At 44.0% G+C, this 144,179-nt stretch overlaps 1 long non-coding RNA gene and 1 pseudogene across 5 annotated transcripts; both read left to right on the forward strand.

The window, feature by feature from the left end:
* Nucleotides 1-26,916: 26,916 nt before the first annotated feature.
* On the forward strand, nt 26,917-58,558 carry LOC309525398. 4 transcript variants are annotated; one of them, XR_014216222.1, is made up of 7 exons: nt 26,917-27,047; nt 27,501-27,551; nt 37,221-37,396; nt 38,065-38,154; nt 39,850-40,003; nt 54,660-54,754; nt 57,667-58,558. It is a non-coding gene; the product is annotated as an uncharacterized lncRNA (long non-coding RNA). The 4 variants fall into 4 exon arrangements; XR_014216223.1 differs by lacking the exon at nt 57,667-58,558 and having other exon boundaries at nt 54,660-54,877; XR_014216224.1 differs by lacking the exon at nt 57,667-58,558 and having other exon boundaries at nt 39,850-39,999; nt 54,660-54,877.
* Nucleotides 58,559-115,262: 56,704 nt separating this feature from the next.
* LOC309539696 (RNA-binding protein PNO1 pseudogene) lies at nt 115,263-116,543 on the forward strand (annotated as a pseudogene). The gene is made up of 2 exons: nt 115,263-115,931; nt 116,293-116,543. The product of its transcript is annotated as an RNA-binding protein PNO1 pseudogene (transcript).
* Nucleotides 116,544-144,179: the final 27,636 nt, after the last annotated feature.

Here is a 144,179-nt window from a genome sequence, read left to right on the forward strand (position 1 = left end):
CTCCAGCACCATAATTCAAAAGCATCAATTCTTCGGCCATCAGCCTTCTTTATGGTCCAGCTCTCACTTCCATACATCACTACTGGGAAAACCATAGCTTTAACTATACAGACCTTCTGAATGAGTTAGTGCTGTGGTTTTGATACTTTCAAAAGCAGGGAGACTCACACAGACACCCATGGGCACAGAAGGTGAGTCATTCTAAACGCAAAACCTCCTTCCTGTGTGAGCGATGCTTGCATCCTGTTTGGCTACCAGAAGTTAGAAGATCTGCCTCAGGAGTTAGAGAGTTAAAAACATAGTGTTCTTCCAGCAAACATGCTGAGTGAGACTAAAATGTGCACCGCATTTTGATTAGCCTCATGTTGACTAAGGTTTTGGGGGGGCAGTTGTGTGGTGTTGATTTTTTTTTACAAATTAAGCATATTTTCTTATTAATTGGAGAAGCTTTCTTTAATGCAATCACTTATGACAATATCTGCAAGATGCAAGTTAATTAAAGCTGCTGCGATAGCTGCTTTCAAGAATTCTTTCTTTCCATTAGTCATGATACGTTTTCTTTTCTGGAGCCCCATAAAATGAAGTGACATGAATAAATTAGAAGATGTGCACAAAGTGATCGGCAAAGTTCGAGTAAATGCAAAGTGCAAGGGATATTGCATACCCTCCAATGTTTCTCCAATGAAAATAAGGACATCCTATTCCAGAATAATAATTTTTTTATTTATATCCCGCCCATCTGACTGAGTTGCCCCAGCCATTCTGGGCAGCTTCCAACACACATAAAAACATAATGAAAATTAAACATTTAAAAATTTCCCTATACACAGCTGTCTTCAGGTGTCTTCAAGGTCAGCCAGGGCCACACCCATCTACCTGGTCACACACAGGGGGAGGAGCCATCACCCCTTTTTGCCATTTTCTCCTTTCAGACTTCTCTGTGGGCCTTAGGTGTTGCCATTGCAAATATTGTTTCAGCTACTGCTGTTCCAAGATGTCATTGTGTCCATCACACAATATGCGTTGCCAAGCAACCTGATGCTTTGAATGGGGGGAAGGTATCTCCAGAAGCAGTATGTGATGGGGAAACAGAGCAGCAGTGATACCTGCCTCCCAGTGGCAACAGCACTGAGCTCCCTAGGATGGGGTGGGACTGTTGGGATGCGTCCAAGGAAACGGGGGCAAGTGGCAGGCCCCCAGCTGGCTCCAGCCCACCGGCCGGCAGCCGGGCGATCTCCGGTCCTTGGATCAGCATGTAACTGCGACTCGAGCTTCAGAAACTTCAGAAGCTGAGCACGCAAGCCAGCAGAGAATAAAACTCTTCACAACAGAAGGGCAGATAGAGGCTGTGTAAAGCGTATTTACAGGCATTTTATTCAGCATCAGGACCAAGGGAAACACATGTCTTCTCCCCTTCGTGTCCAAGCAAGCAGCAAAGGCAAAAGCTATACACACAACGGAAGTTGCCAGCAAGCTGTGCTGGAATGTAAACAGACATGTGACATACAACAAATCCACACATCTGTTAAGGTGGAATAGAATACCGTAGCAGGAACAAGGTAGTGCTAAAGTGAGAGGAGTTCTGGGCTGGCAGCAGCAACCCCAATAGAGAGGAGAGTCTGGCTCCTACTTGAGCAAATGAAAGTAGAAACCTGCCGTAAATGGGGGCTGAAGAGGGTATGACATGTGTGGGAGGGCAGCGCTTGTATGCACACTTTTGTCCTCATCCTTACATTCAGTATTCACTGAACATGGCTAATGACTCCACACACATTCCTTTCTAACTGATTTTGATGAAATGAGGAAATCTCGGGGTGCGGGCAGAAACCAAGCATGGATTTCCTTGTGAGAAAACCCATTTTGGTACTGGACTCAATTTTAAACTTCTAAATGTCAATCCTTTGCACTTCATGCAGGTTGGGGTTTCTAGTAAAACATTGATAAACCAAACTGATATTGCCAGCCATTCCCTATATTATACCATGCGTTTTTGTAGCTTCAAAGTAATTTAAGCAAGACATGTGCTTGTTCACTATTTCGTCTTAAATTACTATTCAAATATCTTATTACCTTGTAATTTTCCTCTAAATCCCCCGCTGGGAAGATCTCTGGTTTAAACTGTCTGCATTTCTCAATAGATTGATTTTCACACTCTCACACCTTTTTTCACCTATTCACCTGAATTGGCAAGGAAGGTCTTAACACAAATTAGAGGGAAATAAATTGGAATCGTGTTTGTATCGGTTTCTTTTCAAGATAATTAGGAAGAGCCTCTTGGATAGAGTCATTGTAGCTTGCTTTTTGGAATGCTGTGGCTTGGCTGGACAGCTGGACTGTGGCTGGAAGATATTTTCAAACAGGTCCTCCGTTGCCACCTTGGCAGATGAGCGGCGGAGTTCAATGACGCCGGTTGTTGCCATCAGAAGCAGGGGTTAGCATTGCAATCCAGGGCTGGGCGCCGGGCCACTTTGGCAAAAAGGCAGAGAAGCAGGTGGTTGCTCACAGTGTGGCCACTCGGGAGAGGATGTGAAGCCATTTGGCGCATACATGCTTTCTGGATGGAAGCAAGCAACACCTTTAGCAGAGGCAAGTGGCCCATTTGCTGAGGACACACAAAGGCCTAGAAAGCAGAGAATCAAAATTTGCAAACGCTGCATTAGAGACTACTGGAAAGTGAGGCTGATTTTGACTTCACAGTGTTGAATAGATTGCTTGGCTGTCCTTTCACATTATATTTTACCACCGCTTAGATGTGGACACCTATTGGTCCATGTGGCGTTTGCCTCCTAGGTGGGTCATAAGGAAAGGGTTAAATGAGTGTGAAGTGATTGGTCAGTGGGAACCCAAGGGGAGGAGTTAGAGTTGGAGTTGTGTGGAAGTCAGTTGAGAGTTAGGAGTTGGAGAAGGAAGAGGGAGGATAAGTCTGTGGGTTGGTCGAGTTGTGTAGTGAGAGAGTGAGAGGAACTGTTAGGTGGAGTCAGATAGATAGTTGGGATAATCAGTTTGAAGTTGTTAGGAACGTATAAAACAGTAAAGAAACTAAGATTAAGAAACTGACAAGAAAAATTAACTGAAGCCATAAACTTGTTCATGCTTATAAAAATAAACTTGATTATTTGTTAATGTTAACAACTGTCTGGACTCCATGTGTACCCGAGAGAAACAGGTTGGTGGCAGCGAAGAGGCAATCACAGTGGTGGCACGGGGATCAATAGACCGTCAAACGTCCGGGGACCTTGTGTGATCGCCACAGTCCACTACTGCAACACGCTCTACATGGGTCTACCTTTGAAGGTGTCTCGGAAACTACAACGAATTCAGAACGTGGAAGCTAGACTGGTGACTATAACACTGGTCCTAAAAGATCTGCTTTGGCTTCCCTGTGGGTTTCCGAGCACAATTCAAGGTGTTGGTGCTGACCTTTAAAGCCTTAAATGGCCTCAGCCCTGTATATATGAAGCAGTGTCTCTACCCCCATCACTCAGCCCAGACACAGAAGTCCACCTCCGAGGGCCTTCTGGCAGTTCCCTCACTGTGAGGTTACAGGCAACCAGACAGAAGACCTTCTTGGCAATCATGCCTGCCTTGTAGAACGCTCTCCCATCAGATGACAAGGCAATGAGTAACTATATAACCTTTAAATTACATCTGAAGTCGACTTCCGGGGTTGACGCGATCTGGGAATGGCGGATTCCCTCCGAGCTCCGGAGGGAATCGGCTCAGCAGGGGACGGGTCTTTGCCGTGCCGGCGACACGGGGACCCTTAAAACCGCAGGCGTGGAATGCCTGCGGACTGAAGACTCGGCGGGTGCCTTAAACGCCCCCCCTGATTCGCGAAGAGCCTTTTTAAAGGCTGCGGAGGGGATACGGGGGGTGGCGCGGCACTGAGAGTCCATCGCTACCTCTGCTGAGCGAAGCCGCGAGCCATGACCGGAGAGCGCTGACTTCCCTCCTTGAAATTCGGCTGAAAAAACAACCCGTGAGTAATTTGGACTTGGCTTTTAAGAAATTTATCCACTGAATTTGAGACGATCGGGGGATGCGCTAAAAGGAAGTCCGCACCCCCTACCTTGCAGACGATCTAGAGCAACGAAAAAAGAACTAAGCTGGAGTGCCTACCCTGTAAAGGGTGAGTTTTAAAAAAAGACAGTAACTTCCAAGATTTGGAAATTTCGAGCAGGAGAGAGAAGTGTTGGATGTTTTATGTTCTGATGTAAACAACCCCCCCTCCCGGGCCCGGGAGCGTCCTGCTTTGGAGCTGGTTTAAGAAGTGCAGAGTTTGACAGCTGTCAAAGCTGTCAAACGGACTGTTAATAGTGGAAAATTGCTACCTAAGTTACCTCTGGATTAAAAAGAGTTACAATTGATCTAAAATTGTTGGAAATAAAGAAACAATAACAAGACAGAGGACTGTTGGGGAAAAGAATATTAAGTAACCAGATTCCCTCTAGAGGGAATTCTGTGGAATTACAATGGCTGTGGATGGAAAGATACTGGGAGAAATCGAAAGGATGTTTTATTTGGTTGGAATCTTACAAGAGCAGACTACGGCTATGAGTGAACAATTGATGACCTTGACTTCTGAAACAAGTAGTCCTGCTGAATGTAAAGAGGACCTCAATGAGAAAGAATCCACAGCTGAACCAGAAATGATAATAAAAGCAGAGGAGAAGACAAAACAAGAAAGAGAAGAAGTGATGTGGGAAAATACTGAGCAGAAGCTGACGCCTGCGGAATACAAACAAGGAGACTATTGGAGTAAATCTACTATAAATCCACGAAAGATCCAGAAGACGAAAGTGGAGGCCCTGGGAGTCTATGAAATTAAGGAATTTAAAATAAAGAAATATAATTGGGGCCTCCACATAGACTCTGACTTTGATTACCTTCAAGATTCATGCCTTGTGGAAACTCTTCAGCAGCTGTTTGCAAATATGGGAAGAGACTTTGGATTGATGGTGAAAGAACTCTTTCGAGATGTGACGACTGACATAAAGGGTTACCAACAAGACCGGCGGAGAGGGACTGAAAGAGACTGGAGGGCCTCGGACGTGAGGAACCCGGGCTAAGAACTGTTATTTTGGACATGCTTTGGGAAGGGACGCAAACCGGGGATGGGAGGGAGGGAAAAATTAAGTTTTAACAACACTCATGATTATGGGATTTGGTTAAAAAGATCATTATTCAAGACAAAATGGGAAATCGATGGAAGGGAATTGAGGTCCAACTTAGAAAAAATTAATTTTGTTTGCTTTTATAAAAGGACTAATATTAGGATAGGGAAATGCCAATTTGCTGACATAAATTTGGAAATGGGGATGCAAGGGAGGGGGTAGGGGGAAGTCAATGACCAGGGTTAGGAAATAATATTTGCGGGAAAGTATATATGTTTGCTGTTGTTTTTCTTTTTTTCTTTGTTTATGTGTTTATCTGTTTTTTGTGTTCTTGTTTTTGTCTATATAAAATGTGAAAACCCAATAAAAATTTTATAAAAAAAAAAAAATAAATTACATCTGAAGTCAGCCCTGTATAGGAAAGTTTTTAATGTTTCATTATGTTTTTGTATATGTTGGAAGCAGCCCAGAGTGGCTGGGGCAATATATAATTATTTTATTTTTGTTAAAGATTTAGGCTACTCACCCTTTAAGGAGTCCCAATAGTGCAATATAAGTAGCAGCAAATAAATAAATAAATGTATGCATCACAATACAGTGGTGCCTTGGTACTCAAACACCTTGGTTCCCAAACGCCAAAAACCTAGAAGTAAATGTTCCGGTTTTCAAATGTTTTTCGGAAGCCAAATATCTGATGCGGTTGTCGGGTTTTGTTTCTACACCTTGGTTTTTGAACATTTCATAAGTCAAATCCAGAAATGATTAAGTTTGGTGCTTTTGTTTCTGCTTTTTATTTTATTTTATTTTTTTATTTTATTTTATTTTGAATTTTTGTTTTTGAGGCTTTTTTGGTTAATTTGTTTTTGTGACAATGTGGGACCCAGTTCAGCTACTAACTGATCGATTGTGTGACTTTGGAAATGGATAAAAGCCCCCCATCCAAACAATGACTTTCATCAGTGCAGGTAAGAAAAAAAAAATTAATTTTAATTTTTATCATCTACAATACTGTCTTATTTATTTTATTTTATTTTATTGTACAGTACATTGATTATTGCTTTCATTTTATGGCTCAATGGTCTCGTTAAATAGTAGAATTCATGTTAAATTGCTGATTTAGGGGTTGTTTTTAAAAGACTGGAACAGATTGATCTGTTTTGCATTACTTTCTATGGGAAAGCACGCATTGGTTTTGGAACGCTTTGGTTTTGGAACAGACTTCCAGAATGGATTAAATTTGAGAACCAAGGTACCACTGTAGAATCATGACTCAATGTGAAGAGCACATGGTTTACATGTTGTAGGTCTCAAATTCAATCCTTGACACCTTACTTCTCTGGCTAAAAAAGATCTTAGCATCAGGGCTGGTTAAAACCAGTAGTGTACGTAGTTGGCTGAAGCAGACAGTGGCCTAACTCAAATCTAAAACAGCAAACTAGGAGCATAAGAACCTGCTTTGGTCCAACAAATTCAGTATTGTCTAACTGGCTGGCATGCTTCTGCAAGGTTTCAGGGAAGGGATTAAACGTAGTGCCTTCTGAATGCAAGGCAGATCTTCTCCCATTGAGCTGTGGTTACATTATGCCCCGAAACGTTAGAAAAAATCCCTATCCCTATTAAAAGCTGGTCACCAATTTAATGATAATAGATTAGGAACTTTCAAACTCCCATCACAAGAAGCCTTCGAGTAAATAGTGTTCCTTTCCTGAAGAAAGAAACTCTGAACGAACAATGCCAAAGGGCAGGGTATAGAAGAAGGCGGTAAATTCTCAAATTATTATTTTGATCAATGTACTAAGTGGTTGCAAAAATCTGGTCAATCCATTAAATGCAAAAGTTAATAAGGAGATAGAACTATCTCACACTTCATAAAATAGAACAGCAAAGTATAATTTTTCAAGTCTTAGCAATTACATTGCCTATCACACCATTACTGATATAATGGGAAGCTAATAAGCCAAGTAATTAGATGCACTAGGTCAGAGTTTTCACCTTCGATTTTGAAGGGTACCACAGAGACTATGCTTTACAATATTTAGCATATAACTCAAACAGCAGAAATTGAATGTAAGAGAAGGTTTGCTTGTGGGGGTGGGTTTCCTGTGAGCTTCATCATAGCTGAGTGAGGATTTGAAGCCATGTCTTCTGAGTTAATGCTCTGTGTGTCTTTGGACAATGAATATATAAAGGGGGGAATTCTATGTCACTCTTTTTCAAAGGTTTCATCAGCACAAGCATTTAAAAAACAGAGACATCACCTTGCCAACAAAGGTCCGTATAGTTAAAGCTATGGTTTTCCCAGTAGTGATGTATGGAAGTGAGAGCTGGACCATAAAGAAGGCTGATGGCCGAAGAATTGATGCTTTTGAATTCTGGTGCTGGAGGAGACTCTTGAGAGTCCCATGGACGCAAGAAGATCCAACCTATGCATTCTTAAGGAAATCAGCCCTGAGTGCTCACTGGAAGGACAGATCGTAAAGCTGAGGCTCCAATACTTTGGCCACCTCATGAGAAGAGAAGACTCCCTGGAAAAGACCCTGATGTTGGGAAAGATGGAGGGCACAAGGAGAAGGGGACGACAGAGGACGAGATGGTTGGACAGTGTTCTCGAGGCTACCAGCATGAGTTTGACCAAACTGTGGAAGGCAGTGGAAGACAGGAGTGCCTGGCGTGCTCTGGTCCATGGGGTCACAAAGAGCTGGACACGACTAAACAATTAAACAACATCAACAAGAACAACTGAACAATCCCTCCTTTCCTCACCCATGCACTGTTCTGGAGAATCTCCTGACACACATACCATGAGCAAGTTGGGTGTGGTGCACAAGGGGAAGAGAGTGAGGGGAAGCCCCATTGCACTAGTGAAACTCCTTGCATGGGCTTCCAGTAGTGAGACTGATGAGTTGAATCTGGCTCAGAATGTGTGTATATATGTGGATGGATGATATACATTGCAACCTGGGGTTGCGAACATGATCCGTGCGGGAGGTACGTTCGCAACCCGCACCGTTCTCAACCCACAGCACCGTGTCTGCGCATACACGGGTTGCGAATCGGCGCGAATCGGGAACCATCGGCTGGGTGAGGACTGCAGGGCCTGCTCCCTCCCAGGGCCTTCTCCAACTGGCCCAGGGGGCGTGGCCCAGGCCCTTTCTCCCGGCTATAAGGGGACTCCTGCTGCAGGGAAGCCTTGGACCATCGGCTGGGTGAGGACTGCAGGGCCTGCTCCCTCCCAGGGCCTTCTCCAACTGGCCCAGGGGGCGTGGCCCAGGCCCTTTCTCCCGGCTATAAGGGGACTCCTGCTGCGGTGAGGCCTTGGACCATCGGCTGGGTGAGGACTGCAGGGCCTGCTCCCTTCCAGGGCCTTCTCCAACTGGCCCAGGGGGTGTGGCCCAGGCCCTTATTGGGAACAAACTTTTGGGGAAGCTGGGAAGTGTTCTGCAATTGCTTCCCTGTTCCAATGTGTTTTAAAATGTCCTCAAGCAGTCGGTGGCAATTTAAATTTGTATTTCTTTTTTCTCTTGTTGGGGGTGGGTGGGTGTAATGGATATTTGGTTGGGGATTAATTTTAGTATAATTGTTATGTTTTTGTTTTCTTTTGTTTTATTGGTTCTGTATAGTTTGTGTTTTGTTTTTAAGGGGCGGGATCGGGGCTGCCTGGGAGTGAGGCCCCAGCCAACACGATGGCTGGGACAAGCTCCACAGGGGGGGAAGCACTGGGACATCCGATCTCAGTGATCATGGGCAGGAGGCGGAGTTACGCTAAGACCAGACCATGTCATTACCGAGGAGGCAGGTTTAGTCGTTGTTTGAAGACTATCCCTGCCTCCGGGTCTGGCCTTGACCAGATGGATACTGGAATCAACAGGGGAAACCCACATAACCTGAAGGTGTTGCTGTGTAATGCCAGGTCAATGATGAATAAAACCACTGCCATCCACGACCTGATTGTGGATGGAGGATTTGACCTGGCTTGTGTGACAGAGACCTGGTTGAATGAGGCAGATGGGCCTGTCCTTGCTGCCGCTTGCCCACCAGGTTTCTCTTATGCACAGCAACCCAGGTCATGTGGGCGGGGAGGGGGGGTTGCAGTGATTTTTAGGAAGTCATTAGTTTGCACCAGGCGCCCTACTGGGAAGACCCAGTTTTCTGAGTGCATGTTCTGGAAGTTGGGCAATAGGGGCAGTACAGGATTCCTTTTGGTGTACCGACCTCCCCGCTGCACCAAGGATTCCCTGTCCGAGCTGCTTCAGGTCGTGGCGGATGTTCTCCTGGAGACACCTAGTTTGGTTGTCCTAGGGGATTTTAACATCCACGCCGACACGACCTTACAAGGGGCCACTCGGGACTTCGTGGAAAGCATGGCCTCCATGGGGCTGTCCCTGAATAAGTTGGGCCCAACTCATAGTCATGGACATGCCTTAGACCTGGTATTCACCTCTAGTGACGTGGGTGATCTGACACTAAGTAAAAGTGAAACCAAAGAAGTGCCATGGTCAGATCACTTCCTGGTGCAACTGGACTTCTCCGCGACCCTTCCCCTCTGCAGGGAGGTGGGACCAATTTGGATGGTCCGCCCCCGCCACTTAATGGATCCAAATGGTTTCCAGAGAGTGGTAGGGGATGCTTTATCCCATGTTGATGGCCTTTCAGCTGATTCCCTGGTGGCCCGCTGGAATGCGGAGTTAACCAGGGCTATCGACTGTCTGGCTCCGAAGCGCCCTCTCCGATTGCATGGAGCCCGGACAGCCCCGTGGTTTTCTTCGGAGCTGAGGGCGATGAAACAATCGCTGAGACGGCTAGAGCGTCGGTGGCAGAAAACTCACTCCGAATCTGACCGGACACAGGTTAGAGCTCAACGTCGAGCCTACCAAGTGGCGATAGCGACGGCGAAGAAGACTTTCTTCACCGCCTCTATTGCATCTGCAGAAAATAGTAGCAGGAGACTCTTTCAGGTGGTCCGCAATTTAGCGGAACCACCTTTACCACCGGGGCCTTGTAAAGACCCCAAGATCTCCTGCAACGATTTTGCAAAGTTTTTTGCAGATAAAATCACTCATATTCGGAAGGAGCTAGACACCACCGTGGGAGCAGGGCCGGGGCGGGAGAGTGCTAGAGCCCTGTCTGGTCAAGTTGCATGGAATCAATTTCAATCCGTTACCCCCGAGGATGTGGACAGGCTGCTTGGACGCGTGAAACCAACCACCTGTCTCCTTGATCCTTGCCCATCCTGGCTAATAAAAGCAAGCCGGGAAGGGCTGGGCGATGGGCTCTGCGGGGTGGTGAATGCTTCCCTCTGTGAGGGAACATTCCCAGATCCGCTGAAAGAGGCGGTCATTAAACCGCTTCTTAAAAAACCATCTTTAGACCCGGCCAGTATGGCCAACTATCGCCCAGTCTCAAATCTTCCATTCTTGGGCAAGGTGATTGAGCGTGTGGTTGCTGAACAACTCCAGGCACGCCTGGAGGATGCGGACCATTTGGATCCCTTCCAATCAGGGTTCAGGCCTCATCATGGGACTGAAACTGCCTTGGTCGCACTGGTTGATGATCTCCGGCGAGCTAGGGACAAAGGTGAGAGTTGTTTCCTAGTTCTGCTGGATCTCTCAGCGGCCTTTGATACAATCGACCATAACATCCTTCTGGACCGTCTAGAGGGGTTGGGAGCTGGGGGCACTGTTATACAGTGGTTTCGCTCCTTCCTCCTGGGCCGTGTTCAGAAAGTGGTGGTGGGGGATGAGTGTTCAGACCCTTGGGCCCTCACTTGTGGGGTGCCTCAGGGTTCCGTCCTCTCCCCCATGCTTTTTAACATCTATATGAAGCCGCTGGGAGAGATCATCAGGGGGTTTGGACTGGGTGTCCATCAATATGCAGATGATACCCAGCTCTACCTTTCTTTCAAATCAGAACCAGTGAAGGCGGTGAAGGTCCTGTGTGAGTGCCTGGAGGCGGTTGGAGGATGGATGGCGGCTAATGGATTGAAGTTGAATCCTGACAAGACAGAAGTACTGTTTTTGGGGGACAGGAGGCGGGCTGGTGTGGAGGACTCCCTGGTCCTGAATAGGGTAACTGTGCCCCTGAAGGACCAGGTGCGTAGCCTGGGAGTCATTTTGGACTCACAGCTGTCCATGGAGGCGCAGGTCAATTCTGTATCCAGGGCAGCTGTCTACCAACTCCACCTGGTACGCAGGCTGAGACCCTACCTGCCCGCGGACTGTCTGGCCAGAGTGGTGCATGCTCTAGTTATCTCCCGCTTGGACTACTGCAATGCGCTCTACGTGGGGCTACCTTTGAAGGTGACTCGGAAACTACAGCTAATCCAGAATGCGGCAGCTAGACTGGTGACTGGGGGCGGCCGCCGAGACCACATAACACCGGTCTTGAAAGACCTACATTGGCTCCCAGTACGTTTCCGAGCACAATTCAAAGTGCTGGTGTTGACCTTTAAAGCCCTAAACGGCTTCGGCCCAGTATACCTGAAGGAGCGTCTCCACCCCCATCGTTCTGCCCGGACACTGAGGTCCAGCGCCGAGGGCCTTCTGGCGGTTCCCTCATTACGAGAAGCGAAGCTACAGGGAACCAGGCAGAGGGCCTTTTCGGTGGTGGCGCCCGCCCTGTGGAATGCCCTCCCATTGGATGTCAAGGTGATGGACAACTACCTGATATTCAGAAGACATCTTAAGGCGGCCCTATTCAAGGAAGCTTTTAATGTATGATATTTTAGTGTTTTTTGGTTTCTGTGGAAGCCGCCCAGAGTGGCTGGGGAAATCCAGCCAGATGGGCGGGGTACAAATAATAAATTATTATTATTATTATTATTATCATTGTGCGCATGTGCAAACGCCGAAACCTGGAAGTAACCGTTCCGGTACTTCTGGGTTCAGCACAGCGTAATAATAATAATAATAATAATAATAATAATAATAATAATAATAATTTATTTATTTATACCCGGCCCATCTGGCTGGGCTTCCCCAGCCACTCTGGGCTGCTTCCAAAAGAAAAGCGTACAACCCGTAATCTCGTAACCTGAAGTGTCTGTAACCCAAGGTACCACTGTACAGCCATACCTTGGAAGTTGAATGGAATTCGTTCTGAAATTCCATTTGAAAATCAAATCACAGCTTCTGATTGGCTGCAGGGACCTCCTTCAGCCAATCAGAAGCCGCAGAAGCCCTGTCAGAAGTTCAGCTTCCAAAAATAGTTCGCAAACCGGAACAGTCACTTCTGGGTTTGCGACGTTCGGGAGCCAAAACGTTTGAGAACTAAGCTGTTCGAAAACCACGGTACATATAATCGATATGCACACATGCTTATATACTAACACAGATATTACACAAACACACATATTGGCATTAAAACATTTCTTTATATATTTTACTTGATTAATGCACCAATTAATTTTTTAAAAATACTTTAGGGCTTTACATAAAATAGTGCAGATTGTGTGCCTGGTTTTTAAGGTCTGTTTTTATCACTATTTTAAAGGTGAAGTGTTTATCTTCAAAAATAGTGATAAAGACAGGCATTAAAAACAGGGGACACAATAAAACCAACATTAAAAAACAAACAAACCCATACATTAAAAAATGGCATCTCTGCCTAAACATAAAACAGCAGACATTGAAAAGTGCAATGATTTATGAATACATTTGTGTAAATTATTAATTATTAATTGTTATTTATTATTATTGAAATTGAAGACAGAAACCAATTTAAGTTTCCCAAACCTAAAATCTATATATAGCACTATTAGACAAAATGTACAAATGAAAAAAGACTCTTTCAGCATGTGAGTCAGAACTGCGTTAATAAATATTCTGTGCTGTGAACACACACAAAGGGGCTGTCCAGTCAGAAAAGGTTACCATATGGTACCAGCAGCGCACCTGCAATGTTTTCAGAAGAAGATGGATCAGGAGCTCTGGCTGCTAAGTGGCATCATCCATTACTTAGGAAACATATGATTGAGCTTTGGAGAGAGAAACAGGCCAATGCGGAGTATCACGTCCTCAACTTATCCGTAAGAAACCAAAACTTTATCGAGACTGCGGAACAGGTGCCACAAGTGGCACAGCAGGCAGCAGGCTGGATGGAGGGTAAGCGGGCTTGTGGGCATGGCTATTGTACAGAAAATGTGACATGATAAAGGTAAAGGTAAAGGGACCCCTGATCATTAGGTCCAGTCGTGGCCGATTCTGGGGTTGCGGTGCTCATCTCGCTTATTGGCTGAGGGAGCCGGTGTACAGCTTCCGGGTCATGTGGCCAGCATGACTAAGCCGCTTCTGGCGAATCAGAGCAGTGCACGGAAACGCCGTTTACCTTCCCGCTGGAGTGGCACCTATTCATCTACTTGCACTTTGACGTGCTTTCGAACTGCTAGGTTGGCAGGAGCAGGGACCGAGCAACGGGAGCTCACCCTGTCGCAGGGATTTGAACTGCCGACCTTCTGATCGGCAAGTCCTAGGCTCTGTGGTTTAACCCACAGCACCACCCGCGTCCCTAATAATAATAATAATAATAATAATAATAATAATAATAATAATAATACTTTATTGTTCAGTAGTTTCCCCAGCCACTCTGGGCGGCTCACCAAAGAGTATTAAAAACACGAGAAAACATCAAACATTAAAACTTCCCTGAACAGACATCTGCCTTCAGATGTCTTCTAAAAGGCAGATAGTTGTTTATTTCCTTGATATCTGATGGGAGGGTGTTCCACAGGGTGGGAGCCACTACTGAGAAGGCCCTCTGCCTGGTTCCTTGTAACCTCACTTCTCACAGTGAGGGAACCACCAGAAGGCCCTTGGAGCTGGACCTCAATGTCTGGGTTGAACGACGGGGGTGGAGACGCTCCTTTAGGCATACTGAGCCAAGGCCATTTAGGGCTTTAAAAGTCGGCACCAACACTTTGAATTGTGCTCGGAAACATACTGGCAGCCAATGTAGGTCTTTCAGGACTGGTGTTGTGTGGTCTTGGCAACCACTCCCAGTCACCAGTCTAGCTGTCGCATTCTGGATTAGTTGTAGTTTCTGGGTTACCTTCAAAGGTAGCCCCATGTAGAGCGCATTGCAGTAGTCCAAGTGGGAGATAATCATGACCTTTCCTCAGAAGACGGACATCATTCATCCTGTTGTATAACTAAATAGGAAGCTGCACTATATTGAGTCAGACCTTAGTGTATCTAGCTCAGCATTGCCTAGGCTAACTGGCTCTCCAAGATTTCCGACTGGGGTCTCTCTGTCCTACATGGAGATGGTGAGGATTTAACCTGGGACCTTCTGCATGCAAAGCAGGAGCTCAGCGACTTAGCTGTAGCCCTTCCCTCCATTACTGTATGGACGTAAGGACTTCTGTCTAAAAGACACAAGGCCAAAAACCCATTGGGGGCATAGATGCAGTCTAATGGGCTCTTTTGCTTGCGGTGTCCATGACAGTCATTAATGAAACCGTGTTGGCAGCCCCTGTTTGTGAGCCTGCATAAAGGTAAAAGGTAAAGGGACCACTGGCCATTAGGTCCAGTCGCGGACGACTCTGGGATTATGGCGCTCATCTTACTTTACTGGCCAAGGGAGCCGGCGTACAGCTTCCAGGCCATGTGGCCAGCACGACTAAACCGCTTCTAGTGAACCAGAGCAGTACATGCAAACGTAGTTTACCTTCCCACCGGAGCGGTACCTATTTATCTACTTGCACTTTGATGAGCTTTCGAACTGCTAGGTTGGCAGGAGCAGGGACCGAGCAATGGGAGCTCACCCCGTCATGGGGATTCGAACCACCGACCTTCTGATCGGCAAGCCCTAGGCTCTGTGGTTTAACCCCCAGCACCACCCGCATCCCTGTGAGCCTTCATAAGAGAGTGAGCATCTGGAGTAAACACAACGTTAAAGGGAGGAAGAAGACCTTGAGCCAGGTGTTGTCCCTCTTCCACTAGCTAGATTGTATACCTCCTTGGTTCTCATTGATCCACATTGGACCTATGGGTGTGTGAATATGACTGCAGCCTTACTGCCCTGTCATCCCAGTGGCTTGCAACCAAGTCATACTCAGAGAAGACGCACCGAAATCAATAAAATTGATAATGACTAACTTAAGCCCATTGATTCCATTAGGTCTCTTCTGGGGAATGACATAGTTAGATACAACCCAACGTGATATGGGGAGAAGGTGGTTGAGAAAGATCTTCTCTTTTCTTGGCTGTGCTGTTATGGAGCAGGGTTATTCCTTTTTGAATTCTAGTTTTCGCTTATTCCTTCAGCCTGCAGATCATCACATAGAGCAGCAGGCTGTATTCACATGGCTGCATGCAATGATCTCTACCTGGTCACCTGTGGAGCAAATGATTGATGCTGAGTTGGGGCGACTTCAGAAAGACAGCAGAAGGGGGAGGCAGAGTTTTAAAAGTTTCCCTGATTCCTTTTATTCCTTTTTTAATATTTGTCTAACATTCAAACACCTGCTATTGACACTTTGGCATTGTTGTTAACTCTTCCCTCCCACCCTGATATATCCATTTCCTTGGGCATAAGACCGAACTCTGCAATTAAGTCCTGCTGCTAACAGTGTTTAATGGATAGGGGCATACTTAGAATTCTGCGTGCAGATTGCCATTCTCTTTGAGCCTGCTGCCCTTGGCTTGGTTTTCACCCTCCCCTCTTTGGTTGCAGTTCCTATCCTGATATTATTTCCTTGAGATTCTGCTAGCTCTTGCTGTTTTCCCTGCTGTAAATATTGGTTGCTGTTCTCATCGTTGCTTCTGTATGATTCCTTTCTTTCCTTTCCCGCCTGACCTTTGCTGTCACCTACAGCTGGCAAACTGTTTGTCTCATGTTGTACTTTGGTTGCTATCAATAAATAACTATCTGCAACCAAACGATTTTCTCATCTGGAAACCTTCCTGATATTCAGTTAGTAGTAACAAAGGTCCGTACAGTAAAAGCTATGGTTTTCCCAATAGTGATGTATGGAAGTGAGAGCTGGACCATAAAGAAGGCTGATCGCCAAAGAATTGATGCCTTTGAATTCTGGTGTTGGAGGAGACTCTTGAGAGTCCCATGGACTGCAAGAAGATCAAACCTCTCCATTCTGAAGGAAATCAGCCCTTAGTGCTCACTGTAAGGACAGATCCTGAAGCTGAGGCTCCAATACTTTGGCCACCTCATGAGAAGAAAAGACTCCCTGGAAAAGACCCTGATGCTGGGAAAGATGGAGGGCACAAGGAGAAGGGGATGACAGAGGACGAAATGGTTGGACAGTGTTCTTGAAGCTACTAACATGAGTTTGACCAAACTGCGTGAGGCAGTGGAAGACAGGAGTGCCTGGCGTGCTCTGGTCCATGGGGTCACAAAGAGTCGGACACGACTAAACGACTAAACAACAACATCTTTTATTCCTACTACACTCTCCCCCCCCCCCCGGTCCCAAATCTCTTCTCATTCTGAATTTGGGTTTGATCTCATTACTTTGGATGGGTAGAATTAAAGATATTCATGCTCTGCTTAGCATACCGGTTGGGTTCCATAATGTGTTGTCTGTGGGGCTGACCTTGAAGACAGTTTGAAAATTGCAATTAAGTGCAGAACATGTCAGTTGGTCACTAACCAGAAATGAGCCTAAATAACACATCTCACCAGTCTTACCACACTGCCTCCGGGTCCATTTCCAGGCTCACCTCAAGGATCTGGTTTTTAATTTTTATTTATATATTTAAAAAACCTTTAAAACTAAGCAGCTAGAAATAAAATTCACAACAGAAACTTAAAAACAAACCTTGATAATTTAAATGTTGAGAGTTTATGGGCACAATCTGAAGAGTGCAAATTATTATTATTATTATTATTATTATTATTATTATTATTATTATTATACCTCGCCCATCTGGCTGAGTTTCCCCAGCCACTCTGGGTGGCTTACAGCACACACACAAATGTAAAACATTAGACATTAAACATTTCCTGATAGAGGGTTGCCTTCAGATGTCTTCTAAAAGTCAGACAGTTGCTTATTTCCTTGATATCTGATGGGAGGGCATTCCACAGGGCAGGCGCCACTACTGAGAAGACCTTCTGCCTGGATCCCTATAACCACACTTCTCACAGTGAGGGAACCACCAGAAGGCCCTCGAAGCTGGACCTCAGAGTCTGGGCTGAATGATGGGGGTGGAGATGCTACTCCAGGTATACTGGGCGAAGGTCATTTAGGGCTTTCAAGGTCAGCACCAACACTTCGAATTGTGCTTGGAAACGTACTGGGAGCCAGTGTAGGTCTTTCAGGACCGGTGTTATATGGTCTTGGCGGCCACTCCCAGTCACCAGTCTAGCTGCCACATTCTGGATCAGTTGTAGTTTCCAGGTCACCTTCAAAGGTAGCCCCACAGTAAGGTTGCAGTAATATAAGATTAGACTAAGAAAGGACTATGATGAATTAGGACGGGAAAAAACATTTACAAGTTGCTATAAAAATTTGGACATGAGGATGCAGAAAGGGGAGGTATGGGGAAGTCCGAGGAAAGAAGTTTATGAAAGGACATTATGAAATTATATTTGTTTGTTTGTCTGTTTTTTTTATGTTTGTTTGTTATAAAAACTTTTGTAAAACCAATAAAAATTTTATAAAAAAACAAAACAAAGGTAGCCCCACATAGATCGTATTGTAGTAGTCCAAGCAGGAGATAACCAGAGCATGCACCATTCTGGTGAGACAGTCCACAGGCAGGTAGGGCCTCAGCCTGTGTACCAGATGGAGTACACAATAATGACATGGGAATGACATGGTCTGGTCCTAGCATAACTCCTCCTCCTACCCGTGATCACTGAGATCAGGTGTTCCTGTGCAGCCCCTCCCCCATGAACCTGTCCCAGTTTGTCTGTTCGCTGGGGCCCCCCCACAGGCAGCCCTGACCCTCTCCATTCCAGAATAGGATATGTTATGCAGATTGTACAATAAACCAATAAAACAGTAAAGGTAAATGGACCCCTGTCCATTAGGGCCAGTCGTGACCGACTCTGGGGTTGCGGCGCTCACCTTGCTTTACTGGCCAAGGGAGACGGCGTACCGCTTCAGGGTCAAGTGGCCAGCATGACTAAGCCACTTCTGGTGAACCAGAGCAGTGCACGGAAATGCTGTTTACCTTCCCTACTTGCACTTTGACGTGCTTTCGAACTGCTAGGTTGGCAGGAGCAGGGACCGAGCAATGGGAGCTCACCCCGTTGCGCGGATTTGAACCGCCGACCTTCTGATCCTAGGCTCTGTGGTTTAACCCACAGCGCCACCCTAATAAAACAGTAGAAACTAACAATAAGCAACACATTTTACAGTTATACTAAAATTAAAGTAATCCCCAACCCCAACTAAACATTTATCCCACCCCCCAACACAGCAAAAACAAAACAAAATTTAAAATGCTGCAGATTAAAAACTATTTTAAAACATTTTAAAACATTTAAAGCATTTTAGACAGTTGCCCCAAGCCCAGAGTTTGTTCCAGTGAGTCTGGGCTCTTCACCACTCACACCAGGGCAATGTCTCTCCGGCCTCCCAGGAGCCTCTAAACAGAGCAGGGCGGGTCTGGTGGTCTCTGCCCCCTAGGCCAGGTGGAAAGGGTCTTCAGCACTCACAGCAGGGATGTGAAGGGGATGCAAATGTGTGCATCCCATCATTGTGTTTGCAATTCCTTACTTCCGGGTAGCAAAATCAAGATTCATTCTAAAGGAATAAAAAAGGACCGCATTAATTGCCCCAATAAATCTGCAGGGCCTTACGACCAAGGAAGCAATGAAAATAATGCATTATATATTCCCACTGTTATTTGCAAGAGGCCACCATAGCCACTAAATAAATGAGAAATTCAATTGATATAATGGCTTCCGATTCCAGAATGGGATTTTTCCTATTCACCATTCATGGAACTGTTAGAAGGAGATCAAAAGATAAATTTATTCATATTTCTGTACAGCGTTCAGCATTATCCACTTTCACATCTGAATAGCAATTTTCCCCCTATATATTTGTTTTTACCAGATTTCCTTTTGTGTATGTGCCAGTCTGGAAAGTGGCAGAAGCCTAATGAAGAGCTTTGCTATTAGAGTTTCTAGAAGTTAAGCTTAACAAATTCTCAAATCATATGGAGAAATTATCATTAAAATAATACGATCAGAACTTCAGCCTTTTGGAGTTTCAGTTCATAAATATGCTCTTTGATCGAAGAAGCACGGGCCTCTTTTATGTCGTTTGAATGTCATCAAGGAGATATTCTCATGCTAATTATTACAGACAATTCCTGACTGAACAGCTCATGGATAATAAAAGAAATAAGATGGGCTTATTTTCAAATTGCTCTTTTTTTAAAAAAAAAAGGTTTGTTAACCAGATTTGCTACTAGGATACAAGCAGGGAGCAGCTTCAGAAAGACGCAATGTTTAATTTTAAGTATCTGTAAATGAGTTATTAAGCAAGTAGGTGGGGGTTTTTTAAGGGTGCGGTACATTATTAAAGCTTGTATAATAATGCCAAGCTAATCCCAGCATATGTGGAGTTCCATCTAAGCATCTAAGAACTGCTTCCTAAACCTTTGATAACCAACACCTTTAATATTTGCCGTGTTCCATTTCTTCCCTGATTCTATGATTCATGACCATTGGTAATGCTGATTGGGGTTGACGAGACGCTAGAGGCTAACAACATCCAAAGGGCAACAGTCCCTTGTTTATTTCGGTTACCTTTTCTGCTTTCTAATAGGAATACAGGCTCTCCCCATAGGAACTGACCTAGAAGAGAGGACTCTTATGTGAAGTATGCCAGACCATGCAGAAAAAGCTGGAGGCTTACAGTCTTTCAAAAACTCAGAGAAGTAACCCACTTCCTATCAGAAGACTCCCTGGAAAAGACAACGGTGTTGGTAAAGATGGAGGGCACAAGGAGAAGGGGACGACAGAGGACGAGATGGTTGGACAGTGTTCTCGAAGCTACCAACATGAGTTTGACCAAACTGTGGGAGGCAGTGGAAGACAGGAGTGCCTGGCGTGCTCTGGTCCATGGGGTCATGAAGAGTCAGAAACGACTAAACGACTAAACAACAACAACTAGCACTTTAAAGGTGAAATAACGGTAGATGTCTGGTTCCTACTGACTGCATAAGCAACTGAAATATCTGGCTAACACGGGCCTTGTTGAACTCTGAAACTACCTGGTGCTGAATTCTTCACAGGACTCCCTTCAATTTCCCCACTCTCCTGAATTTTCCCCAGTGTATTAGTCACAGTGATGTTTTCTGCTCATCAGACTGATATTTGTTGCATGCATAATGTTTCAACAACAAGAAGAGAAGAAGAGTTTGGATTTGATATCCCACTTTATCACTACCTGAAGGAGTCTCAAAGCAGCTAACAATCTCCTTTCCCTTCCTCCCCCACAACAAACACTCTGTGAGGTGAGTGGGGCTGAGAGACTTCAGAGAAGTGTGACTGGCCCAAGGTCACCCAGCAGCTGCATGTGGAGGAGAGGAGACGTGAACCCGGTTACCCAGATTACGAGTCTACTGCTCTTAACCACTACACCACATTAGGATATGGATAGTATGTCCCATGTTGTTAAGGTAGATTTTAAAATGGGGTGAGGAACCTTACCCCCTGGTATGAATGCAGACCCCCTAGGCCTCTCTATTTTACTTTTGGGATTATCCCACAGCCATACCCCCTTGCTAGGCCATACCTCTTGTTTGCCCTGCTGCACACCTTTCTTGAGCACTTTTGCCTGCCTGAAACGTGTCATTAATCTCTGATAATGCCTCTTGCTTACTGGATGGAGGATTAAGAGATGCACGTAAGGGTGGTGCAGAAACCTCTGGCCTTCATGTGGCTAGAATGTAGTACCAAACCGTATGCAGGTGGCGCTGTGGTCTAAACCACTGAGTCTCTTGGACTTGTCAATCAGAAGTTCGGCAGTTTGAATCCCCACGACGGGGTGAGCTCCCATTGCTCTGTCCCAGCTCCTGCCAACCTAGCAGTTTGAAAGCACACAAATGTAAGTAGATAAATAGGTACCACTGTGGCGGGAATGTAAATGGCATTTCCGTGTGCTCTGGTTTCTGTCACGGTGTTCTGTTGCACGAGAAGCGGTTTAGTCATGCTGGCCACATGACCCGGAAAGCTGTCGGTGGACGAACGCCGGCTCCCTCAGCCTGAAAGCGAGATGAGCACCGCAATCCCATTGTCACCTTTGACTGGACTTACCTTTACCTTTACCTTACCCTACTATACAAAATGAGAGTCACAGCCATTTTTCTGCCTCACCTTTTGCCCCCCCCCCAGAATATTGAGCTTGAAAGCATGTGGTCCTGAGGCTGAGAAAGGTTGTCCATGTTAAAAAGATTGTATCCACTCATTTCTTAGGACTTAGCATCATACTTGATATTCCATAAGCTGATAACTGCATCATGTGCCTCAGATTAGAGCATGTTACCTTTCCATTTGATCACTTCTAAGGCCATTGTCGAAGCACTGAATTTACCTTTCATCACATCAACTACATGATGAGAAACATTTGCTTCCATATAGTTCCAGATGCTTGCTGTCTATGCCACCTCCAAGTCAAAGGATTTCAGGTAGCAAGACTGGTACATTGGAGAGCAACTTCCAGTCTGGGCTAGACTCAATGGATCAGTTGTTTGGCAACTTGGTTTAAGGCAGCAGGGATGTTGGAGAATTTCGTGAGCAGATCTGATTCACACCTCCCGGTCTGAAATTTCTTATAGAGGTCCCGGCTCAAAAAAAAAAAGTATCCAAATGCATTTTTAAAAGAGTATACTTTAGGATAAAATGCATTTAGAAATGTATACACTGAAATAAAAATACACATTTCAGCACATAAATATCATTTCAATATGATTTTTAATAAGGATTCTATGAGGATTTTTTTAAAAAGTAAATTGATGTGAAAATGGGATGGAAGGACTTATGAAAAAGCACATGTGAAATTTACACAAACAGAAGATAGAGATGTTCATTCCCATAAGCTCTTCCCATTCTTTTTCAGATTTTTATTTAAATAGTTTTCTTGGTTCTTCGAGTACTTGAGGGCCTGTTCTACATTTCATTCTCTTGTAAGATGTATTTCTCTTGAAAAGTACAATGTGGTGAGGGAAAGGGGCGGGGGACCTCCTGATACCACAGCTCTTATTCCTTGCCTGCCTTAGCAGTTTGAAGCAACTGTCTTTAGCAGAATTGTGATGGAATATTGTGGTTCGAGGACCCGACCCCCGCAATGTGAAATGAATACACAAGGACACGTGATGTAAGGTTAATGGGCAAGGTAAGGCCACAACTTTATTGATTACAGCAGTGAAAAGGTATTGGCTTAGGCACTGGATCTCTAAAACAAGTGGGTTTATTCACCAGTAGGTGGAGCCTGTTGATGCTAATCCAACTATAGACTCCCCCCTGATGTCACCGAGGGTCGTGCTATGGCCTCCCGCCACGCAGGCATCGGACGGAATACACGACCGCCAGATTCCTTTAACGGAATACCCAAAAATTGAAGGCATAGGCGATGGCCACACCTAGCCCTTCGACACACCACAACACATTATTCCAATGCCTAACCTACCCACCAATACCACAAAAGTTGTGACGATTGCTACGAGGTAGGCGAAAAAACCAAAAAGCCTAATGCCAAATGGAAAAACTCCTACCAGGCCCCCTGGACAACCAGGGCGACCAAACTAAGGTCCATAGTAAGGCCAATGACCTAAGCTCTGACTCAAAGGGAGTGGAGGGTGGGTGACTTGCGACGAGACGACGGCGAAGAATGAGGCCAGGGAGAGGCTGGCGCCGCAGCAAAAGGCTGCTGAACACGCCCCCTCTGAGGCACCTGGTTGGGTGCCTGCCAAGGGGCGTGGGCGCCAGCCAGGTGAGGTGGAGGCAGGGGGCTAATGCCCCCTGCTAGGGGCGGAGCTCGGGCTCCCGCCCACAACCACTGCCCTCTCTTCCAGGGAGGAGAGTCCTTCTCAAATGAGCTTGGATGATGTCCAGTTGGCACAGCTCACACATCCTCCAGGTGTTCAGTGACAGGAACAGTGGAGACAGAAACAAAACCTGCGAGAAATATGGAGGCAGCTCCACAGTGAGGTAAACATACCTGCTCAAGCAAATCCTAAATTTTTCCGGGACTTTGTATGAAAGAGTGGGTGAGCGATTCTATGCAGAAGTTCTGAAATGTAAGATTCAAGGTTGGAGTTTCATCATCTGCCTCGCCGACCTCAAATCGTCCTGAACGCCATATATTATTTAAATGCACAAGCAATGGCATCCGTAATCATCCTAGCATTTACTCTCCTCGACTTGTTTGTTTGTGAAGGTGTCAAAGCCATTTGTTTGGACCTTTGCCCCTCCAGTCCGAAGCATGAATCCGAGAGCAGCTGAAATGTGCACAAGTGCGTAACAGTAAATGTCAGGTTTACAGGTCAGTGGGTCTGTAAAAAATAAACAGAGGGGGAGAAAATCCCTCTTGTCTGTAAAAAGGGCAGCCGGAGTAATTGACAGGTGGGATCTATACAAGAGAGTCTTTTGTTAATTGTTTGCAAGCATATCCTAGAATAGCTCCAGAGTCAATCAATATCTCTTTTTTTGCAGACCCAAACTAACACCTCCCCCTTGCAAAAAACATTCCCAGTGAGGAACCATCCTCAGAGAAGTACAAGTACATTTCCTACATGAGACACTGTTTCCATTAGATTACCATTGACCTCTTGCTTCACGCATCCAAGTTGGTAATTAGACCACTCTTTCTAGCAAGCATAAAACTGAGCTATAGAACAAAAGCCGCTTTTCCTGCTGGTGAGTTTACACTAATAGGTTTACAAACCTGTTTGAATTTATCTGTATTTCTGATTAATATCTTCTTTTTTTTATGTAAACTACTTGGTGGCTTTTGTTCACTGGGAGACATATCCATCTGTGGATGGATATGGACATATCCATATCCATCCACAGACTCTGCTAACCCAGAAATAGTGCTTCAGGTTAAGAACTTTGCTTCAGGATGAGAACAGAAATGGTGCTCAGGCAGCGCGGCAGCAGCAGGAGGCCCCATTAACTAAAGTGGTGCTTCAGGTTAAGAACAGTTTCAGGTTAAGTACGGATCTCCGGAACGAATTAAGTACTTAACCCGAGGTACCACTGTAAGTAGGAAGTGTTAATTAGCCTAATTTTATAAGAAGGAAGAACACGCATCAACATGAATGCAAGCTATTTTCTCTGTTCCATAAAAAAATTGCCATATCAGAATATCAAATTTCTTTACTTTTTTGAATAAAACCCTGCTCTTTAAATAAGAAGTCTTTGACTTTAAATAATAAAAGGTTTTTGACGTCCCTCTAAATGCTGCATGCACCTCCACTACCCATCGCCCTAATATGGAAAGTGAAGCAGAACTAAAGTTTTGAATATATTACATTAGGAGCTCAGACCAGAAAGATGAGAATCCAGTAACACTGAAAAGACACAAAGGACAGAACCTGTTATAAATGATTTCTGCCTCAGAATTAGAAGGTTGGGAAGGCAAAGGCTTAAATATTCCTGCATTCAGAAATGTAAAATCATTGATCGAAATAAAATAATATGACAGTAGCGTGGTTTTAAAAGGGAATGTATTTTTTTCAAGTGTACTACCTCTTGGAATAAGGTTTATAAAAATGACCTAAGTATGTTTAGTTGGACTTGTAAAGACTTTGCAGTGTTTTAACATAACCCGGGAGTCTGATTTATCAAGAAATTCAACAAGTAGATATTAACTTTGTCCAGTATATTCATTCATGGCAATGACTCCATTCATTTCTATCATGGCAGCCCCATACCAATTATTTTGGAACAATTCTAAAGGAATCTCTCAGATTTTCAGCAAGGGTGAAGGGAAGATTTGAGCAAGATTTGAAGGAATGTGGGAGCAACTCGGGCAAGCTAGGCTCAAGGAGACTGAAGGGAAGGCATGCTGAATATTTTCAAATATTTAAAAGGAAGAGAAAGAGTAAAGAAGAATACACATTCTACAAAGAAGATGAAGTTCCAGCAAAGGGATACAAAAAATTATGGAATATGCAGAAATTGTGAAACTTAGCGGAAGAATGAGAAATCAAGATAAGAAACCTTTTATAAAAAATGTACCATATTTTTCGCTCTATAGCAGTGTTCCCCAACCTTGGGCCTCCAGCTGTTTTTGGACTACAACTCCCATCATCCCTCGCTAGCAAGACCAGTGTTCAAGGATGATGGGAATTGTAGTCCAAAAACAGCTGGAGGCCCAAGGTTGGGGAACACTGCTCTATAGGACGCACTTTTTACCCTCCCAAAATTAAGGGGAAATGTGTGTGCGTCCTATAGAGCGGATGCAGGCTGCACGGCTAAGCCCAAAGCCAGAACAGGGGGACGGAGTGCTGCGGAGCACTCCATCTCACTCTTCTAGCTTGGGGATGGCTGCACACAAAGCCTTTGCAGGGCAGCGGGGTGCCTTCACCCCGCTGCCCTGCAGAGGCTAGCAAGGCTGTTCCCAAGCCAGAACAGCAAGACAGAGTGCTCCATCTCACTCTTCTAGCTAGGGGATGGCTGCGCGGAAAGCCTCTGCAGGGCAGCGGGGTGCCTTCACCCCGCTGCCCTGCGGAGGCTACAAAGGCTGTCCCCGAAGCAAGAACAGCGAGATGGTCTCGCTGTTCTAGCTTGGGGATGGTAGCCGCCTGAAGCCCCCAGAACACAGAGGAAACTCTCGCTGCACTCTGGAGGCTTTGGGTGAATGCACCTTGAACGCACCTTGTTTTAGAAGGGGAGAATCAAAATCAAAAAAATCAAATTTCCCTGTTCTCCCCCTCCTATGGTCCGGTGCGTCCTATGGGCCGGTGCATCCTATAGAGCGAAAAATATGGTAAATGGTTTGTTGACTATTTACAGATAAATTAAAGGTAAAGGTACCCCTGCCCGTACGGGCCAGTCTTGACAGACTCTGGGGTTGTGCGCCCATCTCACTCAGAGGCCGGGGGCCAGCGCTGTCCGGAGACACTTCCGGGTCACGTGGCCAGCGTGACATCGCTGCTCTGGCGAGCCAGAGCCGCACACGGAAACGCCGTTTACAGATAAATTGTAAACAGATAAAAAACATTGGCAGGATTATTATAATAACCTGCAGTTTCACAAGAACGGGTATTCAAAGAAGATGAATAAATGAGCAAAGTATGTTAGGATATGCAGAAGATTGTAAAAATAAATTTAAAGAACCGCAGAAAGAGGGGAAAGGAAGTCAGGTTTTGAAATGTCAAAATGATTGTAAAATCAGGGAAAGTTGGGAAATAATGGGAGAAGAGGAACAGGCAGAGCTGGAGCAGCAGCTGGCTGACATGTTGTCCCTAGAAAGCATCCCAGACCCTCCATATTCCAGAGCCCAGCAGGCCTTAGAAGTAGGAGAGCAAAGAGCTCAAAGACAGAGGGCACTTAGCGTCACCCATAGAGGAGGTGATGATGATGACGAATGAGGAAGTGGGAGAGACGGGGATGGAGATTCACTTGTGACAAGGCCATTATCCAAGAGGTTGGGTTCTATAGCCTCTCTCTGTAAAGTTTGAAATAAAAAAGGACCGTGAGAAACTTTTCCTTGTCTTTATACTTTCCTGGGCAACCAGCCGGGAGCTGCCGACAGCAATCCTGACAGCTAAGCATAGATTCTGTTGAGTACAGATTCAGGCAAACACCAGTGTTACTGTTTTCTCTGGCTGAATCGCATGATGATGCTGCAGTGGTCAGTTTCATGACCGCATCACAAACACTTTGAGGAGCAGGCTGTGTTACAAGTTCTTCTGTGGACTCAGGCGTGGCGTTGGGGGGAAGAACTGCATTTTGCCTTTTTCATTTTTTAAAAAGGAAACCAAGCTAACGAGGGAAACAGTCTGACCTCAAGTGAGTAAGGAGTGGAGAGGTGGGGATTGGGGTAGGGTTGCCGTCAGAAAAGTTGTTGAGTGTTTTTTTTGGGGGGGGTTAGTTTTACCCAATTCTGGGTGTATGGCAACTCTAGACTGGGATATTTTATTAGGAGAGGCAGGCTTAGGCTTTAATCATAGGGAATTGTTTTCTAATCACAGTGATTTGTGGGAGGGATGTTCCGTTCAAATGATGTTTCTTTTTCACTCCTGGGAATTAGCATCCTTTCCAATCACTTTCTGCTTTCTAATATACAATTAAAAACTGATACTTCAATCAGTTTCCTTTCATTCTGCTGCCTCCCTCCCATCTCAGATTGCTTTAGACTGGTTATGACTAATTAATTTATTTATTTGTTCCTTGTTTATTCTAAACTCTTTCTGTCCCCCACTCCCCAAACCATTCTGTTTTTCTCTCTTATTTTTTCCTTAGGTTTCTGCAAATCTCTCTTACAGCCTGTCATCTCCCACCCTCAACCACCGTGTGCGTGTGTTGCTTTTTATGCTTTTCCAGTTGTTTTCTCCCAGTTTTCCTTTGCTTGCTCAAAGTTTCATCTACCTGGCTTCAGTTTTTTAGTACCTCTAATTTCATTGCATTGAATTCTTGCCATCCAGTATTATAGTTTTTATTAAAGTTTGGTTCCCTCTCCCCTCTAGGTCTGGCACTTTTCCCCCAATTAGCTAAGTCTGCTTGACCCTTAAATAAGTTCTCAGCTGTGTTGATCATTGGCAGTCTGTTATTATCCATTTACCTATAGGCATATTCCTCAGTGTCACCAGCTTTCAGACTGATTGCCCATGAAACACTGCGAGAGGTCAAGTGGTTTCTGTTCTACCCATCCCAAAATAGTAGTGTCCCCTGTGAAAGAACCACAGCACCTATTGTTTTGAAAGCTGGCAGCTTCATCTCCACAGAAGCCCCAACCATGTCTACAAATTTCATTCATTCTGGCCAAAAGGGAAGAATTTGGAGGGAAGAATTCAATGTTGCACTTTGACAAACGTCCCATCTGCAAAAGAATTTCAGCTTGCCAGATGGAACAACCCCAGCCTTTCTACCTGTCTGATATTCTGGTGTCCCCCCTCCCACATTTCTGAGTGAATTTTGCATAAGCAAAAATTCTTGCCCAGGACTTTTTGCTGGCAGGAATAATGAGCTTAGCAGTGCCTGGAGGCTTTTCATTTTCAATAAAACTTTGGGGTTTATCTGCATGAAAATCCCAGGATGAAAAATTTGGCAAGCTTAATACACTCTGGAGAGGCTCCTTTGCCGAAAACTTCATCCACTTCTGTGAAAAGGAGTGGGGAGTTACAGCTGTTTTTGGATTTTCCTTTATAGTTAATGTGGGAAACCAGTGATTTAAATTTAACTGATCTGATTCTGACATAAATAACCAGTCAAATTAGAAAAACATAGAGTAGATGCTTTCTAATAATACTGATCCAAAGCAAATCCAGTTATCAGTGTGTTCCCCTAAAAATAACAGCGTAGGACAACAGGGCTAACATTGCTAGATTCTAGTCAGATTTATCTCCCAAAAATCTGGGTAAGCAAGTATGCATTCAGCTGACAACTAAAAATTAAAAGTATGAGGACAACTGTACTTCCATGGGGAGGACATTCCATAATAGGGACACCACAACAGATAAAGCCCTCTCTTCAGTCACCACCTCACAAGTCATGTCCATGGACAGGATCACAAACAGGGGTGCCCCTGTCGATCTCAAAACATGAATTTGATGGTTTTGAGGGAGCTACTCCTGTAAGTACTTGGGTCCTAAGCCATTCTGAACTTCATATGCCAGTACCTCAGTGGACAAGCAAATACAATAGAAGATAGTGAGAATGTTGCACTAGAAGGGACCAGCCTTGCATATTCTTAGATAAATGGACAGTTGCCTGGCAACAGTCACCAAATGAAGATGCCTCTAAAAAAACCAGCCTGTGTTGACGGACTTCCGGTTGAGAGCGACCCTATCGCAAGCGGGGATTTTTCCAAGCGGAGAATCCCGGGTTTTTCAGAGGATTTAGGGGTGTCACAGGGCACAGTGGCTCCCAGAAGTAGTGTCTGGAGGGTGTCCAGACACTCAGGTTCCCGCAGAAGCCGAAACGCAGACCACCCGGCTGCCAGGTAACTCCCAAAGGGAGCGAAGAGTGCGGCGGGGAGGGAGAGCGGGCTGAAGGGAAGCCATAGCTACCTCTGGGAAACGAAGCCCCGAGCTTGCAGGGGGAGCACTTAATTCTCGATCATAAGAAATTCGGACCTAAACTGCTTATAAAGAAGTGGCTTTTAACATCAGGAAGGAGCCGGATGAGAAATACATAAATACGAGATCAGCTGTCATCTGCAATCAGTTTGAACGCATTATATAAGCAAAGCCGGAGAAAAGACAAATGAGTTACCGCTAGCGGCTATTGTTTCTTTTCCCCCTTTTGACTCTCTAAAAACTAACTTTTTAGAAGACATAAAGTATCTTAAGAAGAAACCAAGTTAAAAGGGGGAGCAGAGGGTTTAAATTTGGAACTTCGAAGGTCCTCTTTGTAACTGTGAGGGGAAAAGACAGAGAAAACGATCCCAGCTTCACTTTTTTAAAAAAACTGCGCAACGGAAGAAGAGCTTCTGACTCCATTGTTTGCCTTTTAGTAACTACGGAAGGATTTTTTTCTTTTTAATTGGGTTTTTTTTCTGCATACATCTTTTGAGTTACATATCTACTGGTCACCTATAATTTGGATTACAAATTTATTATTATTATTATTATTATTATTATTATTATTATTATTATTATTATGAAATCCCTAAATAAAGTTTGACTTTGAGATCGCTCTCTTAACTTTTTGGAGTTTGGGCCCCTTGTGGACAGAAGGAAAATTACAATTTGTTTTTTTCCGCTTGCTCTTCTTTGTTCTCCTTGACTTTGCCGATTTGTTGTTTTTGTCCCTCTAGTGGGGGCTGGATGTTTTTGGTTCTTCCCTTTCTCCTCAGCAACGGATTTTGGTGAATTATTTGTTTGGATGGTTCTTTATTTAAACATATGTGAGGCCTAACTTCAAGAAGGATCATATTTTTTTTCTTTTTTTCTTTGTTATTTGGATACCACTTATTTGGAGACTATTTTAAATTCATCAATATAATTATGAAAAATTTATAAAACTTTTTAAATTTTCCAGCATTAAAGTGGATTATAAAATTAAATTGGAAAAAAGAAAAAGTGGTTTATAAACTGGATTATAATTTGATTATAAAGGATCAAAAAGGATTAGCCTAATTGGTGGCAGAAGATCTGGAACCTCAAATTTTGAATTAATTTTCTTTTTTTGTGTTTGCTGGTGGAGAGTGAATTTCTTGGGGGCACAACTTGAATAAACTGGAATATAAATTGGGTTATAATTGGAATACCGTGACTTTTAAAAGGAATAGCCTAATCGGTGGCAAGAAGAATATATTCATCTGGCTTGTGTCTCCAACTATTTATTTTTTAAATCTACGGATCCGATTGGGCTGAAGATACTTCAAGCTTTGAAAGTGGAAATTTGAAGTGGGAATAAACAAAAGACTAATTATAAATTTTATAATATATAAATTATCAAATTTGAACTCAATTGGATATATTTGTATTTGGGGTTAGGTCTATATAAGATTGGTTGAAGTGGTGGTGGGATCTTATTTAACACAAGTCTAATTTGGATGACTAAGTGAGAAGTGTTTAAAGTGTATTTGTGGGAATGTCTCACCAACCGAAGAAAGGAGAGGAGGGGGGAACACCAGGAGATAGAAGAGGATCAAAGCAGGAATCAGATTTCAAAGGAGAAATATTAAGAATGTTTGCAGAAATTAGGCAAAGTGAAAAGAATTTAGAGGACAAACTAGAACAAGTGGATACGAGAATTGAACAGGTAGATACGAGAATTGGGAAAATGGACCCAAAAATTGACGAGACAGTAAAGGAATTGAAAGGACAATTTAAAGAAGTATCTAAAAGATCACAATCTTTGGAAGAAGGAATGAAGAAGACAAGAGCTGAAATGAAGGAAGTGAAGTGTGAGGAAGAGAAAATTAAAGTGGGTTTATCAGAAGTTAATAAGTCACAGGAGGAGATATGGGATGCAATTGCTATGAATGAACTGAGGCAGAGGGAAGTGAACCTCAGGCTGAGAGCTGTGCCTGAAGTTCAAGGTGTAAATATCAAAGAGAAATTAGTAATGGAGATAGCACAATGGCTGGAGCTACAAAAGGAAGAGGTCGAGAGAACTGTACAGAATGCATTTAGGATGAGAGTAAGAACAACCAAATCAAGGAAAGTTCCTGGAGATTGCTTAATTACTTTTAAGGACAGAGAATTGAGAAATTTGATACTTCAAAAAAACAGAGAAAAAAGACTGAATATTGATGGGAATTATATAATTATTTTTAAAGATATTCCAGTCAGATTGTTGAAACGAAGAGATCCATATAAACCATTGGTCCAAATTCTTAAGAGGAAAAAGATTGAATTCAAATGGGAATTCCCAGAGGGGATTTCCTTTGTTTACAAAAGCAAGAAACACAGACTTACCAGTCCAGAGGAAACAGGTAAATTTCAGAGACAATACAAGGAACTAACAGCAGAGGAAGAAGAAGAAGGAGGAGCAGTGGGAGGAGTAGGTCCTCTAGGGGGGGAATATCCGGAAGAGAAGGAGGAGAAGAATGGGGAAAAGACGGATGAGGAACAAGAAGAGGAAGAACAAGAAGAGGGTAGATTATAAAGAACAAATAAATTAAATCAATTTTAATCAGGAGGTCATCATGGCGTTGAAATTATGGAATTGGAGCATCAATGGAATGAACGACAGGAAAAAACGAAACAAAATTGAACAATATTTAAAAAAGAAAAACTTGGACATTATCTGTCTTCAAGAGACACATGTGGCAAGGAAACAGAAAAATTTTGATCAATAACAGATTAGGAAATGAATTCATATCTTCTGACAAAGGGAAAAAGAGAGGGGTTGTATTATATGTAGGAAAAAAAATGGAAGCTCAGCAAATCTTCAAGGACGAAGAAGGAAGAATAATTGCTATTCAGGTCAAATGGCAAGGCAAAAAATTAATAATTGTCGGGATCTATGCACCTAATGGAAACAAGACTGATTTCTATAAAAATTTGGAAGAAAGATTATTTGAATATATGGATCAAAAAATCATATTGATGGGAGACATGAATGGAGTAGTTTCAATGGAAATGGACAGATTAAGACATAAAGAAGTTAGCAAAGAAGGAAAACTACCTAAGACTTTCTTTTCAATGACGAAAAACTGTAACTTAATTGACGTTTGGAGACTCAGACATCCATTAGAGAAACAGTTCACATTTTATTCGGAACCAAATCAGTCAATGTCAAGAACAGATCAAATTTGGGTCTCAAATGAATTAACTCCAAAAATTCAACAAATTGAAATTCAGCCAAGAGTAATTTCAGACCACAGTCCGATAAAATTGGAGATTAAAGGTTATGAAGAAAGATCATTTAGATGGAGAATTAATGATTACCTCTTGGATGACCAAAAAATCATACAAGAGGCGCAAAAGAAGTTGATGGAATATTTCATGGACAATACTAACAAAGGCACAAAGATGAGTACAGTTCGGGACGCAAGTAAGGCGGTAATGAGAGGATTCTTCATCCAACAGAATGCGATTAAAAACAAGAACAGAGAGAAAGGAAAGAAGGAAATTTTAAAACAAATAATGGACAATGAACAAAAATTAATCAAGAAACCGAACAATTTAAAAATAAAACAAAACATCAAAGTTTTGCAAACGCAGTTCACAATGATAATAAACAAAGAGGTGGAATGGAATATTAAAAAGCTAAGACAAAGAAATTTTGAGTTTGCCAACAAGTCAGGTAAATGGCTTGCATGGCAAATTTAGAAAAGAAAGGAACAAAACACAATCAACAAAATTATTGTGGATGGAGAAGAGATAGAGAACCCGAAAGGCATCAGAGAAGGATTCTTGGACTTTTACAATCATTTGTATAGAAACAGAGAAAAGAACAATATGAAGAAAATAGAAAGATATTTAAAAGAAAAAAGGTGCAAAAGATCCCGACAGAAAAGAAAGACAGACTGAACGCCCCAATTGAGAATGAGGAAATAATAGAGGTCATAAAAGAATTGAAAAAAGGAAAGGCTCCAGGACCAGATGGATTTACATCTAGTTATTACAAAGAACTGAGGCACACCCTGAAGGTACCATTGAAAGAAGTCATGAATAGCATTTTGAAGGAAAAAGATATTCCAGAAACTTGGAAAGAAGCCATTATCACACTTATTCCTAAGCAAGATTCCGATTTAACACAAGTCAAGAACTATAGGCCGATTTCATTGTTGAATATAGACTACAAGATTTTTTCTGGAATATTAGCAAAAAGATTAAAAAAGGTATTGTGAGAATTTATTCACGAAGATCAGGCAGGTTTTCTTCCAGGCAGGCAGATGAAAGATAATGTTAGAAACATAATTAATACTTTGGAATATCTGACTGCTAGGAATGAGAAACAAGCTATATTAATGTTTGTAGATGTGGAGAAGGCATTTGATAATATATCATGGGAATTTATGTTAAAAAATTTAGAATACATGGAGGTGGGGAATGATTTTTATAATGGAATAAGGGCGATTTATACAGAGCAAAGAGCTAAATTGATTGTGAATAATGTAATTACAGAAGAAGTGAAGATACTGAAAGGTACAAGACAGGGATGTCCTCTTTCGCTACTGCTATTCATAATGGTTCTGGAAGTCCTTCTGAGTTCAATCAGACAAAATGAATTAATAAAAGGGGTGACAGTAGGTCAAAACGAATATAAAGTTAAAGCCTTTGCCGATGACCTAGTAATAACGATAGAAGATCCTTTAAAAAGTTTAAACGAGGTGTTAGAGGAGATTGAACAATTTGGCAAGGTGGCCGGGTTTATATTAAATAAGAAAAAAACCAAAGTAATTGTTAAGAATATGGACCAGAGTGTAATAGAAACAATGCAACAAGAAACAGGGATTGAAGTGGCAAAGAAGATAAAATACTTGGGAATATGGTTAACTTCAAAAAATATTGATTTATTTCAAAACAACTATATACCGGTGTGGAACAGAATCAAAAAAGATCTGGAAGTTTGGGGAAGGATGAAACTTTCTTTTTGGGGCAGAATTTCAACGATCAAAATGAGTGTACTTCCAAAGATGTTATTTTTGTTTCAAATGATTCCTATACTTAAGGACTAGAAGGGACCAGCCTTGCATATTCTTAGATAAATGGACAGTTGCCTGGCAACAGTCACCAAATGAAGATGCCTCTAAAAAAACCAGCCTGTGTTGATACACCACCTTCAGTTCTACAGGTATGGGGTTATATACAAATACTACTACTACTACTACTACTACTACTACTAGAAGAAAAAGAAGAAGAAGAGTTTGGATTTGATATCCCGCCTTTCACTCCCCTTCAGGAGTCTCAAAGCGGCTAACATTCTCCTTTCCCTTCCTCCCCCACAACAAACACTCTGTGAGGTCAGTGGGGCTGAGAGACTTCACAGAAGTGTGACTGGCCCAAGGTCATCCAGCAGCTGCATGTGGAGGAGCGGAGACACGAACCCAGATTACGTGACTTTTAACCACTACACCACACTGGCTCTACTAATAATAATAATAATATCAGAGAATATATTCATAGCAAGTAGCTTACTGTTGACATGTGTGGGGAACCTCTGACCTTCCAGATGTTTCTGAACTACAACTTCCATCATCCATAGCCACTAGCATGATGGGTGTTTAAGTTCAGCAACATTTCCAGGGCCACATGTTCTCCACACCTGTGCTACAGTATCAAAAGACTGACCCAAGTGACCAGCTGTTCTACTCGAGCTACATATGACCCAGTGGGGAATCCAGTATGAACTACCATGGGAAGTGAAACAGGTTGTTATCTTATCAGTGTTGCATAGTGGTCACAGTGTCAGACTAGGCACCTGGGAGACCTGGGTTCAAATTCCTTTCAGCCTTGAAGCTCGGCTGTCTTCCTGAGCCCAGTCAGCCTAACCTACCCACCAGAGTTGTTGTGAGAATAAAATATGGGGGAAAGGAACGAGTGTTATGTGTGTTAGCTTGAGTTCTTTGGAGGAAAGGTGAGATATACATGCAATAAAACAAGTAAAGAAATTAGGCAACAAAGCATTTTCTCTGTAGGCTGTCATGCGCCAAAGATGCCTTTCAGACGCCGGCAAGAAATATGCTGATGTGTGCCCTGTGTCGCATGGCTCCCAAGGATTTATTTTTAAGGGACTGGAATGAAACACCCGGGGCAAGCAAACAAACAGGGAAAGTGGACTTCCATCTAAAACTTAATGAAGTGTTCTCCCCCTCCCAGCCTTCTTTCATCCACCTGTGCTAAAGAAACTGGTGGGTTGTAGCATCACACAGGCACCATTCTAATTACAATTTTCTGAAAGTTAAAAACCAAAGGAAAAGGGAAGGGTAGGGAGCCAGTTTCTGTTTGGGGGAGGGAGGGAGTTGTTCAAAGCCACAGAAGCTTTTTTTAAAAAAGCTTCTGCAACTCTTTTGAAATTACTGAAAGGTATTCATTAAGCCAAGAGTTTGTTTGTTTTCCCGCCGAGATTAGTAGGAGGTGGTTGATGGCCAAGGAGATCAAAAAGTGCTCGGGCTACTAGTTGCGCAGCAGAGGCCAAAACACAGAGAAGTAATTAGAAGGTCAAAACCCACCATCATAATAACCAGAAGCCCACCGAGAGGAAGAGGGAGGCTTGGTGGAGTCGCTACTTACCTTTGTTGCAAATGTGTGTGACCAGTCAATTGGGGATTGCATTTTCACTGATGTGGTCCAAAGGAAATGTGACAACATGGAGCTTTCTTTCTTATTAAAATTTGTTGGGAGTTTCTTTTTTGGAAACTGTAATACTTCAGCAAGGGAAAGAGGTGTGCACAACAGCTCGTGCTTGCTTTTGTTGTTGTTGTTTAGTCGTTTAGTTCTGTCCGACTCTTCGTGACCCCATGGACCAGAGCATGCCAGGCACTCCTGTCTTCCACTGCCTCCTGCAGTTTGGTCAAACTCATGTTAGTAGCTTCAAGAACACTGTCCATCCATCTCGTCCTCTGTCGTCCCCTTCTCCTTGTGCCCTCCATCTTTCCCAACATCAGGGTCTTTTCCAGGGAGTCTTCTCTTCTCAAGAGGTGGCCAAAGTATTGGAACCTCAGCTTCACAATCTGTCCTTCCAGTGAGCACTCAGGGCTGATTTCCTTAAGAATGGAGAGGTTTGATCTTCTTGCAGTCCACGGGACTCTCAAGAGTCTCCTCCAGCACCATAATTCAGAAGCATCGATTCTTCGGCAATCAGCCTTCTTTATGGTCCAGCTCTCACTTCCATACATCACTACTGGGAAAACCATCGCTTTAGTGCTTGCTTTTAGCATGGTCTAAAAGCTGCATGGCAGAGCAAAAAGTCAACTGGTGAAGCACATGAGTAGATAATGAGATGCTACACTAGTGGCCATCTCTCATGAGCTTTCCCATCCTCAAGGGGAGTGTTTCCCAAACCTGGGTCCCCACCTGTTATTGGACTGCAACTCCCACCATCCCTGACTACTGAGTATTTCAGCTAGGGATGATGGGAGTTGTAGTCCAACAACAGCTGGAGACCCAAGTTTGGGAAACAATGTTCTAGGGCTGAGGTCTTTTCAGGTTTTAGAATATGATGTTAGGGTCATGGTGTCCCTTGGGCTGCTTCAGACACTGCCTGTTCCTGCAGTCTACCCATGTTCTTTTCATTTCACACTTCAGCTGAAAGCCACAGGACGAGAACCCTTTCACTCTCACCAAGGGACAGAAGGACCTATCAAGTTTGGTGCTTCCAGTTTCTCATTTTTCCAGCCTCAAATTCAGTTCTCCAAATTTTTGTAGCAATTTTGATTTTTTTAAAAATCATACGAATTTTCAGAATTTTGGTGTGCATTTCTTCCAATGAACACATTTTTGTAGGCAGTTTGGACTAATGTGAGCATTTTTGCAAGCATTTTCTCCCAATATTACGCATTTTGTTTGTTATTTCATTTTCACCAACCTATTCCTTTTCATATGATTTTTTTTTCTAAAATAGGTGTGGCTGGAGAACAACATTGCAAAATTCAGAAAAATGCGAATTTTGGAGGATGGCTTTGTTTTCATTTGCACATTGTTTCAAAATGTGTGGATCAGATAGGTTTGCCTTTAAATTCATTGAGTCAAATTTCTCTTCCATCCCTTCTCTCACCTTTTGGATTACACCCTTGCCAGGTGGGTTAAAAATAGATCTGTGAAGTTTGTACTACACATTTGAAAACAGGTAGCTCCCTTTCTTTTCGAGAGTGGTGTAGTGCTTTAAGTGTTGACTAGAACCTACGAGACCAGGGTTCAAATCCCCACTCAGCCATGAAGCTCACTGGGACAGTCAATGCTTCTACACCTTGCTTAACAGGTTTGTTGTGAGGATTAAATGAAGAGGGGAGAAGCATGTACCTTGTGCTCTTTGGGATATAAATGCAATAAATAAATAAATAGTACCTGGGTGAAAAAGCAGTGTGAGAGACAAAAGAGAGAAGTAAAGAGATGGAATAGGAGACAGGCAAGAATAAGGAATGCACGTGGGCTGCAAATGCAATTATTTGTACTTAGGCTTCCTTTTAGTTGAGGGTGGGGGCTAGATAAAGGCTTCACAATAGAGGCATTGTTGTTCTTTTCAGCCTGCGTAAAGCCTCAATCCATAAAACAAGGGAGGAACCCTAATTTGTATTGGCATCTGCATCTAGATCTTCAACATTTGTATTAGGATGTTCAGAATAGAGAGGGACAAAAGCCAATACAAATTAGGGTTGAATATTGGAGCACAAATACAATATTGCAGCCCCACCGCCTCTTTCCTGTCCTCCTCTTATAACTTTTTCTTCCTTCTGTTATTGCCGTAGTTATTGACTGTGGGTGGTGCTGTGGTCTAAACCACTGAGCCTCTTAGGCTTGCTGATCAGAAGTTTGGCAGTTTGAATCCCTGCGACAGGGTGAGCTCCCGTTGCTCTGTCCTAGCTCCTGCCAACCTAGCATTTCGAAAGCACACCAGTGTGAGTAGATAAATAGGTACCGCTGCAGCAGGATGTTAAATGGCATTTCCATGTGCTCTGGTTTCCATTGCACCAGAAGTGGTTTAGTCATGCTGGTCACATGACCCAGAAAGCTGTCTGTGGACAAACACCGGCTCCCTCAGCCTGAAAGCGAGATGAGCGCCACAACCCCAAGGTCACCTTTGACTGGATTTAACCATTCAGAGGTCCTTTACCTTTACCTTTACCTAGTTGTTGACAGATGCCTAAGTGTAATATCTGTTGGATAGATGGACATTTGCACATATCTTAATAATAGTGCCCAACAAACAGTTCTCCGGTTCCTACTCATATAATTTACTATACAGTGGTACCTCGGGTTAAGTACTTAATTCGTTCTGGAGGTCCGTTCTTAACCTGAAACTGTTCTTAACCTGAAGCACCACTTTAGCTAATGGGGCCTCCCAATGCCACCACACGATTTCTGTTCTCCTCCTGAAGCAAAGTTCTTAACCTGAAGCACTATTTCTGGGTTAGTGGAGTCTGTAACCTTAAGTGTATGTAACCCGAGGTACCACTGTACTCATATAATTTACTATATACCTATATTCATTTTTAAAGTTCAAAATTTCCCCCCTTGCTTTTCAATGATAATTATTTTATGGATATTTGTTTTATGGATTTCAACTGTGCTTTTACTTAAAATCTGATTTATGCTCTGCTTCACAGGGCTTAAGTCATTCACGAATGATAGTATCACAGGCATCTGGTTGACTACTATGAGAACAGGATGCTAAACTAGACGAGCCATTGGCCAGATGCATCAGCCTCTTCTTATGTTCTGATGGTATCCAACTCACACATCCCAATCATTGCAAGGATTTCCATTTGTGGAACAGAACCTCAGCCCTCTCCTCCCCAGTGCATACCCCACTTCCTCCTCAAATTTATTCCAGAGGAATAAAATTTTTAGTTTCTTCTCTAGCACGGTGAATCGTCAGTTTGGTTGCTGCCCCAACGGTGGCCTCATTTCCTGTCACGGTGTTTCCTGAGTCTCAGACAAAAGCGAGCGTTTAATGTGTGAAGTAGAAGTTGGAAGCTAGCACAGTGATTGGTCAGTTTTGTTGTTACAACCTCTGATGGCAGCTTCATTTCCTTTTCCAGTGTTTCCTGAGTCAGACGGAAGCGAGCGTTTAATGTGTGAAGCAGTGTGGAATGTGGATGTGTGGTGTTTTACTGATTAAAGTTTGGCCTCGTTGAGGGGCAGTATTTCAATATGAGTAGGAAATGAGGCAATGCATGTTCTTTGTACTTTCGTCCATTTACTGTATTTATTTTCCCCGATTTGAACTATAAAATGGTGATTTTCTTGAGTCAAAATGAGAGTACCCCTAAACATTTTTTTTAGAAATGAAGCACTGCCTAGAACAAATTTAGGGGTGTATGAGAGGATGGGAGAAAGTTCTGTTTGTACAAGCATAAATATTTGCGCTGGCAGGATGCGTTGGTTAGATCTCCTATCCCCAAACTATCTAAAATTAATAAATAGGAGCAAAAGCTAACAGCTTTCTTTCTTTCTTTTTTTCTTTCTTTCTTTCTTTCTTTCTTTCTTTCTTTCTTTCTTTCTTTCTTTCTTTCTTTCTTTCTGTCTTTAAGGTAGCCGCTTGTTTCAGTAACAAGCCTTCTGGCTTGAAAGAAAGAAAGAAAAACCCAGCCCAAGATCTTCAGCACAGACAGGCATAATGAAACACATACTGAGAAAAGGAATAAAAAATGGAGATGATTAAAGCTTTGGGAAGCCAAACAGTGAGTAGGTTTCTCGTGGCTTAAGGGATTACGTGCTTCCTAAGGTGGCTGTCGCTGCAGCACATGGGGCAAGAAGGAGAAAAAAGGAAATCAATGGATGAGCTTCCAGCACCATTTCGACAAATATGTAACGGCAGAACGGTTAAGATTTAGCAGCCGGGAGCCAGTGGGTGCCTTTTTTCTCCAGATGACTTTTCATGTACTTTCTATCGATGCAGGCAGCTAGGCAATGCTCTCATACGCAGACTTGAAATAAGAAAAAGATGGGGAGATGTTAGTGTTTTATTGTCGGCAGGTATAGCTGTGAAGTCATCTAAAAGGGGGTGGGCTTCAGGGTTAAGGGTTTTCTCTCTGCGAGTTTGTCTTTCCTCTCTCACGGTGTAACAAAAAGACATAAATGCAATTATTTATATCAAGTGTAACATACTCCCCACCGCCGAAGCTTATTCATTTATTCAAAGAGATGCATTTTCCAGGAGTTTTGTTTCTACAGATGGCTTAGCTAAGAACACTATCTGGAGCAAATATACACAAACGTTGGCAGCCTTGCCAAGAAACAAGATTAGATTTTAAACACATTCACACATACCCCAAATCCTCAGCAGAACCAGAAAAGTGTATTTGTGTAGACTGTTTTAGGCTGCAGTCCCAGTTTGCGTTAGGAGTAATCCCTACGGAGCTCAGTGGAGTTAGTATATATGTATAAAGGTAAAAAGTTAAACGATCCCTGGGTGGTTAAGTCCAGTCGAATACAACAATGGGGTACAACGCTCATCTTGCTTCAGGCTGAGGGAGTCGGTGTTTGTCCACAGACAGCTTTCCGGGCCATGTGGCCAGCATGACTAAACTGCTTCTGGTGCAACGGAACACCACGACGGAATCCAGAGCACACGGAAATGCCGTTTACCTTCCCACTGCAGTGGTACCTATTTATCTACTTGCACTTGTGTGCTTTTGAACTGCTGGGTTGGCAGGAGCTGGGACAGAGCAACAGGAGCTCACCCTGTCACACGGACTCGAACTGCCGACCTTCTGATTGGCAAACCCAAGAGACTTGGTGGTTTAGACCACAGCGCCACCCGTGCCCTGTTGTATAGAATTGTATAGAGCTGTACAGTGAATTAAACTTTGAGACCAGGTGTTAGGAACATCAAACCAGGGACCGAATGCAACCTTCATGGCATCCCTCAGAATTCTTCCCAGGCTCATTACCCCTTCTCAAGTCCTTTTGCTGAGATAGAACTCTCATTGCTTCCCTGGAGGGTGCCTCTGAAACGGAACATGTTCACAAGCTGTTATTCAGAATGGTGCATGTATTGAATATCATATACGCAGACAGACAGACAGAGCTAAGAATTACATGCGCAAGATAGTTGGGCACCAGACCTTCTTTTGGATTGCCAACCCCCGAGAGCCAGTGTGGTGTAGTGGTTAAGAGCGGTAGACTCGTAATCTGGGGAACCGGGTTCGCGTCTCCGCTCCTCCACATGCAGCTGCTGGGTGACCTTGGGCCAGTCACACTTCTCTGAAGTCTCTCAGCCCCACTCACCTCACAGAGTGTTTGTTGTGGGGGAGGAAGGGAAAGGAGAATGGTAGCCGCTTTGAGACTCCTTCGGATAGTGATAAAGCGGGATATCAAATCCAAACTCTTCTTCTTCTCTTCTGGCAATGTGTACTGGCTTCTTCCTTGCTCTTCATTGGACATGTCCACACCTCTGAGGGGAAAGAGTTTCACAGACTCTCCAAGCCATCCTGCTTTTTGATTTGATTCCAAAATGTCCCGCTTTTCCTTAGAACGTCCCTATTTTCATTGGAGAAATGTTGGAAGATACGCAGTTATCCAACCCCTGAGCCATCTGAAGGCAACCCTGTTTAGAAAACGTTGCTTTAAAAAAAATGTTTTTATATGTTTTTATATGTGTTGGAAGCCGCCAAGAGTTGCTGGGGCCACCCAGTCAGGTGGGTGGGGTTTAAATAGTTGTAAAGGTTTCTAAGGGGTTGCTCGTGTGTAAGCAGGCAACTATCTCCCTGGCTGGACGCAAACGCCTGGCCTGGCTGCCTAAGTAAACCATATCTGTTCAGACGCCACTCACCCGTGGCTGCCTCAGTCGCTGGCAGAATTCGTCAGTGGGCGTTTCTTAAACTTCTTCCAGCAAAGAGGCTCCTTGACGCCTAGTCTCCACCTACCCTCTCTGCGCGAAAGCCTTCTGTGCAAGGAGGGCGTGGGCAACGGAGGACCCCTACTCTCCCCGCTGGTCCCAGGCAAGGAGTCATGGGACCGCCTCGCCACTTCCCCCATCTGCCCCCCTTCTCCACTGGTGCTACGCTGATTCTCTTCCCCAGAAGATGGGCTGCTTCTCCCGATCCCTGGACACTCTCTGGAATCCCTCTGGATTTTGCTCTCTCCCTCCGGCACTGATGGCAGTTCCCTGACAATAGTAAAATATTAGTATGTAATAGGATGTCCCTATTTTCATCGGAGAAATGTTGGAAGGTTTGATTTCATAGGCAGGGTGCCACAACAGAGAAGGCCCTGTGCCATGTGAGCTACACCTACTGGTTGGAGAAAGATAAGGCCCGCCCCTTCCTGCTGCCCATGATACCTGGGCCAGTTGATAGGCGAGGAGGTGTTCTGACAGACAACTTTGTCCCAGGTTGTTAAAGACCCAGGCATTGCCTTTGTGGCTTTGGAATCACAGAAATTTGGCATTGCTACATTCAGGTAAATGTTGGCTTTTCAGATTATAAAATTTCCATGTTGCCTGCTTCTAAGAATGACTTTGCAGATATTCTTTTGGTAAGGAAAATACACAATGAGATTTTGAATTTACAGACCCTACAAAGTAATTTCTGCAGTCCATGGGTGGCACTAGCCAATTCCCAGTTCCCATCTTGTACATCACACTGAGCTATGGTTCTATCTCTGGCAAAACATACCTGAGCATTTAGCCTTTTTTAATGCTGTGAAATGATGTGGTTTCTTTCAAACTCAGTGGAAACCTAACATAAAGTGACCAAGTCCGTCACCAGTGTCAATTCATTATTTTTGTAGAAAAGCACCTTTACATAATGTGAAATGATTAATCATGTCTCAATAAAATCCCACACTCCTCTGTGCCAAACAGTCAAGAGGTTTAATTATACTGAACATTTTTTATGACAGTGTCATTTATTATATGTTCCTTTATGCCATCCATTTATACATTTTTTTAATCACTTAGGTGGCCAATCAGGGTCCAATCATTGAATTAAGCATGAATTTGACATTCTGACTCATCCTGAATTGTCATGATTGTTCTTAACAACTTCCAACCTATCATTCGTCAAGGCATCATTATTAATTAGCAATAGGATTGCAAGTCATATCAGAGTTGATTTTTGACATGTGGTGCTTGCATTGGGTTATGGCAATGCAAGTTACTTGCACAAAAGGATGTCAGGATTAACAGATGATAAGATATTCCTATGATAAGGTCAGCAGGCAAGTTTTTTAAACAGCAAAAATAATAGCCCGTGGGAGAGAAAATTCAGAACATGTAAAATCAATCCCAGCTAGGCTGTGACCCATCTCCATACTAAGTGGTAATATACTAAGTCCCTTTAGATGTTGTGGGACTCCAGCTTCCATCACCCCTTGCAATGGGGCGCTGTCATGGAGATGCAATGTAGCAAGACCTCTAGTTTGGCTCTGTAGAATATATATCCTAATAACAGGCGAAACAACTGGACACTGTGGGGCATCATTTGTCAGCAGTGATATAAGCTGGCGCTATTTCAAATTGTTGCTCACCTCTTCCCCGACATGATTATGAGAAGCTTCACAAATGTCCAACGCATGATGTTTTTACATCAACTGTTCCATCAGATTCAAGATAAAACAGCATGTGTCTGCTCATTAAGGGAAGAAAAAGTCAACTGGTAAAGGAAATGAGAGCGGTATAATTTAATTATGGCGCTTTGGGACATCCGTGTTGGGCAGTCAGATGGTCTTCTCCAACAGTAGCAGTGGAAAATATTGGGAATAATTTGTTTTTTCCCAAAGGCTGCCTCCTTTCTTCAGTATCTGAAGAAATAAGGAATATTATTTCACATAATTTCATTTTTTAAAGCCTGTTAAGTGGAAGAGGGCCACACCACTTAATAATATTTAAAAATATTGTTTGACAAAATTTATAGACCATTTAATAAAAAAGAAAAGAAAAATCTAAACAATTTCCACAAAGTAGTGTGAAATATTTATGAAATAATAAGAAATGGCTAAATGAGGCTGTTTTATAATGAATCATACTACTGATCTACATGTTGTATTGTCTACTCTAAGTGGCAGTGGCTCTCCCAGACCTCCTTTCCAATCTCTGTTGCCTGAGATCCTTCGAGCAGAGGTACCAGGATTTGAACCATTGTTGTTGTTGTTGTTTAGTCGTTTAGTCGTGTCTGACTCTTTGTGACCCCATGGACCAGAGCACACCAGGCACTCCTGTCTTCCACTGCCTCCCGCAGTTTGGTCAAACTCATGTTGGTAGCTTTTCCAGGGAGTCTTCTCTTCTCATGAGGTGGCCAAAGTATTGGAGCCTCAGCTTCACGCTCTGTCCTTCCAGTGAGCACTCAGGGCTGATTTCCTTAAGAATGGATAGGTTTGATCTTCTTGCAGTCCATGGGACTCTCAAGAGTCTCCTCCAGCACCATAATTCAAAAGCATCAATTCTTCGGCGATCAGCCTTCTTAATGGTCCAGTTCTCACTTCCATACATCATTTGAACCATAACTCAATCCAATCTTCCTCCATGCTAAATGAATGTGACTTCTGCTTCAGGAATATCTGAGGAAGGTTACGGAGAACAGACTTCTGTTGAGCCCTACAAGAATTCTCCACACACAGATGCACAAATTGAATATATCATGCCTCACATTTTTTAGCATTCCAAGTCTATGAGGTACAGTTAAGTTAAAATTTACGAACAGCCAATAGAAGTGAAACTTTTTCTTTTTTCTTTTGTTATTGTCCATAAAGTGTGCTGGAAAGCCTCAGTAGTCACATTTCAATACTGTGACCCTCGGGGCCACTTGTCATATGTTGAACAGTTCTTGGGCATGAGATCACTGAAGCTGTGGCCAAAGGTAACCTCTATAGATTATATCTGTGATATTTGAAAGGAGCTGATGCTTCTGCTTGTTGGGTGGGGCATGGGGAGAAAGGAAAATAGTTAGTTTTCTCTGTAGAAGGACTGTGACCTGTGGGTTAAACCACAGAGCCTAGGACTTGTTGATCAGAAGGTCGGTGGTTCGAATCCCCGTGACAGGGATTCAGAAGCTGCAACCCCAGAGTCGGTCATGACTGGACCTAATGGTCAGGGGTCCCTTTACCTTTACTATCTTCTGTCCTTCCAACTTCCACTACCCCCCAACACAGTTTCTAATAATCTGTTTGCTTTCTCCATGCCCCAACCCCAAATCAACCAACTTTGGAGCCCTTAAAGGTAAAGGTAAAGAGACCCCAGAGGACAGGATCACACTTCAAAACGACCTTGACAGATTACAGAACTGGGCCAAAACAAACAAGATGAACTTTAACAGGGAGAAATGTAAAGTATTGCACTTGGGCAAAAAAAAATAAGAGGCACAAATACAAGATGGGGGACACCTGGCTTGAGAGCAGTACATGTGAAAAGGATCTAGGAGTCTTGGTTGACCACAAACTTGACATGAGCCAACAGTGTGATGCGGCAGCTAAAAAAGCCAATGCAATTCTGGGCTGCATCAATAGGAGTATAGCATCTAGATCAAGGGAAGTAATAGTGCCACTGTATTCTGCTCTGGTCAGACCTCACCTGGAGTACTGTGTCCAGTTCTGGGCACCACAGTTCAAGAAGGACACTGACAAACTGGAACGTGTCCAGAGGAGGGCAACCAAAATGGTCAAAGGCCTGGAAACGATGCCTTATGAGGAACGGCTAAGGGAGCTGGGCATGTTTAGCCTGGAGAAGAGGAGGTTAAGGGGTGATATGATAGCCATGTTCAAATATATAAAAGGATGTCACATAGAGGAGGGAGAAAGGTTGTTTTCTGCTGCTCCAGAGAAGCGGACACGGAGCAATGGATCCAAACTACAAGAAAGAAGATTCCACCTAAACATTAGGAAGAACTTCCTGACAGTAAGAGCTGTTTGACAGTGGAATTTGCTGCCAAGGAGTGTGGTGGAGTCTCCTTCTTTGGAGGTCTTTAAGCAGAGGCTTGACAACCATATGTCAGGAGTGCTCTGATGGTGTTTCCTGCTTGGCAGGGGGTTGGACTTGATGGCCCTTGTGGTCTATTCCAACTCTATGATTCTATGACCCCTGACCATTAGTTCCAGTCACGGACGACTCTGGGGTTGCGGTGCTCATCCCGCTTTACTGGCCGAGGGAGCTGGTGTACAGCTTCCGGGTCATGTGGCCAGCATGACTAACCCACTTCTGGCGAACCAGAGCAGTGCATGGAAACGCCGTTTACCTTCCCACCAGAGTGGTACCTATTTATCTACTTGCACTTTGACATGCTTTCGAACTGCTAGGTTGGCAGGAGCAGGGACCGAGAAATGGGAGCTCACCCCGTTGTGAGGATTCGAACTGCCGACCTTCTGGCTGGCAAGCCCTAGGCCCTGTGGTTTAGACCACAGCGCCCTTATCATTCTTTAAGAAAATGAAGCTGGATCTTCTTAAACAACAACAACCCCATGTGTTGCTCTGCCATCCATCCCCACAAATGAAGTCTGAAATGGACCTGCAGCCTATTACTCTCAATAGCAAGCAAGCAAGCAAACAAACAAACAAATTTGTGAGACACTTGTTATTGCCACAGGCAGCTCAAAGCAATTTTACAAAAGAAAGAAAGAAAGAAAGAAAGAAAGAAAGAAAGAAAGAAAGAAAGTCTGCCTTTAGGTGTCTGTCTCAAAATAGTTTCTGTTGCTGTCCGCTGCCACAAGAGTTCTTATAGCAAAGAACTGGAAGGGAAACAAAATACCCACAATAATAGATTGGCAAATCAAACTTACTGAATTAGTTGAATTGGCCTAAATGACGGCAGCTATCAGAGGTCAAACAAATCAAAATTTAATAAAAGAATGGAGTTGCGTGAATGAATATATGAAAAAACATTGCTCCGGTACAGAAATATTGATATGTAAAGAACAGAGTTGGTAAGGGGGAAAGGTTACAAATGCAAGTAAAATCAGAATATTTGTCAAATGCAATATAACAACACAACTGTAAAGAGAAGTTATAGAATTAAGATCATGCAACGATGGAAGGAAGACAGATTTTAACTCACATTTCGAGTTATGTCGAACCAATGGTGGTGGGGGGGTGAGATGGTGGGATGCTTTGTGTTACTAACATGTGTTACTACCTTTCCTTTTTCTGTTATTTTGTTGAGATAAAATCTTCAATTAAAAAAATATAGTTTCTGTTGCTGCTGCCACTGCAGTTGTCGAAAGGGAAGTGGTCTTATTTGGCCAGGCAGGAGAAGACTGACCTGATGTTCTCAGCAGCTAATGATGACTGCTTGGATAGCATCATCTTTTGTGGTTGCCTTCACAAATCTTTGGCTCGGATCTGCTTTTTCCAGTCCACAAGATTTGTTTAGCGGCTTGTGCTGTGTTGCATAGGGCGGCATTTATTCTAATTCCTTTGCTCACACTCACCCCATTAAGCTTCCATTTTCAATCATCAGCTATTGAAGCACTTCACTGCACCACTAAGCAAGTCGCTGTAGTGTTTTATGCTGCAGCCGTGCTGTAGTCTCCTTTATCACTTTGCTGATACTCGGTGGATAAAACTTATCTGCTGCGGAGACTAGTGCTAAGGAAGGCTCCCCGGAATTTTGAAAGAACAAAAGAGAAGGGGAAGAAAGGGATTTTCTCAGTTCAAAGACAACATTGCTCATAGACACATCAGCAAACCTTTAATCCACCATCAGTTAAAGATGGCTTCAGGATTTAGGGACAATGTGTGCTTTGTGTTTGGAATTATAGCTGCACTATGCGACTATGAAAAGGAAGGACCCTCAAATAAAAGAATTGTCTTTTAAATCTTCTAAAGGGGGATCTCTAATAACATCTTTGTAAACCAATCTATATGTTCCAGATTTGTCCCTCCACTCTTTCATCTAACTGATAAAATGCTGAAAATATATGGCCCAGGGCAGATGGACCACCCCAACTGACATCTCCCTTAGGATGTTGAGGACACATTGAGTACAGGATTTTAGCCAGTTGTGAATCTTCCCAATGACTCCCAATATTTAACCAGTTGACTAATCAGAATATCACCCATAACTTTGTTCAAATCAAGATAAATGATGTGCACAGCATTCCCACAATCTATGAAGATAGTAACCTGACTGAAAAAAGTCACTGCACTGAAAGAAATGTGTTTATTCTAATCTAACGTATTCTAATCTATTTTAGTATCCTCCACAGTACAGTGGTACCTCTAGTTAAGAACTTAATTCGTTCTGGAGGTCCGTTCTTAACCTGAAACCGTTCTTAACCTGAGGTACCACTTTAGCTAATGGGGCCTCCCACTGCCACCGTACCACCGCCGCACGATTTCTGTTCTCATCCTGGGGCAAGGTACCGTATTTTTTGCTCTATAAAATGCACCAGGCTACAAGACAAACCTAGTTTTTGGAGGAGGAAAACAAGAAAAAAAAATATTCTGAATCTCAGAAGCCAGGGCAGCAAGAGGGATTGCTGCGCAGTGAAAGCAGCAATCCCTCTTGCTGTTCTGGCTTCTGGGATAGCTGTGCAGCCTGCATTCACTCCATAAGACGCACACACACTTCCCCTTACTTTTTAGGAGGGGAAACGTGAGTCTTATAGAGCAAAAAATACGGCACTTAACCCAAAGTACTACTTCCTGGTTAGCGGAGTCTGTAACCTGAAGTGTCTGTAACCTGAGGTACCACTGTACCAAAGTCAGATTAACCAATTTAAATTTTTGCCCATTTGGCAGGATTTCTCAGTTATGACAGGGAGAAGTTATGAGAGTCAGACCACCTCTCCTAAGGTCTTTCCCCTGCTGGAGTGCTTCAGGTCAACCCTCTTGCCTGAAGGCGGACACTTGTCCTGTGCTCCATGGTTTCCTGCCTAGGGTGCTCCCTCCACTGTTGAACTAATGAGATAGCTTGGGATGCATTTGGTTCCTTCAGCCCAGGAGAAGATGCCCATGAGAGCTCTGACTATGGTTCTACAGGACCCAGTGCTGAGGGATCTGGTTCCATGGGCAGTTCTAGTTCTGGTGCTTCCCTGCCAGTGTGGTGTAGTGGTTCAGAGCAATAGACTCGTAATCTGGGGAACCGGGTTCGCTTCCCCGCTCCTCCACATGCAGCTGCTGGGTGACCTTGGGCTAGTCACACTTCTCTGAAGTCTCTCAGCCTCACTCACCTCACAGAGTGTTTGTTGTGGGGAAAGAAGGGAAAGGAGAATGTTAGCTGCTTTGAGACTCCTTCAGGTAGTGATAAAGCAGGGTATCAAATCCAAACTCTTCTTCATCTTCTAATCACCAGAATCAGCTTCAGTGTTGGGCTCCTTAGTTGCTGAAACTGTAGCATCTGACTCAGGTGGAATCTACACATATATAAAAACAACGCTGTGAAAATGCTAAATTTTTTGTCTGTGAAATATTTATTGAATTTGCCATAGCTCACCATCGCCATCTAGTGTCACATTTGTGTATTGTACTTTAAAAGGTAAAGGGACCCCTGACTGTTAGGCTCAGTCGTGGACGACTCTGGGGTTGTGGCGCTCATCTCGCTTTATTGGCCAAGGGAGCCGGCATACAGCTTCTGGGTCATGTGGCCAGAATGACTAAGCAGCTTCTGGCGAACCAGAGCAGTGCACGGAAACGCCGTTCACCTTCCCGCTGGAGCAGTACCTATTTATTTACTTGCACTTTGATGTGCTTTCAAACTGCTAGGTTGGCAGGAGCAGGGACCGAGCAACGGGAGCTCACCCGTTCGAACCACCGACCTTCTGATTGGCAAGCCCTAGGCTCTGTGGTTTAACCCACAGCGCCACCCGCGTCCCATCATATTGTACTTTACAACACACTTAAAACATTTTATTTGCAGCTGTAAAGCTGAGTCCTCAGTCTCCTGTTACTTACCTCCCATGGCTCTATCTACCTTCTCCAGCTACATAAGCCATCCAGTGTGCTTGTCTTTTTAAGAACTAGGCTGAGGCTGTCAATGGCAATTGTATTACGATGGTGCGCAAGCCCTTATGTAGACTTTTGAAATTGCCCATCCTGTAGCCCAAGATTACCCCCCCCCAAAACATCATACATACATCACAGAAGGAGGTGGTCTACAGCAGGGTGGTGATCTACCGCAGAAATACGTCACAGGAGGCAGTCTACAGCAGAAATCCTGCCTGTCAAGATAACAGATAATGGTCACTGGTTGCATTACCTGGGCAGCCTGGGCGTTCTTTTGTGATGGTTTTTAGTTCCTTTAGTTCCTGAATTCTGGTCACAGGCTCACCCTATTCATAGACAAATGCACCCTTAAGACAGGATTCACAAGCAAAAGGACAATGGGAAGGCTTTCCCCATTTGCCTCCCTTACTGCAGAGGAATATTAGAGGTCATTGGGAGAGTCAAAATGGCTTCAGGATTGCTCTCCCATACTATTTCAGCTGCATGGTTCATATATATTAAATATGTGTGCATTTATGCATATTTATGCTATATTCTTATAGCACTTGTGGATTATTTTTAGCTTTTGCAAAGCTCAAAGAAACCTTAGATATCTTCCATATTCTATGGAAATCCTAACTTAAAAACTCCCACATTAAGTGAATTGAAGCTCTGCTCTCTTTAGGACTTCTGAGGTAGCATCTCAGCACTTGGATGGATTTTTCTGCTCCTCTTAAATCATAGCACTTATGTGCGCTGGGAAATTTAAAAATGAAGCAAATACAGCAAAATGATCAGAACACAGAATGAAAGGGCTTAACATTGCTTAGTCAAGGGATCCAGGACTTCTGATCTATAGCCGCAATGGGAATCAAAACACGGGACCATAATATTAATAAAGCACCTCTGTCATTCTTTTAATGAGAAAAGCTAAGACTCTGCCTTTTTGATCCAGGATGTTTCATCTCTAACAACCCAAATGGTGTCCCTGTGAAAATTATGAAAATGAAGACATATGCAATGTGTGCATTGATTTTTATAGATGCTACGTTTAAATCAAAAGCATAAAAGCACATAGCACAATTTTTTTTTAAAAAAAGGTATATGAAAAACTGGGAAATGCTATCAATAGAAATCCAGATGGGACACAAAGACTAAAGATCAAATGGCAGGTGCATTAAATTTAAAAGGAGGCTGGGATTCCACACACACACACAAACACACACACACACTTACTTACCTCAGAACTTAATGCCCTGTCTATACAACTGATTAAACTGGCCATATGAAATATTAAGCATGAATAAACTGTGCTTTCAGAATCTTCATGGCTGGCCACTGATCACCTCAGTTCCTTTCCCGTAGAAAATTGATTGCAGATCAATACAGGGCCAAAAGGAAATATAAATGAGAATCTCAAACTTATCGCCCTGATTTAGAATAATTGAATAACATTCTGCAGTTCCAGGAGAGGACTGTGGATTGTGCCTGTTAGGTGAAATTTTTTGTAAGGTTCTGCTAGAACAGGGGTCAGCAAACTTACCCAGCCTTGGGCCGGTGTCTCCAGCGCCGATCGCACGACGGGCTGAAGATCAGGGGAGCGCGTGCCCATATGTGTACACACACGCTATTTCCGGCGCACTTCCGGATCAGAGGAGCACCGGAAATAGCTTGTGCGCATGCGCACAGGCCTCCTCTGACCCGGATGTGCACTGGAAATAATGCCTGTGCATGCACAAATAATGCCTGTGCATGCACAAATAATGCTTGCGCATGCACACAAGCTATTTCTGGTGCTCCTCTGACCCAGAGGTAGGCAGCCAGGCAGCACAGTGCTGGTAAAAGCGGGCAGCAGGGGTCGCTGCGGGCCGGATAAACGAGTCCCTTGGGCCTTATCCAGCCCACGGCCCGTAGTTTGGGGACTCCTGTGCTAGAAGGAGACTGCCTGGGGTACAAAATGTGAGTGTTTGCAAGATGGTCCAGAGGCTCCAGCCAGTTTCGATTCTGTCTGAGTTAGGCTAAGCCAGCTGAACTGACGCGAGAGGAACTTGCACCAGCACTAACCCTGAAAAATAGGCATTCTGGGGGGAAGGGAGGGAGAGAGGTGAGAGCAGAGGAGTGGGCTTACTCTGGATCCTTACTCCAGAATTACATGGCCTGACAACCCACATCAGAACAGTGGCGTAGCCTGGTTGGGCCAGGGAGCCATGGCCCCAGGTGCAAATTTATGAGGTGCAACCAGGTGGCTCCACGACAAGCTCTGTCATCGAGGCTGGAGCTGTGAGGAGGCAAGCTTTGCCCAGGCCAGGACTTCAGGGCTGGAGCAATGTCTCCTTCTCCTCATGGTCAGCAAAGGGACACCCAAGCGCACCCCACCCCTGGACCAGCCGAGAGGGAGGAAGGAGGAAAGCATTGCCAGAGTCACATGCATTTCCCAAAGCACCTCACTTCAAAGACAGGAAGGCGAGGCAACATAGCAGCACTCCTGGCTCCGTGTTTCTCTGCTCCCGGGTTGGGGCTGGTTTGCAAGGAGAAATTCCCTTGGTTAGACGCTGGCCAGTGAAGGGACACGGCCCTGGGAGTTTGGAACCCACACTACATCCCTGGGCCAGACAGCCTGTTATTTAAGATTGATAATTCAGGACTTTTTAAAGTTGGAGATCATAGAAAGATAAAGGGACCCCTGACCATTAGGTCCAGTCATGGACGACTCTGGGGTTGCGGCGCTCATCTCGCTTTATTGGCCGAGGGAGCCGGAGTACAGATTCCGGGTCATGTGGCCAACATGGCTAAGTCGCTTCTGGCGAACGAGAGCAGTGTACGGAAACGTAGTTTACCTTCCTGCCGGAGCGCTACCTATTTATCTACTTGCACTTTGACGTGCTTTCAAACTGCTAGGTTGGCAGGAGCAGTGACCGAGCAATGGGAGCTCACCCCGTCGCGGGGGTTTGAACCGATATTTCAGGGAATAAATATGAAGATGTTAGGAGGCTTTTGACACCTTAGCCTCTAACACAAGGGTCAGCAACCTTTTTCAGCCATGGGCTCAGACCTCCATCATCCCTCAGACCATGTGGAGGGTCAGATTATATTTTGAAAAAAAATAATGAACGAATTCCTATGCCCCACAAATAACCCAGAGATGCATTTTAAATAAAAGCACACATTCTGCTCATGTAAAAACACCAGGCAGGCCCCACAAATAACCCAGAGATGTATTTTAAATAAAAGGACACATTCTACTTATGTAAAAACATGCTGATTCCCGGACCGTCCGTGGGCCAGATTGAGAAGGCGATTGGGCCACATCCGGCCCCCGGGCCTTAGGTTGCCTATCCCTGCTCTAACATCTATGACTTCTTCTTCACCTCTGAGACAAGCTCAGAGGCGAGGCTTTTTAAGGAAAGGCTAGCTCCTTAGGAATTCTTAGAAACCTTTGTATCTCGCAGCCACCACCATTGTGTGTATTTTGTATGTATGTTCTGTGCTCTGAAAGCTTGTCATTCTGTAGATACGGTTTGATATTGTGAACTAAATGAGTTTTTATACAAGACCTGTCTCTCTAGCAATTTGATTCATATACAATGTCCACAGAAGTCCCATAGGAAATACCAGTATAGGCTCTTTATGGGCAATCTCACACAGTCTGGTTAACTGAAGCAATTCAGGGTTTGCTTAGTTACCGGGGTGTGAGAACTTATCTATAAGAAGCAAACTGTGGCAGGTCTAATAGTCCCTCTTGTTTCTGGGCAGCCTCATTTTGGCTACAATGTTCTCCACATTCATCAGCTGAGTTTGCTATTAGAAGGAACAATAGTTTCACAGCATGTATGAAAAACCATAGAGGTCTCCCTGAATCCCACATGGGGAAAATGTATAAATAAAATCAGAAGGTGGCACAATTTGCAGAACGGCTAATATAACCCCCTTTGATGATATTGGTCTCAATAATATTCCCTACATTATTAAGTATAACCTATTAGGGACACGGGTGGCGCTGTGGTCTAAACCACTGAGCCTCTTGGGCTTGCTGATGGGAAGGTCGGCAGTTTGAATCCTCACGACGGGTGAGCTCCTGTTGCTCTGCCCCAGCTCCTGCCAACCGAGCAGTTCAAAAGCATGCCAGTGCAAGCAGATAAATAGGTAACACTGCGGCGGGAAGGTAAATGGCGTTTCTGTGTGCTCTGGTACTCGTCATGGTCCTCCATGTGCCAGTAGTGGTGTAGTCATGCTGGTCACATGACCCAGAAAACTGCCTGTGGACAAACGCTGGCTCCCTAGGATTGAGATGTGTGCTGCAACCCCATAGTCACCTTTGACTGGACTTAACCGTCCAGGGGTCCTTTACTTTACTTTTTTTACCTTTAACCTATTCTTTCGAATTTTAATTTAACATTAGCATTGGCCTCCTCTTCTTTGTTTGGTATTTGCATTGATTTAGGGGCATTTGTTAATATTCTCTCGCTTTTGCATTGTCCTCTCTTGCAGATAGCATTGTCATGGGTGGTTATAAAAAGGTGCCACAAATATTTGCGATAGCATCATGCTGACCACATTGCAGAAGTCCTTTTTGGAAATAAGAGGTAATATTGGACAGCATAGCATATAAGGAAATGGGAGCCACCAGTGGTTTCATACACATTCAATTTCATCTGCTACTAAGGATGTTTTCTTTGATCTGAAACAAAGGGCAAAATTTTGAGAAAAGCTGCATTTCCATACTAAATACTATTTAAATGTCATAAACACATCATCATCATCATTTATTATTTATACCCCGCCCTTCTAGCTGGGCTTCCCCAGCCATTCTGGGCAACTTCCAACAAAAGATTAAAATACAGTAATGCATCAAACATTAAAAGCTTCCCTAAACAGGGCTGCCTTCAGATGTCTTCTAAAAGTCTGGTACCAGTTACAGATAGGTAGCCGTGTTGGTCTGCCATAGTCAAAATAAAAAAAATTCCTTCCAGTAGCACCTTAAAGACCAACTAAGTTAGTTCTTGGTATGAGCTTTCGTGTGCATGCTCACTTCTTCAGATACACTGAAACAGAAGTTGCCAGATCCTTCTATATAGAGAGAAGGTGGGGAGGGGTATTACTCAGAAGGGTGGTGGGAATGGGAGATTGGCAGATAGCTGAGATGAGCCTGTTGACGACTCTTAATGACTGCAATAGGTCTTACAGGAAAAGGCAAGGGGTGAGAAGATGAAAAATGGCTAAGTCATGTATAATGAGATAAGAATCCAATGTCTTTGTTCAAACCAGGTCTCTGGTTTGAAGTCTGGTAGTTATTGTTCTCTTTGACATCTGATGGGAGGGTGTTCCACAGGGTGGGCACCACCACCGAGAAGGCCCTCTGCCTGGTTCCCTGTAACTTGGCTTCTCGGAAGGAGTAAACCACCAGAAGGCCCTCGGCGCTGGACCTCAGTGTCCGGGTAGAACGATGGGGGTGGAGATGTTCCTTCAGATATACTGGACCGAGGCCCTTTAGGGCTTTAAAGGTCAGCACCAACACTTTGAATTGTGTTCAGAAACGTACTGAGAGCCAATGTAGTTCTTTCAAGACCGGTGTTATGTGGTCATACGTCATTATGATTTGCTGTCCAAAACTGCAATTGGTTAGAGTAACAAAACTATCGTTTTGAAAGTAACAGGCAAAGGATATACGTAACAGCAATGCAAAGGCACGTATCTATAAAGCATTGAAGAGCCAGGTGAGCTATGATATTGTACAGAAAGGTGAAGCCTAGTTAGCTGAAATGGGTGTGATTACCTTTGCACACCATAACATTAGGCTCAATTCCAAAACAGCACCAGAACAAAAGCACCACTTTGGCTATTGGCTGTCAGAAGCATGGAGATGATGGACAAATGGGAGGTAGTGTGAGTAAAGGAAGTAAGGGAAAGCCTTAGAGCCAGTTGGCTTCCAAAATCCATAGTTAAAGGTAATTCAAAAGCCATTGTCAAGATTCGCATGCCATTGCCCTATTGCAAAAAAAGAAGAAGAATAAAAACAGGAGGGTTGGGTGGAATACATTTTTTTAAATGTTTTATGGTATTGTGACTTGCCATTATTTTTATTGATTAAAGTTTAGTTACCGTATTTTTCGCTCTATAAGACGCACCAGACCACAAGACGCACCTAGTTTTCGGAGGAGGAAAACAAGAAAAAAAATATTCTGAATCTCAGAAGCCAGAACAGCAAGAGGGATACCTGCGCAGCCTGCATTCGCTCCATAAGACACACACACATTTTCCCTTACTTTTTAGGAAGGAAAAAGTGAGGCTTATAGAGCAAAAAATACGGTATTCTTTTTTTCCCTCATTCATTTTTTATTTATCTATTTATTTATCTATTAGTCTTATAAACAAGAATAATGTTATACAAACAAGTATGCCAAGATTCTAATGGAATGTTGCTTTATTTGACGTGTTGTTTATTTTAAAGTTATTGTGACTTTTTTGTATTGGATCAGATTGTTGTTATTAATATCTGACATTTTATTATATTTTTATATGTGTTGGAAGCTGCCCAGAGTGGTTGGGGCAAACCAGCCCGATGGGTGGTGTATAAATAATAAAATTATCATTTATTGTTATTAAGGGAATGCCGGTTTACACTTCCCCCACAGCTCCAGTGGTGCACTACAATTTGGGTTCACCAAGAGAGGACGTAACCATGTGATCCACATATTAAGAGCTTCCATGTTAACCATTTGATGTGGGTTCACTATCAGGAAGCATCAAACTCACGACACATTGGTAATTTATGAATTGGCCTTTTTCTGTTTGATTGCTCAGAACCTTTCCAATTACCGGTCTTGCTAAAGAAAGAGCCTCCGCTTATTTTCTCTTATCATAAAACCAAATAAAGCCATATAGGACAGTTACGCGAGGCCTGCCAGAATAGTTCACAAAAGAGGTCATTTGGGGACATCCTTTTTAAATTCTGTGTAATTGGATAGCCACTTGCTGACGTGTTACAAATCTTTGCTAACTGCAGCAAACAGTAGGAAGGTTGTGTGCATGTGTTATTGTTAAAGGTGCTTCATTTGAGCATTGGTGTGATTCCGATTCATTAGTTCAGAAAGTCTCTGTCCCTCATGCGAACTTCATTAGGCTTTTTTCAGATTTTCACCATTAAAAAGGGAAAAAATGAAATCTCAAACGTGGATGTTGCACTTTGTAACTCTTCACAGCAAGGAGTATATAATTAAACAGGGGATATTCAAAGGCATTGCATGTCATCAGACTTCAAAGAGAGAGAAACATATTTTGCATCATTAGACTCACAGTTGTTTGTCATTTCAAATGCCAGCGAGATAGGAGTGCAGTTTGCATCAGATTATAAACATTTCCCTCATACGTCTAAAGTGCATTATGAAAAACCCAAATGATGTGCATCTCTTTGATTGTTTAGCTTAATACCTGTGAAATCAGAAATAATTTGGGACTAATTGTAGAAGTGAAGAGTTCTGTTTGTCTTCTGGCACAGGAATCACCAGCAGTAAAACTCAATGGTTTTAGAGCAGCCAGTCCATACAGAAGGACAATTTATATAACAGCAAAATTAGTGTGTGAATACTGCCTTATTGTGATGGGATTGTTTGAGGAATCAATGAAAAGGCCCTTGACAATAGATACCAGAGGGACAGAGCAGAGAGTCTTTCCAAAATATCTCAAAACCTCGGCAGATTTCTACAGGAGAAGGCAATTGTAGCTTTCCGTGGTGTGGAAGAGCCTGGGGCCATCAGTGTGTTGCTCATCATCAATCTCCTTCACTGTATAAGTCATTGTGTCATGCTGTGATGTAAATTAATGACTGTATTATCCATGCAAGGCATTTGGAAGCTTCTATGCCTGAAAAGTAAGTCCCACGGAAACCTATGAATGAAACTCATTGAGTGAAACCTCTTAAGTCTCTTATCTGATTCACTGGAATCACTGCCATGCTGGACTCTCAAAATCTAGTTTAACTTTATTTATTCATTTATTGGATTTCTGAGTCACCACATAGCTGGAGATCTAAAGCATAAGATCAAACAGATTAGATGGAACAATTACAGCTATCTTCTTTAATCCACCAGCAAGTTTGGCTGAGCTCTCCTCCGAACATCCAAGAATACTCAATCATGAATATGGATGGGGTCTAAGGACTTGGGTCAGGGAAATGGTAGTTTTTCAAATGAGCTTCCAAGGATGGGGCTGGGCTGACATTGTGGGGACAGACTGCATTCCAGATGCCGTTTCATACATAAGCAAGATATGCATTGGCTGTTAGCGTGGTGCCCTCTGCTAAAGAAACCTTAAATATGGTTTGGAGGACAAGTTCAACTCAAGTATGTGATCAGCATGGTAAACAGAATCCGTGCTGGAGGTCTATGAAGTGTCAGGCTTTCAATGTTGCTTCATGGTGTGCAGACAAATAGGCTGAGTCTTGTGCTCAGTTGTGCTGCCATAAAACTGAAGCGAATCATCTGTCTTCATGATAGCAATTAACGCTGTCTGTTCATGAAGACATGATCTGATGACTGCAGCCATTCCGGGGGGGGGCAGGGGGAGTGCCAGTGTTGGTGTCATGAAATGCTTGATTTCATTTGGTTTTCCTCATGCGACTGGCACCTCAGTCCTATGCATAGAAGGAAGCAAAGGTCAAAAAGCCTCCATTCAAATAAATGTGCATAGAATCACAACCCCAAGGCTCAGGGTAACCAGCTAGTGAAATGTCTAAACTGCATTTGCTCTTAGTAAGAGTGAAGTGTGGTTTGTCGAGAGCCAGTGTGGTGTAGTGTTAAGAGCGGTAGTCTCGTAATCTGGGAAACCGGGTTCGCGTCTCCGCTCCTCCACATGCAGCTGCTGGGTGACCTTGGGCCAGTCACACTTCTTTGAAGTCTCTCAGCCCCACTCACCTCACAGAGTGTTTGTTGTGGGGGAGGAAGGGAAAGGAGAATGTTAGCCGCTTTGAGACTCCTTAAAGGGAGTGAAAGGCGGGATATCAAATCCAAACTCCTCCTCTTCCTCCTCTTCAAATAACCACCTTTTGAAAAATAAAATTCACCCATCTTCCAGAATTTGAAACAGGCTGCAAAGCTGGCATCATCGTTGTCAGGGGTTCAGGGGCAGAGGCACAGGAAAGAGAGGAAATAGAGAGCGAGGGGGAGGAATCAGAAGGAAATATGAGCGAGGACGGAGGCCCGAGATCTCCGAGTCTTTCCAGTGAATCGGAAGACTCGCAGAAAAGAGCGCCCATGGCCAGAGCAAGGGGGGACCCAGGGGGACACCCCAGGAAGGAGGGACCCGAGGGGACTCAGAGAGCAGCAGTTGGAAATCGGGGCCAGCTTCTCCAATAGAGAGCAGTAGGGAGGAAGGGGGCCAGGTATCGGGATCCGGCGGCTCGCCGCAGGAGGGAGAGCATGAGTCAGGACTGGCCACACCTCCGTCGGGGAGCGAGGAAACGGTCAAGAGGAAGGTGGAAGGTTGGGCGCGCGCGCCAAGTTCAAATACACAGGAAGGCGGCACAGTAAGCAGCCCGGAAAGGGAGCCGGGTCCCAAAGCCCGCCGCAAGGAGGAAGAAGGGTCCGGGGGGTCAGCGTCAGAAGAGTCCAGGAAGGAAGAGACCCAGGGGGGCAGAGGGACCCAGCGAAGAAGGGAAAGACGGAAGAGGTGGAGTAAGGCTAGGGTATTAAGTTGGTGTACAGGAGGCGGAGACTCAGACGGAGCTTCGCCGGTCTAGCTTCTAAGACGTAGAGCTGCACGCTGCAGCTTGAAATTGGAAACTGTAACTCAATAAAGACTTTTACAAAGTGAACGCTGGCTAGCGTGGTCCTCTGTGAGCTGGGACCTGAGGGCAGCTCTGACAATCGTGAACAGAATTGACTAGAATTGGCGGCTAAGGGAGCTGGGCATGTTTAGCCTGGAGAAGAGGAGGTTAAGGGCCATGTTCAAATATATACAAGGATGTCATATAGAGGAGGGAGAAAGGTTGTTTTCTGCTGCTCCAGAGAAGCGGACACGGAGCAATGGATCCAAACTACAAGAAAGAAGATTCCACCTAAACATTAGGAAGAACTTCCTGACTGTAAGAGCTGTTCGACAGTGGAATTTGCTGCCAAGGAGTGTGGTGGAGTCTCCTTCTTTGGAGGTCTTTAAGCAGAGGCTTGACAACCATATGTCAGAAGTGCTCTGATGGTGTTTCCTGTTTGGCAGGGGGTTGGACTCGATGGCCCTTGTGGTCTCTTCCAATTCTATGATTCTATGATTCTATTCTATAACTATTAGATGGAGAACTCAAGGAAGGAGATCATATTCATGGGAAGCAATTTGAGCAAAGTGGCTCTTGTGTGCTTAGGATCAATTTAACCTTGTTAACAGAAAACCCCTTTGGTTGCTGGAGTGGTGACATCGACCAGAGCTAGCGATAAGCAAAGGGCCCATGTCTTAAACAACTCCACTGGCTTCCCTTGGAATCACGTTGATGTTTCAGTTGATGGTTGGGAGGCAATTTCAAAATGCACCTCAAAGTTGAATTTAGATGAAGCCCGTTGGCCTTCTTGGGGTGTATGGACTCACCCCACTGTTAAGAACTCACACCCAGATGTTTGACTGCAGGAGAAACCCCTACAATGTAATTCGATTTATTTTCTATTTGGATGAAATGTTGGTAGCAGCTCTAGCCAATGCTGTTTGGAAAATTAAGAGTACCATGGTACCTCTGGTTATGAACTTAACTCGCTCCGGAGGTCTGTTTTTAACCTGAAACCGTTCTTAACCTGAGGTACCACTTTAGCTAATGGGTCCTCCTGCTGCTGCCGCGCTGCCGGCACACAATTTCTGCTCTCATCCTGAGGTAACATTCTTAACCCAAGGTACTACTTCTGGGCTTGCGTAACCCAAAGTGTTTTTATCCCGAGGTGTTTGTAACCCAAGGTACAACTGTATCATAAAGAGGAGGCCACCCAGAGGATGCGCAACAAAAACAACTTTAACATGGTGGGAGTGAAGGAATGGGTTTCCCAAACCCAAAACTGACTGCGCCAAAATCCCTATTTTTCCTTAGCTAAAATCCATTAATTTGAGCTCTGAGTCAATGTATAAACAAAAACCCAGCTGTGCTCAGAGCCCTCTCCTTTATCAGTTTGTGATAGCAGGGATGACCCTGACATCACCAGTAGAACAGAGAAGACACGTCTGTGCCTTATCTTATGTCCTGACCACAAAAGACGCACAGACCTATGTCCAGGAACAACGCCAGAAGCATGTTCTCGGATATGATGACCTCTTTCTCCAAGATAAGAGTAGGAAGAGGATGATCCTTTTATGGTCAGAAGTACAAGAAGGAATTCCCTTTTATGGTTAAGAATACCAAAGCAAGAACATATGTGATGTCAACCTGCGTACATAGGCTGACGTGGTTGGATTCCTGGGGAAGGAGGGAGAGGGTGTCTGGAGGATATATATATACTGCATGAAACTTCTCATTTCTTTGGACTTACTTGCTGTGGACTCACCACGCAAGTGCCTTCTGCTATCCGGAGAGCAGAATAAACTCTTTCTTGGAATCAAAGGTGCAAAGCATGAAATATTACCACTGCCATGATCAAAGCAGAAAACGCCTTCATTTCATTGTTAAACTAGATGAGAAAAGGTGTATGTATGCATATGTATTGCAACTGCTTAGCAAGGCAGTGGTATCAAAGAGGTGAATGAGGAGCACAGCGTTGCCATGAATCTGAATGAACTGGCTCACCTGTTAGGTCATCTCTGGAACACCGTTGAGCCTTTTTTGTATTGTGTTCTTTGTGCAAAGCCTTCTATCTTTGAACACATTGACATTTCTTCTCTGGTCAGACGATGACTCAGAGCACTTAGACATTCCACTTATAATGTGAGCCACCATTTCTGCTACCACAGGGGTCACAGCAAAGAATAGATTGCTGCGAATTTCACCCACTGAAGGTCATTTCATTCAGAAATGGGGAAAGTGGTTGCCAAAGGGTAATCCCATCTCATTTTATCAGTCAGCTGGGTGATGAGTTCAAACAGTGACATTAAAAGGCATTGCCACAGGATGGCTGCAAAACAGCAGTGCTACAGGAATGCCCAGGACACTAGTTTCGTAGGCTCACACTGAAAGAAAACAGGAATAAAACATTGTGAGTTTCCTAGAGTGTTTGCGGCATATTTTCAGAAGATGCCCAATGAACAGAAAGCACCAAAGTGTACAGCTTGCCCCTGTTCCTTTCATTATAAAATAGTTGCTGTTGTGTCAGCTGCGGGTTACATTATGTTACAGTAGCGGGCAACTGTTTTGATTTGTTTGTTTGCTTGCTTGTTTCAAGACAGTAAGAAAAGCACACTTTTTAAACACAAGCCCTTGCGTCCCCCTCCTTTCTTCTGCTGCACCATCTTGATCAAGTTGCCTGAAGGAATCTGGGAAATAGTAATAATACAACAATAATAATTTATTATTTATACCCCACCCCTCTGGCTGGATTTCCCCAGGCACTCTGGGTAGCTCCCAACAGAATATTAAAAACACAATAAAACATCAAGCATTAAAAACTTCCCTAAACAGGTCTGCCTTCTAAAAGTCAGATAGTTGTTTATTTCCTTGACATCAGATGGAAGGGTGTTCCACAGGGAGGGCGCCACTATTGAGAAGGCCCTCTGCCTGGTTCCCTGTAACCTCACTTCTCGCAGATGATAGGCAAATATCTCAAGGGCTGTCACATGGAAGAGGGAACAAGCTTGTTTTCTGCTGCTCTGGAGGGTAGGACTTGAGCCACTGGCTTCAAGTTACAAGAAAGGAGATTCCAACTAAACATCCAGAAAAAACCTTCTGACAGGAAGAGCTCTTTGGCAGTGGAACAGTCACCCTCAGGAGGTTGTGGACTCTGCTTCTTTGGAGGTTTTTAAGCAGAGGCTGAATGGCCATCTAGCATGGATGAACTTGCTGCATTGTAGGGCGTTGGACCAGATCAGGCTTCCTCAAACTCAGCCTTCCAGATGTTTTTTGCCTACAACTCCCATGATCCCTAGCTAGCAGGACCAGTGGTCAGGGATGATGGGAACTGTAGTCCAAAAACATCTGTTGGGCCGAGTTTGAGGAAGCCTGGACTAGATGATCCTTGGAGTCCCTTCTAACTCTACAACTCAATGATTCTATGGGAGGCTTGAGCATCCTTGAGCAGTTCAGTCATGCTTGACCACATGACCTGGAAAACCGTCTGTGGACAAATGCCAGCTCCCTCAGCCTGAAAGCGAGACGCACGCCGCAACCCCATAGTCGCCTTTGAAGGGACTTAACCATCCAGGGGTCCTTTACCTTTTTAATCTTCACACATCTCATCTGCTGTATACCTAGTTTATGGTGGGGATATTTTTGTAAGCATACATCTGTTGATCTCACCCCATACCGATGACATTTGCTTCTTAATTGGGAAACATGTAAAGAGAAATCCCAAGTGTGTGGATAACAACATCATACAATTTAATGAGCATGGGAGATTAGGAATGCAGCAACTTCAGAAAAGAAGCTGGATTCTTAAGATGTTGTGACTGGAGGTACATTTCTGTCAGGGATTTGCACTGCCACTTTTGCTCGCAGCCAGGAATGGATTTTCTGCAAAGAAACACAGAACCAGTTTCATCTGTATCTTCAAACATCCTTTTCAGGCACTCAAAACCAGGAAATCACAAGGGGAGATGGTGCAATGCAACCAGATGCATAAATAAAACCGCGTTGCTTCCTCCATCTTCTCTTTACGACTTCAGGACTAGGAAGGTTACAATACAGAATCTGCAAAATAATTAAAATAATTCCAACGACGGCTTCTGTGCAACATTTGGAGACTTAATGCAGACCTTTATTTAAATCTGTCCAGCAAAAAGGGGATATGTAAGCTTTCTCCGGACCATATTGCACAATTTGTTTATGTCAGGCTGAATGAAGTAATATGGGAAGGAAACACTGTTTAATTGATGGGGAGAAAATATTTATTTTAGAGGTGTGCATTAACCACCTGATTTGATTTGTACCCTGTTTGGTGGTTGAGATAAAAAGTCTGTCTTGGTCCAAGGTATTTCACAAGGTCTGATTCATTTCTCCACCCCTTCATTATTGGGATTAAAACCCAAAAAACAAAACAGCTATAATTTCCCTACCTTTTGATAGAAATAGCTGGATAAATACCAGCTTAGATGCATATCAGTCTAGTAAAATTAGATGCAGACCAGTCCGGAAGCTTTTGTTCAGGGCACCTTTAAAGTCTGCTTCTTGTTGTTTTTTAAGGGAAGACCTACAAGTTTCTTATTTTAGAGTGCAACTGAATGAAATTTGCAAGGACGTTCACCCCTTCTCTAGGCAGTTGGTTTGAAAATGGCAGGCATGAGAAAGATGCTCTTGTAAACTGCCAAATAACAGATAAATAGGTCCAGGGGCTTTTTTGCTAGCTAGTTTTAAAATGGATTTTTGGGGTGAGAAAAACTAAAAGGGATTCTTTTTCTGAGTAAAATCATTCCCTCTGGTTACAAGACTGGCATGTCAGTCACAAAGGAGATCTCTCTCTGCCCCATCCACACTACGGTACTTGCTCTCTCTTTCTCCATCACCTAATCACAACATAATAGTGAGCTTAGAGATATTATCTTTGCTTTCAGCAAACACTCATTTGATGTCTGAGTTGCGTCATACAGATCCTGCTTCACTTCTGACGACCCCTCCGCTCCCAAACCCCTCGGACGCACTTCGCTTCACCTCAGAATTTGGGATTCATCCAAATCGTATGCACACCCCTAATATATCTCTCTTCATTTCACTTTTTGAAAAGTATTTCCTGTTTTGACTGCTCTTTGGTTTAGCTTAGCAGTACATCAACCCAGGACCAGATTAAGACCTTTAGAGGCCTTAAGCATGTAGTTGCGTGTTGAGTCACAGTAGCCCCCCAATAATTCACACTTCACACATCAATTTTTGTTTAAGGTTTTTGGCATAATTTTGGCCACAACTTTATTCAAATACAAAAATGTGAGTGGTTGCTTAGGCATTGGTTATGACTATCTGTCCATGCCCTCAGGGACAGGGCTGGCCTTCCGGACACCAGCGGAAGCCAGCGTGGGAAACAAGTATTGGGTGATAGATGAAGCTGGGACACAGACCCACACCTCTCACCCTCATGTTCCGTTGGGGCTTGCACGGCCCAAGTCCGACTCCGGGGACAAGAACGAAAGAATGGCAAGCCCCTGGATTTCCTTTAACGGAATTCCCATTCGCATCATTTGGAGGGGTAGGCACTTACCCCTCCAAGAACCAATTTAAGCAATGCCTAACCGCCAACCTTACAAGTTGTGACGATTTGCTACGCAGTAGGCAAAAACCAAATGGCACCAGCCAATCAGCCAGATGGCAAAATTCCTACCAGGCCCTCGCACCAAGGCGAACGACCCCATGACAGGCATAGCAAGGTCAAGCAATCCTTCAATACCCCCCTTAAACAAGGGAGGGAGGGCGGGTGATCCGATGCAAAACGGCCAAGAGGCCGTGCCAACGTCTGGCCCTGTATATATAGACTCTGACCCCTCCTCCGAATTGGCAACAATCAAAACACCCCAGTAACCCAGTTTAACCATTTAAATGGTCGGGATTCAACTAAATTTGCCTAGTCACTGGAGGGTGGCCTGTTCCCAACCGCAACACGTGCTCTCTGCTAGGGAGAACACGCTATATAATACCATATTGGCCCGAATATAAGCCACACCCAAATATAAGCCGCACCTTTCAAATTCAGGGGGGGGGGGAGAGAGAGAGAGAGAGAGAGAGAGAGAGAGAGAGAGAGACAATACCCAAATATAAGCTGTTCCCTTAAAATTCTGCAGGCACTCACCCCCACTCTGTTTTACCATATGCTGTTTCAGCAGTGATATCACAAAAGCCAATTTTTGTTAGGTCACAAATTTAAGCCATACTTTAACTTTTCACAGTTGGAATTTGGAGGGGGGGTGAGGCTTATATTCCAGTCAATACAGTATATGGAGGCACCATTATTTTTTAATTCAAAATATAAACAAAATGCCTTATACGTATAACAGAAAATTGCATACAAGAATGTCTATATGAGAATAAATGAAAACTAAAATGCTGGTGAATTTTCATGATGACTTTTTTAAAAAACAACAACAAACAAACAAATACACAAACCAATTTGGAAATGAGGAGAACTGAACTTAATGCTGGAAAAATGGAAAACGGAAAGAAACCCTGTTTGACATATCCACCCATCTCAACTCACAGATAGAGGCCCTTGGGAACCCATATAGCCAGCGCCACACCTATGAGCACCTTTCGCACATCACAATAAGTCATGGTGAATATGCCCATCTCGGCCACATTGTTCTTCCTTGCTATTGCTGGAAGGAAAACAAGCCATGATCCCTGGCTTAGGGTTAACTCCAAACCAGGACTGTGGTTTGTTTTGCTCCCAAGAAACCACCATCGGTAGCCATAATCCCCATTAGAGGCACAGTACTAAGAAGGGTTTATTTCCTCATCTGCATATCTGTGTAAAATATCTTATTCCCCATCCCAACCCCGTCTTAGCAAAGTTTACTGAATCAAAGCAACTGAGCCTACGAGCAAAAACAGAAAATATTACAAAAGCCTTTTATATGCAAAAACCTTTCAGCATGATTGAAGGCTTAAAATAAATTAGGGCTATCTTAGCTTCAAAATGCTGTTTCTTGGGTATTAATAGTGCTTTTTAAACTTTCTTTTTAAAAAGAAGACTTCCCTTTGTCATTGTTGAAGGATCTTTTTATGAAGTTAGATATTATTAGTATTTCACTAAATTTCCATAACACTCCCCTTCTTCCTCCTCTCCCCAAATGGGGAATTAATATGAAAGTAATATTCCAAATTGAAACCGCCCAGCAAAATTACCTGGGGAACATGTACAGAAATTGTTTGTTGTGGAGTTGTTGGTGTTCTTTACATCTGAGATAACTTCATGGAAAAGCTTCCTTCTAACTCCAGTAGTTCAACCTTTAGAAACTTGAGGTCCTTTTCCTATATATTGATGGAAGGAATTAGCGATGTGGTCTAAACCACTGAGTGTCACGGTCCGGGTTACAGGCAGTTGGAGTCCTGGCTTGGTACGTTGGGACTGGGGTAGAGGTCGGGAAACAGGAATCAGAAGTCCAGGGTCAGCAGTCCAGGGGTCAGGAAGCCAAGAGTCTGATGGGGAGTCTGACCAGGAGTCAGGAAGCCAAAACACAGCTAGGTGCGTAGCATGTTGCTGTGGCAAAGAGCCAGAGGGAAATAATGGTCTTATATACCCCTCCCAGCCCTTGCCACCAGGTGCTACGAGTCTTCTGTTAAGCCTCACCTGTGTGGCTGTGCCTTGCCCTTCCAGGCCAAACTCAGGAAGGCCCCAGTCCTGTGAGGCCATACCAGTCACAGGGTTTGGCTCCTGCATGCACTCCTGACACTGAGCCTCTTGGGCTTGCCAATCAGAAGGTTGGTGGTTCAAATCCCCACGACGGCATGAGCTCCCATTGCTCTGTCCCAGCTCCTGCCAACCTGGCAGTTCGAAAGCATGCCAGTGCAAGTAGATAAATAGGTACCACTGTGGCAGGAAAGTAAATGCCGTTTCTGTGTGCTCTGGTTTCTGTCACGGTGTTCCGTTGGGCCAGAAGGGGTTTAGTCCTGCTGGCCACATGACCCTGAAAGCTGTCCATGGGCAAACACCAGCTCCCTTGGCCTGAAAGCAAGATGAGTGCAGCAACCCAAAGTTGCCTTTGACAGTTCTTAACTGTCCAGAGGTCCTTTACCTTTACGTTACCTTACTATTGGCACATTCTGTTTCCTTTAAAAACGTTTGTTCTCTCACTTTTGGAAATGCATATTTAGCCCAGCAAGCTCAGGCCTAGTTCTCACTGTGGTGGCATTCTTGAATTTCGGCCATGCTAACACTTCAGACTGTAGGTGAGGGCTCATTCAACGCCCTCCCAGACCAAAAGGCAAACTTTCAAATAGAAAAGAATGTCGGGAAAGAATATGGATGGAATTCAGTGTTGTCGTAGGATAAACGTTCCATCTGTTCAAGCATTGCTGCTTGCCAGGCAGAACAATCCTCCATCCTCCCTCGACCTCCTCCTGCATGCTGTTTTGGAGGGTTATCTCCCTTTGGCACCTGTTGGCCTTAATGAAGAACTAAATTGCACTCCTGTATTTGTGATTTCTCCATGGAACTTTGGATTATCCGCTCACCTCTTTCAGGTTCTGTTGTTTGTTTGCCGGCTTAGGCATTGTGGTTGCATTATCTTGCTTTTCAGTTGTACATCAGTATTTATCGAGGCGCCTTTGTTGAATTCGGAACCAAAGCAGAGAGGTGGATTGGCTTGAGTCCACCTAGGGATGGGGGAGGCGTGGTGCATTATTGGATAGTAAACTAAATTTCTGTGTGCTTTGCTCTTTGTAAAGCAGAGAAAGAGAGAGACAGTCTCTGGATTGTTGTATACAGTGGTGCCCCGCAAGACGAATGCCTCGCAAGACGGAAAACTCGCTAGACGAAAGAGTTTTCTGTTTTGGAGGTGCTTCGCAAAACGAATTTCCTATGGGCTTGCTTTGCAAGACGACAATGTCTTGCGAGTTCCCCCCCTTTTCTAAGCCGCTAAGCCGCTTATCAGCTGATCCGATCAGCAGATAAGCCGCTAAAAGCCGCTAAAAGCCGCTAATAGCGCTAATCCGCTAATCTGTCAATGGGCTTGCTTCACAAGACGAAAAAACCGCTAGACGAAGAGAATCACAGAACGGATTCTTTTCGTCTTGCGAGGCACCACTGTAGTTTGAGAGACTGAACTGGTATAGAATAAGAACCTATCTAGATGAGATGTGGGGAGAGGGTTGTTCTGCTTCTGTATTGCCCTAGATCAGTGGTTTCCAAACTTTTTTTGGCCATGCCCCACCTAAGCATCTCTAAAATCCTAATACCCCCTTCCCCCGTGACATATAATTCTTATTATATGTGGTGCCTTGGTACTCAAACACCTAGGTTCCCAAACACTGAAAACCCACAAGTAAGTGTTCCGGTTTTCTAACTTTTTTCAGAAGCCAAACGTCTGATGCAGCTGTCAGCTATTGTTTCCGGGCGCCTGCACCAATCAGAAGCGATGCCTTGGTTTTTGAACATTTCGGAAGTCAAACCGACTTCCGGAACGGAGTAAATTTGGCATCTTTGTTTTTGCTATTTATTTTGCGTTTTTGCTTTTGAGGCTTTTGTTGTTGTTAATTTGTTTTTGTAACTGTGTGGAACCCAGTTCAGTTACCGATTGATGATTGATTGATTGATTGATTGATTGAGTGAGTGACTGTGGAAGTGGATAAAAGTCCCACATCCAAACAATGACTATCATCAGTGCAGGCAAGAATTTTATATTATATTATATTATATTATCGCTTTCATTTTATGGATCAATGGTCTCACTAGATAGGCATGTCCAAAGTCCGGTCTGGGGGTCTAATCCTGCCCACCTGCTGTTTGAATCCTGTCCCTGCGGCAGTTTATTTCCTGGAGCAAAATCCTAAAGCAAGGTCAGCAACTTCAAACCTAAAATAAGGTCAACAACTTTGGGGGAGAATCCTGAAAAAAGTTCAACAACTTTGGTTGGCCAAAGAGGGCCATCATATCTGGCCCTCTTTGAAAAAACGTTTGGACACCCCTGCGTTAGATAGTAAAATTCATGTTAAATTGCTATTTTAGCAGTTTTAAGGGTTGTTTTTAGAAGTCTGGAATGAATTAATCTGTTTTGCATTACTTTCTATGGGAAAACGCACCTTGGTTTTGGAACGCTTTGGTTTTGGAACAGACTTTCAAAACTGATTAAGTTTGAGAACCAAGGTACCGCTGTATTTAAAAAGTGAGCTCCTATTCATGTGGAGGAAGCCTAAAAGGCCATTAACTGTTAATAACTCATTCTTGAATTGGCCCCCTTAAAAATCAAATTGCCCCCCTGTGGGAGGTGTGCCCCATGTTGGGAACCACAGCCCTAGATTATGCTACCAGTGACTTTTGGGAGAATCACAACTGTGAGTTCAACTTCTACTTCATTTATTTTGTTTAGTGCTTAAGAATATGTTTATATGTGGAATTTTATCGTATTTATCTACTTGGCTTTTATTAGTAATGTTTCCTTCACATAATATTTTGCTTATGATGTTATATCTATATATGTGTTTTAATGCTTAGCATCATATTTTGTTCTGCTGCTTTAAATGTGGATCATTATTGTATTTGTACCGGTATATTATTCTCATTTGCAATGGTTTCTTTCGATATTTTGCTTAGTTGCCCTTGATTATTTAAGACAGGCTGTATGCCAGTAAGTGATTCCTTTGGTAATGTGAAGTGGCAAAGAATTGGTTTAAATAAATATATGATTAAATCATTTCTCCACCCATGTGCTTTCCCATAAAATACTCTGTCTTCCCAAAGCAAGTAGCTGCTTGGACAGTTGCAAACGTAGGGTTTCCTGAACACCGATAAGATGGGTGGTGCATTTATGAGAAAGATGGAGATTGATGTTTCCGTAACAGTGGAGTCACATCTGCTACGAACCACTGTACAATTATGGAAACAGTAATTTGTGAGAAACATTCCCAAAGCTTAAGCTAAGAAAAGCACTGTAGAAATATTAGGGAGGTTTCACTTTTTCTCTCTCTCACTCTCACTCTCTATATATACATACACAAATAAATGGGTGTCTGAGTGGTAATAAATTAAGATATATGTATTTGCAGAGCTGTGATAATTGGCAAGCAATTATATCTTCAAAGATGCAGATGCAAATGGATTCCTCACTCCCAAAGTCTGAAGGCTCAGGGGATGCTTGATTTTCTTTAGAAAAAAAATGTGTTGCAAATAGGCAATGAATTATCCAATTGAAGGTGAGCATGTCTTGCATATATTAACCTCAGAAGAAAATGTATTCATCAAGCCAAGAGGTCGTAGGTTGCATGTGAAAATAATGGGAACATACAAATATTCCCCATATGGGTGTGGTTGGAACTTAGAATTGCTTCTACGTGGCTGAAGAATGGTGCAGTTGTGGGGATTTTTGAAATGAGCTTTCTGTACCAGCCAGTCACGTCATGTGATGAGTACACTTAGCTGCACAATTTCAGACGGCAGTCTGAGCTAGAGAGCCAAGACACTACAAAAACAAATGTGTTTACATTTTTTTCATACATATCCTTTGCTGCCAGAGTCTAAATCTCCACCTCCAAGACAATCTTGTAGGACTATGGGCAGACCCTAATAATAATAATAATAATAATAATAATAATAATAATAATAATAATAATTACTATTATTATTATTATTATTTATTATTATTATTTGTACCCCGCCCATCTGGCTGGGTTTCCCCAGCCACTCTGGGCAGCTCCCAACAAAGATTAAAAATGCATTAAAATGTCACGCATTAAAAACTTCCCTGAACAGGGCTGACTTTAGATGTCTTCTAAATGTTAGGTAGTTGTTTATCTCATTGACATCTGATGCGAGGGCATTCCACAGGGCGGGCGCCACTACCGAGAAGGCCCTCTGCCCTGTTCTCTGTAGCTTTGCTTCTCGCAATGAGGGAACCGCCAGAAGGCCCTCGGCGCTGGACCTCAGAGTCCAGGCAGAATGATGGGGGTGGAGACGCTCCTTCAGGTATACTGGGCCGAGGCCATTTAGGGCTTTAAAGGTCAACACCAACACTGTCCCCCACTTTCTGCTGTTCTTTGAAGAAGTCCTGGTCTTATAAGGTTGCCTTGCACATTAATGAACTTATGCCATTGAGCTAAGCAGAAAAAATGCACCTTCTTCCAGCATACTCTGGTTTCAGCGATCACAGAATTGAGCCGGAAGAAATATGCAAAGTGTTAGCGCTTTAGTGACTAAAGAAAATGGAAGAAGGGATGTGTCTTATTCATCTCGTGTACTGAGGCATAATTATCTAATATAATAAGTGGAGTGGGGGGAGCAATAGCAATTCTTTCCTCATGTTTGTGATATGGCAAGCATCTGCAAGCTGAATTGGTTCCATAAAACAAAACCACATTAATGAAGATAGAAGCTGAATTATTGGTCACGGCAGCATTGTGATAAAGCTAAGTAAAGTGGCAATTCCACCGGCTCATAAATGCTAATAATGTTTCCTAAGGCTTTTTGTTCTCTTCAAAGTGCAAAAGTAACCATTTTGTTTGATTCTTTTCCATTCATTCCCCCCCCTCCCCAAATGTGTGTAAACTCCACAGATTAAAGGCTTTCTGTGGGTTAAACCACAGAGCCTAGGACTTGCCGATCGGAAGGTCAGCGGTTCAAATCCCCATGACGGGGTGAGCTCCCGTTGCTTGGTCCTTGCTCCTGCCAACCTATCAGTTCGAAAGCACGTCAAAGTGCAAGTAGATAAATAGGTACCACTCCGGCGGGAAGGCAAACGGCGTTTCCGTGCGCTGCTCTGGTTCACCAGAAGTGGCTTAGTCATGCTGGCCACATGACCCAGAAGCTATACGCCGGCTCCCTCAGCCTATAAAGCGAGGTGAGCACCGCAACCCCAGAGTCGGTCACGACTGGACCTAATGGTCAGGGTTCCCTTTACCGTTTTATATTTCCTTAGTCTCTGCCCTCGAATCAGAAAGTAGAAGGACTGAAATGTATAATAAATTTCCCTGGAAATGTGGAACAGCTTAAAGATGTGCCAGTTCTGGAATTGCATTTTCTCAAAGTTCCAACAGGGAGAAATGGGAAATGAAATGTGTTGAATGTGAAATTACAGGGCAGAGCACGCAGTTTTCAGGACAACTGCTCTTGCACAACAGATTTTAAAAGTTTAGGGCATGACCTAAGTCCAGCCATAGCACAGGCATGGCAAACTTGGTTAGATTTTTTTCATCTGACCTCATCTACCATTAAACAAACATTCCCCACTAAAATACTTAGGCTAGAATAAATCACAGACACTTAGCTTTGCAAGTAAGTGAATGTTTTACTCAGAGTTTCCAGAAGTTACATCAGACAAGTCCCCATTCCCTGGCGGTAAAACAAAGAAGAAGAAAAGGTTCCAAATGACTTTAAAAGAAAATAATTTGGTTTCCTTACAAAAAAAGGGTCATGCAATCTTTCCGTTAGCAAAGAGGCAGGCTGTAAAATTTCATTTTAGAGAAATTCAGTTCACTTGCAGGGAGCCATGGCAGCATGGCTCCTTCTTTGATTGTTTCAGGAAGCATAAATAGAAAAAGACTGAGAAGGGGAGAGCAGGGGCTGTCAAAAGCCTGGCAAGCCACACCCACTTGCAACCTGAGCTTTGAGCCCCAGTTAACTCTTTCATGCAAGTGTGAATCAGTAACTTTTTTTTTTTTTTACACCAACATATACACATGTCTCCTGTATACCAAGGTATATGTTCTGGTAAGGCACATAAGGCCACCACCTTGATGAGGCTAAGCAAGTCTGGATCTGGTGAGAGCCTGGTTGGGTGACTTCCAGTGTGGTGTAGTGGTTAAGAGCGGTAGTCTCGTAATCTGGGGAACCGGGTTCTCTTCCCCGCTCCTCCACATGCAGCTGCTGGGTGACCTTGGGCCAGTCACACTTCTGTGAAGTCTCTCAGCTCCACTCACCTCACAGAGTGTTTGTTGTAGGGGAGGAAGGGAAAGGAGAATGTTAGCCGCTTTGAGACTCCTGAAGGGGAGTGAAAGGCGGAATATCAAATCCAAACTCTTCTTCTTCTTCTTCTTCCTGAGAACTGCCATCTTGGGTAATTAAATAAATAAATATATTTGCAGGTATGTGAGAAAACAGTGCTACATGGCAAACATGTTCCCGGTTCCTTGTGTCATAAAGGAATATCTAAAGCCAACTTTAGCGGAAGCTACCTGCTATAAGTTCACCCAGTAGCAAACAAACATTTCTCACCATATAATGAGTTTGCTGGAATAAATTCATGAGTGAACTTTTATTTTTTGTGAACCTGACACAGTTCAATGGCATGCTGTGCTACCAGCACACTGATTTCTTGGTAAAGGCACACATTTTAATTTCAAGCAGTACTTTGTCATATGTCGATATATTTTTCCTCCAGTTTGTGTCAAGGAGAAATATTTCCCCTCTTCACTCCCAACATCTCATCGCTTTAATGTAGGCAGTGCTTTTTTCTGGGGGGGACGCAGGGGTTCGCGTACCCCTAAACATTTTGTGAATCTAACGGGAAAAGAAGCAACCAATTTTTTTTAAAAAAATGTAAAGTTTCTTCTCTAGCACGGTGAATCGTCAGTTCCGTTGCTACACCCGATGGCAGATTAATTTCCTGTCATGGTGTTTCCTGAGTCTCAGACAGTAGCGAGCGTTTAATGTGTGAAGTAGGAGTTGGCATCTAGCATGGCGATTGGTCAGTTTCATTCTTACCACCTCCAATGGCTGCTTCCTTTCCTTTCCTGGTGTTTCCTGAGTCTGAGACGGAAGTGAGCATTTAATGTGTGGAATGTGGATGTGTAGTGTTTTACTGATGAAAGTTTGGCCTCGTTGAGGGGCACTATTTCAATATGAGTAGGAAATGAGGCAATGCATGATCATTGTACTTTTGTCCATTTACTGTATTTATTTTTCCTGATTTGAACTATAAAATGGTGATTTGCTTGAGTCAAAATGAGAGTACCCCTAAACATTTTTTTAGGAAAAAAAGCACTGGAGATAGGTAAGCAATTTGAGGTTCATTGGGCAGCAGTAACCAGGTCATCAAAAGTGCCAAAAATATGGACTTAAAAATGCCCCACTGGAATCATTTTAACAACAACAACACTGCTACAATCTCAAATAATGGTAGGATAAATAACACTAAAACAGATTTATCTCCCTTTAAGCAATTTGCATGTTTCTTAAATGGCAGGCTGTGGAAAACAAGATCTAATGCCAGGGTTTGGGGTGTAATTGTCGCTGTGTTTCCTAGGTGCACGATCATTTAGTGCTAAAAGCAGGTATTCCAAATTTATTTCCACATATATGCATTTATAAGGAGAACATTTTAAGAAGCTGTGTCCACCCTCAGTGTGGGTTCCCTGTCAACTATTATCTTCTTGGGGTTCCCCCTCCCTTTTCGTTTAGACGGCAAGTTTCTCATTATGCTTCTGCCTGCCAAATATAAATTCCATCTCAAATACATGCAGAGACACACTGGCAGCAATTATACAAATGCTAAATACGGTGTTGTGGTCACTCAAGGTGTTCCACACCATACATTTTAAGCACTATTATAGCGCTTTAACAGTTGTGGAGAATTCTGGGAGCTGTTTTTCGTCAAGGGCACTGTGAATTACATAAAATAATAATAGAACTGAAGTTCTGTGAAATCAGTTAGCAAACTACAGTTCCCAGCGTTCTCCATGGCTGTAGGAGCACTATAATAGTGCTTAAACTGTATGGCGTGGATGTGACCCAGGCTCAATCTACACAGATATAACAGATATAACTTTTATATACACAGATACAACTTTTTATAAAAAAAGTTGTGATAGATGTTGTTGTTGTTTAGTCATTTAGTTGTGTCTGACTCTTCATGACCCCATGGACCAGAGCATGCAAGGCACTCTTGTCTTCCACTGCCTCCTGCAGCTTGGTCAAACTCATGGTGGTAGCTTCAAGAACACTGTCCAACCATCTCGTCTTCTGTTGTCCCCTTCTCCTCATGCCCTCCATCTTTCCCAACATCAGGGTCTTTTCCAGGGAGTCTTCTCTTCTCATGAGGTGGCCAAAGTATTAGAGCCTCAACTTCACGATCTGTCCTTCCAGTAAGCACTCAGGGCTGATTTCCTTCAGAATGGGTAGGTTTGATCTTCTTGCAGTCCACGGGACTCTCAAGAGCCTCCTCCGGCACCATAATTCAAAAGCATCAATTCTTTGGCAATCAGCCTTCTTTATGGTCCAGCTCTCAATTCCATATACATCACTACTGTGATAGATAAATAGAATTTGCCATTAGCTCATCCGCGCCATCTACTGTCGCATTGGTATAATGCACTTAAAACATTATATCTGCCGCTGTATAGCTGAGCCTCCAGTGTGCATTTGAATAGCAAAACTTCCCTCACACATTCTACCACACATTTGCATCTTGTGTGAGACAATACCTCCTTTGCACTTGGCAGGATGACTGAGAGTGAGTGCTTCCCCTTGGGATAGCTGGCTCTCCTATGCGAACTCTCCACATCTCACTTTTACATTTCTGAGAATAAATAGAACTTTCTGATTTCCAAATTTACAGCTTTGTGTTGTTATAACAGCCGACGGCTGATGGAGGATTTGACCCACAAAGGTCATCTCCAGAGAAACCAGTTTTGCAGTGTTTTAGTTTCAGGTTTGGTCCATCAATAGATGGGCTACACTGTTAGCTGAGGATAAAGTGGGGCTTTATCTTAATTCCTTGTTTTTTCTTTAAGGATTCAAATGTTTAATTCATTAGACAAAGAGAGCGGCAGAGCTCAGGTATACTCTCAAATAAACAATACAAACCTCCAATAAAATGCCCAACACTTGAGGAAACTATTATAAATCAGTGTGGAACAGAACGGTCTATGTTTTAATTAACATTTCCATGGTATCGTTTTCTTCTGTAGAACTGCAGCAAGGAAAGGGGGAAAGGTCAAATGAAAGGGAGAAGGGAAGCAATTCCTGATGAACAACACTGGAACATCATTAGAAATCCATTAGCTCCCCTCCCCTTATTTTTTAGGCTAAACCTTTCATTTAACTCTGGCATATAACCAACTAACAGTTCCATGAACTCACAGAAAATGAAAATGAAGGGAAGCATTCATCAAGGAAACAGAAGGGAAAGGTGGGGTTCATATAGTGTTCCCATACGAAGGGAGATATGTACCAGGCAGCACACCAGAAAGCCATCATGCCATATCTATTTTAGACTGACCTTATGACTGATGCGGGTGGCGCTGTGGGTTAAACCACAGACAGTGGCGTAGCGTGGGGGGTGCAGGGGGGTCGGCCACACCGGGCGCAACACCTGGGGGTTAGGGGGCGCAAATCCATGGGTTAGGGGGCGCAAATTACTTGCCTTGCCCCGGGTACTGACAACCCACGCTACGCCACTGACCACAGATCCTCGGGCTTGCCGATCAGAAGGTTGGCGGTTTGAATCCCCATGACAGGGTGAGCTCCCGTTGCTCGGTCCCTGTTCCTGCCAATCTAGCAGTTCGAAAGCACAAAGTGCAAGTAGATAAATAGGTACCACTACGGCGGGAAGGTAAACAGCGTTTCCGTGCACTGCTCTGGTTCGCCAGAAGCGGCTTAGTCATGCTGGCCGCATGACCCAGAAGCTGTACGCTGGCTCCCTCGGCCAGTAAAGTGAGATGAGCACCGCAACCCCAGTGTCATCCATGACTGGACCTAACGGTCAGGGGTCCCTTTATCTATGACTGAAGAGGTCATAGTGTTATGCATGGTGGGTTTTTTTGTGTTTTTAAAAATAAATCACCACAATGCAATCAGGAAACAACTTTCGTACATCAAGAAGGTGACTGTTTAATTTATCCAGGGACTGGGCAGAACAAAATGTAAAACACACCACCATTGACTTGCTATAGCCAGTCATTTATATGGGAGGAATCAGACCCCACAAATGTCCCTCTTTTCCACTGAACGTCCGGGATTTACATAATAAGCCATCCCAGATTCTGATTTGATCCCAACTTTTCCTTAGGACGTCCCTAATTTCATAAGAGAAATGTTGTGAGTGGGTGGCAATGAACAACTTTCCAAGGGACAAATTACTTCAGTCCCCTCTCCTTTAATTCCACCCCAATCTTTTCTTATTTACATTTTTCAATATTTGGTACAGATACGACATGTAATACCATAAACTCGCAGAATGTGCAATGTAGGGTAAAGTAGAGCAGGCACAGGTTACGTTGTTATCAAACCAGTGACCAGAAATGCTTAGGAATTTAATAATAATAATAATAATAATAATAATAATAATAATAATAATAATAATTTATTAGAAGGCCCTCTGCCTGGTTCACTGTAGCTTCACTTCTCGCAGTCAAGGAACAAGCAGAAGACCCTCAGAAGAGGATCTCAGTGTCTGAACGATAGGGTGGAGACGCTCCTTCAGGTATACTGGGCTGAAGCCATTTAAGACTTTAAAGGTCAGCACCAACACTTTGAATTGTGCTTGGAAACATACTGGGAGCCAGTGTGGGTCTTTCAGAACTGGTGTTATATCATATGACGGCATGGGTCTTTGAGAAATTAACCCATCTTTTTAAAATTAATATAAACAACAAAGGAACACCAGGTAATGGATAAAAATTTCTGGAAGTTCTCCTCCTTTTATAACTCAGATTTAACTCCTATAACTCAGATTTAACTCTCATAAGTGTTCAGTCTTGGTTTTTCTTTCTTCCTGCTATTTATCCAAAATATTACTTATCCTTCTTGACTCTGGCTATAAGGAAATCCAGGGTTTGGTATGTAACAATGACAATATTATTTAAAGTATTCCCCTTCTCTGAATGATTTCTTGATAGATTGGGTAATATCCCCATCTCCAGAGATGACACAAAATATGGAATTCTCCAAGGCATCCTTCAATCACTATACAACACCCACAGAGATATACACAAACTCCTTCTTATTTCCCCCCTGGGGAATGATTTAACTGCATGCCGGAATATGAAATGAACACAGTTCCCTCACAAATGCATGGCAAGTTTATTCATTTCCTCAAACTGATCTGGTCTATAAAATACCTTATGAGAGCAAGTTCTGCAGAACAGAAGGCAAGGATTTTCTTTCTCCCAGATTGCCTTTAAAGAAGTTGGTAGGCATTTGAAAAATAGGAATCTTTGACATAGAGGCACACTGGTGCTAAAGGTAAAGGTAAAGGACCCTGGACAGTTAAATCCAGTCAAAGGCAACTATGAGGTTGTGGCACGCATCTCACTTTCAGGCCGAGGGAGCCAGTGTTTGTCCACAGACAGTTATCTGGGTCATGTGGCCAGCATGACTAAACTGCTTTGGGCGCAACGGGACACCATGACAGAAACCAGAACGCATGGAAATGCCATTTATCTTCCCGCCACAGTGGTACCTATTTATCTACCTGCTTTCGAGCTGCTAGGTTGGCAGGAGCTGGGACAGAGTAATGGGAGCTCACCCCATCATGGGGATTTGAACTGCCAACCTTCCGATCGTCAAGCCAGCAGAGGGTGTGATGCTGATCCCCAGAGATCTCTTCATCTTTGATAACACCGACTGCCTACCTGACCTCTCGGAGCATTCTAGGAATGACCAGGTTGAGGAGATGGAGACGGCAAAATAATAAGGGAGAGATGAATCCCTAGCCAGTCATGCAAATTGGGTCCACAGTCATAGGGTATGCGAAGCGAACTCACATCATCCTCAGACAGTGGTCAGGGATTACATACCGTTCAACATTTTCTCTGCCTGCTACCTTTATTAAGGAAAACTTAATAAAATATGCCAGCAAGGCTGTCTTAAGCATATGTGGCACTGGGGTGCAAAGATCTGCCCGGTGCCGCCCCCCCCCCCCAGGTTGCCCAGTCCCAGGCACACAGGAGGGTGGAGCTGGCCGGCCACCTCAGCATCTCGCTGGCTCAGTCGCCCCTGAAATCACGCCGCAGTCGCCCGCAGCAGAAAAGCCCACTGTGGCACTCAGACTGATGGTTGGGCTCTTCCCCGGACTCAATTCTTGGGCCCTGAACTCTCAGCCTGGCGCCCCTGAGAGCCCGGCGCCCGGGTGCCCCACACCCCTAGCGCCTATGGGTAAGATGGCCCTGTATACCAGTGGTACTTGCCACCAAGCAAATTGGTGAAAATGTACAGAAAAGGTTCAAACCTGTGCAGGAAGTGCCACAAGGTAGAAGGCACTCTGATACACATGTGGTGGTCATGCAAATATGCTAGAGAATACTGGGAAATGATCCACACAGAATTTAAAAAGATGCTTAAACTCACATTTCCCAAAAGATCGGAGAACTTCCTATTAGGGATAATAAGTGACAATATCCTGAAAAATGCACTCAATCTCATTTTATATGTGACTGCTGCAGCTAGAGTGATATATGCGAAAAAATGGAAAGAAAAAGAGGTACCCACGGAAAAAGCTTGGCAGAAGAAATTGATCGAATATACAGAATTAGTAACTTTGACCGCGAAATTAAGACATGACTCACAGATAAGACAAGAGTGGAAATGCAATCTTCACTTTAACCTACAAGTGGGAGTTGACTTATGAGCAGCAGATAACATCGAATAAAGGAAGATTTGAGATGAATGGGTGGAGTATTAGAATATGCAGCTGACCAAGGTTTACTTAGAATGGCATGGAGAGATGGACTAGGAAGTCCTGGGAAAAGGGATAAACGATGGATATTCTGTTAAGTGTAAAGGTGTAAATATGCATAAATAAAAATTTTAAAAAGACATACCGTCCAACATTTCTCCAATGGTTGTGACGGTAGATGAAGGCTGCAGCAGATAATAAATTACCGTTCTTTGTGATACTCATGCCATCAGAATAGAGCCTTACTGCAAAGACTGTGCGTTGATCTGCGTGCACTGATCTCCACACATAAAACAAATTCACGCACAGTCATCTTCCAAAAACCTCTTCTTGGAGCTTGTGGGTGGATTGACAGCGTGGTTGAGGAAAGGCCAGAGCTCAGGGTAGAATATCTGATTCGCATGCATAGGTTTCATCCCTTGTCATCTCTGTTGCGATATACGGAAGCCCTGAATGAAGCCGTTAGGAGTCAAGCTGTATTTTAAGCAGGGCTTTATTTCAGTTGCAACTCTTGCATCATCATAAAGCAGTCTCTCTTACGTCCAGGAACCAGCGTACACAGGTGGGATTGCATACAGCGGAGAAGCCAGCATGGGAAAAACAACCATACCTCTTTATACCAGCTGGATAAGGACCAATTAGTCAACTCTCCATGTCTTGTGATGCTTATTATTTATTTATTTATTTATTCATTTATTTATTATCCCCCCCATCTGGCTGGGTTTCCCCAGCCACGCTGGGCGACTTCCAACAGAGAATAAGAATACATTAAAACATCAGTCATTAAAAACTTCCCCAAAGAGGGCTGCCTTCAGATGTCTTCTAAATGGCATATAGTTGTTTATTTCCTTGAGATCTGATGGGAGGGCGTTCCACAGGGCAGGTGCCACTACCGAGAAGGCCCTCTGCCTGGATCCCTGTAACTTGACTTCTCGCAGCGAGGGAACCACCAGAAGGCCCTCGGCGCTGGACCTCAGTGTCCGGGTATAATGATGCGGGTGGAGACACATCACATGCTGCTGAGTCAGCATTTCCATCCAGCACAGAGTGTTAACTCCTTGATAGCCACAACACTTCAACATTCTCCAAGTCGGGTTTGGAATGTCCCGTTCCTGTAACCCTGGAGAGCTGCTCCCACTTAGTGTAGGTAGCCAACGACGAGCTAGATCATGGGTAGGCAAACTAAGGCCCAGGGGCCGGATCCGGCCCAATCGCCTTCTAAATCCGACCCGCGGATGGTCCAGGAATCAGCATGTTTTTACGTGAGTAGAATGTGTCCTTTTATTTAAAATGCATCTCTGGGTTATTTGTGGGGCACAGGAATTTGTTCATTTTTTCCCTCTTCAAAATATAGGCTGGCCCACCACAAGGTCTGAGGGACAGTGGACCAGCCCCCTGCTGAAAATGTTTGCAGACCCCTGAGCTAGATGGACCCTTGTTATATGTTATATTCTATCCTGCCTCCTTTTCTCCCCCGTTTTTCTTTCTTTCTTTCTCTTTCTTTCCTTCCTTCCTTCCTTCCTTCCTTCCTTCCTTCTTTCTTTCTTTCTTTCTTTCTTTCTTTCTTTCTTTCTTTCTTTCTTTCTTTCTTTCTTTCTTTCTTTCTTTCCAGTGGCGTAGCGTGGGGGGTGCGGGGGGGGGGCCGGCCGCACCGGGCGCAACATCTGGGGGTTAGGGTTAGGGGGCGCAAATCCACGGGTTAGGGGGCGCAAATCCATGGGTTAGGGGGCGCAAATTACTTGCCTTGCCCCGGGTGCTGACAACCCACGCTACGCCACTCTTTCTTTCCTTCCTTCCTTCCTTCCTTCCTTCCTTCCTTCCTTCCTTCCTTTCCTTTCCTTTCCTTTCCTTTCCTTTCCTTTCCTTTCCTTTCCTTTCCTTCCTTCCTTTCTTCCTTTGTTGCCTATAGCCAATTTGGGGAAACTTTGCACTTCAACTCTCATCTTAACAGGGTTTTTCTGTCATTCCCATGTAATGAGGATTTGCTATAGAACCGCCATTATGCTATCGCCTTCACAGTGCCAGCCATCTGTGTTCCCAGTTGAATGACATGTTGGTGCAACCTTCTGTAGAAAGCACTCCTGTTATTTCTCACGCTCTCCCCTCGTTCCAATCAATGGGGTTGCACGGCGCATACTGTGGCAATCACTCTTTAATTAAAGAAGCAGCACAGCCATCTTCTCAGAAAAACTCTTCACAAGCTCAAGAGGTCAAGACACGAGAGCTTTAGCAACTAATCTACACTTAATGACCCACCCAGTGATATTCAGAATATCACTCATGAAATCACCCAAGATATCCCTCAAGTAATTAAGGAACAAAAGAAGAAAAGGCACACTAATCTAGGAACTTCCTCTCTGCCCAGAACGTTGGAGGCTATACACCACACCCCTCAACAGTATTTATAGGAACTCAAACACCAGACTCTGCTCTGTTCCAGTAACAAGAAGCCGAAAGCACCAGCCTGAAGATGACGAGTGAGACCTCGTCGAAACGTCGCACAGACACCCCGACTCCTACACGGGAAGACACCCGAAGACACCAAAACCTGCATTCCTGTACCCGTGAAAATCTACGAAAGTTATATATATATATATATATATATATGAATGAATATGATTTGTTGGAGACATTTGTTCTGTGGCATTGGGTGCAGAGGGGAATCTGTAAATTCTTCAGCATGCAGCAGCTACTGTACAAATCATTAGGGTATTGCTGAGAGTAGATCCCAACATTAAATTATACTGCTTGCCCTTTGAAGTCACTTAGAGGGGAGAAGTCAGATTATGACTGCAGGGGGAAACCTTTGTAACGCAGCCGTGGTTCAGATGTGAATCTCAGAAGTGTAAACAGGGCAGAAGGAATTGGAAGCTTTGCCAAACACCTGCCTCAGCTGGGCATCTTAGCATGTCCATATTATGAAGACACTTGCAGCTATGAGTTGTTGTTGTTTTTTAAGGGATGCCCTATTGGCAAAACCTATTTGGTGTTTCGCCATTTTCTGACTAGTTGCAGGATCTTAGCCAGACCTAGCAGAGTGCACACAGAAACCACGGAAGCAATTGGCGACTTGGCTGCAGACAGGATAGACGAAGCAGGAACCAGGAACTTGTAGTTAGGTGTTTATTATATACAGTGGACTATTTACAGGAACAGAACATGGATCTTTTGCTAGCTCTCTCTGACACGACTCACAACTCCTACACTGACACAGAACTCTGAACACTGAACTCCTGAACTAACACATTCCAGTTAGTAGGCTGTTAATTATCACTCCCTTGAAAGAGCTTGACCAATCAGGGAGCTGTCTTCATGTCTCTGTTGTCTCCAGGCAGACTTACTCCTTCAGATTGCCTTCTGGCTGTCTGCCAAACCTTAATTGACTCTGTGTGAGTAGCTGCACGTACACAGTTTCCCAACATGCCCTTGAAGACTGCTCCAGGAACAGTGTAGAACAAATGGGCTCACTTCTTGGCTTGGATGTAGAAACATATAATTGCCAATATTGCACGCACTGTTGTCATTACCAATTTGCTTTTGAGGCATCTGATCAAGACCTGTATTTTAAAAAGAGCTTAAAAAATATATTTGTAAATGTTTGTATCTCTCATGCCAGGCAGAAACCAGCTGGCTAAGTGCTTTGGCAGATGTTCATCTTCCTAAAAAGGGTCCCTCTGATCTATAGCAGTACTTCATGGTTGTAAAAGGAAATTACAGGCTGGGAGCAAAAGGTCACACTGACCATACAAATTACAGAATACAATCAAGCTGCAAAAAACACTAATTAAGAGTTGGTAAATAGTAAGTTTTATTGTTTAACAGAAGACTCGAGCCATATTTTCATAAGGTTAAAGGGCAAGAGCTGATAGAAACAGCAGCTGGCTAGGAAAAGGAGTTGTAAACTAAAGAGGCTGCTTTCGAAACTGTTTTTATTAAAGTTCCTTTTTTACTTTGAAAAGGCCTTTCCTTCTAAAAATCTATCTATGCTATGTATAAATATATTGGCTTAAATGTAATTATGTAAAGGATTTAGAAAGTAAGAAATGTTAGATTCTTATGTTAGATTCTTATTTCATTGATGGTGTGTGAGAAGGTGAACCCAAGATCTCTGTTTAAGATAAAAATTAAAACCATTAGCCATCTGTTCTGGAGTGAAAGGGCAATAGGGCAAAGATGATCTGATAATTAAGGTGCCTGGTCGAGGCAAATGTAAGATATATGGCTACTTGTCTGCCATTTATGGATCGAAGGAAATATAGCTCTTTGTCTCCCATAAAAGGTAATAGGAAATGGGTGTATCTTTTATGATTGGTTCTAGCAAACAGCCAATAGGAATTTCAACCAGGCTGACTGGACAGAGGCAGCCAAAGGAGGAGCAAGGGGGCTGAGGAAATATAAGTGCTGGCCATCAGGGCTGGAGTGGGCAGAGCTTTGGTAACCATATACAACTGTGTCTCTCATTTATTTGTCTGACAAATAAATTATTATTTTAATTTCTCTATTGCTGCGTTGAATATTTCATTCCAGCTAAGTGTTAACCACAAGCAGGGTGCTACACTTTCAGGTCCTGCCTGGGCTTTAATACTCCATACTGGACCATGTGGCCATGCTTACAACTGCCAGCTACTCCCATAGCAGCCTCCTTCATTGGCTCACTCCCCACACACGTGAGACTGTGTGTGACCATGCAAGCCATGTAATATTTATTTACAATTTAATTTACAGAGCCAGCCAGCCGGCCTGCTCAGCCTCAGCCCTTCCCTAGTTGCAAACGCTGCCTCCCCACCCAACCCAACAGAGCAGTGGATCAGGTTTCAACTGGTGAGGCAGAGCTCAGGAGTACTTCTGGGCAGCTGGGACTTCACCTTTGTTCTGCCAGCCCTGTAGAAACAGCCTGCCCTCTGTTTGGTGAGTCGGTGGCGCATTCATCATCTGGGGGGGGGGAGGAGCTGTGCTCCCTCAAATATATTTTTTGGGGAGCTTGAGCCCCATAAACTCCAAGGAGCTAGTGCCTATGCTGAATCCAGGTTCCCGAAACAGGCCCCAGAGGAAGGTTATGGTCTACTAAGACGGACTCCTAGATCTTTTTCTCAAGCTGGGTGGCTTCCATCTTATATTTGTGCAGCTGGTTATTCCTGCCTAAGTGTAGAATATTACTTTTGTCCCTACTGAAATTTATTTTGTTAGTTTGGGCCCAGTTCTCCAATCTGTTAAACTCATCTTGACACCTGAGTCTGTCTTCAGTCGCATTGGCTACCCTTCCCAGTTGGGTGTCATCTGCAAATTTGATGAGCATCCCCTCAATACCTTCATCCAAGTCATTTATAAAGATATTGAACAGCAGACCCAGTTACAGAACCCCACTTGTCACTGTTTTCCAGAATGACCAAGTACTGTTAATGAGCACTCTTGGGGTTTGGTCCATTAACAAGCTACAAATCAGCCTGACCTTTATCTTGTCCAGTCCACATTTTACCAGCTTCTCCGCAAACATATCATGGGGGATTTTGTCAAAACCCTTATCAAAATCAAGATACATTACATACACATCAGATGCTTCCTTAATCTCCCCCCCCCCATCCTGTCCTATTGGGGATGGTTTCCTAGCAAAATATTTGTTTTTAAGAGGAAAGAAGGAAAGTAATTACATTTTATTATATTTGCGAGCACATTATTGCCTATTTCTCATTATTATCCATTTATTTAATAGACATTGTTTTCAACAGCCTTAATCGTTGCGATTCCCAAGCCTTGGAGCTTAATTTTGTTAGTTAAATAAACCAAAGCCATACATAAAATGGCACATTATGTATGAGAGAGGATTTTCTTCTGTTAATTGAAAACAAACTGGAACTAAGCTAAATTACATGAATATTTAATCATTTCTCTGTGACACAAAGGTTATTAGAGAGTGCAAGTATGTATTTATTTCGTAACACAAATGGCAAGCTACTAAGCATCTTGACTTTGATGAATTCTAAGCAACTTGGGGGATCTAGAATGTCAGGGAGGGTATTTCCAAATATCTAGGCATCTTTCCTAGAATGTAAATTCTATTATTTCATCCCAAGACTCCACATTTAATCAGTATACCTCTGACAACAAGCAAAAAGAAAAAAAGCCACAATCTCCCTTCCCTGTTAGTAGGGAGGGGATACTCAATTCAGCTCACATTTAAGAATGAACTTACTTAATTTGCACATTGCAAAACAGGACGCAAAGTGAAACACAGCTGCTCTTCAAAACGTGCATGTCTCTGGATCTTGCAATGCAGTTCTCAAGCCAAGAATGTGTGCAAAAATGGGGTAAAGTATACACAGAAATGCATGTATTAATGAACACAGCACACAATGGTGAGTTATATTAAGGGAACCTGCTTAGATTAGACGAAGCTACATACAAAAGTGTGCATGTTGGTTTATAATAAGATTGTAAGGATGTCGCCATGCTGCAGTTCATGTGGCCACCACAGGAGGGAACTGGAGGCAGATAGAGGCAGATGGGGTAGGAAGAAGCAGCACTGGGTGGGCATTGTGAGGCTTCCTGCACTCCGCATGTCAGTTTTCCCATATGGAAAGAAAGGAGCAAAGGAGAGAAAGTCTCTTCACACATACACACCAAAACTGCCACTACCAGCACCATGACTGCTACCATCAAAGACTTACATTGGCTCCCACTACGTTTCCGAGCACAATTCAAAGTGTTGGCGGTGACCTTCAAAGCCCTAAATGACCTCAGTCCAGTATACCTGAAGGAGCGTCGCCACCCCCATTGTTCAGCCCGGACACTGAGGTCCAGCTCCGAGGGCCTTCTGGTGGTTCCTTCACTGTGAGAAGTGAAGTTACAGGGAACCAGGCAGAAGGCCTTCTCGGTAGTGGTGCCCGCCCTGTGGAATGCCCTCCCATCAGATGTCAAAGAAATAAACAACTATCTGACTTTTAGAAGACATCCGAAGGCAGCCCTGAAGGGAAGTTTTTAATGACTGATGTTTTAATGTATTTTTAATCTTTTGTTGGAAGCTGCCCAGAGTGGCTGGGGAAACCCAGCCAGATGGACAGGGTATAAATAAGAAAGTATTATTATTACTATTACTATTATTATTACCGTGGGAAGGAAAGAGAAAATTCTCCATTTTATAGTGCAGTCTTCCTTCTCTCTATTCACATGGCAATGGGGGGAGGCAAATGGGGCAAATACGCTTATTTATCTCTCCCCACCCCCACTGCTCCATGAATAAAGAGAAAGATAGCTGCAATTTTAAAATATTTTCATTTGAGGGTTTGAAGTTATGCAATCCCCAAGCCAAGGAGAAAAGTATACAACCTTTAGAAGACATCTGAAGGCAGCCTGTATAGGGAAATTTTTAATGTCTGACATTTTATTATGTTTTTATATGTGCTGGAAGCTGCCCTGAGTGATTGGGGCAACCCAGTCAGATGGGCAGGGTATATTTAATAATATTATTATTAAATATAAATATTATTATTATTATTATCATTGAATAGGATGTCCCTATTTTCATGAGAGAGATGTCAGAAGTTATGGTCTTTTATTATTTTCACATTTTGTATTCAGTACTCATGGGAGAGGGATGAGATTTTTTATATAAAAAAATAGGGTTAAAAAAAGTCCCTGTCACTATACTCCAAATCGAACTTAACCACACAGAGAAAAGACATTTCTCTTTATTCTATCACGCTGGATATTTCTGAATCTTTGGGTGGGGTGGGGGGGTTTCCATTAGTTATACCCTTTAAGCAGAGACACAAAGTGGACTAATTATTCATGAAATGAAATTACCCATGGATAATTTTGACAGTAACATGACAAGCCACACTCGAGGGGTATAATGAGAGAGGTGCTGTGTCCTTAACAGGCAAGCAGACCACCGGAACAAGCTACATGTGGCTTTTATAGAGTACAGACCACTCAAAATGTTCTTATAAACTACCCATCAAGGGACTGATTTTAATGGGACTGTAAGTGGTGATACGACCAGGCACAAGACTCACAAATCTACCATCAAGTGGGGAAAGGAGCTTATTGCCAAATTACTTTCTGTTGCAGGAGTGAGGAACCTCAAGACCTCAGTTTTGAGAGACACAAGATCTACCCACCCTGGAAGAATGGCAGATGAAGGTGAGTGACTACATGGAATTGGCAGAAATGACTGGCAGAATCCGATAACAGGGAGAAGAGTCGGTGAAAGAAGATTGGAAGAAATTCAAAGACTACTTACAGAAACATTGTAAAATTAATGAATGTTAGAAGGATGTTGGATAGAAACTAAGCGGTTTCCAGCTGTAATGTTTTAAGAGATATGGGGGGAAAAAGGTTTCACAAATGGGTAAAATTTTAATGGTAAGGATTTGCTGAACTAACAAATTGAACTGGAATACAAAGAAGGGAGGTATGAGGAGGTCCGAGGAAATAAGTGTATGGAAATTGTGTTATTGAAAATTAATGTGTGTTTTTAACTGTTTTTTATTTTGTATGTTTATTTTTCTTTTTTTGTTATATTTTAAAAACCTTCAATAAATATCTTTTTTTAAAAAAAAGACGTCAGTTTTGAGAATGTGGCCCACCAATCCTCAAGACTCTGCCCCGGGCATTTTGCCCTCACCCCTTTAAAAAAGGCCTTTGAGTACATGCTTTCACATATCTAATATTGTCAAGTTTATATGAAGTAGTAGTTTTATATGCGAAAGGATACATTCAGATGACTTCTCTCTCTCTCTCTCTCTCTCTCTCTCTCTCTCTGTGTGTGTGTGTGTGTGTGTGTGTGTGTGTACCACCTGAAGTGGTGATATCCAGAAGGTATTCAGAAACTGGTTAAGTCAACTGTGTCAATACTATGGAATTAAGGGTTGCCCCTACGGTACAATTAGAAATTAAGAAAATGAACATTGCAGGCCTTTCCGCAGTTCTAGAATAGTTTCTAAAGCTCTACTTTCTTTGTTCATAGTGAGATAACTATGATGACAACTACAACTTATTATTTATACCCCGCCCATCTGGCTGGGTCTCCCCAGCCACTCTGGGCAGCTCCCAACAGAATATTAAAAACACAATAAAACATCAAACATGAAAAATTTCCCTAAGCAGGGCTGCCTTCAGATGTCTTCTAAAAGCCAGATAATTGTTTACTTTCTTGACATCTGTTGGGAGGGTGTTCCACAGGGTGGGCACTATTACTGAGAAGGCCTCTCGCAGTGAGGGAACTGCCAGAAGGCCCTTGGAGCTGGACCTCAGTTTCCGGGCTGAACGATGGGGGTGGAGACGCTCCTTCAGGTACACTGGGCTGAGGCTGTTTAGGGCTTTAAACGTCAGCACCAACACTTTGAATTGTGCTCAGAAAAATCAATGAAGGTTTTTCCGGACAGGTGTTATGTGGTCTTGGCGGCCACTCCCAGTCACCAGTCTAGCTGCCACATTCTGAATTAATTGTAGTTTCCAGGTCACCCTCAAAGGTAGCCCCACATAGAGTGTATTGCAGGAGATAACTAGAGCATGCACCACTCTGGCGAGACAGCCTGCATACCAGATAAAACTGATAGGCAGCTGCCCTGGACACAGAATTGACCTGCACCTCCATTGACAGCTATGAGTCCAAAATGACTCCTTGACTGCATGCCTGGTCCTTCAGGGGCACAGTTACCCCGTTCAGGACCAAGGAATCCTCCACACCTACCGGCCCTCTGTCCCCCCAAAACAGTACTTCCGTCTTGTCAGGATTCAACCTCAATTTGTTAGCTGCCATCCATCGTCCAACCACCTCCAAACACTCACACAGGACCTTCACCGCCTTCACTGGTTCTGATTTGAAAGAGAGGTAGAGCTGGGTATAGCGTGTTCTCATAGAAGAGAGAGCACGTGTTGCGGATGGGGCCAAACAAAACCCCCAGTTAGCAACCAGCCCATTGAGGGCAATGGGATGGAGCAGATTGGTTAAAGCTGTTACTGGGGCAAAATTGATGTTGCCAATTTAGGGGTGGGTTTAGTCCCCTTATATAAGCAGGGTCCACAGCTTTCTCTTTCTCTTTTGCTGTGGACATCGGATCTTCGATACCGGAGTGAAACAGCGAGAGATTTTGGTTGTATAAATCCCCTGATTCTCCTCCTTCTTTCTTTTCTCCTCATTAATTTAGTTGATATATCTCTGTAAATTTAATTTGATTTTCTTACTTTCTTATTCTCTTCCCCCCTTTTCTAGCGTCAGCCTCGGCGCCATTGGGGGGGGGAGGGCAGGGCCTCCTGGCCCGGCAGGCTTACGGCCCGTCCTCGGCTGAGCCATTGACCGGGCCGGGGGATTTGTTTAGGGCCTTTCTGCAGTTTCAGTACCCCCCCTCCAACCTCTTGTTGCTGCCTGGGCCTTCAGTGCAGGACCCTACTGGGTCCCGGGGTTAGCCGGCCTCGGGCCTCTCTGCCAGGCCCCTTTAGCCCCCGTGAGCTCCCCGGTCTCTGATCCTTGCCCTAAGGGGCTGGCTTCGCCGCTGCCGCGGCGCGCAGCCGGCAATTGGCGGCTGCGCGGAGGAGCCCCATCCTCGGCCGGGTTCAGCCCAGTGGCGGCCTTTCCTCCTTGCCTCCCCCCCTCCCCGCTCCCCGCGCTCCCGCGGCGGGCGCTGCGGTCGCCTGCGTTGGGGCTGAGCCGGCCGGGCCTGCCGCGTCTTCGATCCCCTGCTCCGCGGGGATCGCTTCGCGGCCCGCTAGGCCCGGCTTGGGGCCTCTGCTGCCTCGGCCGCTTTGCCGGCTTGATCCGGCAGGTGCTCGGGGGCCTCGCGGCCCGGTTTTGACCCGGCGGGGGCCTTCCCCGCCAGTGACAACCTTCCGCGGCTGGGGGTCCGCCCTGGGCGCGGCGCGGCGGCGCAGCCGACCGTTGGGGCCGACCCCCCCCCTCACGAGCGGCCGGGGCTCCGGCCCGGCAGTGCCGGGAGCTTTCCCTGGCTTGGGCAGCCCGGCCGGGTGCATGCGCGGCCGCGGCGGCCTTACCTTTGCTGGGGCCTTGGGGCGCCGGCCCCGTTGAGGCCTCCTGGACTGGGCCGGGTGCTGGGGTGGGCTCTAGGTGGCATTGGAGCCCCTGTTGCCACCTTCGCAGTTGCGGAGGCCTCCCTCCTCCACCCACCTTGGGCAAAAATTGGCGGGAGCGCCATTTTGCCTTTGTTCTTCCGACGGGCGGCCTCTTGTGGCCAAGCTGGTAACTGCAGGGCCTTTTCTGAATCCTAAGGCCTATCATTAGTGGAGGCCTCTAGTGGACAAACCCGGTAATTACAGGGTTTTTTTTCAGAATCCGAGGGCACCTGCAATAGTGGTGGCCTCTAGTGGCCGAACTTGGTAATTGCAGCATTGTTAAACCTAGGGCCTAGATCTGGTGGGAGGCCTCTAGTGGCCACAGTGGTATTGCAGGGTATTGAATTACTTCCTGCTACTTGGTGCTGCTTTCTCATTAATTCAATAATAATTTTATTGCTTTTATCCTAATTTGGTGTTTTATTTTATGTTATTTTAATTTAAATTATTTTCTTTTACACCAGTAGTAGGGATGGCTCCAAAGAAGGCGATAAGGAAGTCTGGTCCGGCCTGCTCTGCAAAGCGGCCTATAAGAGGCCCGTCTCAGGCCTTACGTTCTCCTGAACCGGGCCAGTCGGTAAAACACCTTCAGTCCATGGTCTCTAGTTTGACTGGTGACCCGGTGGCTCTGGCGAGGATGGAAGCGGAGCTGGATGGTTTGATGCATCGCCGCTCAACCCCGTCGACTTCTTCTGCGACGCTGGCTCCCCCTGTAGACGTTTCGTTCCCACCGTCATCATCCAGTGAAGCAGAAGGAGAGCCGTTGCCAGCCAGTGGCTATTCACCCGACGCCCAACAGGCTCGGTCCCCGGTTCTCAGGTTGCCGTGCCACGGGGTCGGGCTCCTTCCAGGGTGGGGGCCAGAAAGAGGGCACCTGCCCGGGGTCATGCTGTGCGGGGTTCACCTGCGCAGCCCCCTGTTGCGGGGAGTTTGATCCCTGGTCATTCACAGGTTGTGTCCTTCCAGTCACTTCCAGCCACTCTGCAGCAGGGCGATGCATCAGTCGTCGGTCGAGGACAGCCTCCCTCTTCCTCCGAAGACCTCTTCGGGTGGACATCGCCGTCACAAGAAAAGCTCCAGGAGGCGTGCCAAGAGGAGACGTAGAGACACCTCGTCCTCTTCATCAGGTGCGTCATCCCAGACTTCTAGTAGTGATGAGGAAGCGCCCCTTAAGTTATACTGGGGTTTCGGGGAAACCTCGGGGCTCCCAAAATGGGTTTGGGAACGGAGGGCGAATTCCCATAGGGCCAGGTATGGTGCAGTGCTAGACTGCCTTGAAGGGGTCCTGGTGCCGGACGTAAAGGCCTCCACCAACTCGGCCAGGGACATCATTCCGGGGGCTCACCTGTCCGCCAAGTTGCGTTCCAGGATATTGGACGGCCGCTATGTCAATATATTTAGCCTAGCCCCCCCTTTGGAAGGCCAGGAGCCTCTGGATAAGGGCCTGCCTGCTCCAAAGAAGCGGTCTATCATACCTAAGGCCGACAGGACCTTCGAGCGTTGGCTAGATAGTTTTCAGGTTTTTGCTGGAGTTGTGGCCGCGGCCTACCCCAGGAGATCATTGCATCTTTGGGTGTATCTATCCATTGTCCGTTCCGCCTTCACAATGGCCGGAGAAACTGCCGCGCTAGCTTACGACCAGAATTTTAGGCGTAGGGCGGCTAAGATCCCTACGGCCCGCTGGGATCGGAAGGACTTGGATGTCTGGACCACTTATGTGGCCCCCCGAATAGAGAAGAAGGCCCCTGACTCCCAGAAGTTTAAGGCTGCCCCTACCAGGTTGGGAAAAAAGCTTTTTTGCTGGGATTTCAATAAGGGTGCTTGCACACGGCAGTCTTGTAAATACGCACATGCGTGTGATAAGTGTTCAGGGAACCATTCCGGGTCTGCATGCCAGACTGGCCGCCGCCCCTTTCGGAAAGGGGGGGCTCTCAACAGCCCCCAAAAACCGCAGCCCAGGCCCCTGCCGGGGGAGCAGGGAAGTAGCTTGATCTCCTCTTTAGCTTACACCCCGGTAAGGCTACAGCCGCTGCTTTCCTTGTTGGAGTTGTACCCCGACGCCAAGGCGGCGTCTTATTTGCGTGAAGGTTTTTCTTTAGGTTTTAGAATCCCGGTGGTCTCTACCCCGGTTGCCAGAAACCCAGCCAACCAGAAATCGATTAGGGATATGCCAGAGGTGGCACGAAGAAAAATTGGTAAGGAACTAGGTTTACGTCGCATGGCCGGTCCATTTGCGGTCCCTCCATTTCCCAATTTGCATATTTCACCTTTGGGCATAGTTCCCAAAAAAGCCCCGGGGGAATTTCGCCTAATACATAATCTCTCACATCCCAGAGGCACATCAGTAAATGATGTGATTCCCCCGGAGCTTTGTTCGGTGAGGCATGCTTCTTTGGATCACGCAATCAAGATGATCCGAAAATTTGGGCCAGGCGCCTTACTGGCAAAATGCGACATTGAATCAGCATTTCGGCTGCTTCCTATTCATCCCGATGATTTTTGGTTGCTGGGATTTCAGTTCGAAGGAAGTTTTTACTTCGATAAGGCTATGCCCATGGGTTGCTCAGTTGCCTGTGCGGCCTTTGAGAGTTTTAGTTCGTTTTTGGAATGGGCTTTACGTGAAAAAACCGGTTTAAGCGGTGTCACGCATTATCTTGATGATTTTTTGGTCGCCTCTGCAGGCAATACGGGGGATTCTGTAGTCTTATTGCAAGCCTTCGCTTCCTTAACGGAAGAGCTGGGCGTCCCGTTAGCGGCTGAGAAGACCGAGGGTCCTTCTACCAAGCTGACTTACCTGGGTATCTTGTTAGATACCGTGGCTCAAACATCTAGCCTGCCGCCTGAAAAAATAACCAATTTAAGAATGGTCATTGAGGAGATGATTCCTTTAAAGAAGGTCTCCCTACGGCAACTTCAGTCTTTGCTGGGCCACCTGAACTTTGCTTGCAGGGTGGTCGCTCCTGGGCGACCTTTCTGTTCACGCTTGGCCAGACTCACCTCGGGCTTGCAGGCCCCGCATCACAGGGTCCGCCTTCCTTCTCAGGTACGGGCTGACCTTTCTATTTGGCTGGAATTCTTGGAGGAATTCAATGGGGTGTCCTTGTGGCAGGACACTTTGAACCTCCACAACGACTTCCAAGTGCATTCGGATGCTGCGGGGTCCTTGGGGTTTGGCTTGTACTGGGATGGCAGGTGGTGCGCTGAGCGCTGGCCTCCTGCATGGCGGGGGCAGGCTATAACTAGGGACTTAACCTTTCTTGAGTTTTTCCCCATTGTAGTGGCAGTGCACTTGTGGGTCGAACAATTTAGGGATCACCGTGTTTGTTTCTGGACTGATAACCAGGCGGTGGTGAATGTACTGGCCAAGCAGTCTTCACGATCCCCTCGGGTATCTGCCCTTCTTCGGGCCTTCGTTTTGCATTGCTTGCGTTTTAACATTGTTTTTTCTGCCCGTTTTGTCCCAGGAATTTCTAACGAAATTGCTGATGCTCTGTCCCGTTTTCAGATGGAGCGTTTCAGGTCCCTGGTGCCAGTGGCTCGAGACCGTCCGGAAATTTTCCCGGATCATCTCTGGAACCTTGGCAGAACTTAGTCTTACAGGGAGTAGCTGCATCTGTTGCACCTTCTACCTTGAGGTCCTATAAAAAGGCCTGGGCGGACTTTTTGTTATTTAGTGGGCAGCCTGCTGGGGAGGTTACCACCCCCCATTCCACCTCTCAGGTGCTCCGGTATCTGGCACATCTATTCCAGATGCGTCGGGCAGCTAGGACCCTACGCCTGCATTCTGCAGCAATTTCCTTTTTTAGTAAAGCATATTTTAATAAAGATCCGTGTAGGAAGTTTGTAGTGCGTAGGGCCCTGGAGGGTTGGGGGCGTCTCACTCCTTCCAGGCCCGTCTCCAGACGACCCATTACATTTGAATTGCTGGTGCAGATGCGGTCTAAGCTGCGGAGCATCTGTTGGTCGAAATTTGAGGTTCGGCTATTTGCAGCAGCCTTTTCGTTAACTTTCTTTGGGGCCCTGAGGGTTGGCGAAGTGGTCCTCGAGCCCAAGCAGGACGGAGGTTCTAGGGGTTTGTTGATGCAGGATGTGAGTGTGTCTTCGAGGGACCTGCAGGTTCACGTCAGGAATTCAAAGACGGACCAACTAGGCAGGGGCGCTGTCATTACACTTCCTGCGACGGGCGAAAGTGGCCCTTGCCCGGTGAAGGACCTTAAGAAGTATTTAGCCCTGCGCCCTGGTGGCGAAGGGCCCCTGTTCATACACGAAAATGGCCGCCCGCTGGTGAGACACCAGTTTGCGGGAGTGTTGCGAAAAGCTGTGGAGGCTTGTGGCCTCCCGGCTTCTGAGTTTGCCCCTCACTCGTTTAGGATTGGGGCGGCTACAACTGCCGCTCACTGGGGTTTGTCAGTTAAGAGGATAAAGGACCTGGGTCGGTGGCGTTCGGATGCATTCAGAACCTACGTGAGGAAATAATGTGTTGTTGTACTTACATATGTGTGTTTTACCCTAGGTCGGGCTGCTATCCGTATTTGGATAGTAGGGCACAGTATTGTGCACTGGGCTGCGGACAGAGCTCGCCAGTCCGGACTGGGTGACGGCCTGGGATTCCCGCGCCGCGTTCAGGTGTCCTGGATTTCCAGAAGGGGGATGCTGTGGAGGGAATTGTTACCTCTCATGCGAAGGCGTGTCTTCCAATGTGGCCCTCCTTCAGCGATCGTGGTGCAGCTCGGGGAGAACGATATGGTTTCCTCTTCCTGCTACGAGCTGCGTGCTACCATATTACAGGACCTTGGGGAATTGGCGGCACGGGTGCCGTCAACTAAGCTAATTTGGTCACAGCTGTTGCAACGCCGCATCTGGCGTGGTAGTCCTTGCCCAGTCGCCACTGAATGTGTAAGGAAGCGGATTAATTCCGCAGCGAGCAGGCTGGTGGTGAATCTGGGTGGGGCTGTAATTCCTCACCCTCTGATTTCATTCAAGGCGATTGAGTTTTACAGGGATGATGGGGTTCATCTCTCGCCATTGGGGAATGATGTGTGGCTGGATGCTCTAGTGTCCAGGCTGAGGGTGTGGTTTAATTTGTGAGTGGTTGGCGGCGAGCGTAAGGGCTCGAATGGCGGTTAGGCATTGGTTAAAATTGGTTGGTGGAGGGGTATGGATTGGCTGTGCCTGCCCCTCCAATGCTGCTGCAGACGGGTATTCCGTTAAAGGAATTCTGAAGCTTACCATCCCCCTCGTCCAAACTCTGACGGCAGGGTGCGGGCCGTGTAAGCTTCAAGGAACATGCGCGGAGCAGTGAGAGTCTGTGACGCAGCTCCATCTGACTCTGACCATGTTTCCTCCGGGACTGGCTAAGGAGTCAGTGCTGTCCCCCAAGGCGGGGGGGGGGGACAGGTAGTCATAACCAATGCCTAAGCAACCACTCTCAATCTGTATAAAATAAAGTTGTGGCCAAAATTATGCCAAAAACCAAAACAAAAATTATGTGTGATGTCTGAGTTATTGGGGTAGGGGCTTTGTGGGACCTCAGCACGCAACATCCGCATATTGATGAACACCCAGCCCAAACCCCCTGATGATCTCTCCCAGTGGCTTCATATAGATGTTAAAAAGCATGGGGGAGAGGACGGAACCCTGAGGCACCCCACAAGTGAGAGCCCAGGGGTCTGAACACTCATCGCCCAACACCACTATTACCATAGGCAGAAGAAAACAGCCTATCTTTATAAGGGTAGCTCCAGCATTGAAGATGGGAGTAAATATATTTCTGATGCTTCCTCCCTGAAGCTACTGTTGTGTTCGGGAGGGAAGAGGGAGGGAATTTTCTGCATTGCTTCTTTAGCCATCTCCACCTAAAAACACAGTCTCTGATTGAGGAGAAGGAAGCATTCCCAAAGGCTATACAGTGGTACCTCTAGTTAAGAACTTAATTCATTCTAGAGGTCTGTTCTTAACCTGAAACTCTTCTTAACCTGAGGTAACACTTTAGCTAATGGGGTCTCCTGCTGCCATGCCGCCACCGTGCGATTTCTGTTCTCATCCTGAAGCAAAGTTCTTAACCCGAGGTACTATTTCTGCGTTTGCGGAGTCTGTAACCTGAAGCATCCTTAACCCAAGGTACCACTGTATTCAATTTGGTACATTAGAGGAGAAGCAGGAATGTTTACAGCAGCATTCATGGTTCCCATTTCATACTGAACCTGATGAAAAAGTATGGATTGTGGAACAGAAGAAAAGAGGAATGTGGGAGCAGTCTTGGGGAAACCAGTGTGGTGTAGTGGTTAAGAGCAGTAGACTCGTAATCTGGTGAACCGGGTTCGCTTCCCTGCTCCTCCACATGCAGCTGCCAGTCATGGGCCAGTCACACTTCCATGAAGTCTCTCAGCCTCACTCACCTCACAGAGTGTTTGTTGTGGGGGAGGAAGGGAAAGGAGAATGTTAGCCGCTTTGAGACTCCTTCGGGTAGTGATAAAGCGGGATATCAAAACCAAATCAAAACCAATCCGCCCATCTCTTTCTTCCTTACTCATCAAATTTGAAAGGTTTTAAATGATGCTATAATGGTTATGCAGAGTATAACCCCCAAACCTGATGTGGCTAGGTGCCTTTTCACACTTTCTAGACTACAGTGGTACCTCAGGTTAAGTACTTAATTCGTTCCGGAGGTCCGTTCTTAACCTGAAACTGTTCTTAACCTGAAGCACCACTTTAGCCAATGGGGCTTCCCGCTGCTGCTGCGCCACCGCCATGCGATTTCTGTTCTCATCCTGAAGCAAAGTTCTTAACCCGAAGCACTATTTCTGGGTTAGCAAAGCGTATGTAACCTGAAGCATATGTAACCCGAGGTACCACTGTATATCCTTTTGTGTGTGTCAGTTTTCACAGTACCTTCACAATGAACAAGTGATGGAATTAGCAATGGTTCCAAAATTCATAATTATCCAGTTTATATTATGAATTCATCCAATCTGCAGTGTTTCACTGTGTTATCAGGCCCATTGGTAAGTGGAAGATTAATGGGGAGCACCAGGTGTACTCCTTAACACCCCTAATTGGTGGGGACACAAGGTCCAATTGAATTCAGATTGTATCAGAATAAACTGAGCTATTTACCAATTTGGGATGGAATAACTCTGCTTATTCTGAGCCAATCTGATCAGAACCCAGGGGAAAGGATTCACTCATCACTATTTGCTAGACAGCAGTATAGCCATATCCTGTGGTTATTTCCCCAGCAGTCTGCTCTACAGAAGATGCACTGAAAAATTCATCGGGCCTTGCAAAACGAAGCACTGATTGAGATACATTTGATGCAAGTCTGTAAAAGTAAGCCTATATATAAATAAATTGGAATTGCAAATGTCAGAGAAGAGGATGAAAAAGGTAGAGAATTTCTTCACTCCAAGACTCCTGGATAGAGCAGACCTAACATATTAAATTGGACATTTTTGGCCTTTGAGTGAATAATGAATATTCTCCACAGTGTGCCTCAGTATCAGAAGAATAGTGGTTCACAAGCAAATGCAAATGACCATTATCTGGAAATTTGTTATCCAAATGGCAACAACTGAGCCATTTTGAGCTATGTCCCCCCTCCACCCAAATATACTATCGTCTAGGTTTCAATTTCTGATCTGATTAAGGTAGTCCTCTAGAGGTTTGCCATTAGGTGACTGCTAAAGTGTTTGTGTGGAAATTTCAGGATCCTTTGGAATAAATGCATATGAAAAAGAAAAATATCACAACTTGCTAAATGTGGGCTCCGATTTACAGAAGTTGTCATGTCTGATCATTGTAAACTGTAAAAAAAAAAAAGTCGGCACTAAGAATGAAACATTGTAGCTACAGCAGAACAAGCAAGTAGCTTGGGAGGCAAAGTTATTGATATTCTGCTAGGTCTGCAGATCTAAGATTTATTAGAAAATATATTACTCAAGTACGATCATGTCTAGCAAGATAATGAAACACTATCTGATATATGGGATGGCGCCATATGTATAAAGCTCAGCAAAGAGAAAGCAAGATCAACAGAGAGGAGCTTTCCTTATCATAACATTTCACGGTTATGAGGCTCCTATATTTGTATTTCCAACACAGAGACTGCCTAGTATAAAATAATAACATCCCTCCCCGCCCATCACTCTCAAAAACCTTGCCGGTTCCTGACGTTTGGCTCCATATGACCAGCCACAAGTCAAAAATTGTGCTGCGAATAGAAGTAACTTTAGACTTCTAAGCGAAAGCACTGAGAAATTATAGTGGGTTCATTTCTTTTTATTTCTTGAAAAGTGGCGTCTGCAAAGGAAACCAGGAAATCTATGGGAACTTGGAAAGAAATTCACAAATATTAATAATAATAATAATAATAATAATATATTATTATTATTATTATTATTATTATTATTATTATTATTATTATTATTATTTATACCCCGCCCATCTGGCTGGGTTTCCCCAGCCACTCTGGGTGGCTTCCAACAGAATATTAAAATATAATAGTCTATTAAACATTAAAAGCTTCCCTGAACAGGGCTGCCTTCAGATGTCTTCTAAAAGTCTGGTTGTTGTTTTTCTCTTTGACATCTGGTCGGAGGGCGTTCCACAGGGCGGGTGCCACTACCGAGAAGGCCCTCTGTCTGGTTCCCTGTAACTTGGCTTCTCGCAGCGAGGAAACCGCCAGAAGGCCCTCGGCACTGGACCTCAGGCTTGATATCATTGCATGTACAGATAATATGGCAAATGTTCAGTGGACGTCCAATGTTCTTTTCCCTGCTTGTTTATTTCACCTGTTTTCCTTTTCCCCAAATTTAGTATGGAGCACCTAGAGTGATAAAATACCTTGCTACCTGTTTGATGAGGCCCATGCTAAGTAATGCACTCTGTCACAACACAGAACTGTTTTTGAAGTTGACACAACCAGCTTGCAAATAGCTTCTCAGCTAGTCAATTCCACCTCTAACCATAGTTCTGCCCTTTTTTTGCTTTTTTTAAAAAGACAACCTGAATTCATTGTTTCGCGCATTTCATATTGGCGACTTTATAATAAGCAGCAAAGGTACCAGCAGTAGTAAAAGAAAACTCCACTCCTGTGGAATTAAAAACTTCATCCACAACTAGATATTAAGCAGACTTCTCGCTAGCACCATAATGTAGTAGTAGTAGTAGTAGTAATAATAATAATAATAATAATAATAATAATAATAATAATAATAATAATAATAATTTTATACTGCCCATCTCAAAGGGACGCAGGTGGCGCTGTGGGTTAAACCACCTAGCCTAGGACTTGCTGATCAGAAAGTCAGTGGTTTGAATCCCCGCGACAGGGTGAGCTTCTGTTGTTTGGTCCCTGCTCTGGCCAACCTAGCAGTTCAAAAGCACAAAGTGCAAGTAGATAAATAGGTACCGCTCCGGCGGGAAGGTAAACGGTGTTTCGGTGCGCTGCTCTGGTTTGCCAGAAGCGGCTTAGCCACATGACATGGAAGCTGTACGCCAGCTCCCTCAGCCAATAAAGCGAGATGAGCACCACAACTCCAGAGTCGGTCACGACTGGACCTAATGGTCAGGGGTCCCTTTACCTTTACTGCCCATCTGAGTGGTTTGCCCCTCCTTGGTTGCCGTGGTGCATTCTGGTTTCCCGCCAAAACCCAATTCAAATTATCCAATCCTGAGGCTGGGGCGGGTGGAGCCAGAGGAGCAGACCATGAGTGAGCAGGCTTCACCTGGTCCACTCCAAGAGTTTAAAAAGGGACCAGAACTGGCACTGGTAGAGAAGTCGGCCCCAGAGTGTCAATTAACAATACTAATGTCTCTGTCTAGATCTACACACATCAAAAAAAGTGATTCAGTTAAATGCATTATAAACTTCATACAGGGAAATCCCATTGGCGAAAGATGGGACTCCACAGTGCCATGTGGTGTCACATATAAAGCGCTTTATTTTTATGAATGTAGCTGAGTTTTCTCTCTCCCTCTCTCTCCCTCTCTCTGCACAAAGTTAGTTTGCCTCTGGCCTTGTTCTCCACTAGTTTGTGACCCCTTAGGTCCTCAGGCTGGAAAATTGTTCCTATGAATCCCCACCATTTTGCCTCACTGGATAAGTAGTTATTACGTCCTCGTTTATTAAAGATGTATTTGAAGTGTTCATTAGGATCTCTCTGAGAATTGGATCAGATCCATGCACTTCGATGGTACAGTTTGCTCTGTAAACCTGACATTGTAGCTCAGCAGGTAAGGACTCGTGCTGTGCCCTTTTTCAGACTACAAGCGAGGGCTCATGTAACCAAATGTTGCTCTGTCTTTCCACAAGAAAAGTGGTTGTCAGGGAGAAGAGTCCTAAGGCCTAGACTTCCCCCCTTACATCCAGTTTGCTCTATGTGTGGATTTTGTTTTGTTGTTCTATGGAAGAGTGTTCGATCCTCTGAGTTCCATCTGATAGAATTCAAGGCTTAAACAAAGGAGGAGATTTTTCTTCTCTGTTGCTCTCCGTGCCAATCCACCTGCATGCTGTTACTTCTCTGTGGTTTTTCCTTCTACCACATCGCAAAGTTTTTCAGCTGCTTCCATGCTCGGTGCAGCTGAATCCACCTCAAGGCATCAAGAATAAATACAACATCCTACATAAAATCTCTTTCTTGAGCTCAGTCTCCTTTTGCCTCCACAACTGTCGCAGGATTGACTCTCCCAGCACCTGCTGCTAGTAAAAAGCAAATTTGTAAAGCACAACACCCTAACTTAAATTTGTGAATGACCAATATGCAGCCCTTGCTTCTGATAAACACAGCTGCCTTTAATCTATGTAGTCTATGCTTCGCTTCTATATTACCCCCACCGAGAGATTTGTAGAGTGCTATAAAAACCCCTCTGAGGCTCCTTTTTTCATGCTCTTTTAATCTGTCCTCATTAAATTCTCCATTCCTATGATTATCATAATTGCTCCTCCTTGCATCTGTTTCAGCTCGAATCCAGTCTCTGGGAAATATGGTTGAGCAAAACCAAAACTACACCCTGTATTCCAGATGTGGCGTCAACAGTGCCTTACATAAGCCTAAGGATGCTCAGTTTTCTATTAGACCAGGGGTAGCCAATGTAAATGATGCTCTACTACAACTCCCAGAACACCTAGACACTGGCCATGCTGGTTGCTGCTGATGGGAGGTGTAGTCCAACAACATCTGGAGAGGAACCACATTGTCTACCTCTGTGTTAGACATTTGACTTAATATATATCCTACAAGTGAGGATGAACCCTCTTTTCAGCCATTTCTCTATGGAGGAACCATAATCATCTTGTTAGCAAACAATGTCCCAAATGCTCCTTCCTCCACTTTTTCTTTCAACAAAGGCTGGAAGAATCCATGATCATCATTACTTTCTCTATCCTTGGGACTGACCTTTAAAGCGCAAACTGGCCTCAGTCCAGTATACCTGAAGGAGCGTCTCCACCCCAATTGTTCTGCCCGGACACTGAGGTCCATCTCCGAGGGCCTTCTGGTGCTTCCCTCACTGCGAGAAGTGAGGCTACAGGAAACCAGGCAGAGCACCTTCTCAGTGGTGGCACTCGGCCTCCCATCAGATGTCAAAGAAATAAACAACTATTTGAATTTTAGAAGATATCTGAATGCAACCCTGTTTAGGGAAGCTTTTAATGTTTGATGGACTATTGTATTTTAATATTTTGTTGGAAGCCTCCCAGAGTGGCTGGGGAAACCCAGCCAGAAGAGCGGGGTATAAATAAATAATAATAATAATAATAATAATAATAATAATAATAATAATAATAATAATAATTACTATCCCACTATGACCCACTTTTCACTCCCAGCTCATAACCAAAGTCCAGCTGTGTCGTATGCTGCATGTGAAATTTTGCCATTCCACTGTGAGTTTCTGAACCCGGTCAACTTCACTGGCTGCTGCTTGAAGGGCAAAGAAAATTCAACGTGCTTCAGCAGCCAGCCATCTATTCTAACCTAGAGTCCCCAAGCAATATGAAATGCTCAGAGTTCATCCCTCCTATACCTGACACTGCATCTTGCCATTCCATTTTGCATGAGATCTAATGAAGCCACCCCAGTATCATCTTCTTCTTTGGTGATCACTCATGGCCAAGTAAGATTGTCTTCCATAAACACTGTTTTAACAGTGAGTCTATAAGTCACTGTGGAGGCCAATTCTGGATCCACATGTCCTTCCACAGTGAGACATAGGTGTTCAGGCAGGAGTTGATCATGGTGAAGGTTTGCCAAGTGTGCCTTCCTCTTAGCACGTTTCTCCCTTGTGTCCTGAGTTCGAGCATCTTCAGAACCAATGACACCTTTGGTAAAGGCTGTTCTCCAACTGGAGCGCTCGCAGGCCAGTGTTTCCCAGTTGTTGGTGTTTATACTACATTTTTAAAGATTTGCATTGAGAGAGTCTTTAAACCTCTTTTGTTGACCACCAGCATTACGCTTTCCATTTTTAAGTTCGGAATAGAGTAGTTGCTTTGAAAGACAATAATCAGGCATCCGCACAACCATGACCAGTCCAACGAAGTTGATGTTGAAGAATCATTGCTTTGACACTGGTGATCTTTGCTCCTTCCACTACACTGGCATTAGTTCACCTGTCTTCCTAAGTTATGTGTAAAAATTTTCGGAGACACTGTTGATGGACTCTTTCGAGGACATGGAGATGGCATTCATAATTGGTGCAAGTTTTGCAAGCAGACAGTAAGGTTGGTAGTACAATAGCTTTGTAAACAAGCATTTTGGTTTCCTTGTGAATGTCCCGGTCCTTAAACACTCTGCACCCCAGTATACGGAACTGTTAGTACTGTCCAGCAAGCCATTGAGAGCCCACCATCGGTCGCTCTTACTTAGGAAGGAACTCTACAAGCAACATGTAATGACCACTATTTCATGTCCCTTTCTCTGTCTTCCCGCTAATGTTACATTTCACACAACATGGGATGTAACGTCATTAGCTATTCCAGGGTTATACAAATCTCATCAGTCCCAGCCACCATGGCCACTTGTCTTTAATCATGAGAGGAGTTCAGCAAGAGACTGTGCTACAGATCAGATTCATTTGTTGAGACATTAGTGTTGCATTAGGAAGAAAAGGGGGGAAGAGGTGGAGTAGGGCATGGGGAGTGGAGGTGGAGTCGGGTGGCGATGTTTCTATTTTACTTAATGTATGTATGGAGTTTTGTGTCAGCTTCGCTTGTGCAGGTTCTCTTTACTATTCACTTGTGTTCCTTTGGTGATGAGACAGGTTGGGGTTGGCCTAGGGTGTGGTTGTCTGTTTGTGATTGGCTATGGTGAACTTTGTTTTCATGTGTGAGTGGGGTGGGTGGGTGTTTTTGGATCAGGTTAGCTAGATTGATTTATATGCTGTTGGTGGGTTCTTGTCATTGTCTTGTTGTCTGTGTGTGATAAAAATAGATGAAGGCGTCTTCTTCTATTTGTCCCCATGTCAGTTTCAGTTTATTGGTTAGTTTTTCTAATAAGGCTGTTTCCCATACTATTTGGTACCATTGGTCCATGCTTACTCCTGACAGGTAATGTAACTTGAAAAAAGAGACAATGCACATACAAGAAATTGTTAATAAAAAAATAGTTGTTGTTGTTGTTGTTTAGTCGTTTAGTCATGTCCGACTCTTCGTGATCTCATGGACCAGAGCACGCCAGGCACTCCTGTCTTCTACTGCCTCCAGCAGTTTGGTCAAACTCATGTCTGTATCTTCGAGAACATTGTCCAACCATCTCGTCCTCTGTCGTCCCCTTCTCCTTGTGCCCTCAATCTTTCCCAGCACCAGGGTCTTTTCCAGGGAGTCTTCTCTTCTCATGAGGTGGCCAAAGTATTGGAGCCTCAGCTTCACGATCTGTCCTTCCAGTGAGCACTCAGGGCTGATTTCCTTAAGAATGGATAGGTTTGATCTTCTTGCAGTCCATGGGACTCTCAAGAGTCTCCTCCAGCACCATAATTCAAAAGCATTCATTCTTCAGCGATCAGCCTTCTTTATGGTCCAGCTCTCACTTCCATACCTCACTACAGGGAAAACCATGGCTTTAACTATACAGACCTTTGTTAGTAAAATACATCTTTTAAAAAACAAGAGACTGTGCTTGTGGGCTTCCCATATGCCTCTGATTGGACAGGATGCTGTAGTAGTTGGAGGGGAACCATGCTAGCCACCCCAAGCTATGCATTTCCGAATCATCATTAGCTGTTGGTAGGCAGCAAAATGCACAACAGGAAGACAGGAAGGATGGGAGGACAATGGTGACTCCTTGTCTTTTGCAACATGCAGTTCTGCCCTATGGGCAGTTCTGCCCTATGTGTTGCTCTTATTCTTTTTGGTGACCTCTTTAGAGTTCAGGCAGCCCTGGGTTTTGTTTGGCTTTGTTTGAATGACAACGAAAAATAGCCAAATTGTTCTCAAATAAAAGTGTGCAATGAGATCAAAATCTGACAGCCTGCCAGAATTATTTAAGAGCGATCGCCCCATGACTGATTCAACCCGTCCCCCGTCCCCCGTTTGACATTTATAAATTGTGGCACACTTTGCTTTCATTTTGTGATGTTTCTCAAATCCCCTGAAGGAGTTATTTTCCTTCCCTAAATGATGTCTCAATGTCTACAGTTCCATGCTGGATGCAGCAGAGTCTCAGTCTTAATGCTTCATGGCATATGGTAAACCCCTTTGTTCTGCTATCCACACGCTCATCGACTGAGATGATTTATCACTCGTGATAAGCACAGAGCGTAATTTTCCATCAACCAGTCATTCCAGATAGCACTTGAAAATAACCAGGAAGCTTTGCTATAAACACAGAACACTTAGGCTATTACATTTGGTAGCTTTTCCCACTTGTCAGAGTCCTCTTAGTGTCTCCCTAACTAATGTGATCTGTAGTCTGCAGTTCCAGGGATCTCCAATTTCATAAAATTATACAGTTTGAGAGCTCCACCGGCTTCCATATTTAAGTCCCCACTAGACTAGCAGCAGGAAAACTTGCCTAAGCACAATGGTAGGGAAATGTGGGGCAAGTCTAGCATCACCGCTACTTATGGACATATTTGGATGTAGATATACCAAGGCTTGTTCTCTCTAAACACAAGTTCAAGCTGCCACTCTATACATGTTCAAACCTTTGTGGAGAAGAGATTGCACTTGTTGTTTTGTACAGATCAGTGGATACATAGATTGCACACGCATATAACATTACAGAACTTAATTCGTTCTGGAGGTCCGTTCTTAACCTGAAACTGTTCTTAACCTGAAGTACCATTTTAGCTAATGGGGCCTGCTGTTGCCGCTGCGCCGCCGGAGCACGATTTCTGTTCTCATCCTGAAACAAAGTTCTTAACCTGAGGTACTATTTCTGGGTTAGCAGAGTCTGTAACCTGAAGCGTATGTAACCTGAAGCGTCTGTAACCCGAGGTACCACTGTATATGTGAAAACTGTATGAGTGCTCAGATCAGTTTATTTGTGTGCACAGGTACACAGGTTGTACACTTGTTGAAGGTAAGAACTTTTCCTTGTCTTATGCGTTCCTGGCAACCTGCCATGGGGGTTGTTTCCTCTGCTACCTGATAGTGTGTTTGTGTGTGGAAGGTTAGGCTGTGAGACAATGATTGCCCAAGGTCACCTAGTGAACTTCATGGCCAAGTGGGGTTATGAACAATGGTCTCCAAGGTCCTAGTCTGGTGCCCTAACCACTACACCACACTACCTCTGCACATTATAATGGTCATTCTCTCTCTCTCATTTAAAGATTGGCGTCATGTTGCAAGTTCAGGATTTTCCATTCCACACTTTACAAGCCTCCAAGTGAATTCCTTTCCATGTCAATGCTTCCCTTAACAGATGCAGATTGGAGCCCATAAAACTACATTTCCAGTATGTCACCATATTGCTCATCCATGTAATATCAAAAAATAAAAGATTTCATTTAGGGGAGGGAAAAAATGAAACCAACCCTGAGGATTGAGTTTATGTTCCTGTGGATTTCATAACCCTTACCTATCAAGCAGGTTGCAAACGGCTTTTAGATGACAGTAATCCCCTTGCCACAGTTAATCAAATGCCGTGCTCTGGAGGCATCGTACTAAACTGGTAAGCATAATTTATGTGATCAGTGCAGGTTGTCTTTTAATTAGGTAGTAAAATATAATTGCTTGATAAAAAATAATAATAATAATCTACGTAAGTGGCTTCAAATCCAGTGAACTCTTTGGGACATTTATGTGCACGCTGCTTTCCGATGATATGATTCTTCATCCCCACCAAGATGAAGCAGCATATAAAACCTTGACTTTATTTCTGAGACGGTTTGCAAATTACACTGACACAAAGCCCTACATTCATTAGATTGCCCAAGCCTCTCTCTCTCTCTCTAATAGCAGGAGCTAGGATTCCGGAACAGGCTTTTCCCATTGTGTGATGGAGGACTTAGCTTCCAAGCTGCCTTCTTGTTAATGCTGCTTTTTGGCTGAGATGTTAAAAAAAATAAATAAATCCATTTCCTTCTTCTATTCAGCATTGCTTCAGCCCAGGGCTTTCTTTTGTGCACAGAAGGCTCTCTTTGCTTGAACCCGGGCTTTTCTGTCAGATAACCAGATGACCACAACCTTTCCCCATTCATTCATTCATTCAGCACACCTATTATTAGAGCACCTCTCCTTTTTGTGGGCCACTATTGTCACCTGTGTCTTTGGCTTCCAAAACCACAGGCCATATTTCATCTGTCATATGTACCAGATGAAAACGCCTGTGAGTGTGTGTGTGCTGAATATCTTTATCAACAGCTCACTCATATTATTGGCTGTTATATATAAAAAAAGCCCTTTTATTTCATGTTTGCAGTATGAATCTGATAGCTTCCCAACACCGCATTCACCATTGGAGGAAGATAAAACATTTGCAACTGCCCTATCTTCCTTTTCTTTTCTTTTTAGGGAACAGGAATAAACACACCAATCCTCCATCCACTCAAGTGTGTGTGTGTGTGTGTTGTTTGTTCACCATGGCGGTGTTGCTAAGGAGAGCAGGAAGTTTCCCAGCTTCCTCTTTAACTGATGTTTTAACACTTGTCGGCTCAGTCAATGAGAACTAAGCAAAAGGGTTTTTCTTTCTTTCTTTAAAAAAAGAATATAGCATTCACCTGAAGCTTTTTCAAGGGTACAAACACCAAAGCACCTCTCCTTTTGTCACTTAGACTCCCTGTCTGTCGGCTTTCTGCATAAGGCAAATGAAATATAATACCGCTTTCTCGGGGAAGCTATGCACAATGGTTTTTTTACGAGGCCACATTTGATTGCTGAAAGGGAGAGGGGCATTCTGTAAACTGAAGGCCATTGCTTAGAGTGGGTAGCCTCATGTGTGCATGAAAACCGGTTTCTTAAAGTTTGCTTCCTCGCAGATACCACTGCATTAACACTTAGATCTGTGCAGGAATGCGATCTGCAAAGTGTTGTGCTCCCAAGTCCTCATGCTGAAAAAGAACTTAATTTAAGTATGTGTATTTCATTTAAATTTAACAGCAAAACATAAGGATCCCCTCAATACTCTCACATTTATGGATTCTCTCCTGGACACTGTTATCATTGTGATTTTTCTTCCTGTTTCTATTTCTTCTTGCCCAGATAACACTTTTTCTGATTCCCATCGCCCAACCATTCGCTAGTGTGGCTTGTGGCAAGATCACACCACCTATTTTCTCCATTCCCATCGTTCTGCTCGGACACTGAGCTCCAGCGCCGAGGGTCTTCTGGCAGTTCCCTCACTGCAAGAAGCCAAGTTACAGGGAACCAGGCAGAGGGCCTTCTTGGTAGTGGCACCCGCCCTGTGGAATGCCCTCCCACCAGATGTGGGAGAAGAGAAGAACAACTACCAGACTTTTAGAAGACATCTGAAGGCAGCCCTGTTTAGGGAAGCTTTTAATGTTTAACAGACCACTGTATTTTAATACTTTGTTGGAAGCTGCCCAGAGTGGCTGGGGAAACCCAACCAGATGGGAGGGGTATAAATAAATTATTATTATATTACTGCCAGCTCCAATGTGCATATGTTGTATCCAGTGGGTGCTCTCACCCCTTCCTCCCACCCTGTTATGTGGCCAACTCCTAGAATCCAATTACTTGTTCAAAGCATTTATAACTTGCTCTACAGCTGGAGACATTACAAGCACCCTTTGTTGTTGTTGTTTAGTCGTTTAATCGTGTCCGACTCTTTGTGACCCCATGGACCAGAGCACGCCAGGCACTCCTGTCTTCCACTGCCTCCCGCAGTTTGGTCAGACTCATGTTTGTAGCTTCGAGAACACTGTCCAACCATCTCGTCCTCTGTCGTCCCCTTCTCCTTGTGCCCTCCATCTTTCCTAACATCAGGGTCTTTTCCAGGGAGTCTTCTCTTCTCATGAGGTGGCCAAAGTATTGGAGCCTCAGCTTCAGGATCTGTCCTTCCAGTGAGCACTCAGGGCTGATTTCCTTAAGAATTGATAGGTTTGATCTTCTTGCAGTCCATGGGACTCTCAAGAGTCTCCTCCAGCACCATAATTCAAAAGTATCAATTCTTTGGCAGTCAGCCTTCTTTATGGTCCAGCTCTCACTTCCATACATCACTACTGGGAAAACCATAGCTTTAACTATACGGACCTTTGTTGGCAAGGTGATGTCTCTGCTTTTCAAGATGCTCTCTAGGTTTGTCATTGCTTTTCTCCCCAGAAGCAGGCGTCTTTTAATTTTGTGACTGCTGTCACCATCTGCAGTGATCATGGAGCCCAAGAAAGTAAAATCTCTCACTGCCTCCATTTCTTCCCCTTCTATTTGTCGGGAGGTGATGGGCCCAGTGGCCATGATCTATAAAGAATGACACTCCTTGTGATTAGACCAGCATTTGGGGTGGTTGGGGTTAACATGCCCGCCCATACAGCCTGCCTCATCTGAAGAAGATGACAAGAGAGCTGATTTTGGGAGGCTGTGAAGCTCAGAGAAAGAGCCTTCCTGCGGAGTTCCCTCTGGCTATCTAATGTGGGGCACTGGATTTGGCTGTCTGTTGAAATTTCATTTTGACCTGTGCTCCGCTTGTAATATTGCAAAATGCCAATCATCCTCCAACGATCTCCTCCCAAAGGGAACCAAACCTGGATAAATGCTATACCCTTGGAACTCCTTGCCACTTGAAGAAGTAAGGAAGGCATAGCACCGTGCTGGCAGCTGATCATACACACATGCACAACAGCCGCTCACATTTCTGTCAACTGAATAACAATGGCTGTTCAAGTATCTTAACTAATTCACAAATCGTTATTTTTGCACGTTGAGTGTTGTTTTTTCCCTACCTCTAGTAATAAGCCATTAAACCACCTCCCCTCCCTGAATGCTACACTCTGAATATATACCAGGGCTTCAGAGGATTAGACAGCCAATTAGGAAAAAAGAGGGTTGATATGAATTTCTCTGTGATTAATGGTGCAAACCAAGAAATCCCTTTCCCCTCTGATTTAAATATGAGCTCCCTTTCATCATTGTGTTCACATGGCTTTTTTCATTTTAACTCTATTTCTATTCCATCCCTAGCAATATTGGCTTGTGAGTTCTTTTGTAGGTTTGAAAATAAATAAATCTTTTCCCCTCACTGTAATTAGACTTACATGTGCTTCTGTACATGGAATTATATGCTATTTAGACAGCCCAGCGTTCTATTCTGTTTCCTGCAAAATAAATCCTCTTTATTCACCTGAATCAATGGAGTCTGAATAAAGGTCATTTAAACAGATCTTCCTCCTCTTCTCTTATCTCCCAGGTGTTTATTCTATAATTCTGCCTCCCATTGTGCAAGACGGAGCAGCTTTCTTTCTGTTACCTTCCCTCCCTTTCTTTTCAGCTCTCAGAGAAATCATAACCTTTTATTAAGCAGCCACACACTGGCTCTCTTCTAAATCCCTATTAGCTGGGCTTTGGGGAAATGACTAATTAAATAAACTTTCTGTGGAAAAATTCTAGAGTTTGCGCAGCTATTTATACTTGCCAAACAATACTTTCCAACTCAGGAATTTCCAACATAGAAATCAAGATTCAGTGGTTGTTTACTTCTAGGATTCTCAGCCTGAGCTAAACAATAACCTACATCTGCTCAGAAGTTAACCAGAGCCTCAGATGATCCAAAATGACAAAGGATACTTATTGAAGGAGGAACAAGTGATGCAATCAAAGTCCTCTTCCACCTTGAGCAAGACAAATACCATTTTCTGTTGTTCTGGCAGTTCCCTATATAGATAGTTGAGGACATATCTACCATTACCTCAGTTTGACTTGCCTATGATAAACCTTGTCTAGCCCTTTTTCTTTCCCCCCCCCTTTTGATTTTTTTAAATTCAAAATTAAAACAAGACATATTATCCAAAAACATATCATCCTTATTTTTCCTCCCTCCCCCCACCCTCCCACACAAAACCCACCCACCCCCACCCCCTGACTTCCCTCAGTTCCAGTCTTTGGTTTCTCTGAGACTGCTTTTTTCTGCATGTTACACAGAAGTATAGATCCTCAAACTATTTAGCTGATTATTATCAATAAAAAGTTTGTGAATGTTTATTCAAAACCAGCCAGTTCACTTTGTTGCGTCTTCAGATACTTTGTAAAGGGTTCCCATTCATCCTTAAAGTCACAGTTATCCTTGTCCCGTAGCTTATATGTCAGTTTTGCCAGTTCTGCATAGTCCATCAATTTTTCTTGCCATGATTCTTTAGTTGGGGTTTCTTCAGTCTTCCATCCTTGTGCTACCAGAACTCTCATGGCCGTTGTCGCATACATGAAGATGTTTTTCAGCTTTTTTGCCAAGTCTTTCCCTACAATCCCCAACAAAAATGCCTCGGGTTTTTTAACAAATGTTAAATGGAACATTTTCAACCTTGTCTAGCCCTGACAGTGGAGGTTGGTGCCTATTGAGTGGAAGGCAAGGGGGACAACGATAGGTGGCACCAGAGCCAAGGGCAAGCTCTTATCCTCTTCCCTGCTGAGTGCTACAAGGGCAACTCTGAGACTAAGCTGGCAGCCAGTGTCACCTCATGGAATAGTTGTAAGCAGGTAGGCCGGTGAGGGAAGCGGGTGGCACTGTGCTCTAAACCACTGAGCCTCCTGGGCTTGCCAATCAGAAGGTCGGCAGTTCAAATCCCAGCAACGGGGTGAGCTCCCATTGCTCTGTCCCAGCTCCTGCTGCGAGCTTAGCAGTTCAAAAGCACACCAAAAGTGCAAGTAGATAAATAGGTACTGCTCCGGTGGGAAGGTAAACGGCGTTTCCATGTGATGCTCTGGTTTCAGTGTTCCATTGTGCCAGAAGCAGCTTAGTCATGCTGGCCGCATGACCTGGAAAAACTGTCTGCGGATAAATGCCAGCTCCCTCAGCCAGTAAAGCGAGATGAGCACTGCAACCCCAGAGTCGTCTGCAACTGGACTTAACTGTCAGGGGTCCTTTACCTTTAGGCCAGTGAGGGACTGGCTGAGAGAAGACTAAGCCTGGTGGGTTTGTAATGATACCAGAGATGTTCAAAGGAATGTGTCTCCTGGCCATGCCCTCTGGTGGCTGTACATACAGCGAGCATAAGAAGGGGCCCTACACATGTTCTAATATATAATATATACCTCAAGAGGTTCTTCTTCTTATTATTATTATTATTATATCCCACCTGTCAGGAACGTGGCCCCCCAGAGCGCGGGGGAAGAGTTAGACTCAGAAATTGAGTTAAGTGAAAGAGGGACCGACTCTGCAGATGAGTGCTGGCTGACAGAGTTGAGAAAGAGAAGTTCAACCCTGCTTCCAGGGGAAGACTGTTAGCTCTCAAGAAGAGTAAGAGTTGGAAGGCAGCCAGAGCGTTGCTAGGCAATCAGCAGATAAGGAGAGGTCTGAGTCCGTGTCAAGTGGCAGTGGGGAGGGGGGAGGTCAGCCCCTCAGTCTCCATTCTAGGCATCTGGATAAGATCAGAGGCCAATGGAAGGGCAAGAAAGGAAAGGTGGGAGTTTGGCGTCCTTCCTGCTGACCAACTATCATAGGTAACTTCTCAGAGTGAGGGAACCACAAGAAAGCCTTTGAAGGTGGACCTCAGGTGAATCCCTTCTCATACATCTTTCTGCATGCATAGGAGTCCTTTCTCGGCTTACTGAGCATGCAGCTTGGCCAGAAGGTGCATTGATTGAATGTAACCCCTCCTCAACACATACAGGGTATTCTTTTTGAACACTTGCTGTAAACGTGAGTGAAAATGGCCTCCAGATCCATCAAGAGATTTGTGGTCTGCATTCTGCTTCCGTCAGAGATTAAACTTCTAGAGACATTTAGAAGCTTCAACATAAAAGAATTCCAGTGCATATATGTTTTTTATAAATAAAATATTCTGTCAACATCTCTCCAGAACAGGGACTGTGGTTTTCCAGTGACAGGCTTCACAAAACAGATACTGTCTTGGCAGGATTAATAATAATAATAATATTTATACACCGCCCATCTGGCTGGGCGGCTCCCAACAAAATATTAAAAACACAGTAAAACATTAAACATTTAAAACTTCCCTAAACAGGGCTGCCTTCAGGTGTCTTCTAAAAGTCAGATAGTTGTTTATTTCCTTGACATCTGATGGGAGGGTTTTCCACAGGGCAGGCGCCACTACTGAGAAGGCCCTCTGCCTGGTTCCCTGTAGCTTCACTTCTCGCAGTGAGGGAACCACCAGAAGGCCCTTGGAGCTGGACCTCAGTGTCCGGGCTGAATGATGGGGGTGGAGATGCTCCTTCATGTATACTGGAATAGTTGGAGCATGTGAGGAGACTGCTCTCCACATTTCAGCTTTGGGATCATCACATGGAAAATGTAGAAAGGCAGTAAATTGGTTGTGTAGGAAGAATATGGAACTGTATGCCATGACTAGGGAACCTGTGACCCACCAGATATTGCAAAACTACATCTCCTATCACTGGCCATGCTAGTTGAGACTGATGAGAAATGGACTCCAACAATATTTGGAGGACAACAGGTTCCCAACTCCTGCTCTATATCTGACATTCATTTGTTCATTCAAAATAATGTATACATTTCCTAGAAGCACAGCTTATTACTGTATTTAGTAGTGCACACTGCTTTATGAGTTGCGCAACTTAAACCACATACTCCTTGCCTCATGTATATCTTTTTTCTGTTTTCTTTTTAAGAGGCAAAGCTATATAATTTTTAGGAGATGGAGAGAAGAACCAACTGGAGCAGAGCAAGCTGATAACAGTCTGAAAGATTTCATTTGAAAATAATCATGGTTGGTTACTTGCTTTGCCTTGAAATTTTGACTGAGTGCATGCTTTTATTTTCCATTTATTACTTGTCACAAAGTGTCTCTGGGGCAAACACAGGTTCCTGAGCTGCTTTCGAGTCATGTTTTACATCTGGCAGTGTCTGATATAGAAGATTCCCTTCCCTTTTCAGGTATAGCTTAAAGGCAGGAGGGGATTTTTTTTTAAAAAAAGGTCAGCAGGTTCCATCATATATGACTAGAATTCGTTTGGCAATACAGCAGAACTATGGAACTGAATCTGAAATGTGATAATGAGAGGAAATGGCGTTAATTTGGTGCATGATGTGTACAAAACAGAGAAACCTATCTCATAGATTAATTTTTTAAAATGAGGATGCCTTTCGGCGTGTCCTGTGGACTCGGAATGGAGGGCTCTGCCGGCGAGAGCGGGGTCGCGGAGCCTCCCGCGGCCATGGAGGCGCAGGCTGCCGGTGAAGGCTTCACGCGGGTCCGCAAGCGGAAGCAGCATGCGTGTGAGCGCCAGGAAGACGCCATGGAGACGGCCAAGAGCCCTCCGCCCCTGAAGCGGCCGGATTTCCCCCCTCTCCGCAGAGAGGCTCTCGGGGGTGGAAAAGGTGAAGTGAGGAAAATTTCTGTACCACCAAACAGATGCACACCTCTGAAAGAAAACTGGATGAAAAATTTTACGTCTATCGTAGAACACTTACAGCTTCAAATTAGGTTTAATTTAAAAAGAAGGAAGGTAGAGATAAAGACTTGTAAACAAACAAAAGACGTAGGTGCTTTGACAAAAGCAGTTGATTTTGTGGAAGCTTTTCTACTTGGATTTCAAGCTGAGGATGCACTTGCTCTCATTAGATTAGATGACCTTTTTCTGGAATCCTTTGAAGTCACAGGTGTCAAGCTGTTAAAAGGAGATCATCTTTCTAGAGCAATAGGAAGAATTGCTGGGAAAGGTGGAAAAACAAAATTCACTATTGGAAAGAACACGAATAGTTCTTGCAGACTCGAAAATTCATATTTTAGGGTCTTTCCAGAATGTTTTCAAACTGCTAGGTTGGCAGGAGCTGAGAAAGAACAACAGGAGTTCACCCCATCACGTGGACTCAAACTGCCAACCTTCTTGTTGGCAAGCTCAAGAGGCTCAGTGGTATAGACTACACGCCACACGCTCCCCTTATTTCTCACAACACATTTGGCAAACAAGGAATTTCTTCTAATAAAAAGGTAAAAGGTGCAGAGGTGCACCTGGCCCTTATAATGCTTGTTTCTGCTTCAGTATGAAAGAATTATATTACAGAGCACAGAAATGGATCATTTTGGGAAGTAGAGACTAACTTGTGGAATGTGCCAAAATTTGCCCCTGAACATTTCTTTAAAAGCAGAATTTCATTTCTTGCTTTGTCTTTAATTTCAGACGTGGAGAAATACTTCAGGACTGTAGTTAAAGTTAATTTTCCAAATTCATCAGTGAAGTGTTGGAACCAGTGCTACATGAAAAGTTATCCTCACGGATGCCTTTTTCCCCTCACAAAAGCTATGGCCTTCTGCCTTTATGTAGCCATTCAGCGACCATCTGCCATTTACGAACTTTGGCTCTGGATGTGGTTCATTTTGATCATCACCATCTATAGATATATAATATTTTCGAAAACAGAAGAACCATAAAGTAAATGTGTCAATTATCATTCTGACTGGGGGCTGGGGCGGTGGAGGTAGGCTGCTTGTCACGCAAAATTGTTTGTGATTTATTAAAGCAGCCATTTCAAAATAATGAAAGGTGACATGATTTTGTAGGGACCTTCTGCAGATACGTTAAGCTCATCGTTTGCTGGTTTTTAAACTCTCAATAACTCTCCCCCCCCTAAACTGTGGTCCAAACCCTTCCCATGCCAGCACAAAAGAGCTTTGAATGAGATGTATCAGCAGTTATATTAGAGAGGGGAGTCATGAAACCTGGCATTCATAAAACATTGCATAAAAAATAGACCTACGCTGGCATCCCAGTTATTTCTCTGTGCAGTTTTCGAAACTAAAAACATGAATATGACCAACAGCTCAAACTGCACTGGTTGCAGATCTGTGGATCAGTTTATTTCTGGTCCTCGTCTTCACCTTTAAGTCCATTCAGTCTTGTTTCTGTGAGAACCTGCATTCGACAACAAAATATGCACTGGGATCCTATTGAGAACAATAAAGGAACATAAGCAGTGGCGTAGCGTGGGTTGTCAGCACCCGGGGCAAGGCAAGTAATTTGCGCCCCCTAACCCATAGATTTTAGCAGGGGGCAGAGAGCTGCAAGTACGAGCGCGCCCCCCATGTTGCGCCCGGTGCGGCCGGCCCCCCCTGCACCCCCCACTCTACGCCACTGAACATAAGATCCGTCTTTGGCAAGTGTGCTGAAAGATGGAGCAGAGGATGTATTTAACACATTGTTTGCTTGTTTGGGTCACTGGGAGTTTCCTGGCTTCTAAATAATAATAATAATAATAATAATAATAATAATAATAATAATAATAATAAATTTATTATTTATACCCCGCCCATCTGGCTGAGTTTCCCCAGCCACTCTGGGCGGCTTCCAATCAAGTGTTAAAAACAATACAGCATTAAATATTAAAAACTTCCTTAAACATCAGATGTCCTGCCTTCAGATGTCTTTTAAAAATAAGATAACTGCTTATTTCCTTGACATGTGAAGGGAGGGCGTTCCACAGGGCGGGTGCCACTACCGAGAAGGCCCTCTGTCTGGTTCCCTGTAACATCACTTCTCGCAATGAGGGAACCACCAGAAGGCCCTTTGTGCTGGATGTCAGTGTCTGGGCTGAACGATGGGGGATGGAGACGCTCCTTCAGGTATACAGGTATACGTCATGTCCAACTTCAGAATCATGTAATACGAAACATGATGAAAGAGAGGGGGGGCTGTTGCCTTTGGCTCATTAATGTGTCCCTAACCAGCAATATCTATTTCTGACCTAAAATTTTGTCTTAAAGCATTGCAGTGTGGAGCATCATATATATAATTTGCTACAGTTTATTAGCACAATGTATGGATTTCATCTGAATGAATGTAATGCTTTAAATTCCAAGGCTGAAATTCTATAACTCTGAGCAACCCTTGCCCCTTTATTATAAACGAGACATCAAAACCAGAATGGAAGATAGCACCTAAACACGACCCACAATACTCCGCTATCAAGTCGATAGAAAATTTTACTTCGGAAGAGAAAGCCTTAATGCGTCAGTATTGGACTTTGCCAACCATGGCCCTAGCAGAAATCTTAGAAAGGCTAGACTTATTGAGAAGCTTAAATTGTGCAAAACAGAAATTGTTGTTGTTGTTGTTGTTGTTGTTTAGTCATTTAGTCGTGTCCGACTCTTCGTGACCCCCTGGACCAGAGTATGCCAGGCACTCCTGTCTTCCACTGCCTCCCGCAGTTTGGTCAGACTCATGTTTGTAGCTTCGAGAACACTGTCCAACCATCTTGTCCTCTGTCGTCCCCTTCTCCTTGGGCCCTCCATCTTTCCCAGCATCAGGGTCTTTTCCAGGGAGTCTTCTCTTCTCATGAGGTGGCCAAAGTAATTAAAGGTAAAGGTAAAGGTACCCCTGCCCGAGCGGGCCAGTCTTGACAGACTCTGGGGTTTGTGCGCCCATCTCACATCTATTGGCCGGGGGCCAGCGCTGTCCGGGGACACTTCCGGGTCACGTGGCCAGCGTGACAACGCTGCTCTGGCGAGCCAGAGCCGCACACGGAACGCCGTTTACCTTCCCGCTGGTAAGCGGTACCTATTTATCTACTTGCCCCCGGGGGTGCTTTCGAACTGCTAGGTGGGCAGGCGCTGGGACCGAGCAGCGGGAGCGCACCCCGCCGCGGGGATTCGAACCGCCGACCTTTCGATCGGCAAGCCCTAGGCGTTGAGGCTTTAGCCCACAGCGCCACCCGCGGCCAAAGTAATTAACGGGGCTTAAATTGTGCAACACAGAAGAAGCAATGGGCTTAAAATTAAAATTAACGGAATTTAAGTCACAAGTGATAGAGGAGATAAAAAATGGAAAAATGACCCTGCACAGCAACGGGTTATTGCAGAGATAAATCTGTTGTCAAATAATATTGTATTTGTCAAATAATATTGTGCAAAGTAAAAAAGACGAAAACTTACTCCCTCCTGCAACAAAAACAATTCCTAAGATGACAAATCCTGGACTCTGAACATAAATGATCGGGAAGAATTTGGATCAACACAAAAGGAAATTACTCCAGTGGCCAATTTAGAAAGGAAAGGCCCAGTGATTACAAATGTGAGTATAATATGTCCAATGATCAAAACCACTGAATATCCAGATACTACCTCAAGTAGTCAAAATGAATGCATCTTGCTAATCTTTCCTCTCTCCTTGATATCCAAAGTTGGCAGCTTATTTATGCTGAGAAACACGTTGGTTACTGGTGAATGCATTTCTTTCCTGAGTAATTAAACAAGAGTTTCTGGAAGCTGCCTCAGAGAAATGGAAAAACGGTTGTTTTACTCTGAGAACTTGGTTAAACTTCATTGTGTTGCAGGAAAGAAACCGGTTTTTAAAAGTTTTCACCAGGAGCAGAAAAGTCACTTGTAATTATGGAAGCATCGCTCTGATCTCCTATCTCTTTCAGTTCACCCAACACCTACGCATGGCTTTCTATAGAGAAGGCATAACAGCGTTGTCAGCTGCAGACTTACAAAACCATGAGTCAAACCCACCCACATAGTGATTTTCTTGCTTAAAAGTTCTCATAATTTTATTTACTTGCAATTTTGGACAGTCCTATCCGTTTATTTCTCACAGTTAGGTAGTATTTTTTTTTGGGGGGGGGGTTATTCCATCAGCGGGCACAGCATTCTACAGAAGAGCATTTGTGTATTCTCAGATGAATCTTGACCGCTGATTCATGCTTTACCTAACAGGTGCTGGTAGGAGACATAGCATGTTTATTTAAAACATTATATGCTATACAGTGGTACCTCAGGTTACATACGCTTCAGGTTACATACGCTTCAGGTTACACACTCCGCTAACCCAGAAATAGTGCTTCAGGTTAAGAACTTTGCTTCAGGAGAAGAACAGAAATCGGGCTCCGGCGTCGCAGCAGCAGCAGGAGGCCTCATTAGCTAAAGTGGTGCTTCAGGTTAAGAACCGTTTCAGGTTAAGAACAGACTTCTGGAACAAATTAAATACTTAAAATGAGGTAACACTATATACTGCTAAGGTCCTGAAATACAGGCTTACAGCAGACTTTCTGCTAGTCAAAGGGCAGAACCTACTAGAACTCTAAAATACAAAGTTTCTCATTGTCCAGTGGTGGAGATCCTCCCTGAATCCTGCCCTCTGAACATCTCTACCTGGCCCTTCAGACTCTCCCCATGTCACAACCCTTCAGGAGTGCTTTTGTGCAGCTGCAATATGTCCTGAACTGGGATGGTTCCTCTTGGTTGCCTGGAAGAGACTGGAGAAGGTGCGTGTATGCAAACCTTTGGCTTTCACATAGTTGAAATGTAGTTTACTATACAAAGGTAAGAACCACAGCCATTGCGCTATCCTCTCAAGGGTGGTGTAATGGGTATGGGGTTGCTCGTGCATAAGTTGCCGCCTCTCCTGGCTATGTTGCCTTGTTAAACCTTTCTCTCTGGACAGCCCTTCAATTCGTGGCTGCCTCAGTCACTAGCAGAATCCGTCAGTGGGTGTTTCTTAAACCTTTTCCAACATAAAAGTTGTTTGACGCCAAGTCTCCTCCTACTCTCTCTGCGCGGAAGTCTTCTGCGCAGGGTGGGCGTGGGTAGCGGAGGACCCGTGCTCTCCCCGCTGGTGTCCGGTGAAGAGTCCTGGAGCCCTCTCTCCGATTCCCCCATCAGCCCCTCTATATCCCTGATGTTGCGCTGATTTGCTTCCCCATCTGCAGAGCTGCCTCTCTCCCTGCTGGGCCCTTCTCCAGCATCATTTGAGAGCCTTCCCTCTGCTTCAGGCTCCGATGTAAGTTCCCTGACAGGTGGGCATTGTTATTATGGCTCCCTGAGCAAGGGCAAAATTTGGTGCCCCCTGCTGCAGCGGCTCCAGTGGTCTGGAGGAGAAGTTCAAAGTGGTCTACTTGGAGGCAGTGCTGGAGTGGTGGGGAGGATGAGACACACCCCCAGTCCCGCCCCTGTGCGCCCAGGACACACAAGGAGATGCCATGGCGTCCCTCCAGCCCTGACGCACTCAGGAAGCATGAGTTGGCATGGCTAAGACAGTGGGTTGATGTCCAACAACATCTGGGGGCAGTGGTTAGCAACTCGTGGGTTAGGGGTTGCACCAGCAAGCAACTGTGGCTCACAGAAGATTTCTAAAGGCAGTCATGAAAAGTGGTTATATTACTTCCCCTACCACCTCCTGTGATTTTCAAGGGGACCCTCCCCAATTTCTATGACATTGATTCTGGTAGCATTCAGAAGACCTCAGCTCTGCCATAAGTTCCAGAAAGGAGTCTGTTGCAAGCTTCTCAGAACAAGGAGGTGCTGGTAGCCCTGGCTCTAAGGCCAGGGGCTTCCAGTGAAGGGGAATCTTCTAGAATCCCCTACCTCCTCTCCATATTTTAAAGCATTTGCCCTCAGGGTCACAGCAGGTTGTGGGGTGGGCAGCAACAACATGGCTTGTGTTGTCCATGTGGTCTACGTCCAGGATGTCAACTAATACTAGACAATTAGGCCTTCTGCTACAGAGCTTCAGGATAATGCAAGTTCTACTATTTGCATCTTGATTCTGCCACCCAAATGGGAGCTTTGCATTTCATATCAACAGTCTGTACATCTCACTCAAGTTCTTCAGATGTTCTCCAGCCTACCTCCTCCTCTTACAGTTGCTTGGAAAGGCACCCAACTATTTTCAGCAGCAGAGATCCCAAAAACTGGACCGGTTCTTTGGAGACAATCATCCTCTTTGGTGATCATGTTTAAAATGACTACCAGGGACAGGAAACCCTTTGTGGGACATTTGAGGTACAAAAAGAATTATCAACGTAAACAAAACTACATCTTACTTAATAGAAAAGCAGCAAGCAATTAACATGCACAGTTTCACCTCATCCCAGCTGGTTATTCCCTCACGAGATTCGTTTCTTAGAAGCCAAACAATCTCATGAAGATGGCATTTGGTTGAAAACAAAATGTAATGTGTAGAGCACTTGATTAGTACTGAAATAAAATCAATCAGATGAGACTTACTTTGGCAGTTAAGGAATTTTTGTACACTGAGGGGGATAGCAATCAAATCTCTGTGCATTTTCCAGTTTCTTAAAACTATTCGACTGGTGGATCATAAGCATTACAAGAACATTATATCTAGCATCAGTGGTGAGTAACAAACATCTGGGTAAGAGAGCTTACTGGGTAAGAGAGCCCAATACTAGCAGCCCTGTTTAGGGAAGCTTTTAATATTTGGTGAATTATTGTATTTTAATATTTTGTCAAAAGCCACCCAGAGCAGCTGGGGAAACCCAGCCAGATGGGCGGGGTATAAATAATAAATTATTATTATATTATTATTATGGCATTGGCTGAAAGGAGACAACAGAGCTGAAGAACCTGTAGCTCTCCAGATATTGTTGTGCTCCAATTCCCATCAGCCTCAGTTGGGGATGGGCGGCAAATTGAATTCTGTTCACATTTAAAGGCAAACCTACATAATTAGAATTTCCAAAACAATACGCAAACTGAAGCACAGCTATAATTCAATAGTCGCACATCTCCAAATTTGCAATGGGTAGAAAAATTCGTATACTATGCAGTGGTACCTCGGTTTACGAACTTAATCCATTCCTGAAGTCCGTTCTTAAACCAAATCTGTTCTTAAACGGAGGCACGCTTTCCCGAATGAGGCCTCCCACCACCGGTGCCCTTCCGTTCGTAGACCAAGGTAAAGTTCGCAAACCGGAACACTACTTCTGGTTTTGCAGAGTTCATAAACCAAATAGTTCGTAAACAGGACTGTTCGTAAACCGAGGTACCACTGTGGTCTGTGGACAAATGCCAGCTCCCTCAGCCTGAAAGCGAGATGAGTGCCACAACCCCATAGTCGCCTTTGACTGGAATTAACAGTACAGAGGTCCTTTACCTTTACCTTTACCTTTACCTTTACCTTTACCTTACTATAGTAAGTGTGCATAGCAATGCATATATTAGTGAAAATTGGATACTGGGAAATTGCATTAAAATCTGTATATTAGGGAAAATTCAAAGGAAAACACAAACGAATCTTCATGAGGACTGGGAGGGAAGAGAGATATTTCCTTACTTATTAAGGAAACCCAACATCTGCTTGGCTGTGGAGGTACTTCTCTAGAATTCAGGGATGTGTCTGTCATTTTTACACCATTTTAAAATTTCTTGGTACTCTGGACAGGTTGGTCATTCTGCTGGCAAAGTCGCAGTGTGCATCTCCTGTCCTGGCATTAACAAGAGTATACTGCAGGAATGCTCTTCCCAATTCCCAGCTCTATAAATTGCATTCATCGTAAGAGTGTAAAAGGAATTAATATTTTTATTGAAAGTAGTGCTGGTGAAATAGTAAGTTCTAGCCTTTGGCACCTGAAATTTATGCTCAAAACCTATGCCTGGTTATATCACAACAAAACTGAATTATGCATAAGCGGCAACTCGATTTCTCTATAGTGGATTGTTGTATATTCATTTCCAATAAATATAAGGACCACTAGATATGTATGCATTGCCCCACTACCTTGTTTAACTTTTCTCTCCCCTGATAGTAATTTAAACTCTCCCCAGTGCCAACCTTTCCACAAAGAAAGTTGCATTTCTAATTTGCCATACAAAAGAAAACACTTATAACATCAAAATGGGATGCAGTGCCTTGCTGACGATGATATGGTGTCTAAGATATTTTATTTTTCTTCTCGTTTTTTGGTCAAAGGAACCCCTACACAAATGGAAGGAGAACAAGAGAATTGCTCTACATTTTTCAAAAATGCCTTTTCCCCATCAAATAACTCCATATCTAGGTATATCTAGGCACATCAAATGTGACTAAGGTAAAGGGACCCCTGACCGTTAGGTCCAGTCGCGGACAACTCTGGGGTTATGGTGCTCATCTCGCTTTATTGGCTGAGGGAGCCGGTGCACAGCTTCTGGGTCATGTGGCCAGCATGACTAAGCCACTTCTGGCGTACCAGAGCAGCGCACAGAAATACCGTTTACCTTCCCGCCGGAGCGGTACCTATTTATCTACTTGCACTTTGATGTGCTTTCAAACTGCTAGGTTGGCAGGAGCTGGGACCAAACAACGGGAGCGCACCCCGTCTGAGGGATTCGAACCACCAACCTTCTGATCAGCAAGCCCTAGGCTCTGTGGTTTAGACCACAGCGCCACCCGTCAAATGTGACTAGTGTGAGCTAATTGTGAGCACACTCAAGCCAGAGTTACACAGATAAGTCACACATGCCAACATCATCAAATTGAGAGAGTTACACATGCGCTTAGTTTTTCTCATTGGGTGTCAGGATGCTGTCAGGGGCTCCCGGCTGGTTTCTCACCATCCTTTTTGATTTTATGTTTACAGAGAGATGCTATAGAATCCAGCCTCTTGGATAATGGCATTGTCCCAAGTGAATCTCCACCCCCTCTCCCACTTCCTCATTCATCACCATCATCACATCCTCTACATGTACTGCTACGTGCCCTTTGTCTTTGAGCTCTTTGCTCTCCTACTTTTAAGGCTCGCCGGCTTCTGGGAGATGAAGGGTCTGGAATGACGAGTCAGCTGGGTCTTTTTCTGTCTGTCCCGTGATTTCCCAGCTTTCCCCCTCATCTGCCTCTGAGCTATGACCTCCCTCCACCCCCTGTTGTAAATCTATAGTGTCTTTCTCTTTCTCCTCCCTGGAAGGGTCAGGCTAGGGAGGCGTCTCCACCATTCCTACTGTGCCCAGTCCCTGATGTTGGGAAGGGCAGGATTTCAAGTAACTGTTAGACTGAGGTCAACAGGACTTTGAACTTGGAAGCTGTGTGTGATATGTGGAGGTGGTTTTTGGCAGGACTCAGGCAAAGGTCATTATTGTGCCACCCCCCATTCCATGTACAGTGGTACCTCGGGTTAAGTACTTAATTCGTTCCGGAGGTCCGTTCTTAACCTAAAACTGTTCTTAACCTGAAGCACCACTTTAGCTTATGGGGCCACCCGCTGCCGCTGCTGCGAGATTTCTGTTCTCATCCTGAAGCAAAGTTCTTAACCCAAGGTACTATTTCTGGGTTAGCAGAGTCTGTAACCTGAAGCGTCTGTAACCTGAAGCATATGTAACCCTAGGTACCACTGTACACACATTAGCTAAGCTCACTGTTTAATCTTTACTTCAACACTGGTGACAGAATAATGTAGAGGTCAATGAACACATATCTTATTTTAATGAATTGACTTTTGCACAGCTTCGAAAAGCTTTTACAGAGCTACGACTAAATACAATAAGCTCTGCTTATAGAGATGGGAGACATAGAGGCATACCAAAAAACGAACGTGTTTGCATTAGGGGATGTTCTGAAGCAGAGGACCTTATGCATTATATCATGCACTGTCCGTTATATAATGATGCAAGAAAAAGATTTTTGGTACCTATAATGACAGGGTCCCCTGGCCAGAACCCCCTTGATATGATGTTATATCTCCTTGCAGACACAGATAAGTATGTGACCTGGCGGGTAGCACTCTTTGCAACTGCTGCTAGGAAAATTAGAGCAAATTATATAGCCAAGGTAGCCATTAACTGTAAAGGAGATGAATTTATTTGATCCTATCTATCTACCTCAGGCTATGCTCTATCTTTGGCACCAAACTCTGAGTATAAATTGCACACTGTATTAATTGATATTGTTTTTAACATTAGTGACCATGTGATGATTTTAGCTTATGGGTTTTATCGTTTAATGTTTTTATTTGTACATTGGGGTACTTTTATAGCTTTGTTTAGAGTATGTAATGTTTTAATAATATAAATGTTTTAAGTCTTTTTTTTACCAATTCAATATATTTTATTTTAATTGTCAAATAATTCTGTGTACATTGCGGCAGCCTTTGGCTATGTGCAATAAAACTGACTGAGATGTAACCCTAGGTACCACTGTACACACATTAGCTAAGGTCACTGTTTAATCTTTACTTCAACACTGGTGACAGAATAATGTACTCTACTACTCAAGACAGCAGATTAGTTGGGGGGGACAAGACAGCCAGTGTGGTGTAGTGGTTAAGAGCGGTAGACTCGTAATCTGGGGAACTGGGTTCGCTTCCCCGCTCCTCCACATGCAGCTGCTGGGTGACCTTGGGCCAGTCACACTTCTTTGAAGTCTCTCAGCCCCACTCACCTCACAGGGTGTTTGTTGTGGGGGAGGAAGGGAAAGGAGAATGTTAGCCGCTTTGAGACTCCTTTGGGTAGTGATAAAGCGGGATATCAAATCCAAACTCTTCTTCTAACAGGCCTGTTCTCAAACAGAGGGGAATGGCCAGAAGGCTTCGGAAGAACAGCCAAGAGGACTGTTGATCCTCCTCTCCCACGATCTGCCCCCTGAGACCATTGTCACACCTTGCCCAACGGTAGGGTTGTTCCTGGTTTTCAGAGCGAATTTAAGAACCCTCCACTGAACTGATCCCCTATCCTTGTCTGGCTCTTGGTTCTCTTCTTGTCAAATGTTTGCTATATACATATAGCAAAACTTTTAGAGTACAGGTGGCAGAAAACTCACTTCCACATAAGGCCTCCCCTTAGCTGAAAATGGTATGCAGAATGTCATTTCCTGCTGGGAGATCATGGGGCTTGTAACACCCTGTGAGTCATTTCTAGCTAAGGAGAGGCCTGGCAAGGCTGCTCCTTAGCTAGAAACAGCAGGGGGGATGTAGTTTACATTCAAATAACAAGTGCTACGCTCTCTTGGCAGCCTGAAAGAATTGGCACAATCCAAAATTCTACCATCCCGTTCTCAGTCGTGGGTTGAATAGCTTTGTAGAAGGATCCTGTTCAGTTGCCGGGCCTGATTATCTTCTAAATTAGAATAGGTTTGGTTTAGTGTGGATTCAGCAATGTCAGCCGAGGTGCTCTTGCACTAGGGCAAGCTCAGCGAGAGCTGAATAGCTTTGACAAGAAGACAAAGATGCCAAGAACCTGCTTGATGAAAGAATTGTTTGCAATTGCTACCGAAAAACTGCCATTCCGTGAAAATATCACCTGGGAAGGATGGCACTATTATATGAAATAGGCAGCTTTGATACATAAAAGCAGCCCTGAATGAAAAGGAAGCTAAGCCAAATTGTGTTGCTTAAGTACGGTGTGTGATAGAGATGAGCAGTAGGATACAAAGCATTCTTAATCAGAAGTAAGTCCATGGAGCATACGCACAAGAAAGTGTTCTTAGGATTGTAGCCTAAATGAGAATCTTATACCCACTGAGATGAAGGTCAGATAGAGAGACGGTAATCAAGGTGTTGTAGTGAAGGATTCAGTGGGAAACTAGATCATGTTTCCTCTCCTCACACAATGCAGCATTTTGTTGTTGCTACTGGCAACTATCTGTCTTGAGAGACAATGGAATGTGCCTTCAGGGGTGAAGTCAAATAATAATAATAATAATAATAATTTATTTATACCCTTCCCATCTGGTTGGGTTTCCCCAGCCACTTTGGGCGGCTTCCAACAAAATATTAAAATACAGTAATCCATCAAATATTAAAAGCTTCCCTAAAAGCTTCAGATGTCTTCTAAAAGTCTGGTAGTTGTTGTTCTCTTTGACATCTGGTGGGAGGGCATTCCACAGGGCGGGTGCCACTACCGAGAAGGCCCTCTGCCTGGTTCCCTGCAACCTCACTTCTCTCAGTGAGGGAACCACCAGAAGGCCCTCAGAGCTGGACCTCAGTGTCCGGGTAGAATGATGGGGGTGGAGACGCTGAACGATGGGGGTGGACCAAGGTATACTGGGCCGAGGCCATTTAGGGCTTTAAAGGTCAGCACCAACACTTTGAATTGTGCTCAGAAACATACTGGGAGCCAGTGTAGGTCTTTCAGGACCAGTGTTATATGGTCTTGGCAGCCGCTCCCAGTCACCAGTCTAGCTGCCGCATTCTGGATTAGTTGTAGTTTCCGGGTCACCTTCAAAGGTAGCCCCACATAGAGCGCATTGCAGTAGTCCAAGCGGGAGATAACTAGAGCATGCACCACTCTGGCGAGACAGTCTGGCAAGAAGTCAAACTGCTGCATTAGCAGCATGAAAGTGATCTCCCTTTGGCCTGGGCAGTGTGTATGAATGTCCTGGGCTGCCCTGACAACAAGATGCCCCTCTCAGCTTTTGGATGCAGTCCAAAAGAAAGCTGACGATTTCCTGTTGTTTTCATGAATCATCCACTTATCTCTACTTATCATAAGGTTAAAAGGTAAAGGACCCCTGGATGGTTAAGTCCAGTCAAAGGCAACTATGGGGTGCAGTGCTCACCTCACTTTTTAGGCCAAGGGAGCCGACATGCTTCTGGCGCAACGGAACACCGTGACGGGAACCAGAGCTCACAGAAATGCAATTTACCTTCCCACCACAGTGGTACCTATTTATCTACTTGTACTGGCATGATTTCAAACTGCTAGGTTGGCAGGAGCTGGGACAGCAATGGGAGCTCACACCGTCGTGCAGATTCAAACCACCAGCCTTCCAATCAGCAAGCCCAAGAGGCTTGGTGGTTTAGACCACAGCACCGCCCACTTTCCTTATCATACAAAAAGGGGATTAGTTTAAAACAAAGAAGGGGGAGTTGTTTTTTTGTCAAGAACCATAACAAAGTCCACTATTAAGTCCTGCTCCTTGATCTAGCCCAGCATATTTTTTCTCACCATAGCCAACCAGATACTATGAAGTTCCCACATCGGGACATGAGCATGATCTCATTCTCTGGCTCATGCTCTCCCACGACTGGTATTCTGAGGGATGGTCTGGTGGTGGATAATATATCCTCATAAGTAAGAGCCATTGTTTGCTCTATCTTCTGTGAATTTGTCTAAGCAAGGGACATTGATCTCCGCCTCCACGCCGGATCACTATCGGGCCACAGATGCTTGGCCGCAACACTGCCCACCAAAAATGGTGAGTGGTCCTGTCTAATTCTCCTTAAAGCCATCCAGGTGGTCAGCTATCACCACCTCACAGGATAGTGATTGCCATCGTGAACTCTATGTTGTGTGAAACTGTGGAGCAGACAGAGCATCGCACTGGGAAGATCTGGGTTGAAATCACAGTTCAGTCATAAAGCTTGCTGGGGGCCAACTGTTTTCTCTCAAACTTTTCCTGCTTCATGTAGTTGTGTGAATTAAAAATACAGAGCCACTACTAAAATTCCTGAGCCATTTAGAAGGAGGGGAGATGTTTTTGTAATAAATAAAATGTTTTTTATTGCCTAGCTTCAGACAACATATTGGCCAGTATTCACCAGTGAAATGAACCATTGGTCATTTGCTCTTATAAATGAGAATTGGGCATTTCATCACCAAAATGGCAGGTTTTTTTAAAAAAAGTAGCTGAATGCTCCCCAGAAGGCTTTCTGCAGAAATGTTTTTGAAACGTGGGACTGGATTATTTCACCCATAGGGCAATTCACAGGTTCTAGGGGTTATTTAAGGACTCTCAAATATCACCGCAAACACTACTTGCTCAGCTGGTCAGTATCCATACGAGCTCTAATTTGGCCTTACCAAAAACCTTTGGACTAATCCATACACTCTGCTTTATTATTATTTTTCCTCAAGACACCATATCTCTTACATCACTGCTTACTGCCTCCCTATACACTTTGTAGCTCTTTCCTCCTGCTACCTCTGTTGCATCTGCAAAAGTCATAAAATCACAATATGCAGAATAGTTAGGATCAGTGCAATGTATGCATTTCCAGACCCAGCTTCTTCTGAAGAGTATTTCTTCAGAAGAAGAAGAAAAACAACAACCCCACATACATTTCATTTAAAAAACATTCAAAGGGGATTGTGCAAGGAAGAAAATAAAAAATAATGAGGTAATAATAGCAGGTTTAGATGCTGGGAAACAGTTCCCCGTGGGCTCAGCTTGCCTCATTGTGTAGATTATATATGGCTTCATTATGAACAAAAAACAATTTACTGTAGAACTGTTTTCTGGAAGGCCATTTTATGCATCATATACCTTGCTGACAGTTTACAACCATTTTTAACCTGTATAAAATTAATTATATTTATAGGTGGTGCCCAGATGAACTGCAACATACTGAACAGTGTGTGTCATTCGCTTCCCCTATTCTTGCACACAATTTCCTGAAACAGACAGCTTCTCGACAGGGGCATAGGGGATGGATGCTGCCTCACACCATTAGAATCCTCTGCAGATTCCTACTGGTGAACTAACCGAGAATGTTTCATGCTTGTTATTCATCAGGGGGCAGCATATATTTGTAGTAGTCACTTTTTAAAAAGAAGAAGAAGAATTGACAGTCCAGGGTGCCTGTAGGCATCTTCATTTGTATCAAAACATACACCCAGACAGCTTTATGGCTCTGGGATGGGCACCGTAATGATGGGGTATTCGCATCTACATTAACTCCATGAGCCAATGATTGGATCTCTCTTTCTGGAATCAGGGCACTTGCTATGAAATGGTTCAGTCTGGACTGGATGAATCCCAAACCAGAATTAAGATTGCCGGAAGAAATATCGACAACCTCAGATATGCAGATGACACAACCTTGATGGCAGAAAGTGAGGAGGAATTAGAGAACCTCTTAATGAGGGTGAAAGAAGAGAGCTCAAAATATGTTCTGAAGCTCAACATCAAAAAAACGAAGATCATGGCCACTGGGCCCATCACCTCCTGGCAAATAGAAGGGGAAGAAATGGAAGCAGTGAGAGATTTTACTTTCTTGGGTTCCATGATCACTGCAAATGGTGACAGCAGTCACAAAATTAAAAGACACCTGCTTCTTGGGAGAAAAGCAATGACAAACCTAGACAGCATCTTAAAAAGCAGAGACATCACCTTGCCAACAAAGGCCCGTATAGTCAAAGCTATGGTTTTCCCAGTAGTGATGTACGGAAGTGAGAGCTGGACCATAAAGAAGGCTGATCGCCAAAGAATTGATGCTTTTGAATTATGGTGCTGGAGGAGACTCTTGAGAGTCCCATCGACTGCAAGAAGATCAAACCTATCCATTCTTAAGGAAATCAGCCCTGAGTGCTCACTGGAAGGACAGATCCTGAAGCTGAGGCTCCAATACTTTGGCCACCTCATGAGAAGAGAAGACTCCCTGGGAAAGACCCTGATGTTGGGAAAGATGGAGGGCACAAGGAGAAGGGGACGACAGAGGACGAGATGGTTGGACAGTGTTCTCAAAGCTACCAACATGAGTTTGACCAAACTGCGGGAGGCAGTGGAAGACAGGAGTGCCTGGCGTGCTCTGGTCCATGGGGTCACGAAGAGTCAGACACGACTAAACGACTAAACAACAACAAAGTGAGATACACACTGAAATGCTGGAAAATGTTAATGAGAACTTCTTATTTTATTTTATCGTAGACTAATGCACAAATGTGGCAAAGTGAGGTGAACATTGGAAAAAGAATTGGTCAAATCATCATCCAATCCTCACTTTGGAGGAAGATAAAGGATTGGGACTTCCACATTGCCCAGTAAATTCTATTCGGGCTCTTACAGATATATTCATGTCAAAACTCCAGTACTGCTCCTTGAAGTTATCATCCAATTAAAAGAATAAAAACCCTTTCCTTACAAGAAACTTTCATGCTGTAGAGTTTGAAATCCTGTCCCAGGTGACCTTTCTGTAAAGTTTGTGTTGATAGGATAGACTGCAGACTGAAACACTATATGCCAAAATATGGGGTTATAATTCATTATAATGCAATGACTTTCCAGAAGGGGAGAATCATCTTTAATAGCGTATTATAGCAATCTATTTGGTTATAACACATCAACAGACCAAAGTATATCAAAAATCCCTGAGCCATGCCACGCTTAGGAGCAATTGAAAGATAAGCTTCATGGAGGGAAAGCACAGTAAATTTGCCTATTGGAATATTTTAAAATCCTTTTAAAATATTGTGGAAAACTCCTGCAAAACCCTTGGTGAGACTGGGCACCCAAGGGCATGATGGTTTGCTCCTTCAGTTAGCAATGGCCTGCCGGACTGATTGGTCCAGATTTGGACTGATTAACAGAATAACCAGATATTTTACCAAAAGCGTCTATCATTTGCATCAAGATGGGAATACTAGTCTGAGGTTCCGAAATAAGCAAAAAGTATCATCTGCAACAAACACTAATTTATGTTCAACTGAATTATGAACTGTTCCATGAATTTCACAGTGTTGTCTAATAGCACAACGCAGGGGCTCTAAACAAATATTAAGAAACAAAGGTGAAAGTGGGCATCCTGGTCTGGTTCCTTGAGCCAAAGGAAAGGTGGCAGACATAAAGGTAAAGGTAAAGGTACCCCTGCCCGAACGGGCCAGTCTTGACAGACTCTGGGGTTTGTGCGCCCATCTCACATCTATAGGCCGGGGGCCAGCGCTGTCCGGAGACACTTCCGGGTCACGTGGCCAGCGTGACAAGCTGCATCTGGCGAGCCAGCGCAGCACACGGAACGCCGTTTACCTTCCCGCTGGTAAGCGGTACCTATTTATCTACTTGCACCCGAGGGTGCTTTCGAACTGCTAGGTTGGCAGGCGCTGGGACCGAGCAGCGGGAGCGCACCCCGCCGCGGGGATTCGAACCGCCGACCTTTCGATCGGCAAGCCCTAGGCGCTGAGGCTTTTACCCACAGCGCCACCCGCGTCCCTAGGATATTACCATTCAATTTGACTCTAGATGTAGATTTATTGTTAAGAAATTGTATCACTTGATTCCTTTCCAGCAGAAGTCCCAGCAAACGAAGAATGGATACAAAAACTTACGGAATATGCAGAAATCGCAAAACTTACCAAAAGAACAAGAAATCAAGATAACAAATTTTTCATAAAAGAATTGAAATGGTTTATTGAATATGTTCAGATGAATTGCAAACAGATAAAAACATTGGCATGATTATTGTAATAACCTGCAGTTTCATAAGAGTATATATTTATAGAAGATGAATAAATGAGCAAATTAAGTTAATTTGGATATGCAGAAGAAAAATAAAATATAAAATAAAAATAAATTTAAGGAACCGTAGAAAGAGGGGGAAGGAAGCCAAGTTTTGAAATGTCAAAATGCTTGTAAAATTAGTGAAATGTATAAACTTGAAAAGGAAAGAAAGAAAGAAAGAAAGAAAGAAAGAAAGAAAGAAAGAAAGAAAGAAAGAAATTGTATCGCTTGGAAGTCAAAGCACTGAAAGTAAAAATGTTTCTGAAACGCTTTCTACTCAGTGAGGTAGGAAGTGCATTTCCTTGAGTTACAAAATTCTAAAAAGTAATTTTCTAAAACTGGACTTCATGTGGTGGCTAGCCCTTAACAGGATTTCCTCCTCATAGTATCAGGCACTCAAAAAAGAAGCTGGTTTAATCTAAAGTCTGGATCCTCCAGGCACTAGAGTCCTATTTGTCAATGGGAAGAACTCACAAGGATTGGTCAATCAGCCTCCACCCCTTAGGACACGAACCAATCAATAACTTCCAAGACTGCAAGAGGTATGGTTTATGAAAAGCCATTTGGAGCTGGGCAAGAGATGAATGATGCTCTGCCCTTTGCCTGGGGGACCCCATTCCTCCATTGCTACAAATGAATTAACATTTGAACTGGAAATTCTGGGACAATTAGATTTTTTTTTACTGACAACCTCTCTGGATAGACTGGCCTGGCAGCAATTCAGAACATATAAGAGGGATTTGGAGAGGGAATGGAATGGAATGGGGTGTAGGAGATTTTTCATTCTAAGTAACAGACAAAACAACACACACACACACAAATAATACTAATATTACTGACTCACCTGCATAGAGTTTTTGCCATTTTGGAAGCCAAAATGTCAAACTGGCTATTTATTTATTCAGTGATGATCACAACCCCCTTCTCCAACAATAAGCCCAGAGCATGTTACAATGAAACAGGATAAAGTCAATAACAAGCCAACAGTGTAAATATATTTATAAATACCAGATAAACTGCCCAATAAAACAATATAGCAGAAGGCCTTCTTGGCAGTCTCACCTTCCCTGTGGAATGCCCTCCCACAGATAACAAACGACACAACTTTCAGAAGACATCTAAAGGCAGCCGTGTATCAGGAAGTTTTTTATGTTTGACGTTTTACTATGTTTTTATAAGTGCTATAAGCCACCCTATTTAACCTCGAATTCTTGAACTAAAATATAAGGTCAGAAACAATGCCTAAAGAAAAACAAGCTAAGGCTGCAATTCTAAACACATTTACCTGGAAGTCAGTACAACTGAACTTCATGGGAATTACTTCTGAATAAACTTAAATAGGTTTTGCACTGTAAATCACTTTATATGCACAGATGCTGTTATGATAAGCTTTAGTATCACTTTTGGAATTCAGGTAATGGTAAATAAGTACAGCTAGTTCAGTAAATAATAGGAAATAAGTATAGTAGGGTTGCCATATTTCAAAAAGTAAAAACCAAAAGACCGAACAAACACAATTTTTCAATTGACTTGCCTAAGATAATACAGGACAAAGCACCACATTTCAGAAACCCCCACCCACGGACATCATTTCTGCTTTTGATATCCCAGTAGTGTCCGGGGAAATCCAGATGTATGGCAGCCCTAAGTATAGCTAAATAAAGGTAAGGTAAAGGTAAACGCGGGTGGCACTGTGGTCTAAACCACAGAAACTAGGGATTACCGATCAGAAGGTCGGCGGTTCGAATCCCCGTGACGGGGTGAGCTCCCGTTGCTCAGTCCCTGCTCCTGCCAACCTAGCAGTTCAAAAGCATGTCAAAGTGCAAGTAGATAAATAGGTACTGCTGTGGCAGGAAGGTAAACGGCATTTCCGTGTGCTGCTCTGGTTCGCCAGAAGCGGCTTAGTCATGCTGGCCACATGACCCAGAAGCTGTACGCCAGCTCCCTTGGCCAGTAAAATGAGATGAACGCCACAACCCCAGAGTCATTCGCAACTGGACCTAATGGTCAGGGGTCCCTTTACCTACACCTTTAAAGGATCCCTGGACAGTCAAGTCCAGTCAAAGGCGACTATGGGGTTCTCACTTTCAGGCTGAAGGAGCCGGTGTTTGTCCTCTGACAGCTTTCCGGGTCATGTGGCCAGCATGACTAAACCGCTTCTGGCGCAACGGGATGCCGTGACAGAAACCAGAGCGCACACGGAAACACCATTTACCTTCCCGCTCCAGTAGTACCCATTTATCTACTTGCACTGGCATGCTTTTGAACTGCTAGGCTGGCAGGAGCTGGGACAGAGCAATGGGAGCTCACTCCGTCGCAGGGATTTGAACCTCCAACCTTCTGATCAGCAAAGCCCAAGAGGCTCAGTGGTTTAGACCACAGCGCCACCCGTGTCTTTACCTTCACCTAGCTAAATGAACAGATTTAATTAGACTTAAACTGATGGATATGGGAAATCGAATATCTGTGATATGGAAGGGCATGACATTTCAGTGAAATGTATTTAGTATCTGAGAGTTAAACTCTCCTAATTATGCCAGGTTATTTTGTGTCTGCATTCATCATAGTCCATGGGAACTACGGAGATCACCCATGGGCCCTTGTATCCACCTGTGTCAGCAATGAAAGTTTACAGTGAGGCCTCGTTGTTGAAGGTACAATTGCTTCATAATTTTTTATGGGAAAGGGAGATGGTGGCAATGTTAGGGAGACATAGACCCAAATTTCAGAGATTTGGGCTCATGATGCAGCTGTCTTCCAAATAGCGGAATGGATTTCCACAGTGCACAATCCTTTTTGAAAGCACAAACACCTTTTCATTTGACCTCAGCCCTTAGTTCTTCTTTGATTATTAGCAAACTTAGCAGTAAATTTTTACACCAATTCATTCCCCCCCTCTCCCTACTTTCTGCTTATAGACAATGAAGTTTTATGGAGTGACGCCTGACCAGGAGTTAAATTGCATCAGTTTATCTTAAACTGCATCCTGGCAAATGATTGAATCTGTGATTTAATGCACATCAGAGGTTGTAAAAAGCAGGTATTTGGAAGTTCAGATGATACCCATGAATGCAAAGAAACCATTTGATGTGTAAGATAAGAATTTGAGCACGTCCCTTTTGATGTCAAATATGAAAGAGTTCACACTTCGTTAAATGGCACATCAAACGTATGAAAATGCAGCCATTAATCTATATTTCATGACATCCTCCTAACAATACCTACTAGAGCTACACTCCATATTGCAAAAAAAGGTGAGAATTGTTTTCATCTTGCTTTAAACCTTGAAGAACAGAACTCTGTGTTATCCACTGAGCTTTCAGAAGTTGACTTTGATAAATTAAGTAACCAGTCATAATGAATATCCAGAGACCGTCTAGGTTTTGCAGAACTTCAGCACGAAATTGATAAAGAGCTTAAGAAGAAGATCTTGGATTCACACACTCACATATGCTTTAAGTGATTGTTGAAAAACAAATTTTCCTGAAAGTCTAGAAAGTGAAACAAACTCAAACTTACATTTGCATGAGATTGCAGAAATTATATTTTTAAAGATATCAAAATAGGGTGACTGCCACAAATTAAACACTTTGCCCTGAATGAATGAATCTTTATTTGTGTCAGCGATTAGCCATAGCAATAAAACAACAATATACAAAGAATAGAAATAAAAAGTCAATTATATAAAATACAATTTATGGTTTTTTATCAATACTCAAATAGTGGATCTTATCCTAATTTCCCCAGCTAAAAACCTTGCAACCTTTGCTGTCACCTGCTCATCTTGATCTGCCAAGAGAAAGGACACTGTGGCAGTGGCTGGGTGACCCAGAATGGACAATAAAAGAAGGATGATAATCTAATTCCTCAATTCTTTATAAAGAGTACAAGTCAGAAGGGCATGCGCCACCAATTCAGTACTGCCATCTCCACAGGGACATAAGCTTTTTTCATGTGGGATCTGTTGGAATCGTCCCTCAAGTACAGCCGAAGTCAATACATTCAATCATGTCAGAGTAAAAACGCTTCTATATTTTAGGATTGCTAGATTATGCAAATAGGGTGCCATGGAGTCAAAATGGGTAGGTGGAAAATAGTCACACCATGGACAAAATTTCCTTCTTGTGGCCAAGTTGTTCTGACGCTCGATATCATTCAGGCGCTGACAAATTAGACTGTTTGCTTTACAAAAACCCAAAGCTGTTGTGGTGATAAGCCACAAGAGTGAAGTTTGCCCTGAATCAGGGGGTTACAAACTTGTGGTCAGAGGTGTTGCTGGATTCCATCTTTGGCCATTGTCCATGCTGGCTAAGTCTCATGGGAGCTGTAGTCAACTATGCCCTAACAAGCCCATGTTTAGGACTTAACACCTTGTTTCACCTCATCACACCACACTGGACTTCCTTTTCCCTATGATGTGTCATGTCTTCTGTGGCGGTGATGTTTGCGATCAGTCATGGGAGAAGCAAATAGCTGGGCATTTATTGGAGAAGGGATTTTACCCTCCGCCTGATGTATTGCCAAGGCAATATGTCCTCTCAGTTTGCAAAGACTGTATGTCCAAAACAATTTCTCAAGACAGAGTGTTGGTTTGGCTGTCTTCCCTTTTGATTATGTTTTCTGATATCAGAATTGTGTGCAAGACCAAGGATCCAATGTACCACCTGCAGATATCCATTAATTTCACTCTGAGTATGGTTAACATCTGATACAATGCCTTTTTAAAAAGAAAAAGAAAAATCATAATAGTATCTATGAAAACTATAGCATTTTTACAGAAGCCTAAAACAGTTCCATTTCCTCCCTATATTTTCTTCCTTAACTTCCTTCTGAAGGTCAAAGGTTTAATTTGTATGCTCATCTCTCTTTTTCACTTTCCAACCTATCCTTAATTGAAATTTGACACATATACCCATTAGACGAATTTATTCTTTTTTCCATGCTTCATTAACAATGCTCTTTGCTATACCACGACGATAATGCTCTTCATAAAATGCTCTTCTATGTGATGCCGGCTACTATGAATGGTGATTGATGGCATCCAAGTAGCATAGAATGGGAAGGTAAAAATTTTACTTGCTAAAATGGGAAGCCATGTCATGAATTCTCAACGGTTTATTGACTGGATCAGGTCTCTGAAAGGCAGGTGCAAATGTGAGCCAACTCCACTCATGCCAATTGAGCTATTGTTGATTTTACACCATTTTTTATCTATGAGCAACAGCTCATTATGTTTCACTTGCAAGCCTCAGAATGGGCCACAGGTGCCTAAACATCATCATGAATTAGATTATTCATCAGCAATGCTGAATATCATTTTGTTCCTGCTGAAGAATGTGCAGCCAGGGCCCCGTAAAGTCGAAAATGAAACCCAGAAACATAAATGCAAATTAACTTTCCCTTCTTAAAGCGTAATTTCCCATCCGGAGACACAGCTCCACTTGTCCGTGAAGTTTTGTCTCTTTTGGAACATGACATTTTCCCCACCACACGGAAGTTTTGCAGGGTTACCATAGAAACCCGGCCACTCTACCGCAAGCCTTTCTTCACCTTGAGAGGGGGAAACGGTTGTCATTTACATAGCGTAATTTTTGCAAGTTAAACTTTCCCCCACTCCATTCTGATTATAATGAAATAAAATACTGTAGAACAGGCACCTGGGAAGGAATTAAAAGATTGCATTTGAAGGGCACATCTCTGCTTTCAGCAAGTTTCCTCCTTGCGTCTGAAGTTTAGCACACAATGGATTCAAGGCTCTCCTTTTATTGCTAAAGAAGATGCAGCAATAGGATTTTCATCTCTTTCTGGAAAGTCCCTGTCAGCCTGCTGCCCTGAGTCAGAAGTCAAAACATTCAGAACAATCAAGGGGTCCATTTCTGATGGGACTGTAATACACCACATGGCATGGGACTGGTCATGTTGTGTGGATGCCTGATTATCGTCTTCCAAAGCAACTACTCTATTCCGGACTTAAAAATGGAAAGCGATCAACTCCCACCGATCAGAAGGTTCAAATGCTGGCCACATGACCCAGAAGCTGCACGCCAGCTCCCTTGGCCAATAAAGCGAGATGAGCGCCACAACCCCAGAGTCATTAGCGTCTGGACCTAATTACCTTTACCTTAACAGTCATCAACAGGTTTACCATATCCATTGAGTCAATCACCCATCTCCTACTAACCTCCTGAGAAAAAACCACCCCACCCTCCAACCATATATAAGGGTCTGGTGACTTCTGTTTCAGTGTATCTGAAGAAGTGTGCATGCACACGAAATCTTATACTGTACCAAGAACAAGCTTAGTTGGTCTCTAAGGTGCTACTGGACAATTTTTTATTATTTTTTAAATATATTTTGACTGCGTCAGATGAACACGGCTACCTACCTGAATCTAGACCCACAAACTCTGTGTGTGTGTGTTGAAAACCAACACTCACAAAACTGCAAACACATCAACAACAGCCTAACTCCAAAACAGAGCAATTTGTCAAAAAAATGCTTGAAAAACGCTCTTGGAAAGGGACAGTTTTCACAACTTAATATTCAAGAGCTACTGCACATAATCATCACACTTTCTTTGGCTCACCGTCTTTATGTGATGAACTTCTACACAATCATTTGTCAGTGCTGCGTTCACCTTTCTCCCTCACAGCAATTTGCACACTGGAGAATAGCCACAATTAGCAACATTAAAAAAAAATCTCAGAAAAAGAAAGCAGTCCTTGATTTTGCAATACAGATCATGGGGAGACAGGAACTGTTGGAATCTAGGTCAACATGGAAAATGAACTTTTAGTGCAAGACTGGAGAACCACAGGCTCATGGGGCTGAATGGGCCTCTCCAGACCTCTTCATCTGAGCCCCAAGACTGTCCCAGAACAATGTCCCTTCCACTAGCTACACACCTCACCAACCCTGCCTAACACCCTCCCCAAGTCCTTCTACCTAGCAAGGGTGAATAATAATATTATTATTATAATTTATTGTTTATACCCCTCCTATCTGGCTGGTCTTCCCCAGCCACTCTGGGCGGCTTCCAACAAAATATTAAAATACAGCAATGCATCAAACATTAAAAGCTTCCCTAAACAGGGCTGCCTTCAGATGTCTTCTAAAAGTCTGGTAGTTGTTGTTCTCTTTGACATCTGGTGGGAGGGCGTTCCACAGGGCAGGCACCACTACTGAGAAGGCCCTCTGCCTGGTTCCCTGTAACTTGGCTTCTCACAGTGAGGAAACCACCAGAAGGCCCTCGGCGCTGGACCTCAGTGTCTGGGTAGAATGATGGGGGTGGAGACGCTCCTTCAGATATACTGGACCAAGGCCATTTAGGGCTTTGAAGGTCAGCACCAGCACTTTGAATTGTGCTCGGAAACATACTGGGAGCCAATGTAGGTCTTTCAAGACCGATGTTATGTGGTCTCGGCGGCCGCTCCCAGTCACAAGTCTAGCTGCCGCATTCTGGATTAGTTGTCGTTTCCGGGTCACCTTCAAAGGTAGTCACACATAGAGCGCATCGCAGTAGTCCAAGTGAGAGATAACCAGAGCATGCACCAATCTGGTGAGACAGTCCACGGGCAGATAGGGTCTCAGCCTGCGTACCAGATGGAGCTGGTAAACAGCTGCCCCAGATACAGAAATGACCTGCTGCTCCACAGACAGCTGCAAGTCCAAAATGACTCCCGAGCTGCGCACCTGATCCTTCAGGGGCACAGTTACCCCATTCAGGACCAGGGAATCTACTATAAAACTAATAAAGCTTAAGTTTCAGGGTCTGGAGGAGCCCCAGAAGTGACGTCCCTCTTTACAACGGGGAACTGTTCGGGGAGTTTCATTAGAGAAATGTTGGAGGGTATGGAATAGGACGTCCCTATTGTCACTGGAGAAATGTTGGTGGATATGTGAGCACACCAGCGCCAGAGTAAATGATAACATGTACAGAGCCCTAGGGTGCATTCAGACACATGGGGTATTGTGTTACTTTTCCAGAAGATAATGCTAGCACTTTTGTCTCATTTTGAATGTTCTTTTCACATGGCAGTATTCCAGTGCTATAGAACTGCGGCTTTTTGACTGATATATAGACATGTCATGCTAAATTTCACTCACACCAGTCGGCATGGTGTGACACAACAGTAAATATCACTGAATGGATTGGGGGGGGGATTTCCAAAACAAAACAAAACCCAGAGTCCTTTTTTTGTTAGGGATAATTCAGACGTAAATTCCCAGGTGTCGATTTTTTAAATTTATGAATGCCAATACTGTGGCCTATGTTTTGTTAGCCCCAAAATGGAGAACAAGTGAAGTCCCAACTAAAGAAGAATGGCAACATAAAATGATGGAATATGCGCAGCTTGTGGACCTAACATATAGAATAAGAGAACAAGAAGAGCATACGTTTAAAGAAGATTGGAAAACATTTATTGAATATATGGGGAGGAATTGTGTACATTTGAAAATGTGGGCAGCATTAAGATAAATTCAACAATGTAAATAAGTTTTGATGGATGCAATAATGGAATACTGAATGGTTTGGTTTCTATAAAATATGCAGGAACGTATGTTATGCAAAATGAACCATGGAAAGAGAAGAAGGGAAGTCACTGATATTTTAAGGTTGTTCAAATGAATATTCTAAAATGTAAAACAGAAAATTTAATAAAAATTATAGGGAAAAAACAAACGTCATTGGGCAGTGCTGTTCCTCCTCCACTTTTTCTGCACATTCTTGCTTCTGCACATGAAAATGGCAGGGAAAAACTGTATGCCAATATAGTACCCCAAATTTTGTCACTTTATACCTGTGATTTTTCTGGCTTAATGCGGCTGCAAATGGATCGTTTCTGGAATCAAATACAGTGGTACCTTGGGTTACATACGCTTCAGGTTATATACGCTTCAGGTTACAGACTCCGCTAACCCAGAAATAGTACTTCAGGTTAAGAACTTTGCTTCAGGATGAGAACAGAAATCGTGCTCCGTCAGCATGGCAGCAGCAGGAGGCCCCATTAGCTAAAGTGGTGCTTCAGGTTAAGAACAGTTTCAGGTTAAGAACGGACCTCTGGAACGAATTAAGTACTTAACCAGAGGTACCACTGTAACTGGAAATGAGCAGTTGAGCCATATTCCACTAAACTTCCAACAGTGGCTTTTATGCCATGTGAAAATTCAAATATAGTACAAGAATTAATGGTCAGGGAAGCATCAGAGAAACTGAATAAACGGCCATGTGAATGCAGCCTTGGTCATGTAGGTCTGGGTACTCTCCATGCAGCCATCTGAACTTGAAAGGGGAAGGAGGGATCTTCGTCTGCACTCGGCTCGGCGAGTCCCCATGGTCGGTGCTAAACCGGTGCAACGCAGCGCTGGGACTCACTTCTGTGGTGCCGGGAATCGTGTCTGTGCAGACGCAGGCACCAGAAATCGTGGGCACAATCCGGCCCACAGAGGGATCTCTGCTGGAGGGAACCGGCCCAGGCGAGGTAAACCTTGCTGATCCCTGGTCCTAATCAATACTATTTATGAGGAAGATTCAAAAGTGGATTTTTTGCAATGATTCTAAAAAATATTTTCCTTTCCTTCCATTAACAGCCCTGTTTCATATTATAAACAAGAACGAGTTGAGCTTTAAAGTAATTTGCACTTCAGTACTTGCTAACTCTTTTGACATCAGCAAGAAACCTTTGGCATCCAGTTTCACTTCCCACTTCTGGCTTCTTTAAATATCTCAGGGATAGTTTGGTTTAACTCGCTGAAAAAATTTGTTCTGGTTCACCAATAGTGCTGGCACATGCTATAATATGTGAGGAAGAGGCAATGTTTATAACTAGGACTTGATGGGAACATCTAACTGCATTGCTGTTTGGAAAAGCGCCTGCCCGGTATGTTTCCCATCTGTTTCACTACAAATGTTGTACAGTATGTTTGAAGGTCATTACTCTGCTGAAACTGTCAGTGGTCCAGGCTCATCATATAGGAAAGCAAAATACTTTGAATTCCCCAATGCTATATACCGTAAAATGGAGAAGGCATAAAGTGGACACTGAAAAACCGCATGGGGAAAATGTATGCATCTTTTTGCCATGTGTGCAGTGAACATTGTTGTTGTTTAGTCGTTTAGTCATGTCTGACTCTTTGTGACCCCATGGACCAGAGCACACCAAGCACTCCTGTCTTCCACTGCCTCCCACAATTTGGTCAAACTCATGTTTGTAGCTTCAAGAACACTGTCCAACCATCTCGTCCTCTGTCGTCCCCTTCTCCTTGTGCCCTCCATCTTTCCCAGCATCAGGGTCTTTCCCAGGGAGTCTTCTCTTCTCATGAGGTGGCCAAAGTATTGGGGCCTCAGCGTCAGGATCTGTCCTTCCAGTGAGCACTCAGGGCTGATTTCCTTAAGAATGGATAGGTTTGATCTTCTTGCAGTCCATGGGACTCTCAAGAGTCTCCTCCAGCACCATAATTCAAAAGCATTCATTCTTCAGCGATCAGCCTTCTTTATGGTCCAGCTCTCACTTCCATACATCACTACTGGGAAAACCATAGCTTTTACTATACGGACCTTTGTTGGCAAGGTGATGTCTCTGCTTTTTAAGATGCTTTCTAGGTTTGTCATTGCTTTCCTCCCAAGAAGCAGGGGTCTTTTAATTTCGTGACTGCTGTCACCATCTGCAGTGATCATGATAACATATTCCATATATGTATAGTTGGTTGCTTGAGAAATTAATTGAGCCCGTTTACTGAAATTAATGGCTGTAATTTAATTGTGTTCATTAATTTCCATAGGTCTAGTCTGAGTACAGTAACTGAAAGGTTGAATCCAGACCAATATGCTTTGTGCAATAGGGTGATCTGATATATTTTTAAGAGTAGTTGCCACAACTTTTTGACTGAAGCAAAAATAAACTGAACAAATGAGAAAAATAAAAAATGAACTTGATTCTGAGGCATTGACTTTACAGATTAAGAACTGCTATAATAGAGCATTTTAAAAAGATGGTAATGTGGCAGAATCTCCATGAAGCCAATCAGATTTCACACTGATTTGCATGAAAGATGACATAATATCACCAGGCAGCAAATCAGAGAGAGGGCCCTGCTCCTTACTCTCACTGTGTGTCCTCCTGAGAAGCAAAATGGCAGCCATCAACTATGAA

Source organism: Podarcis vaucheri (assembly GCF_965113315.1).
Source record: "Podarcis vaucheri genome assembly, chromosome: 1".
In the NCBI taxonomy this organism is placed as follows: domain Eukaryota; kingdom Metazoa; phylum Chordata; class Lepidosauria; order Squamata; family Lacertidae; genus Podarcis; species Podarcis vaucheri.